Source organism: Bufo gargarizans, chromosome 4 (assembly GCF_014858855.1).
Source record: "Bufo gargarizans isolate SCDJY-AF-19 chromosome 4, ASM1485885v1, whole genome shotgun sequence".
Classification (NCBI taxonomy): domain Eukaryota; kingdom Metazoa; phylum Chordata; class Amphibia; order Anura; family Bufonidae; genus Bufo; species Bufo gargarizans.
The window spans coordinates 523,932,040-524,076,218 of record NC_058083.1 but is presented as its reverse complement, the minus strand read 5'-3'; the positions used below and the strand labels follow the sequence as shown (position 1 = coordinate 524,076,218).

Here is a 144,179-nt window from a genome sequence, read left to right as displayed (position 1 = left end):
CCCTAAGTTAGCATGGAATGCGTAAAATTAATTAAAAAAAGGGACATTTTCGTACTGAGAGTTTTGGTTACCTGGGAACGGGGAAAATGTTGTTTTTAAGCTATGACAACGCACAGTAGTGTACTCAACACACAATCCCATGAGCTGGAGCAGCGCCATAAAACTGATGAGAAAATGGCAAGATTTGTAATGTGATAGAACTTATACATTGTCAGTGGATGACTCTGCTTGTAAATTTTGAACTAAGGCTATATGGATACATTACGCAATTTGTGGTACAATTTTGGGATACCCTCAATGATTCACTCCGAGCAATAACACTGTGTGCAAATTTCTGACTGCTGCAAAAAACTCCTGGTGATATTTTTTTAGATGTTGCAAGGTTGTCTGTGGTCTAGGAAAACACTGAGTGTACCGACATAATTTACATGGTGTCACGTGCCGTGGGCCCAAGGTAGACCTCCGGGACGTCATACAAACAGGACACATGCAAAACAGACCAAGGACCAACAGAATACTTTTATACACATGTAATAAAGGAACATGGCAGTACAATATATGCAGGTTAGGAAATAGTGGTAGAACTACCACAGTACCAAGTGCACCGGCAGACCAGAGGCAAAACCCAGAGAGCGGAGAGCCAGTGAGCCCCGTTCTTCACAGAGCCCATGGTGGTGGGGATGAACTGGGCCGAGGGCTCACTAGTCGCACCTCCAGGAAGGTCCCGGTACTCTTGGCCCCTACCTGCAAAGAACCACGCTGAGCACCAGCAGAACAGACAACAGAACTGGAACCCAAGCAAACACAGGACATGGAACATACAACAAGACGAACGGAAACCAGCACAGAAGCAGATGCCTGGACCCCATGCGGAACAGAAGCATGGCGGTCTCAGGCAGAGCTGCACACAGACAAGAGATCCTCCCTCCGGAGAACCCAGGGACCCTCTCACGAAGGAAGTACAAACACAGAAACAGAAGCAGTAAGACACTGTAGTACAGACTAGATCAGAAGCAGTAGGAACTGCCAGGCTGGACATAGGACAGGATCAGAAGCAGTAGGCACTGCCAGGCTGGACATAGGACAGGATCAGAAGCAGTTTAGCACTGCCAGGCTATCAGACGCAGTTAAAGCACTGCTAGGCTAGACATGGAACAGAGTGGATCCAGACAAAGAATAGGTACAGAAGAACAGGCAAGGCATGGACAAGGATAACATCAACATGATCACAGGACAGGTACAGAAGATCAGACAAGGACATAACATCAACACACTACCAGGTAACACCACAAACAAGGGCAGATGGCAAAACAAAACCCTCTGGGTCAGCAGCAAAGGGCTGGCTACACCCAGTAAGGCGCAAAAGACTGACCTCCTGGGTGAGCAACAAGGTGCTCAGTCCTGACTAGTTCCAGGGTCCTATAGGGTGAGATAGGATTCTAGGTATCCGGTGTATGAACTTGCCTACCTTTGGGGGCTGTTCATACTGGTAGTCTGTCAGGACTGGAGTTAGGGTTTTCTCTAGGAGGTGTCCATCTTCCTTCCCTAGTTTCCAGGCCTTATTCCGGTATCCCCTTTCCCCTCCTATCCTCCTTTCCCCTCCTAAGCTCGGTGTGGTGTTTTCCTCCCACACATGAGCATGACAGGGAGACAGTACTATCTGTACCTATATCACTTACAGGGGGAGACAAGGAGGCAGTACTATCTGTACCTACATCATTTACAGGGAGAGACAGGAGACAGTACTATCTGTACCTATATCACTTACAGGGGGAGACAAGGAGGCAGTACTATCTGTACCTACATCATTTACAGGGAGAGACAGGAGACAGTACTATCTGTACCTACATCATTTACAGGTTGAGACAGGAAGGCGGTACTATCTGTACCTACATCATTTATATGGAGAGACAGAAAGGCAGTACTCTTTGCAGTGTTAAAGATGTGTGAATTTTATTCTATATTTTGTATCTCTAGGACTGTAATGAGTAAACTTTTTCTTCTTCAAGTGTCTCCCACCCCCCTCTTTGTTTCAAGACTGGAGAAGAGAGTGGGGAAAAGAGCTGTGCTGTGGGAAGGGTCTGTTTTCTCATCTTTGTACAGGTGTCCCAAGGGAGGTGTATAGATTGTGGAGGAATGCATAAGCCAATCATATGACTTGATGATATATACATATTATTCACTGCCTATAGAGAAGTACCTCGTTGAAGTGTCACATATGACGTATGCAGTATTATTAACATAGTAACATAGTACATAAGGCCGAAAAAAAACATTTGTCCATCCAGTTCGGCCTGTCATCCTGCAAGTTGATCCAGAGGAAGGCAAAAAACCCCTGTGAGGTAGAAGCCAATTTTCCTCACTTTAGGGGAATAAAAATTCCTTCCCGACTCCAATCAGGCAATGAGAATAACTCCCTGGATCCCCGACCCCTCATTAGTAGCTATAGCCTGTAATATTATTACGCTCCAGAAATACATCCAGGCCCCTCTTGAATTCCTTTATTGTACTCACCATCACCACCTCCTCAGGCAGAGAGCTCCATAGTCTCACTGCTCTTACCGTAAAGAATCCTCTTCTATGTTTGTGTACAAACCTTCTTTCCTCCAGACGCAGAGGATGTCCCCTCGTCACAGTCACCGTCCTGGGAATGAATAGATGATGGGATAGATCTCTGTACTGACCCCTGATATATTTATACATATTAATTAGATCTCCTCTCAGTTGTCTTTTTTCTAAAGTGAATAACCCTAATTTTAATAATCTTTCAGGGTACTGTAGTTGCCCCATTCCAGTTATTACTTTAGTTGCCCTCCTCTGGACCTTCTCCAGCTCTGCTATGTCTGCCTTGTTTACAGGAGCCCAGAACTGTACACAGTCCTCCATGTGTGGTCTGACTAATGATTTGTAAAGTGGTAGGACTATGTTCTCATCACGGGAATCTATGCCCCTTTTAATGCAACCCATTATCTTATTGGCCTTGGCAGCAGCTGCCTGACACTGTTTTTTGCAGCTTAGTTTGCTGTTTATTAAAATTCCTACATCTTTTTCCATGTCAGTGTTACCGAGTGTTTTACCATTTAATAAGTACGGGTGACTTTCATTATTCCTTCCCATGTGCGTAACCTTACATTTGTCAGTGTTAAACCTCATCTGCCACTTATCTGCCCAAGCCTCCAGTCTATCCAGATCGCTCTGCAGTAGTATACTGTCCTCTGTAGTATATATACAGTATACTGTCCTCTTCAGTGTTAATTACTTTACACAGTTTAGTGTCATCTGCGAAAATTGATATTTTACTATGCAAGCCTTCTACAAGATCATTAATAAATATATTGAAGAGAATAGGGCCCAATACTGACCCCCTTATTGTTAGAATAGACGCCATTACAAGATGGAGGACACTTAGATGTTTACATTAGTTCACATTCCAAAGTGATACACAGTGCGCAGATGTTAGGATGTTATCTCTGTTTCTGTTATCTCTTCTTCCTTTTGAGCCAATGAAATAATGCTTGGGCCTCAGAAAGTACTGCCCTTTTCTGAAGTTACATATACCGCTTACCTTCTGTAATAAATTAGAGATTGCTTTGACCAGCTTCTGTGTCAGTGTCCAGTCTCTCAACCACGCGTGGATATTAACCCCTTGGGGGTACATTGATTTGGAGCACCAGAGTGCATCTCAAATGCTCCAATTTAGGGCTACTTTAACAGTACCTACATCATTTACAGGAGAGACAGGGAGGCAGTATTATCTGTATCTACATCATTTACAGGAGAGACAGAGGCAGTACTATCTGTACCTATATCATTTACAGAAAGAGACAGGGAGGCAGTATCATCTGTAGCAACATCATTTACAGGGGGAGATAAGGAAGAAGTACTATCTGTACCTACATCATTTACAGGGAGAGACAGGGAGGCAGTACTATCTGTCCCTATATCATTTACAGGGAGAGACAGGGAGGCAGTACTATCTGTATCTACATCATTTACAAGGAGAGACAGGGAGGAAGTACTATCTTTACCTTAATCATTTACAGAGTGAGACAGGGAGGCAGTGCTATCTGTACCTACATAATTTACAGGAGGAAAAAAGGAGGCAGTACTATCTGTTAAGACATCATTGACAGTGCAATGCATGGAACCAGTTCTATCTGCACATACATTTTATAGGCAAAATAATGTAATACTCTCCCTAGCAGGATGATTGTCACTTTACACTTGAATCTAAATACAGAGATGGTGTTCACTTTGTCATCAAATGAGCTGTTGCTATATACTGACTGTCGGGGGATGAATGATGAGAGCTGAAGTTTTATAACTGGGCTGAAGATCACTGGTTTAGATGCTGCAAGGACCATATACATGCCTCTTTCTTTGTATCCCATTCCCTTTATGAGTCCCTAAAAGAACAATCTGAGAATATGTCTATTTTTAGGGCCTCATCCTTCCAGAAATATATGTGACCTCTAAGTGCCCCACATGCCATTTAAAAGGAGAATGGAATGGGCTGATTTCCTTGTATAGTAATTCATTTTCTGGGACCGATGAGATTCTCGGGAACCGCAGCATCCTTCTTAGGTTACATTTTATGACCTTATCTATGTTGGAGACTTCTGATAAATATAGAGCTTGTGAAATTATGATCTGCTGACATTTACTGTTGACCTAAAGGGGTTCTTCATCTGTAGATGTTTTTTTTAATTTTTTTTTTTATAAAAATCTGATTACTATGGCAGATACAGTATAAGGAAATGCCTTGTTGAGTATTTCAGGCATCCATACATCTCTTTATGACAATTCATCCTTGAGCTGATACTAGGACCAGATACCTCAAAACAGGATTGGCACTGTATGGCAGTAGTTGTGTCATGCTGTTCACCCGTGTCACTCCGCATTATTAAAGAGATTTTACCAACAAAAAGAATACATGGTATAAAAGATTGGTGCAGATTCATATGCTTAGTGGGTGGCATGTTGGTATGTCTGAAGCTGTGGTGTCTGGTTCTCCATGGCTCCTTGCACTGTGCTGTGCAGGACTGAGATGTGGTCATGCCCCCCATGGACCCTTGCTTGGTTATCGTCCCTGATGGACAGTGTCCTGCTGTGGATTTCCTGTGATCTAACTTTGCTTTGATCTGACTATAGAACACCAACCTCCCTTTACTGGCTCATCTCTGACCCAGCCTGCTATCTGACCATCTATTGCAGACAATCCTGGGGAGCACGACCTAGGTATTGTACTAGTAAAGTCCACACCCCCATTTGTCTGGATTAAGGGAGAAGTATGGGAGGATACCTTAGATATTGCACCTCTGAGTATCCAACTCTAACTCAAGAATGGTCTCCAGGAGTGAACTCTTAACTCGTTGTCCAAGCTTTTCCAGCACTGGAGCACACCTCTAGCTCTGTCGAGGTCCTACCAATTACTCGCATGTCCAACTTGGCATGCCTTCTTTGTTGTGCATCTTTGTGTCATCCTCCAGAGCTGTCACCCAAATACCGACCATCTTCTTGGACAGAGGTCTAACAGATGGTATTAAAGGGAACCCATCATCATCCTTCTGCTGCGCTCACTAAGGCTACTTTCACACTGGCGTTTTGGCTTTCCGTTTGTGAGATCTGTTCAGGGCTCTCACACGCGGTCCAAAACGGATCAGTTTTGCCCTAATGCATTCTGCATGGAAAATGATCCTCTCAGAATGCATCAGTTTGCCTCCGTTCCGTCTCCATTCTGCTTTGGAGGCAGACACCAAAATGCTGCTTGCTAAGTAAATGGAACAGATTTTCAGTCGCATAGGCAATCTTGCAGTAGTTAACTCTTTACTTGTGCAACCAACTCCACCACATTCATGAATCGGGTAAGATTTCAGTTCCACAAATCTCAGTGGCACAGTACTTTTAACCCTTATAATCAGTGTTCAGTCAGGCCCACTCAACTGATGGTCCACACTCGGTCTTGCACTACTCAGCACCTCACAATAGACTCATGGAGGACCTGACTCACTGTGGCAGCTCTTCTTCTCTGCCCAGCACCACTTTGCTGCAGACCCTCTCACTCATGAAGGGTAGGACAGCAGCTCCCTGCTGCCTTGATGCGTAGCTCCAGTGGCATGAACAGAGCCCACCCAGTACCCAGTATACATCATCCCCCAGCCCATGAGGGTGACGCTTTTCCTCGGCCCATCAGCACCCTCAATCTGGACACTGGGTCTAACAAGTAAAGACCTTACATCAGTTCTGGCAGCTCGGGTATAACGCAGAGTTGTGTGTGTATTGCATGCAGCGCAGGACTGCGTAGAGCAGCACAGATGTGTTTGCCCAAGGCTAATAACGCACACATCTCTATCAGCTGGTCAAGACATATGCTTGCTATAGAAAAACATGAGTCTCCTCAGGCAGCACAACCCAGAGCCTGACTGCTCCCACACACAGGACTGATCACATTGCCATTAATATCATCAAAGGTGCTTTGGTCCAACATGTACAGTCATGTGAAAAAATTAGGACACCCTTTGAAAGCATGTGGTTTTTTGTAACATTTTTAATAAAAGGTTATTTCATCTCCGTTTCAACAATACAGAGAGATTAAAGTAATCCAACTAAACAAAGAAAACTGAAGAAAAGTCTTTTCAAGATCTTCTGTAAATGTCATTCTACAAAAATGCCTATTCTAACTGAGGAAAAAGATAGGACACCCTCACATGTATTCCCTCTTAAATTGGCTCAGATCTCACACAGGTATATCACACCAGGTGCACATAATTAGTAGATCGTTACTCTGCATGTTGAATGAGGCTTGCCCTATTTAAACCTCAGACATTTAGTTTGGTGTGCTCCTGACTGTTGAAGTGAGAGTGAGCACCATGGTGAGAGCAAAAGAGCTGTCAGAGGACTTCAGAAAAAAGATTGTAGCAGCCTATGAGTCTGGGAAGGGATTTAAAAAGATCTCAAAAGATTTTGAAATCAGCCATTCCACTGTCCGGAAGATAGTCTACAAGTGGAGGGCTTTCAAAACAACTGCCAACATGCCCAGGACTGGTCGCCCCAGCAAGTTCACCCCAAGAGCAGACCGCAAGATGCTAAAAGAGGTCTCCAAAAACCCTAAAGTGTCATCTCGAGAACTACAGCAGGCTCTGGCTACTGTTGATGTAGAAGTACATGCCTCTACAATCAGAAAGAGACTGTACAAGTTTAACTTGCATGGGAGGTGTGCAAGGAGGAAACCTTTGCTTTCCAAGAGAAACATCGAGGCCAGACTGACATTTGCCAGAGATAAAGTTGACAAAGACCAGGACTTCTGGAATAATGTTCTTTGGACAGATGAGTCCAAAATTGAATTATTTGGACACAACAGCAGAGGACATGTTTGGCGTAAACCAAACACAGCATTCCAAGAAAAGAACCTCATACCAACTGTGAAGCATGGAGGTGGAAGTGTCATGGTTTGGGGCTGCTTTGCTGCAGCAGGACCTGGTCAGCTCACCATCATAGAATCCACGATGAATTCTACTGTGTATCAGAAGGTGCTTGAAGAACATGTGAGACCATCAGTTAGAAAATTAAAGCTGAAGCGGAACTGGACCATGCAACATGACAATGACCCAAAACATACTAGTAAATCAACCAAAGATTGGCTGAAAAAGAAGAAATGGAGAGTCCTGGAATGGCCAAGTCAAAGTCCAGATTTGAATCCCATTGAGATGCTGTGGGGTGACTTGAAAAGGGCTGTACGTGCAAGAAACCCCTCAAACATCTCACAGCTGAAAAAGTTCTGCATTGAGGAGTGGGGTAAAATTTCCTCAGACCGATGTCGAAGACTGGTAGATGGCTACAAGAACCGTCTCACTGCAGTTATTTCAGCCAAAGGAGGTAACACTCGCTATTAGGGGCAAGGGTGTCCTATCTTTTTCCTCAGTTAGAATAGGCATTTTTGTAGAATGACATTTACAGAAGATCTTGAAAAGACTTTTCTTCAGTTTTCTTTGTTTAGTCGGATTACTTTAATCTCTCTGTATTGTTGAAACGGAGATGAAATAACCTTTTATTAAAAATGTTACAAAAAACCACATGCTTTCAAAGGGTGTCCTAATTTTTTCACATGACTGTACCTGAGACCACCAAAGCACATGGTGCACGGGGTGGTCTGAGACTGTGACAGCTATTTTGTGGACATGCACAGAAAGCTCCAGAATGGACAAACTGTGGAAGCAGCTTGGAGACACCAGGCTTGTGTACTGTACATTGGCCAGGTATACAGGTGAAACTCGAAGAATTTGAATATCGTGCAAAAGTTCATTTATTTCAGTAATGCAACTTAAAATTAGAATATTGTAAAAAGGTTCAATATTCTAGGCTCAAAGTGTCACACTCTAGTCAGCTAATTAATCCGTACCCAGGGGCGTAACGATCGCGGTCGCAGGGAGTGCGACTGCGACCGGGCCCGGCGGGGGGAGGGGCCCGCTGTACTAACATGTAATGAAGCGCTGTGACGGGGCCCAGCACGAAGTACAGTGACAATGCCGGGCCCCCATCAGGGCGCTCCATTACATGTTTAATATGAAGCAAGGTGGGGGAGGTTTGCGCAGAGGGGGGGAGGAGGAAGAGGGGGGACGCGCGCACTCACTCACATACAGTCCGCCCGGCATTTCTTGTCACTGCCGGGCTGTATCCAGATCATCAGTGAAGCAGGAGCTCTAGAGCTCCCTCTGCTGGCCGCACATCGCGCTGCTGGCTGTGGGAGGAGCTCTGAAGGCCCGGGAAACTGCCTTCAGCACAGCCAGCAGTGCGATGTGAGTGTGGCAGCGCAACATCAGGGAAGAGGGTAAGTATGTGTTTTTTTCTTTTCCTAACACTGCAGACTGGGGGCAAAGGGGAAGGGGGTTGATGGGCACAACTAGAGTGAGGGGGCACAAAAGTGGGCATCTCTACTGAGGGGGCACCTATTATGTCATAACTACTGTGAGGGGGGCACATATAAAGGCATAACTATGAGGGGGCACATATATCAACTACTGTGAGGGGGGCACATAATCTAGCATAACCACTGTGAGCGGCACATATGTGGGCATATTTAATGTGAGGGGCACATAATCTGGCATAACCACTGTAGGGGGGGGCACATATCTGGTCATAACTACTGTGAGGGGCACATAATCTGGCATAACTACTGTGAGGGGTAACATATCTGGCCATATCCACTGTGAGGGGCACATATCTGGGCATAACCACTGTGAGCGGGCACATATCTGGGCAAACCCCTGTGAGCGGGCACATATCTGGGCATATCCACTGTGAGGGGGAACATATCTGGGCATAACTACTTTGAGGGGGCACATATCTGGCATAAATACCGTGAGGGGGCACATATTTGGCATAACTACTGTTAGGGGGCACATATTTGGCATAACTACTGTGAGGGACACATATCTGGGCATAACTACTGTGACAGGAACAAAGGTAGGCATAACTGCTGTGAGGGGCCACAAGAAGGACATAACTTTTGTGAAGGGACCACAAGGTGGGCTTAATTACTGTGAAAGGCCACAAGGTGGGCATTAGTACTGTGAGGGGCCACAATGTAGACATTAGTACTGTGCGGTTGCACTTAGGGGAAATGTCCTAAATTACCCTGCTATACATTGGCATAGCTCAGTCTACCAGGCCAGCACAGCGCCCCCTGCTGGTAGTTTCATAGGGGCAGTCACCATCCCTTCCTTATGTGATTATTCTTTTTTTCTCTATCACCACAGGAACCTTGTTCTGGATCCAGCGGACATCACGCCGACGCCAGAGACACCCTGGATGAGGTAGGACCAGATTTTATTAGGACTGGGTGAGTGTAGCCATGCATTGGGCTTAGGGCTCTTTAACACGAGCGGATCCCGTGTGGCTAAACTGCTGTGTGAAAGAAAGCCAAGCCCCGCTCCGGACAGTAGAGACACTGAGTAGTAACATGATTGATAATGCTCTTTGCCTCTCTGTGATCGTTTTGCTACAAAATCACGGTGACAACTTTATCTCATTGTGATTTTGTAGTAAAAAGGTCACAGAGAGGCACGGAGCTGTCTCTGCTGTCCGGAATGGGGCTTGGCTCTCATTCACGCAGCGGACTAGCCGCACGGGAAAGAGCCCTTAGTAAGAAATTCTGCCGCTTCTTTGTATAAATGGGGGGGGGGGGGCCCCGATCCAAAGTTTGCACTGGGGCCCATAAAACTCTAGTTACGCCACTGTCCGTACCCCCTGAGCAAAGGGGACCTGAGATTGTGACTTTGGGGTTTTCATAAGCTGTAAGCCGTAATCATCCAAATTATAACAAATAAAGGCTTGAAATATCTCGCTTTGCATGTAATGAGTCTCATATATTAGTTTCACCTTTTAAGTTGCATTACTGAAATAAATGAACTTTACACAATATTCTAATTTTTCAAGTTTCACCTGTAAGCACATTTTTACTTACAACTGGAAGGATGCCTTAATCGTCAGCTGGGGTGGTGGGGAGAGTGAGATCTCATGAATAACTATGACTCTTGATATCCGCAGGCCAGGTACATAATGACCTGATGCTCAATGGCCACAAGAGCCCTTCTGAACTCAACTGTATTATGGTTGGGGAGGCAGGATTTTGTGCTCCACTGTGGCTTTTGGTTCTGCTGGGGTAGTATTCTGTGCTGCACTACGGTATTACAGGCCCCGTCCACTTCTGTTGTCCCTGCCTACTTGTTTTGGCCCGTCTTCTGTCAATTTGGACCCGCCTATAAAATGGGGCCACTTTTAAGTTTTTTTTCAGGGCCACTTCAAGTTCCCAATCCGCCCCTGACGCTGAGCATGCCTGTGTATAGAGAAATCGGGATGGATAGCTACCAGCGGCCATCTAAAGTGTATGCCAGCTTTAGGCTTCACACACAGATTAGGTTAAAGGGGGTTCTCCAGGATTTACATATTGATGGCCTATCCTCAGGAGAGACCACTGAGGATCCGACTCCCAGGATCGACCCCGATCAGCTGCGAGTACAGCGGCCTCCTTGCAGCTCACTAAGCACAGCGCCGTACATTGTATAGTGGCTGTGCTTGATACTGCTGCTCAGCCCCATTCACCTGTATGGGGCTGAGCTGTGCTAGGCCATGTGATCGATGAACATGACATCACATGGCCTAGGAAGAGGACATTATATTACTTAAAGGCTATGTATACATTCGAGGGCAATTTTTTTTTATGATTGTATTTTACACATTTTGGGCTGAAAATAATTTTTTCAATTGGTGTTTATTAAAAATATTCACTTGTTCTGTCACAAAGCATTAAAGGGGTTCTGCACTTTGTTTTAACTGATGATCTATCCTCTGGATAGATCATCAGCTTCTGATTCACGGGTCCGACACCCAGGCCCCCCGCCGATCAGCTGTTTGAGAAGGCAGCGGCGCTCCAGTAGCGCCGCGGCCTTCTCACTGTTTACCGCCGGCCGGCTGACGTCACGACTAGTATCAACTAGCGTGGGCAGGACTAAGCTCTGTTCACTTGAATGGAGCTTAGCCCCGCCCACGCTAGTTGATATTAGTCGTGATGTCACTGGGCCGGCGGTAAACAGTGAGAAGGCCGCGGCACTACTGGAGCGCCGCTGCCTTCTCAAACAGCTGATCGGCAGGGGTCCCGGGTGTCGGACCCCCGCCGATCAGAAGCTGATGATCTATCCAGAGGTGTCACCGCCAGTTCTGTGAGAAGGTCTGACAGACGTTCTTCTCTACCTCTTGTATGACGTTCTTTGTTTTGGTTTCACTTTGTCATCTCCTTTCCTTCTGCCAGGTGTCACTTATTTAGACTAATCGTCTTCCTTTATATTCCCTGCCATACTGCCTCACTTTGCGGTTTATACTAGTTCCTGGATGAAGTGTTTACTGCTGGAGGCTGCTGCTGCTGCTGTTTGCTCAGATAAGTATTTTCCTTTATTGTGTTTCCTTGCTGGCTTGATTCTAGGGGACCCTGACTCCGTCCGTATTAAGTGCAGGGAGCCGGTGGTCGTGTCCCCTCACTATTATAGGGTTTTCAGGTGTCACACAGTCTTAGGTACGTGGGCATACAATCGTCTACCATTGAGACCCTTGCATGTGCATAGCAGTCAGGGAGAGCTCTTAGAGTTTTAAAGGGCTCACCTATTGTCATGGAACCATGAACCAGACGTACAACAAGAGATAAGTGGGAATAAGAAGGCTTTATTGAAAATCAAGCTGTAAGCAAAAGTCCAAACGGATGGCTAAACCGAGCAGGGTCTTGCGTAGACAGAGGTCAGGAACCAGAAGGGTGGTCAGACAAAGCCTGGATCAGGAACCAGCAGGGTAGTCAGACGAAGCCAGGATCAGGAACCAACGGGGTAGTCAGACGAAGCCAGGATCAGGAACCAACGGGGTAGTCAGACGAGGCCAGGATCAGGAACCAGAAGCAGCAGCAGTCTTAGAAGCATGTGAACACAGGAGGACCAAGCAAGGAACTGAAGCCACAGACCTCCTATATATATGAGCTAGGCATCCAGCTCCTCCCAGTGGGAAGGAGAAGCCGCAGGGTGGGAGGCTACAAGAAACCCAGAAACCAAGATGGCCGCCAGCACATGTCAAACGAAGGAGAACAGTAAGAAGGTAAGACCATGACACCTATATGCTCCTTAGTTTGGGATCAAGCCAGTCAGTTGTTTATTTATAAGTTCCAGCTATCTGCAACTTCACCCGTGACAAGAGGATAGATCATCAGTTAAAACAAAGTGCAGGACCCTTCTGTTTCTCCAGCTGTGTGATGTGTATATTCACTTTGTGCTGGTCATCGAATAAAGCTAAGGCTACGTTCACACTGGCGTTTTGGTTTCCGTTTGTGAGATCCGTTCAGGGCTCTTACAAACGGTCCAAAACTGATCAGTTTTGCCCTTAATGCATTCTGAATGGAAAAGGATCCTCTCAGAATGCATCAGTTTGGCTCCCTTCCTCTTTGGAGGCGGACACCAAAACGCTACTTGCAGCATTTGGTGTCGGTCTGATGAAACTGAGCCAAACGGATCCGTCCTGTCACACAATGTAAGTCAATGGGGACGGATCAGTTTTCACTGACACAATATGGCACAATAGAAAACAGATTCGTCCCCCAATGACTTTCAATGGTGTTCAAGACGGATCCACCTTGGCCATGTTAAAGATAATACAAACGGATCCGTTCTGAACTGATGCATGCAGTTGTATCATCTGAACGGATGCGTTTATGCAGATCCATGACGGATCCGCACCAAACGCGAGTGTGAAAGTAGCCTTACCTCTAACGGTGGCCATACACATGAGATTAAAGTCGGTCGGAGTGGCAGATTTCGGCCATTTTGGCCCACTGTTGTTTGAAAATCTAGTGCAATCGCCAATGGTAGACTATTGTCTGACGAAAATGTAATCCGCCGTGCTGGTAAACTTCATGTTAATGGCACGATCGGCTGAATTGAACCAATCACTTGCCATTGTGCTCAAGCACCAGGGAGTCTGTTTTTATTAAAAACGGACTCCCTGGTTGGGCAGTTTAATTGGTGGGATTGTTTGTACGAGCGATCCCATGGACGACTGATCGGGCGATAGCACTTATTTAAGCCACATTCTTATCAGTAAGATAAGAACTGAGCTATAATGAGTGTTTATAATGTCATAGATCAGAGATAAGGAGCTGTCAGCTGAGCTGCCTGATGGGAAACAGTAAAAATACAGAGCCTGCTACTAGAGAATCTCAAGGCTGTATAGAGAAAGGGGCTCAACATTTTTAATAAAGGCCAAACAGAAAAATTATTTTTATCGCAAAATAATAACAATGCAATAATAATAAAACAATTGACCCCCAAAGGTGTCCATAGCCTTTAAAGATGTGATCAGATCAAGATCTTATATATGATGTGTTGCAAAAATAACCACTGCATTGAAAAATTTACCCGCTTTGAGGCCTTTTAAAAAGATCGAACATAGCATTAGAGATAGAGCTTGCTAAGAGCTCATTTGCATCCCTTTCTTCCCAGAATTCCAGAGGAGCGTTGTGTGGCCCATAAGACTCCTCACGCCATTTAGACTCCTTTACGCTTTTTAGAGTTTTCTAAGCATTGGTGAATTCTCTATTCGCAATTTGCATTTTATACCACCCTCTCCAAGTCGACAAAAAGAGGGAGTGGTGATGGTGTTGCGAAGGCCCCCGGCTATTTAATCCTTATTTACTCCAGAAACCGGACTAAATAACGACAGCTCCGAGCTGGAGTAGATTTTATTCCGCTGCACAGCGAGCAGGAGGAGGCAGGTAATTTATGATTACATTACATGCCTCCTCCACCACTGCAGGCCCTATGAAGACTGACATAGCACACACCGGCCTTGATAAACCAGGGCCTATGTTTGTTTGTGGAACCCTTCATATGCTTTACAAGCAGAGTTTCTTCCGCTAAAGGGTTTTCTAGGCTTGGCATGAATAGAGCAAAACAGAAATGGACTGAGAGCAGGGTCAACAGGGGCCACAGGCAATTACATTTGTTCTTGCTTCGCATTTGGCCTGAGGGCCCTCTTGTAAGCTGCTCCTTGAAGGAATCATCTGTGGCCTCATTATCTCTTTTAATTTACAGGTACAAAGAGTTCTCTTCCATTTAACCAGTGAAAATAGTTTTCTAGTGATTTTTGCAAAGGAAGAAGAAAGATAACCGTGTATTGACCTTTGCAATTTTTCTCTACAAACCAGCAACATGAATGCATTGGTGCATTTTCTTAATATACGCAATAAGATTGTGGAGCTCAGTTTCTTCAGTACCTGTACATACACACAGACTTAGGCTACGGCTACACGGCGACAGGTGTCGCATAACTTCTTGTCGCACCAATGTCGCGCAGCATTTTTTGTAATGATAGTCAATGATATCGCACTGCGTCATGCTGCGACTGCAACACAACAGTGCCAAAAAATACACCTAAGTTGGATTTCTGTGCATGTCGCATATCGCAGTATGACACTATTGACTATCATTACAAAAAATGTTGCGCCCTTTTTGAGTTATTGTTGTGTGATCGCCGTGTAGCCCTAGACTTAGGGTGCCTTCACACAATACGGATTACATGCAGAAAAACCGAAGTGTAATCCAGCACCAGCAGAGTGTATCAGATTCGACAAATCTCATGTACACTTTGCTTTTTTCTTAGGTGTGGAAATTGACCTGCGTAGATTCTGAAATCTGCAGAATGTCAATTGTTGTAACATTTTTTTTTTTGTGTGGATTTGGCCCTTTTCAATGGAAGGAAGAGATCTGCAGAAAATCGGCATCAAAAACTGCTTAAAAACGCACCACAAACGTGATAAATAGTGCAGATTTATGTGCATTTTTATGTGCGTTTTGGTGCAGATTTCTTGCGGGGGAACCGAACCTAGCATCGCGGGTGACTTCTGCCATTGGCTGCTCGCACGTGGAGAAGCGGCAGTGCGGGGACCAGGAGCGGCGCGGGGAGCAGGGTAAGTATATTCAGTGTGTAGGGCCCGGCATATTGGGGGGCTTTTTATACTCTCAAATTACCCCTTTAATTAAAAATATGCCAGCACTTTCTTCCTTTATCTGCTCCTTGCCTTTTACCTACAGTCTGCTGTGTTCTGGAAAACCCCTTAAAAAATGAGAGAGCTGTCATGTCCACCTTCCTCCTCCTCGTTCTCTGGTCTGGTTGTAAGACAACTGAAAGCAGCAGAAGCCTCCACTCTTCTGATCTGGCTAGACCTGGGCTGCAGTAGGGCAAAAGATCATTAAAAGGGTTTTATGAGATATTAATACTGATGACCTATCTTCTGGATAGGTCATCACTATCTGATCGGTGGGGGGTCTGACACCGAGACCCCTATCAATCAGTTGTTCAAGAAGGCACCGGCACTCGTAGTAGCCACTGCCTTCTCTCAGCTTTTCTTAGGCCACGTGATGTCACATTCATCTATCACATGACCAAGACACAGCTCAGCACATTAAAGTGAATGAGACTGAGCGCGATACCAAGCACAGCCACTATACAATGTACGGCGCTGTGCTTGGTGAGCAGGGAGAAGACTGCAGTGCTCACAGAAGAGCTGGTGCCTTCTCAAACAGCTGATCGGTGGGGGTCCCGGGTGTCGGACCCCACCGATCATATTCTGATGACCTATCCAGAGGACAGGTCATCAATATTAAAATCTCGGAAAACCCTTTTAAGCCCAACCCCTTGGCTAAGCTCCATGTCCTCAGTCAGGCTCCAGCTTTGTGTTTTCTGCAGAATTCCTATATTTTCCAGGGGCATGCAGAAAATTCTAAAGACAAACAGTTCTACTGTTTACTTCATTCCTAGGGTTAGTTCTCCTTTAATTTGTGCATATAAAGTTGCAAAAATTCTGTAAAATTTTCTAGGGAAAGTTTTGTAGTTGTAAGGACTGTTGGCAATGTACAGAGCAAGCTCTGCAGTATTTGGCTCTGCCCTAGCCCAAACCCCATACTAATAATGAAACCTTAAAGGGTGTGTGCAGGCATTGTATATTCTTAACCTATCCTAAGGACACCCAACACCTGGGGACCACGCCGATCCGCTCTATGTGAACGCTGCTTCCTCTTCATTATATTGCCCCTCATCTCCCTCAAGTGAATGGAGCGAGTACTGTGTGGTCTGTGTGCTAGACGACCTGCAAGGGTACCTCGCCACACCACCAGGCACAGGTGTTATCGTCTTCCATTGGCCAGGGAGCATCTACGCTGGATGAGGGACAAGTGGGCCTCAGTGCTGTTCACTGATAAAAGTCGATTTACCTTGAGCAGAAATGATGGGCGATGTCGGAGATGTCAAAAAGAGAGCTATGCATCAGCCACTGTTGTCACCAGATGAGCCGTTGGTGGTCATGGTGTTACAGTTTGGGCAGGTGTGTCTAGTCAATACTCTGTGAATGGTCCAGTGACAAGCCCATACTACTTGAAGAACATCATTAATCCAGCCATTGTGCCTCTGCATGAACACAGGCCTAATGTCATCTTTATGGAGGACAATGCGCCAGCTCATCCAGGTCACATCATTAGAGAACAGCTGCTGGAGAATGGAGAACCTCAAATGGAGTGGCCTGCACTTTCTCCAGACCTGAATCCCATTGAAAACCTATGGCAGGCATGGCCAACCTGCGGCTCTCCAGCTGTTGTAAAACTACAACTCCCACCATGCCCTGCTGTAGGCTGATAGCTGTAGACTGTCCGTGCATGATGGGAGTTGTAGTTTTGCAACAGCTGGAGAGCCTCAGGTTGGCCATCCCTGACCTATGGGATCAGCTGAGTCGCCGTGTAGAGGCTCGTAACTCTGTACCCCAGAACGTCAATGACCTGAGGGCCGCCCTTAAAGAAGAGTGGGACGCCATGCCTCAGCAGACAATAAGTTGACTTGTGAACAGCAGGAGACGTCGTTGTCAAGCTGTATTTGATGTCGTTGTCAAGGCCACATGATAAGTTCCTGAGACACTGACATTTTGTGGGGGTATACCCAGCACTGGTGTCGGCTTTTGTTTCAATAAATTGTTTGAGATGAGGAAATCACCATTGCTTCTTCTACTTAAATGTCAGACTTTCATGATATAATATCACTGGAGACTGAACTTTTTCGGTTTTCCATGAATTTCACCCAAAAGCCAAATATCCCTAACTTTTTGTGAGTAGTGTAAACCACGACCAGTGCACTTACCCTTTGGTCCACACAGCCGGGGCCAGGTACTCACTTACTTCTCCAGACTGTGAAGGTCACGTCATAAGATTGATGGGTGCACAGCAATGAGGGATCTGGATGGTGGAAGAAGAGAGTCATTATAAGGTTGATCATATGGAAACATGTATTATTTTATTGTTTGAGCTGGCTTTACACACTTTCCTGGAACATCACTATAATGCAGTGGTGCAGCAGTCAGTGCTATGTAGGTAATGTGGCTTACTGGCACACTCATTAGGCACTGTGGTCTCCACCATTATGGAGACAATGAGGCATGTTTATCAAAACTTTTCCACTTTTTCAGAGACTTTTTACTCTTAGGTTATCAGCATCTGATCGGTGGGGGTCTGACAACCGGGGCGCTCGCCGATCAGCTGTTTGAGATTGCACCGGAGCTCGCAGTAGTGCTGGGGCCTTCTCTCTGCTTTTCCTTGGCCAGTGATGTCACGTTCATCGGTCACATGACCTAGGAGCAGCTCAGCCCCATAGAAGCGAATGGAGCTGAGCATGATGCCAAACACAACCGCTATAAAATGTACGGCGCCGTGCTTGGTGAGCGCATAGAAGGCTGTGGTGCTCACAGAAGCGCTGGTGCCTTCTCAAACAGCTGGTTGTGGGGGTCCAAGGTGTCAGACAGAAAAATTTGGGAAAAACCTATTAACATATAAAAAACAACAACATGTATTAACCTCTTCATTACCGGACCAATTTTTCAGGTTTAGCAATTGGCCTATTTAACTGAAAATAACTACAGTATTTTTCACCCTACAAGACAAACTCCCCCCTCCCAAGTGGGGGGCAAATGTCAGTGAGTCTTATAAGGCAAACACTAATGAGCTCTTCCACCGTGCTTCCTGTGCGGGCTCTGTACTCACTGCTTTCTGGTCTTCTCCTGCCGAGCTCCGACCTGCGCACAGCATGAGGACGCCGGCCCGCACGTCGGGTCACAGCGCAGAGCGCTGGAACTCAGGAGCGGTGCGGCTAGAGCTGTAGAGGTAAGTGGATTTTTTTTTTTGTTATCTGCTCTGGGGTCTGATCTGAAGTCTCAATGAGGGTCTTTTTCACATTGGGGGTCTGATCTGAGGTCTTATTCACATTTGGGAGTCTGATCTGAGGTCTGATTGGGGGGTTTGATCTGAGGTCTGATTGGGGTCTTAATAACATTGGGGGTCTGATCTGAGGTCAGATTGGGGGTCTTATTAACATTGGGGGTCTGATCTGAGGTCTGATTGGGGGTCTTATTAACATTGGGCGTCTGATCTGAGGTCTGATTGGGGGTCTTATTAACATTGGGGGTCTGATCTGAGGTCTGATTGGGTTCATATTAACCTTGGGGGTCTGATCTGAGGTCTGATTGGGTTCTTATTAACATTTGGGTTCTGACCTGAGGTCTGATCTGAGATCTGATTGGGGGTCCTATTAACATAGGGGGTCTTATCTGAGGTCTGATTGGGGGTCTTATTAACACTGGGGGTCTGATCCGAGGACTGATTGGGGGTCTTATTAACATTGAGGGTCTGATCTGAGGTCTGATTGGGGGTCTTATTAACATTGGGGGTCTGATCTGAGGTCTGATTGGGTTCTTATTAACATTAGGGGTCTAACCTGAGGTTTAATTAAAAAATATTATTTTCTTCCTCTAAAACCTAGGTGTTTCTTATAGGCTGAAAAATATGGTGATTAATTTCTGAGCCATCCTACATGTATCTGATTTTATTTTTCACAGGTCCCATTAGACCTTTATTTTGTGCCATTAGATATTATACAGATACAATTTTATTTTTATTTTTAAAGGAAAAACTGAAAATTATGAAAAAAATTTACACTTTACTTTCTTATCAATATTTTTTCCAACTGCACACACACCCATTGATTTTAATGTTTGTTCACATATCAGTATTTTTTTACTGACCGCGCGGAGTCGTGCACTACTTTGGTCCGTAATGTTGACCACAAACACCGATTATAGTCTATGGGTCCGTGAAAAAACATGGACACAACACAGATGGCATCCGTGTTGCGTCCATTTTTCACTGACCGCTGATAGGAGATGCTCCAGAAAGCAATTTTCACTCTAGCAGGGTCTGTGGAACACCGATGACACACGAAGGGCAAAAAACTAAAACATGGAACAAACGAGGATATCTTTTCACGGACGTTAAAAAGGCACGGAAATGTGAAAGAGGCCTTATATGCATCATGTAGTTGTTTAGCTAAAATAATGATAGGCAGTGGGCACTCAATATCTGGAATCACTCCCAATATGTAACATTTATTCATTAAAAACTTTATCCATAAATATTAATAAAAATAAAATAAAAACTCAGGATGATTATAGAGGGTTAAAAATAGACAATAAGTTTTGATAGTGGAAGGTCTTCACTTGGGATATCGCCACACCTGTGGAGTGTGTCAGTTGTCACGTACCACATAAACTCAATGTGGCAAAAACCCACCGGAGAAACTGCCACCACAAGTAATATGTCGTCATTCAATTACAACCAAATATGGTGTTCCACATTGTACATATTGTTAAACAAGTCAGCAGATATAATATAAGGTCCCAATGCAGTCGAATTGAGACACTATATATAAACATGGAGTTGCTAGATACTTGTGTTTCAATCTTAGTGAAGTAATATGTTGTGCCACGATCGGGCCCAGTCTATCACAATATGGCAAATAAGTTGTTACTCACAGTTCCTTTATTTTACACACTGTTTCTTTTCACGTTAATTGGCCAGGCCGAGTATTGTTCAGATATCTTTCTATGTATTGATACTTGTTTAAAACTGATCAAACCTCTCTGCTGATGGATCACACAGTTGCGCGGTATAGTTGCTGGTTACTCACCATTAATGTGGGGGAGCGGAGTCAAGTGCTGGCCGTGGCGTCCCACGTGGTGTTCTGTCTTAACTCCGTGTCCTCCCTCTGATGGTGAGTGCTGTATTCTCGCGCAAACTTCTGTGTGGTTCAGAGGGTCAGTAGGCGTCCCACGTGTTCAGTGAGTTGAATCTCAACCGGCCAGCTAGCTGTATTCTGCCAGATTTTTTTTCTTCCTCAGATATAATTCCTAGAGCTTTCTATATGGAATAAATTCAAAAGTTCTTGTCCATAGGAATGTTACGAACCATACGCGTTTCGAAGCTTTGGGCTTGCTCCTTCTTTAGTGGCTAAATCCTCTATGTAACTCTTACCCTTAAATAGCATTTGCCTGTATACCTTAAAGCTAACACGAATAGATAGAGTGGATCTTCTTTTCCACCTTTCCACAGGCATCCTTTATTGTACCTATACATACAGTGAGGAACAGAAGTATTTGAACACCCTGCAATTTTGCAAGTTCTCCCACTTAGAGATCATGGAGGGGTCTGAAATTCACATTGTAGGTGCATTCCCACTCTGAGAGACAGAATTAAAAAAAAAAATCAGGAAATCACATTGTATGACTTTTAAAGAATTTATTTGTCTTGCACTGCTGAACATCAGTATTTGAACATCTGAGAAACAGGAAGAATTCTGGCTCTCAAAGACCTGTTACTGTGCCTTTAAATAGTCCACCTCTACTCCACTCATTAATCTAACTTAGTAGCACCTGTCTGAGCTCTTTAAAGACCCCTGTCCACCTCACAGTCAGTCAGATGCCAACTACTACTATGGGCAAGACCAAAGAGCTGTCAAAAGACACCAGAGACAAAATTGTGGACCTCCACAAGGCTAGAAAGGGCTACGGGGCAATTGCCAAGCAGCTTGGTGAAAATAGATCAACTGTTGGAGCAATTGTTAGAAGATGGAAGAGGCTAAAGACGACTGTTAGTCTCCCTTGGACTGGGGCTCCATGCAAGATCTCACCTCGTGGGGTTTCACTGATGATAAGATAGGTGAGGAATCAGCCCAGGACTACAAGGGAGGAGCTGGTCAATGACATGAAGAGAGCTGGGACCACAGTGTCAAAGGTCAATGTCGGTAGAACACTACGCCGTCATGGTTTCAAATCATGCATTGCACGGAAGGTTCCCCTGCTCAAGTCATCACATGTCCAGCCCCGTCTGAAGTTTGCCAATGACTATCTGGATGATCCAGAGGAGGCATGGGAGAAAGTCATGTGGTCAAATGAGACCAAAGTAGAACTTTTTGGTCTAAACTTCACTCGTCGTGTTAGGAGGAAAAAGAAGGATGAGTTGCTGTCATGGAACCATGAACCAGACGTGCAACAGAGATAAGTGGAAATAAGAAGGCTTTATTGAAAAGCAAGCTGTAAGCAAAAGTCCAAACGGATGGCTAAACCGAAGCAGGGTCTTGCGTAGACAGAGGTCAGGAACCAGAAGGGTAGTCAGACGAAGCCTGGATCAGGAACCAGCAGGGTAGTCAGACGAAGCCAGGATCAGGAACCAGCAGGGTAGTCAGACGAAGCCAGGATCAGGAACCAACGGGGTAGTCAGACGAGGCCAGGATCAGGAACCAGAAGCAGCAGCAGTCTTAGAAGCATGTGAACACAGGAGGACCAAGCAAGGAACTGAAGCCACAGACCTCCTATATATATGAGCTAGGCATCCAGCTCCTCCCAGTGGGAAGGAGAAGCCGCAGGGTGGGAGGCTACAAGAAACCCAGAAACCAAGATGGCCGCCAGCACATGTCAAACGAAGGAGAACAGTGAGAAGGTAAGACCATGACAGTACCTCCCCCTCAAGGGCCCCTCCTCCGCGGAGTAAGGAACGGTTTCTGAGGGAAGCGTGCGTGGAAGGCTCGGAGCAAAGCAGGAGCATGGACATCTGCGGAGGGAACCCAGGAACGCTCCTCTGGACCATAACCACGCCAATGGACCAAAAACTGCAACCGACCGCGGACCAGGCGTGAGTCCAGGATATTGCTCACTTCATATTCCTCACGATTGCCCACTTGGACCGGACGGGGCCGAGGAACCGAGGAAGTGAAACGATTACACACCAATGGCTTCAACAGGGAGACATGAAACACGTTGGAGATCCGCATGCCAGGAGGAAGCGCAAGGACATAGGCTACCGGGTTTACCCTGCGAAGCACTCGGAAGGGACCAACAAAGCGAGGCGCCAGCTTGGGAGTGGGCACTCGAAGGTTGAGGTTGCGGGTGGACAACCATACACGGTCTCCGACCTGGTAGGAAGGAGCGGGCGCTCGTCTGCGATCAGCCTGGAGTTTCTGGCGCTGCGCAGAGACCTCAAGGGACCTCTGGATCTGTACCCAAGAAGCACGTAGGACGGAAAGGTGATCCTCCACAGCCGGAATATCCTGGGGAGAGAATACCTCCGGTAACACGGCAGGTTGGAACCCATAATTGGCCATGAAGGGAGACGTCCCAGAGGAAGAGTTCACCGCCGTGTTCCTGGCAAACTCAGCCCAAGGCAGGAGGTCAACCCAATTGTCTTGGTGATCGGAGACATAGCAACGAAGGAATTGCTCCAAGGCCTGATTGGATCGTTCTGCGGCCCCATTGGACTGAGGGTGGTAGGCCGAGGAGAAAGAGAGATGAATCCCCAACTGGGAGCAAAAGGCGCGCCAGAACCTGGACACAAACTGACTCCCCCGATCAGACACAATCTCCTTGGGCAAACCGTGCAACCGGAAGACCTCCCTGGCGAAAATCGTGGCCAACTCTTGTGCAGAGGGTAACTTCTTGAGAGGAACACAGTGGCACATTTTGGAAAACCGATCCACAATCATGAGAATGACCGTATGGCCTCGGGATGCAGGGAGGTCCACAATGAAATCCATCCCCAGGTATGACCATGGGCGCTCCCCGGTGGCTATGGGTTGCAAAAGGCCCAACGGAAGGTGCCGAGGGGACTTACTCTGGGCACAAACGGAGCATGCCGCTACATATGCGGCAATGTCGGAACGTAGAGAAGGCCACCAGAACAGACGTGAAACAGCCCAGGACAGCTGATTCTTTCCAGGATGCCCCGCGGCCTTGGAGTTATGGTAGGTTCGCAACAACCGAGTGCGCAACTCCTCAGGCACAAAACACCTGCCGTTGGGTCTCCCAGAGGGAGCACCAGATTGAGCCGCCAAAATCTGCTCACCCAGGGGAGAGGTCAGGCTGGTGCGAATGGCGGCCAGGATCTGATTCGGAGGTATGACCGAAGTCGGAATCGACTCCTCCCCGGACAGCTCGGAGTACTGCCGTGATAAGGCATCCGCTCTGATGTTCTTGGAACCGGGTAGGTAGGAGACCACGTAATTAAAACGTGACAAGAACAGAGCCCATCTGGCCTGACGTGGTGTCAATCTCTTGGCCTCAGAAAGGTAGGTCAGATTCTTGTGGTCCGTCAGGATGAGAACCGGAACCACCGAACCCTCGAGCAAGTGCCTCCATTCTTTAAGGGCCTGCACGATGGCCAATAACTCCCTGTCACCAATCTGATAGTTGCACTCCGCGGAAGACAGTTTCCGGGAGTAAAACCCACAGGGAAGCAGAGGACCCTCGGGTGTTCTACGCTGAGACAGGAGGGCGCCTACTCCCGTCTCAGACGCGTCCACCTCGAGGACAAAGGGCAACCCAGGGTTGGGATGCGACAGAATCGGAGCCGACACAAAGGCGGACTTTAGAGCCTCAAAAGCTCGGATGGCCTCGAGCGGCCAGACCTGGAAATTACTGCCCCTCCTGGTCAGATCCGTGAGAGGCTTGGCTAGCATAGAAAAGTCCCTGATGAACTTCCGATAATAATTGGCGAAGCCCAAAAAGCGCTGCAGGGCACGGAGACCACTGGGCTGGGGCCACTGTAAGACAGCCGAAACCTTCTCAGGATCCATGGAGAACCCCTCAGCGGAAATGATGTAACCTAAGAAGGTTACCTGGGATCGGTGAAACTCGCATTTCTCAAGCTTACCGAACAGCCTGTTCTCTCTTAACCGTTGCAACACTCATCTGACATCCAGAATGTGGGCCTCCATGGATTCAGAATATACCAAGATGTCATCCAAATAGACCACCACACACTGCTGCAACAGGTCACGGAAAACATCGTTGATGAATTCCTGGAAGACTGCGGGCGCATTGCACAACCCAAAGGGCATAACCAAGGAATCATAATGACCGGTCCTGGTGTTAAACGCGGTCTTCCACTCATCGCCCGCCTTGATCCTTACCAGGTTATATGCCGCCCTCAGGTCGAGTTTGGTAAAGACCGTGGCCCCTTTGGGGCGATCGAACAGCTCGGAAATCAAGGGTATCGGTTAAGCGTTCTTGATCGTGATGCGATTGAGACCCCTGTAATCGATACAAGGCCTCAACTCACCGCCCTTCTTTTTCACAAAGAAAAATCCAGCCCCTGCCGGGGACGAGGATTTGCGAATGTGTCCGCGTGAAAGCGCCTCCCTCACGTACTCCTCCATGGCCTCATTCTCCGCTACCGACAGTGGGTAGACTTTGCCACGAGGAGGAACGGCACCAGATTGTAACTCTATGGCACAATCGTATGGGCGGTGCGGAGGTAGGGCAACCGCGCGCACCTTATCGAATACATCCCGGTACTCTTTGTATTCAGGAGGCAACAGAGAGTCCGAGGAAGTACACAGCAACTTGACAGGCCCATGGATGCAACTAGCCCCACACTGCGGTGACCACGAGAGGATCTCGGCCGATCTCCAATCGAAAGTCGGATTATGCTTCTGGAGCCAGGGGTACCCCAAGACCACCGAGTAGTGTGGAGACGAAATCACCTGGAGACAGACCGACTCTCTGTGAACGGCACCAATGGCTATCCCCACTGGAAGGGTCTCATGAGTCACGTGTGGCAGCAGAAGGGGTCTGCCGTCTATCGCCTCAAGAGCCAGTGGGGAACCTCGAGGCTGCAGAGGAATGGAATTGGCGGCAGCGAACACACTATCAATGAACAAACCACCAGCACCAGAGTCCACCAACGCCTGGGTCGTCACCGAGCCCCCGACCCAGGAGAGGACAACAGTGATCAGTGGTTTGTCAACACGGGAAACCGGGGACGAGGAGACTCCACCCAAGATCTGCCCCCGACAGGATCTCAGGTGCGAGCGTTTCCCGGACGGTTCGGACATGCCAACCGAAAATGCCCACCGAGACCACAGTACATGCATCGGCCCTCGCGTCTCCGGAGTACCCTCTCCCCCTCGGACAGGCGAGCAAACCCCAGCTGCATGGGTTCACCCCCAGACAAGTCATCCCCAGGAGGCGTGGGAGGAGAGGGAGGCACGGGTGGGACAGCAAACGTAGGCGCCAATCTGTTAGAAGGCCTCCGCAGGCTCTCCTTAAAGGAAGGTCTCTCCCTGAGTCTGGTGTCAATCAAAATCAGGAAAGAAATAAGAGACTCGAGCTCCACTGGTAGGTCCTTAGCTGCAACCTCATCCTTCAAGGCATCCGAGAGACCATGAGAGAAAGCAGCGACCAGAGCCTCATTATTCCAGCCCACCTCTGCTGCCAGGGTACGAAACTCAATGGCGTATTCAGCTACGGATCGTGAACCCTGTCTGATGGACATAAGGAGCTTCGCAGCAGAGGCAGCACGAGCCGGCACATCGAATACCTTCCGAAGAGAAGCAACAAAACCGGAAAACTCGGCAACCACCGGATTGTTGTTCTCCCATAAAGGGCTGGCCCAGGCCAAGGCCTTGTCCGAGAGCAGCGAGATCAAGAAGCCCACCTTTGATCTCTCAGTAGGAAAGGCATGTGGCAGCAACTCGAAATAAATGCCCACCTGGTTAAGGAAACCTCTGCACTGAGTTGGCTCTCCCCCAAAGCGCTGTGGAAGGGGGGCAGAACCGGTCATACCCCGAGACACCGCAGGCGCAGCAACAGGTGTCGGGGTAGACTCTGGCGCAACAACCGGAGCGGCAGTAGGAGCGGGCCCAGGAGCGACAACCGACCCATCGGCAACGGAAGCGAAATGAGCCGTGCGTTCAAGCAGGGTTTGCAACGCCACAGCGAACCGACCCAACAGGTGATCCTGCTGATCAAGTCTGGCAACCAGCGTAGGTAGCGAGGATGGCCCTGTACCGTCAAAATTCATGGCTTGGTCCTAATGTCATGGAACCATGAACCAGACGTGCAACAGAGATAAGTGGAAATAAGAAGGCTTTATTGAAAAGCAAGCTGTAAGCAAAAGTCCAAACGGATGGCTAAACCGAAGCAGGGTCTTGCGTAGACAGAGGTCAGGAACCAGAAGGGTAGTCAGACGAAGCCTGGATCAGGAACCAGCAGGGTAGTCAGACGAAGCCAGGATCAGGAACCAGCAGGGTAGTCAGACGAAGCCAGGATCAGGAACCAACGGGGTAGTCAGACGAGGCCAGGATCAGGAACCAGAAGCAGCAGCAGTCTTAGAAGCATGTGAACACAGGAGGACCAAGCAAGGAACTGAAGCCACAGACCTCCTATATATATGAGCTAGGCATCCAGCTCCTCCCAGTGGGAAGGAGAAGCCGCAGGGTGGGAGGCTACAAGAAACCCAGAAACCAAGATGGCCGCCAGCACATGTCAAACGAAGGAGAACAGTGAGAAGGTAAGACCATGACAGTTGCATCCCAAGAACACCATCCCTACTGTGAAGCATGGGGGGGTAACATCATGCTTTGGGGGTGCTTTTCTGTGAAGGGGACAGGACGACTGCACTGTATTAGGGAGAGGATGAATGGGGCCATTTATTGTGAGATTTTGAGCAACAACCTCCTTTCCTCAGTCAGAGCATTGAAGATGGGTCGTGGCTGGGTCTTCCAACATGACAACGACCCGAAGCACACAGCCAGGATAACCAAGGAGTGGCTCCGTAAGAAGCATATCAAGGTTCTGGGGTGGCCTAGCCAGTCTCCAGACCTAAACCCAATAGAACATCTTTGGAGGGAGCTGAAACTCTGTGTTACTCAGCGACAGCCCCGAAACCTGACCGATGTAGAGGACATCTGTGTGGAGGAGTCGGCCAAAATCCCTGCTGCAGTGTGCGCAAACCTGGTCAAGAACTACAGGAAACGTCTGAGCTCTGTGATTGCAAACAAAGGCGTCTGCACTAAATACTGTATTAACACAGATTTTCTCAGGTGTTCAAATACTTATGTTCAGCAGTGCAAGACAAATACATTCTTTAAAAATCATACAATGTGATTTCCTAATTTTTTTATTCTGTCCTTCAGAGTGGGAATGCACCTACAGTGTGAATTTCAGACCCATCTATGAAGTGGGAGAACTTGCAAAATCGCAGGGTGTTCAAATACTTCTGTTCCTCACTGTATCACTCTCTACCTTATGTTCTTCAATATGGTCAATGTCCAGAATAGGTGTTCTATATCTCCATTATTGTGATCAATTTGCGCAAACACTGTTATAAAAAAACATATTAGCACATCTATTTGTCTGCGTTTTAAATGCGTTTAAAAAAAAAACAACAACATATGTACAGTATATGTTACATCTGATACCTGTATCGTCATATATAATGCCGCATTCGTTATTGTGATGCCTCACTGATAGAGGGGGCAAAATATATTATTTTTATATGACTGTTTAACCCTTCCCATTTCATAACAAAAAATATCTATGTTTTCCCTCTGTAATGTATATTTGATTTTTCTCAAATTTCCATTTTTAATAGAAATTTCTCATTGTTCACCAATATAATTAATTACTGGTTGTCCTTTTATATTTTACTAATGGATACATCTATAACGGCTCATTCAAATGGCCGTATGCTGTCCGCAAAAATACTGAATGCTATCCGTTTTTTTGCGGATTCGCAAAAAAACGGATAGCATTCAGTATTTTTGCTGACCCATAGACTTCAATAGGGCCATGTCCTGATTTTCACGGACAAGTATAGGACATGTTTCATTTATTTTGCGGAACCTTGGAATAGAAAAGGGCCCCATAGAAGTGAATAGGTCAGCATCTAATCCGCAAAAAAACGGATCCGCATTTTTGCGGATAGCATACGGCCGTCTGAATGAGCCCTAAATAGTATATCGCTAAAAATAATATGAAACTGAAAATAAAGATGAAAAGCATATAGACATTGCCTCTCAAACAAAACCTCATGTCCAGCCGGACACTATGCTATTTATAATTTTCTTGCGATGTGTATGCAGTTATCATTGAGTTTTTTATTGGAAAATGATCATTATCTGTCCAAAAATATCTGACTAATTTTTATATTTAAATTTTGTAGTTTTTTTAATGAAAGAATGGATAGAAATAATGGCGTCTTTTTAGAATGGATCAATGGTAGTGGGTGGGGGCCTCCTGCTAAGGAGCAATCGGTATACCAACTGGATAACCCGATCACTCGTTGGCAGAGGGCACCCACCCCGAATCTACAGAAATCCGAATAACTCAAGTTCGGCAGGTAAAAGTGTATTGAACTCTAAGATCCTTCTCGATTCTAGTCTAGACATTCTTACTTATATGATCTCCGCCCCTCCAATGTCTCTCTACTTTTTCGAGTGCTGCAAACTTCAACCCCGTCAGATCTTGATTATGAATTAATTTAAAGTGGCTTGATAAAGAGTGGTTATCATACCCATTTTTAATATGTTTCGAGACCCTCTTCTAGAGAGTCCTTTTGGTCCCTCCCACATATTGTTTCTCACAGGGACACTGGATGACATAAATGACGTTTGTGGAATTACAAGTTAACAATTCATTAATTTGTTGTGTGTGTGAATTAGTAGTTGAGACTATCTTTAAGGTTTTCTTTGGAAATGATTTAATTTTGCAATTCGTACATTTTTCACACCTATAGAACCCTGACAGTCCCACCCATTTTTTTATAGATTGGTCACCCCTCTGGTTTGTCTTAATGGAGGGTACTACTTTAAGACCTAAATTTGGGGCCTTTGTAAATGTGATTTGGGGAGTACTTGGGACCAGCAGGCCTATGACTTTATCTTTTAAGATGTAATGCCAATGTTTTTTAATAATTTGTTGCATCTTTCTATATCGTGTATTAAATGGTAAGATTATGCGTATTACATCGTCCGGTGTTGCAATATCACTTTTAAAGAATGTACATGTCATGCCCTGCTCAGGTTATGTGCGGAGGTCTGCCAGGCTAGAAGCACATGTGTAGTTTGTTTTGTTTTGGGTTTGGATTTGAGCTGTATCTGCCTCCTTCCAGGTGCACTGTGTGGGGTCATTTGTGTGAGTTTAAATTACTCCCTTTCCCAGTGTCCTGTGCTTCTATCTTGCTCTGAGGAAGGAAGGAATTGCTGTTTCTGCTCAGCTACAGATACGTTTGTTTTGTTTCTCTCTTGTGTTCTGTCTAGGCTGTTAGGGAGACACCTGCTCCCTCCTTGCTTGAGGAAGCAGGCTGTCTCTTTTCCCCTTTTCCACTATCTTAGGGATCTTAGGGTTTCTTCAGTCTTAGGCACCGGGGCACGTTTATTCTCACCTTCAGGGTCTGAACGTGGGCACAGAAGTCCAGGGAGAGTTGGTAGGAATTTGCTAGGGGGTGACCTTTATCCACAGCTTCTGGCCTAGACACTTGTTTCATGGTTTTCTGCGTTTCCATTGTATCTTGTATCCTACCCAGCGTGACATTATAACCCGTCAATACTTAGACTGCCATTTCTCAGCTGCTTTGAGATGGAGTCAATGGATGCGCTAGTTGATCGCATGCAGGGATTATCCCTAGAGGTTGCTGATCTGCGTAAATCGGTCACACGGTGTCAGAATGCTCTGGCATCAGGTGCAATAGGAGGAAGTCAAATTTTTGGGGAGCCTAGAGTCGCTCTCCCTGATAGATTTGCAGGGGGTGTGGATGACCTTATCCGCTTTAGAAAGTGATGCAAGCTGTGTTTTCGGCTGCGTCCATCTTCATCTGGTGATGAGAGTCATAGGGTAGGGATAATCATATCCCTGCTTAAAGGGGATGCGCAGTCCTGGGCCTTTTCTCTGCCGTCCGGTTCTCTGGCCCTCCGGTCGGTGGAAGAATTTTTTAAAGCCTTGGGATTAATTTATGATGACCCAGATCGGGTCTCGATGGCGGAATCTAAATCGCGTAATTTATTACAAGGTGAACATACTGCAGAGGCTTACTGCATTTAATTTAGGAGATGGGCTACTGAGTCAGAGTGGAATGTTTTGTCAGGGGTTGTCTGAGAGATTAAAAGATGCCCTTGCTTTTCATGAGTACCCAGATACATTGGAGAATGCTATGTCTTTGGTAGTACGGTTAGCTAGACGTATTAGAGAGAGGTGTAAGGTTCCCTCCGCGCGAGGGATCCCTTCTGTGAGTGGTTTCGTCTCACTCACCTGTTCCCCAGGGTGATATGACATATAACTCTGGGGTAGGGGAGGAACCCATGCAGCTGGGTCAGGTGTCTTTCCGTTCTGGTAATAGGAACTTTAGGAGGTTGCATGTTATTACTGTGGAGAAAGTGGTCATTTTAGTTTTGCTTGTCCTTTAGTTAAACCGCATGTTGATGATAAAGAATCACAAAGAGGTTTACATAAAGAAAAAAAAAAATACATCCCTGACTCTTGGTCGTGTGAATGGGGTGGCGGAGCAAGCAGGTATGCAAGCTCCTTGTAATACTCGTTTTCTCCTTCCAACAATGTAATGTTGAAGTATTCCTTAACTGTGGTGCTGGGGTAAACCTTATTGATTTTCTTTTTCTTCAAAATCTGGGCCTAAGTACTTGCACTTTAGAAAGAGAGATTCCGGTTTTTGCAATTGACTCTTCCCCTCTTTCTCAAAGGAGTCTCACTCATATTGCTCATGGTATTCAGTTAAGGGTGGGTGATTCACATGTTGACATCGTGTCTTGTTTTGTCATGAAGGACTTGCCCGCTCCTATAGTCTTACCGTGGTTGACAAAACATAACCCAATTATAGATTGACAGGCAAGACAGATCACTGGTTGGAGTGAATTTTGTTCGGACAATTGTCTTGGCACATCTATCTCTGGTGTGTCTACTACGGCATCTCTCAGATTTTGCAGATGTCTTTTCGGAGGGTGGGTCTCAGGAATTGCCTCCTCATCGTGACTATGATTGTTCAGTTAATCTCATCCCAGGGGCTAAGTTGCCAAAGTCTCGGCTGTACAATCTTTCTCAACCTGAAAGAGAGGTCATGTGGAGGTATATTGCCGAGAGTTTGGCAAAAGGTCATATTAGACCATCTAAGTCTCCGGTTGCAGTTGGTTTATTCTTTGTAAAGAAAAAGGATGGATCGCTTAGACCTTGTTTGGATTTCTGGGAATTGAACCGTATTATGGTCCATGATCCGTATCCCCTTCCTTTGATCTCTGACCTTTTTGATCAAATTGTTGGAGCCAATGTGTTCTCCAAGTTAGGTTTAAAAGGGGCCTACAATCTGATCAGAATCAAGGAAGGGGATGAGTGGAAAACAGCCTTCAACACGCACGAGGGTCATTTCGAGAATCTGGTTATGCCTTTTGGGTTAACTAACGCGCCAGCAGTGTTTCAGCGATTTGTCAATGACATTTTCCATCATTTTGTGGGAAAGTTTGTGGTAATTTACTTAGATGACATTCTAATTTACTCTCCTGATGTTTTTTGGTTTTGGCTGTTAATAGGTCATTGGTGACTTTGGTGAGGGCAGTCTCAGTCGGGTGGTGGGGTCGGAAGCCAGATTGTAGGCGGTCAAAGAGGGAGCAGGAGGAGCGGTGAGAGGAAAGTTCAGAATAGACATGTTGTTCAAGTAGCTTTGAGGCATACAGAAAAAGTGATATGGGGCGATAACTGGACAAAGAAGATGGGTCAAGTTAAGGCTTTTTAAGGATGGGTGTAATGGTAGCATGTTTAAAACCAGAGGGAAAGACATCAGAGGTAAGTGATAGGTTGAAGAGATGAGTTAGGGCTGGGATAACAATGTGGTGAGGTTAGGGATGAGGTAGGATGGGATTGGGTCAAGTGCACAGGTGGTGAGATGTGATCTGGAGAGTAGAGTAGAGAGTTTTTCTTCTGTAATGGTGGAGAAGCGGGTTTTGGGAGAAGAGGACTGAGCAGTTGTGTAGAGGGTCTGTGGGGACGGTGCACTGAAGCTTTCTTTAATGTAGACGAACTTTTGTTTGAAGTATGTTGCAAAGTCCTCAGCTGAGAGGAGAGGGTGGGGGCGCTGGGGGACAGAGAAGGGAGTTAAAAGTGTTAAAAAATTGTTTAGGGCTGTGGGCCAGGGAAGATATGAGAGATGAGAAGTAGCCTGTTTTGCATCAGCGAGTGAGGATTTGAATATGAGGAGGGATTGCTTGTATGTGGTGAAGTGATCTTTAGAATGGGATTTTTTCCATCGCCGCTCAGCAGCCCTGGAAACTTGTCAGAGTTTTTGGTCAGGTTGGTGTGCTAGGGTTGTATGTTGATTTTTTGGGTTTTGTTGTGTGTGAGGGGGGCAACAGTGTCCAGAGCTGTATTTATTGTGGTGTTATACAGGGTGGTGGCAGAATCTGGGTCTTGGAGGGAACAAATAGTAGAGAGTGGGAAAAGAGAGTCAGAAAGCAAACGAAAGTTGAGATGTTTAAGGTTCCTGCAGGGGTGTGCTAGTGTGTGGACCGGGGGAGCAGCAGAAGAGACCACTGAAGAGAAGGTGAGCAGGTTGTGGTCAGATAGGGGGAGAGGTGAATTAGAAAGGTTAGATAGGGAGGAGAGGCGGGTAAAGATAAGATCCAAAGTGTGACCATCTCTGTGCGTGGGAGCGGAAGACCACTGTGAGAGGCTGAAGGAGGAAGAGAGGGATAGGAGTTTAGAGGTGGCTGAGTGGCAGGTGTAAATAGGGATGTTGAAGTCACCCATGATGATAGTCGGGATGTCGGCAGAAAGTGTAGGAGCCAGGTGTTAAAGTGGTCAAGAAAGATAGTGGCTGGGCCTGGGGGAGGCGGTAAATAACAGCTACTTGGAGGTTGGAGAAAAAGTAGATGCGAACAGAGTGTACTTCAAATGAAGTGAGCTTAATGGAGGGTGGCAGTGGAGTTGGGCTGTAAGAGCAGGTGTCTGATAGGAGAAGACCAACTCCTCCACCATGTTTGCAGCCAGGGCGAGGGGTGTGAGTGAAATGAAATCCACTATATGAGAGTGCAGCAGGGGAGGAGGTGTCAGAGGGTGTCAGCCATGTTCCTGTGAGACCCAGAAAGGAAAGTTTTTGAGAGATGAAAACATTATGAATGTAGGAGAGTTTGTTACTGATAGAGCGTGCATTCCATAAAGCTCCTGCAAGAGGAACCAAAGGAGCAGGGGTCAGAGGAATGGTTATTAGGTTTAAGGGGTTGCAGAAATTTGTAGAACTATACTGCGCAACTGTGTGATCCATCAGCAGAGAGGATTAATCAGTTTTAAACAAGTATCGATACATAGAAAGATATCTGAACAATACTCAGCCTAGCCAATTAACGTGAAAAGAAACAGTGTGTAAAATAAAGGAACTTTGAGTTACAACTTATTTGCCATATTGTGATAGACTGGGCCCGTACGGCACCGGATTGAGGTCCGCTCATTACTCTTAGACCTCCTGCACACAAATGTATCTGTTTTTGCAGTCTGCAAATTGCGGATTCGCAAAATACAATTACGGCCAAGTGCTGACGCAATTTTTTCTGAGCCGTGGAAGGGATATACGATGTTCTGTCCGCATCTTTTGAAGCCCAAACGAAGTGAATGGGTCCACATCCGATCCGCAAAAAAACGCAGAAACTACGACTTGTGTGCATGACCCTTAGGCCCAATTCAGACGACCATCATTTCCGCCCGCTACCAGGACGGACATGCACGGCACACAGCCTGGCAGCGGGCGGTTTTCTGCCCATGACTCAAAGAGGGAGGAAAAAAAGGGATGCCATATGGACACAATATGTCAACGTTTTGCAGTTGGAAATCAAAATGGCGCCTGAATCCACCATGAAATGTAGAAAAACCGCTGTGTGTGGACGGCAGCTGATTTGCTTATATGTTTCCTATATATTAGAGGTGATTTGTAAAACAAAATGAAAAAAGCTTCCTCAGTGGTTTTTCATCTTTTATTTACTGAGGGATAGTACGTTCACACTGGCGTTATTCTTTTCCGGTATTGAGTTCCGTCCTAGGGGCTCTATACCCGGAAAAAAAATCTGTTTTATCCCCATGCATTCTGAATGGAGAGCAATCCGTTCAGTATGCATCAGTTATGCATCTCTAACGGTATTTGGCTGGAGAAAATACCGCAGCATGCTGCGGTATTTTCTCCGTCCAAAATTCCGGAACACTTGCATTATTTTCCATTAAAATGCATAAATGCCAGATCTGGCACCAAGTGTTCTGTCAAAACGGATCCGGTTTTCCGGTCTGCGCATGCTCAGACCTTTAAAAATGCAGAAAATAAATACCGGATCCGTTTTTTTCGGAGACCAGAGAGACGGATCCGGTGTTTCAATGCATAGACGGATGCGCATCCAGATACAAATGCTATCCATTTGCACATGGAACTGCCTGCTGGATCTTCACAACGCAAGCCTAAGATGGTACAATTGTATATATATATATTTTTTATTTTATTGTAAAACATGACTGGAATGAAAGGGTCTGATACAGAAGGCAATTATCGGCCCTCAGACGTCACCAGCGGGAGCGCCCACTACTCTGAGGCGTCATTATACTGATGCCGAGGGCGCACTAAAGGAGACGCAGCAGAATCTGACAGAGGCCCCGCCCCTTCCGAGCCCATCACCTCACATTTTCCCGCCTCCGGACGCCCCGCCTCCTCTTGTAACGTCCCTGACATTTTTACCCCCTCAGCCTCCTACGTAATATGTCCTGCGACGTGATGACGTCATTCAGCCCAGAGGGGTGGAACGAGACGAGGAGCGCTGCTCGTTAACCCTCTCCTCTCCGGAGCGTGCCCCTGGATGGGGTCATCAGCGTGCTGCGGGAGGAGGCAGGGCGGGGGCACACCCGAGTGACACAGAGCCGGGCACACCGGCGGCAGCAGCAGCAGGTGACCCGCTTCTTCTTTATCCGCCTGTATCGTGAGATTTATTGTATCCAGATCAGTAATTGTAGGCGAGTTATATCTGTAATGTCACCTATATCTATTCAGTGTCGCCCTACACTGCCCCTCGTATACAGGTATATACTATATACACACAGTGCCCCTCATATACGGGTATATACTATATACACACAGTGCCCCTCATGTACAGGTATACACACAGTGCCCCTCATGTACAGGTATACACACAGTGCCCCTCATATACAGGTATACACACAGTGCCCCTCATATACAGGTATATACTATATACACACACTGCCCCTCATATACAGGTATACACACACTGCCCCTCATATACAGGTATACACACACTGCCCCTCATATACAGGTATACACACACTGCCCCTCATATACAGGTATACACACTGCCCCTCATATACAGGTATACACACACTGCCCCTCATATACAGGTATATACTATATACACACACTGCCCCTCATATACAGGTATACACACACTGCCCCTCATATACAGGTATATACTATATACACACACTGCCCCTCATATACAGGTATACACACACTGCCCCTCATATACAGGTATATACTATATACACACACTGCCCCTCATATACAGGTGTACACACACTGCCCCTCATATACAGGTATACACACTGCCCCTCATATACAGGTATACACACAGTGCCCCTCATATACAGGTATATACTATATACACACACTGCCCCTCATATACAGGTATACACACACTGCCCCTCATATACAGGTATACACACACTGCCCCTCGTATACAGGTATACACACACTGCCCCTCGTATACAGGCATACACACACGGCCCCTCGTATACAGGCATACACACACGGCCCCTCGTATACAGGCATACACACACGGCCCCTCGTATACAGGCATACACACACGGCCCCACATATACAGGCATACACACAGTGCCCCACATATACAGGCATACACACACTGCCCCTCGTATACAGGCATACACACACGGCCCCTCGTATACAGGCATACACACACGGCCCCTCGTATACAGGCATACACACACGGCCCCTCGTATACAGGCATACACACACGGCCCCTCGTATACAGGCATACACACACGGCCCCTCGTATACAGGCATACACACACGGCCCCTCGTATACAGGCATACACACACTGCCCCTCGTATACAGGCATACACACACGGCCCCTCGTATACAGGCATACACACACTGCCCCTCGTATACAGGCATACACACACGGCCCCTCGTATACAGGCATACACACACTGCCCCTCGTATACAGGCATACACACACTGCCCCTCGTATACAGGCATACACACACTGCCCCTCGTATACAGGCATACACACACGGCCCCTCGTATACAGGCATACACACACGGCCCCTCGTATACAGGCATACACACACGGCCCCTCGTATACAGGCATACACACACGGCCCCTCGTATACAGGCATACACACACGGCCCCTCGTATACAGGCATACACACACGGCCCCTCGTATACAGGCATACACACACGGCCCCTCGTATACAGGCATACACACACGGCCCCTCGTATACAGGCATACACACACGGCCCCTCGTATACAGGCATACACACACGGCCCCTCGTATACAGGCATACACACACGGCCCCTCGTATACAGGCATACACACACGGCCCCTCGTATACAGGCATACACACACGGCCCCTCGTATACAGGCATACACACACGGCCCCTCGTATACAGGCATACACACACGGCCCCTCGTATACAGGCATACACACACGGCCCCTCGTATACAGGCATACGCACACTGCCCCTAATCGGCATCACACCTGTGCACAGGTCAGCCCCATTCACTTCAGTAAGGCCTCATGCACACGACCAATTTTGTTTCCTTGTCCGATCAGTTTTTTTTTGCGGATAGGATGCGGACCCATTCATTTTAATGTGTCCGCAAAAAACGCGGACAGCACATACCGTGTGCTGTCCGCATCAGTATGTCCGTTCCGTTGCTCCGCCAAAAAAATAGTGCATGTCCTATCTTTTTCTAGTTTGCGGACAAAGATAGGCATTATTACAATGGATCCGCAAAAAAACGGATTCGCAAAAAAAACGGATGCCATACGGAACGTCATCCTTTTTTTTGCAGCTCCGCAATTTGCGGACCGCAAAACGCATACGGTCGTGTGCATGTAGCCTAACGCTGAGCCATCAAACCAGACACGACCTGCAGAAAGCAGCCATTTTTATTTTCTACCCCTAATCCTGTCCTTTAAGGACACCATGGGGCACACAAGGAGCAGAACAGTCGGGTACCACTGGCGTCTCCAGCTGACGTTTTACCTTTAAGCAGATTTACCTGCTGCAAATTGTTTTGTGCCTGATGATAAACTCGGCTCTGCTGCATCTGTACATGTAGCCAAAGTGGAATGAGCCCAATGACTCTGGGACTTTGCTCGGCCGGTCCGGCCTCATTAATAGGTTTTAGCGTGCGTATTAATGATTAATGCTGAGACTCCAGCTAGGAGGACTTCAGCCGGGCTGGTGGTAGGTCACATATGCAGTGAGTACTCAGTCTGTTAAAGGGCTTGTGCGATTAAAGGGGCATGTCTGGGTCAGGCCCTAATGGAAGGGACAAGGCACCCCAAGTCCTCGCCCTGTATGCAGCCACTAAGTTTCCCGCGGTCCCATTACCGTAATTTTTTTGGGGGGGTAGCGGCACATGTGCGTCAAGTCAGGGCTGACCTGGAGCGAACCATTCTCAGTAAGGGCTTGTTCACACGGCCGTTGTGGTTCCGTGGCTGTATTGCGGTCCGCAGTACACGGGCACCAGCCTGTGTGCACTCGGCATCACGGATGCGGACCCATTCACTTGAATGAGTCCGCAATCGCTGAGATGCGGAAAGGAAGCACAGATCGGAAACACTACGGAGTGCCTCCGCACCGGGAAAAAAAATAGAACTTGCTCATGGGACAACCCCTTTAAGTGATGGTGGGGTCCTCTGCTCATCATGGCTGCCATTTATTATCCTATAAGGAGCGGGTGCGGGGGACCTGTTCACCCACATGCTGCGCTGACGCCCATTGATCTCACCGTGTGTTGTATGGGGATTGTCGGAGATCCCGGGACTGGGGCCTGTGGGCGACGTGTGGCATATACGTGGCCTTTTATGATTGGCGCGTATGCTGGGATATTTCCCTGTGTGAAGAGCAAACGCATTTTGAGCACAACCTTAGGTGCATGCACACGGCCATATGCATGTTGCGGCTCCCCAAAAATACGGATGACGTCTGTGTTGCAAAAAAACAATGGCGCCCTCTCACTTCAGTTGGGGTTGACTTCAAAACTGAAGTAACAAAAGTAGATGAAAGTACTACTTGTGAAGATGAGCCGCATGACATTTTGACGTAAATGGCGTCAAATTTATCAATGCAGGCCCAAGGAAAACGGATTTCAGCAATTCCCCTCATGATAAATAACCCCCCTCCCAGCCATGTGTTAAGGAAGGCTCATAGTAATGCTGGTATGTACAGTGCCCCCCACAGTGCCAAGCAGGGCACTTCCTGTTTCTCTGGAGTCACATGGTGTAGGACATGATCCCCCACCAACCAGTCAGCAGGCCTGTAATGCATCATGTGATGCAGCCTGTGACTGTGGAGTGCGTCACATGATCTGGCTGAGGGGGATCATGTGACCTGTGAGAGGGTTACTGTACACTCCAGTATAACCCTATTAGCACATCTCCCCAATACTGTAATATAGGGAGGGGCCGATATTTGACAGGCTTACGTATGAACACAAGGGGGGAGATTTAGCGTTTTATGCGTCCGTTTGACATATACGTTAGAAAAAAAAAGGGTACAAAAGCTCAGTACACCACATTCTTGTCATGCATAGTCCGGTAAAAAAAAAACAACTATTTTTATTTTTTTACAATGGAACTGTATAGCATCTGTCTGAGGCATCCATTCCATGTTCCGTTTTTTATTTTATTTATTTTTTATATACGTTAAACGGATGGGAAAAATGCGGTGTGAACCCAGCCTAAGGACTCGTTCACACGAACGTGTGAAGCCCGTGCTGTGGACCTCAAATTGCGTTCCGCAATGCATAGGCACTGTCCGTGGGGCAGCTGCATGAGGATCATGGACCCATTCATTTGAATGGGTCCGCGATCCCTCCGTTCCGCAAAAAGATAGAACATGCTCTATCTTTTTGCGGTGCGCAGGCACGGAACGTAACCCCAGAAAGCACTCCGTAGTGTTTCCGTTCCGTGCTTCCGTTCAGCATCTCTGGATTTGCGGACCCATTGAAGTGAATGGGTCCGCATCCGTGATGCGGAATGCACACGGAACGGTGCCCGTGTATTGCGGATCCGCAAATGTGGTCCGCACTACTGCAACGGGCCTAAGGGCTCATTCACATGACTGTATGTCTTTTTCAGTGTTTTGCGGGCCGTTTTTCCTGGATCCATTGACCCATTGACTTTATTGGAGCCACGGAACGTGATTTGCGGGCAATAATAGGACATCTTTCAACGGAACTGAAACGGAATGCATACATGCATTCAGTTTTTTTTGTTTTTTTTTTGCGGAACCGTTGAAATGAATGGTTCCGTATACGGAATGCAAAAACGTTTGTGTGAACGAGCCCTCAGACTGTTGTTTTCTACACCATTCTTGATCTCCTGTGCGCCTCTTAATAAATGAGTGCACCAGCTAGGGGCTGCGGTAAACTTCAGCTATAACTTACGCCACGTACTGGTGTAAATGATAGGAAATGCGTCGGCCAACAGAAGCGCCGCCCCTCCTCCTAAGACCCTCTCCCCTTTCAGTGGCGAGAAGCTCGAAAAGTCACAAATTATGGCGCAGATATGGCATGCACCATAAATTGTGACTTTTTAATGTCACTTTTTTGTTGTAAAAGGCCTGAAGGAGTTATCCAATAAGTCATTGTCATACCAAACATTTCTGGAAAGGTGCAGTGTTTCTAGCATGAAAGCTTCCCCGCTTTGTGCTGCTGGGCTCTGGACGGAATCAGTCTTCTTCCCCCTCTGGCAGCTGACAGTATTGTCTCTTCCTGCTTCACTGCAGAAGCAGTCTTCTGGCATACTACTGCAGAGTCTCTGCTCCTCTCCTGACAAGCAGGGCAGAAAGCTGTTTCTATTGGCTGAACAGAGGATCGCTGCAGAGATCAGGGTGTGGGAGAGGGACTGAGCATGTGCGACCACCAGCTCAGAAAGTAAACATTCACATTGCTGTGCACTTTGAACACCAGGTGAAGCTGTGCTTTGTATTTAAAGGGGTTGTCCAAGTATTTAGTTCTGGATAGGTCCATGGGGTCCAACTCCTGGCTCTCCCGCCGATCAGCTGTTCAAAGAGACAGCAGCGCTCCAGACAGCTTCCTAAGCACAGCACCGTACAGACAGCCGGTCAGGGAGGGTGCTGGGAGTCAGACAATAGGTCATCAGTATTAAACACTCGGACAACCCCTTAGGCTCCATTCAGACATCCGTAGAATGTGTCCGCACCCGTTCCGCAATTATCTGGAACCTGTGCTGACCCATTCATTCTCTATGGGGCAGGAATGGATGAAACCGCATTTCCGGAGAGCGCCCCCGAACTTCTGGTCCGTGGCGCCGGAAAAAAATAGAACATGTCCTATTCTTGTCCGGACAAGAATAGGCAGTTCTATGGGGGTGTCGGCCGGGTGTATTGCGGATCCGCAATACAGTTAAAGGGGATTTAATAGTGATGGCCCCCACCTATCAGCTGTCTCAGAGTAGTTCCAGCGCCGGTACTACACAGCGCCATCCATTGTGTAGTGATTGGTGCTGGTTGCTGCAGTTATCTGCTCTCTGCAGGGGTGGGGGGTGTCGGACCCCCCACTGATCAGATGTTCATGGCCTATCCTGAGGGCAGACCATTGGTAATAGTAGAACCTAGTATAGTCTATGTGCAGCAGGTTCCCAGCAGAGCTGTCAATCATTCTGTGGTCCCGCCCACATTTAGCTGCTTACATTATAAAATTTAGGCACAGCAGTGACCAGCACAAGAGAAGTCATTTTTTATTATTTTTTTATTTATTATTTCATAGGCCTGCTTTACACATCCCTAGGCCAATGGTTTCCAATCTGTAGCTATCTGGCAGCGGCGAAACTACAACTCCCACCGTGCAGCCTTTGTCAGGTTATAAGAGGTTAAACCTCACTGTGTTTGGCAATATCCCTTGCGCCTCTTGACCAACCCCACAGATTGGCACACGCCGGCCCTAATTAATACTGACAGCTGATGGCACGCCCAGATTGCTGGTTTGCAAGATGTTTTGGCAGGAAACGCGCCGGAGGAGATGACGGAGCCCCCTGAGCATCGCTCTGAGGCCTTACCCATCGTCAGGTCTATGCGAGCCGCCCTTGCCCCAAAATTTCACTATGCAAATTGGCAGCCTATCCTCAGCTGTGCACCTAGGGCGGCGGTTTTCATCATGTCGATGGGAGTAATGACATGTTCTCCCTGCTTCATTGCATGTGGCAGGGATTATAGTAATTGTACTTTGTGTTTCTTACTATTATACAGTCACCGTGTAATTACTTAATAGTCGTAAACCCGCGACATTATGGAAATCGGTCGAGCGGCGCGGGAGCCGAGTGATTCATCCTCTGTTTATTTGTCTTTTGTATTTCCTTACGTAACGATCGTTATATGTATTATTATCTTATTTATAAAGTGATGGCGCGGCCGCCGTGGAAGGTCGAGGGTGGATTGGGGTGAGGTCGTTCTGTAAACTTCTAGAACATTCCACAGGCATGCACGCCACTGTATGCATGCCGTGCGTGTAGCATCCGTTTTTTTTTTTTTTTTTGCAGACCCATAGACTTCAATAGGACTGCGGTCTTGCATTTGTTAGAAGCAGAGAAGAAGGCGTCTGGTTGACTAAAAACTGAACACGTCGGCTGTAGTCGTTGCTCTGGATTTGGTTCCACACGAGCGTGACAACCTGGACAGATATGTGAAGAGGACATTGTTGTCATCAGAATCTCTCACTAGTGCAGCCTCGGGTTTTGAGCCTTCAGGAATACGATGTTAAACATTCATTCATAGATTGTAAAAACTCCCCAAGGTCCTGTGGACTCTGTCCCGGGGGGTTGTGCAGTTGTTTTGTCGCCGTAAATATAGTTCGGGATATTTTTATCCTATAATTAAGTCTACGAGCTGATTTTATAATAGTAATTACTGGTGATTTTTTCCTAATTACGGTTTATAACTGCTCAGGTAGACACAAAGTATAGGGCGATGATGAAATGCCTACTCCGCCCCCTATCAAGCAGGAGCAGGGCTCTTCAGACCACCACGTCTAGTCCAGGACTGTAGGCACACGCGCTACCGCTCAGCGTTCATGCTGTTTGATGGAAGAAAAAACAACAGATGCTAATTTGAGACAAGTGCATCTATAGACGTGTAATTTTGGGTGGAGTACAAGGGGTTGGAAGGCTTCCACATGTGTCTGCTCGGGATGCAGCTGCCTTGAGGTTTAGATGAGCCGCTGATTAATGCTTGTTCCTGGCACCACTTAAAGGGAAATTCTGCTTTTGTTGCCGTACATCCAAGATCCATAAACTGAGGGCATGTTGTGGGATTGTGTGGGAGGTATGTATGATGAGAAATGGGCCCTGCTGTGACTAGTATAGGGAGGCCGTGCCTACTGGGGAGGCATGGTCTCAGCTACTGGAAGAAAAGAAGAATGGCTCTTTGTGGCTACATGGGGTTGGCAAAAAGGTGCTGTCTTTAATTTTAGACAAAAGGGGGGGGGGGGTGCCGTTGTGACTACTGGGGGAAATGCACCATGCTGAGGTTTGGATGATCCACTGATTTGGTATTCTTGCGCTTAAAGAAAATTTCATTTTTTACCGTGGCATCCATGAAATTGGATTATGCTAGCGTGCAGAGCTTAGTATCTGTAGAAAGGGGCTCTGGTTTGACTACTAGGGGTGTTGTGGCTGTCACTGCTGGAGGGAAACAGGTATGACTTATATTGGAGGAGGTATAAAGACACTGCCAAAGCTACTGGGGGAGGGAAAAATATTATATTGTAAGTAAAAAGCTTCGACTTGGACTACTAGAGGAGAAGCATCGATGTCTACTACAAGGAGAACGTAGACAAATTTGTGGATCTTTATAGTCTTGATACTACTTAGACTAGAGCGAGGGAGGAGGGCTGGCTGCTGAAGAGAGGAATAAAGGTGCTGCTTAGACTACGAGGGGTGAGAAAAGCAGGCTGTTTTGACTTTAAAGGGAACCTGTCACCTGGATTTTGGGTATAGAGCTGAGGACATGGGTGGCTAGATGGCCGCTAGCACATGCGCAACACCCAGTCCCCATAGCTCTGTGTGCTTTTCTTGTGTATAAAAAACGATTTGATACATATGCAAATTACCCTGAGATGAGTCAGAGTTTGAAAATGTCTCTTCTAGGGGTGCACCGAAATGAAAATTCTGGTCCGAAACCGAAACCGAAAATTCAGGATACCCCTTGACCGAAACCGAAACCGAAAATGGCTTTTTGCCCAAATACTTTTAAAAGACCCCCCAGCCCATAACAGTGCCATCCACAGACCCCCCCCCCCCACCTCATAACAGTGCCATCCACAGACCCCCCCCCCACCTCATAACAGTGCCATCCACAGACCCCCCCCCCCCCACCTCATAACAGTGCCATCCACAGACCCCCCCCCCACCCCATAACAGTGCCATCCACAGACCCCCCCACCTCATAACAGTGCCATCCACAGACCCCCACCCACCCCATAACAGTGCCATCCACAGACCCCCACCCCATAACAGTGCCATCCACAGCCCCCATTGTACAATTAATAGATTAATAGAAAATATTTCAAAATAGCGGGGAGGGACTGGGAGGAGGAGCTGGGGGCCGGTGCGTTCACTGTGCTCCGGCCCCCAGCTCCAGTAGTTATAAAATGTTGTACAATTAATAAGCATTCTATTCATGAGGCCCCCTCTGCAGTATTACATTCAATACAGCCACATCCTACTCACAGGGCTGTCATCTTAATGCTGGCCGGCCGGGCAGAGGAGCGGCAGCGTCACAACTGACGTCATGTGCCCGGCCTACTTTCTGAATGAAGGAGGCGGCGCAGGCATGTGACGTCAGTCGTGACGCTTCCGCTCGTCTGCCCGGCCGGCCAGCACAGCCCTGTGAGTAGGATGTGGCTGTATTGAATGTAATACTGCAGAGGGGGGCCAAATGAATAGAATGCTTATTAATTGTACAACATTTTATAACTACTGGAGCTTGGGGCCGGAGCACAGTGAACGCACCGGCCCCCAGCTCCTCCTCCCAGTCCCTCCCCGCTATTTCCGGCCGATATGTAAAAATATCGGCAGAAACAGATTAGGTGCATTCTCGGCCGATATTTTCGGCCGCCGAAATTTCGGTGCACCCCTAGTCTCTTCTCTGGTCACACAAGTAAGATATGACTCTTTTATGTTAATTTGCATATGTATCAAATCAGTTTTTTTTACACAATAAAAGCACTCAGAGCTATGGGGACTGGGTATTGCGCATGTCCTAGCGGCCATCTAGCAACCCATGTCCTTAGCTCTATACCCAAAATCCCGGTGACAGGTTCCCTTTAAATGAAATTAAGTGGTCTGGTGTGAGAAAGGATTGCTCTTTGGAGTACCTGTAGTTGAAATCGTACCGAGATACTGTTGACTATGATGAAAGTTCATCATGGTAGAGTGCTTTGACTACGGGGGGTATTTCTGTCTCTACTGGAGTGAGTGGAGGCATATTTGACTACTGAAGGCGGTATCAAGGCGCTGTTACTGGGAGTTGGGGAAATATCCCGTTGTGGCTACTTGTGAACAGACCGTGCTGTGACTACTGGGGGAGAAAGAGGACTGTCGTAAGTTATGGGGAAAATTGGAAAAAGCTGGGACTGCTTTAGGTGAAGAAGAGCAATAATATAGAAGTGACACCTAAGGTCGGGATCCCAGTTGTTAAAATTTCCTGAATTTCGGAGAACCCTGATGACTCTGAGCTTCATTCACTTAGGGGCAAGTTTGGTTTAGCAGGGTTCTTCCATGACATGATTAGTTTCTTGGACTATATCTGTCGTCATCTCCCCGTAAATTGTTGTTTCCCGACAAAAGGCCTGTTCTTTGCTGCCACGACGTAGTGATTTGTGTGCTAACCTCTCCGTTCTCTTGTCTTTCAGAGCCATGGTGTCATGGAGAGGAGTTTACTTTGTCTGCATCTTGTTCCTGGCAAGTTTTTTTGGGAGCATTTTCATGCTTGGACCATTTTTGCCTTTCATGTTTGTGTCTCCGAGCTGGTACCGGTGGATGACTGATCGGATCGTGGCAACGTGGCTGACCCTCCCTGTGGTAAGAGTCCTGTGTGATTCAGTCTTGTATCCACCAAAGAGTAGTGTGCAGATCCTTACTTAGATCCAGGACCATATTTTATAAAATGTAATGTATACAATGACTCCACCAGCAGAATAGTGAGTGCAGCTCTGGAGTATAATACAGGATGTAACTCAGGATCAGTACAGGATAAGTAATGTAATGTATGTACACAATGACTCCACCAGCAGAATAGTGAGTGCAGCTCTGGAGTATAATACAGGATGTAACTCAGGATCAGTACAGGATAAGTAATGTAATGTATGTACACAGTGACTCCACCAGCAGAATAGTGAGTGCAGCTCTGGAGTATAATACAGAATGTAACTCAGGATCAGTACAGGATAAGTAATGTAATGTATACAATGACTCCACCAGCAGAATAGTGAGTGCAGCTCTGGAGTATAATACAGGATGTAACTCAGGATCAGTACAGGATAAGTAATGTAATGTATACAATGACTCCACCTTCAGAATACAGAGTGCAGCTCTGGAGTATAATACAATATGTAACTCAGGTTCAGTGCAGGATAAGTAATGTATGTACACAGTGACTGCACCAGCAGAATAGTGAGTGCAGCTCTGGAGTATAATACAGGATGTAACTCAGGATCAGTGCAGGATATGTAGTGTATGTACACAGTGACTGCACCAGTAGAATAGTGAGTACAGCTCTGGAGTATAATACAGGATGTTACTCAGGATCAGTACAGGATAAGTAATGTAATGTATGTACACAGGGACTCCACCAGCAGAATAGTGTGTGCAGCTCTGGAGTATAATACAGGATGTAACTCAGGATCAGTACAGGATAAGTAATGCATGTACACAGGGACTCCACCAGCAGAATAGTGTGTGCAGCTCTGGAGTATAATACAGGATGTAACTCAGGTTCAGTGCAGGATAAGTAATGTATGTACACAGTGACTGCACCAGCAGAATAGTGAGTGCAGCTCTGGAGTATAATACAGGATGTAACTCGGGATCAGTACAGGATATCTAATGTAATGTATGTACACAGTGACTCCACCAGCAGAATAGTGAGTGCAGCTCTGGAGTATAATACAGGATGTAACTCAGGATCAGTGCAGGATATGTAGTGTATGTACCCAGGGACTCCACCAGCAGAATAGAGAGTGCAGCTCTGGACTATAATGCAGGTGTTATGTAAATAATCACTTTTCTCTCCTTGCTTTTTCAGGCTGTGCTGGAGCTCGTATTTGGTGCCAAAGTTGTTATAACGGGAGATGGATTTATTCCGGGAGAAAGGAGTGTTATAATAATGAACCATCGGACCAGACTGGACTGGATGTTCTTATGGAATTGCTTGTTAAGATACAGTTATCTCAGGCTGGAAAAAATCTGCCTCAAATCCAGTCTTAAAGCCGTCCCGGGATTTGGTACGTGGCTGAATTTATAAATCGCTTGTTTTGGTCTTTGAGGGGTCTGTCCTACATTGTCCCAATATACACCATTAACGTCGCTGCTTGCCTTTGTGGATATCTATACAGATGTAGCAGAGCGGAGTTTGTCATTTGACAATGTTTCTTTTTCCTGATTTGATTTAAGTGATAGTCTGCTCCATGGACACGGCCCACAAACTGCTGCTGATGGACGTGTTACTGTTCTGCTTCTCTATTGTTGTGATTGGGTCGTGGGTCTGATTGGCTCATTAATACAGGAATATGTGGTGCTGGTATTGTTTTGTTTTTTGTGCTGTTTGGTTATTTATGGGTAAATGAATGGAGCTACAGATAACCTGCTTGTTGATGGTTTCCATGTTGCAGCAGCTTTCTTGTCAAGACTGTGTAGAGATCCTGTGAGGCCCCACCAGTCTGAAGAACATGGCTGCTCCATTCCCTGGTGTCGGTGGAGATCTGGCATACACTATCTTTTTATACTGGGTAGTGGTCCTTGCTGCAGACCCCACCAAGCTGACTCTCCTGATTTTTCTCTGTTATAAAAATCCTTTAAATCGGGTCTCAAACCTGGATGGATATATTGGCCGCAAATAGAAAAATAAAATAGAAAAAAGTTGACGTGCCGCGTTTATTTGAAATGCCACACTGTACAAAATGATTGGTACTAGAATACAGCGCCACATACCTCTTACATCCAGTGACATCTCCTCTGATGTAGGTGTTCTCTTTCCTCATCTCCATTTAAGGCCAGACTGCCATGACAACTTCTTTAAAGGGGTTCTCCGGGAATTAAGAAAATGAAATACTTAAATATTACTTTATGATAAATATATTCCCAAATACCTTTCATTAGTTATAATGGCTCGTTTTGTCTGGGGAGCAATAATTAGGAGAAATAAAATGGCTGCCGTCCTATTAGTAACACGCAGAACCTGTCCTAATCACACAGGAAGAGAAGTTACTTCACGACACTGAGCTAAAGAGCTGCTTCATCCTCCTCTCTGCTCTACTTGTCAGGGGTTATGATCCTGAATACAGCGGATAAGATCTTTAGCCGAATCTCTGGGGAATTTAGTACAGAGAGAATGCACAAGGCAGACTGTGGCTGTGGTAATGGAGACTGCATAAAAATGCTGCTGCTCATTAGCCACACACCACAATCCTCTCGTGTTATCAGTGGCTGATGAGCAGCAGTACCGTATTTTTCGCCCCATAAGATGCACTTTTTTTTCCCCCAAAAGTGGGGGAAAAGTGCCCCTGCGTCTTATGGGGCGAATGCTGGCAATTTACATCGCAGTCTGCAATGTATTAGGGAGGAGGGTCTGTAGTAGGCGAGGAGAGCGGCGGGCCGTGCAGGCACTGGACTCTGGCCCCGCAGCTCAGTATGTACTGTATTATACGTAGTGTTAATCATCAGATCTAAACTGAATAATGCTGCGCTCCCCCTGCTCCCCATGTGTACCGTACTTACATGTCACGCTCCTGTAGTAAGCACTGGCAGGCAGGCCGGGCGGCCGTAACTCATGGAGGTCACGTGCCTGCTCCGCCTACTTTATGAATGAACATCAGTGAGTTACGGCCGCCCGGCCTGCCTGCTAGTGCTTACTACAGGAGCGTGACATGTAAGTACGGTACACATGGGGAGCAGGGGGAGCGCAGCATTATTCAGTTTAGATCTGATGATTAACACTACGTATAATACAGTACATACTGGGCTGCGGGGCCAGAGTACAGTGCCTGCGCGGCCCGCCGCTCTCCACGCCTACTACAGTCCCACCCTATGAATCTGTGAATGGGATAATGATTGGAGGGGGTCTGTGGATGGCATTATGATGGGGGGGGATCTGTGGATGACACATATAGCAGTGCCATTCACAGATTCCCCCCCATCATAATGCCATCCACAGATCTCCCCCCCCCCCCCCCCATATCATAATGCCATCCACAGATCCCCCCCCCCCATATCATAATGCCATCCACAGATCCCCCCCCCCATATCATAATGCCATCCACAGATCCCCCATCACAATGCCATCCACAGATCCCCCCCCCCCCCCCCCATAACAGTGCCATCCACAAATCCCCCACCCCATAACAGTGCATCATCCACAGATTCCCCCATAATAGTGTCATGCACAGACCGCCATTAGTTCAAACCCACCAAAAGCACTGTTTTTCTTATTTTCCTCCTCAAAAACCTAGGTGCGTCTTATGGGCCGGTGCGTCATATAGGGCGAAAAATACGGTACTTGATGTCTCCTCATGAACTCCATTCCTACAGAGATTCAGCTGAAGATCTTATGAGCTGTATTCAGGAGCATAATCCCTGACAAGCAGAATAGAGAGGAGGATGAGGCAGCTCTTTAGCTCAGTGTTGTGAAGTAACTTGTCCTGCTGTGTGATTAGGACAGGTTCTGTTTGTACTAACAGGACGGTGGCCATTTTATTTCCCGGGATGATTGCCCCCTAGACAAAACGAGCCATTATAACTAATGAAAGGTATTTGTGAATTGATTTATAATAAATTCATATTTAAGTATTTTCATTTTTAATTTAATTTTAATTCAAGGAGAACCCCTTTAGGCCCCTTGCAGACGAGCGTGTCCGCATTAGGTCCGGATGCGTTCCGTCCGCGATCAGGGAAAATCGTGCGAGTAGGTACGCAATTGCAGTCAGTTTTGACTGCAATTGCGTTCCGATGTTCAGTTTTTATCGCACGGGTGCAATGCGGTTTGCACGCGAGTGATAAAAAACTGACTGTGGTACCCAGACCCGAACCCGGACTTCTTCACAGAAGTTCGCGTTTGGGTTAGGTGTTCTGTATATTTTATTATTTTCCCTTATAACATGGTTATAAGGGAAAATAATAGCATTCTTAATACAGAATGCATAGTAAACTAGGGCTGGAGGGGTTAAAAAAAATAAATAATAATTAACACCTCATCCTGTTGTTCGCACAGCCCGCATCGTCTTCTTTCTTCTTTTTTTTTTTTTTTTTTTTTCAGGACCTGCAAAAGGACCTTTCATGATGTAATCGCGGTCACCACGTGGTGAGCGCGGTGACGTCAGCGCAGGTCCTGCTGAATGAAGATAGAAAGCTTCTATCTTCATTCAGCAGGACCTGCGCTGACGTCACCACGTGGTGACCGCGATTACGTCATGAAAGGTCCTGAAAGAAGAAGAAAGACGACGATGCCGGCTGCGCGAACAACAGGATGAGGTGTTAAAAAATAAAAATAAATTAACCCCTAAAGCCACATTTTACTAAGCATTCTGTAATCAGAATGCTATTATTTTCCCTTATAACCATGTTATAAGGGAAAATAATACAGTAAACTGACTTTTATCAATTTACTTACATCATCTCCTAGCAACCATGCGTAGAAATTGCACCGCATCCGTACTTGCTTGCGGATGCTTGCGATTTCACGCAGACCCATTAATTTCTATGGGGCCTGCGTTGCGTGGAAAATGCTGAGATTTTCACGCAACGCACAAGTGATGCTTGAAAATCATCGCTCATGTGCACAGCCCCATTAAAGTGAATGCACCCGCACGGAATTCTCACCCGTGTGAAAGGGGCCTAAGGGGTATTGTTATCTCAGACACTGAAGGCATATTGCTAGGGTAAGCCATTAATATCAGATAGGTGCACGTCCCACCCATGGGACCCGCTCCTATCTCCAGAACAGGGTCCCCTCATGTAAACCGAGAGCAACCATGTATGCGCAGCTATGCCTCGTTCACCACTACGGGAGTTCTGACTATAGCTCAACGCTGGTTTGGCTATTTCTGGGAGTCCCAAGGCTGTGAATAGTGCAGTGGCCGGGCGCGCGCGGCGCGCTCTCCATTCAGCGCTATGGGACTTCCGAAAACAGCCAAGTGCATTCGCTCAGCTATTTTCGGAACTTCTATAGCAATAAACGGAGAGCGCGCTGGGCATGCGCACTGTGTTCTCTTTCGCTTCCTGGGCTCCGTTCTGGAGATCCGCCCCTATCTCACATTGATGGTGTATCCTAACAATACGGCATAAGTGTCTGGGGTGGGAATACCCCTTTAATGAAATGATTGGTGAGACAACATTGTAACAAAATGTAATTCAAAAAGCTAATTTAGAAAATATCTTCGAATCCCTCCTTCTTTTCTCGCCGTCTGCAGTTCTCAGGGTTTTCATGTCCATCTTATTTAGATTTGAGATTGAACACATCCCGGAGAGCAGCACTTTCTCATCTGCTCGTCTCCAAGCTCCGGAGTCCAGCGACGTTTGTAATCCATTTTGTCTTAAGTGGAACTCAGGTGACAGATGTGGAAAACACAGGATGTGAAACGCGCGGGGATCTGTTTCCGATCTTGTGATACGGGGACACAGGCCAAGAGCTGAGACGCCTGGAGAAAATGACCACCAGTTTGGCATGCTCCCTTTATGCAGTGAACTATCGCCGCCCTTATCGAATCTCTGTATCACTGCTTACTGTCAGTGAATGGGAGGATTCTGGTTCCAGATACTGTATCTATCACACTAACACAGGAGACTGCCTTGTTGCAGGGACAAGCTACACACCAGGATATGACCGGGATGGGACTTTCAACCTCTTGACGTAAACACGAATGTTTCCATTCACTGACAACAAACAGAGATCTTGAGAACGCTATATGATTATAGGTGGGCCTCAGGAGCATGGTTATGTTACGACTCCATGCAGAGACAGCGCCACCCCTGTCCACAGGCTGTATCTATTATTGCATCTCAGTTCTATTGGAGCGGATAGGATTGAGCTGCAATACCTCACACAACCCAGAGATGGTTGTGGCGCTGTTTTTGAAATCCTGGCGCTTGATGCACCTGCCAGTCTTAAAGGGGTCGTTCAAAAATCCATTTCCTTAAACCCTGTTCTGGTATTCTGGGTTAATAGAAGGGGTTCTTTGTTCATCCTCGTCTCTTCGCCAGACTGCAGAGCGATCGCAAAGAATGTCTCCCTCTCTGGAGGACCTGTCCTGTCCACCCATCCATTGATGTGAATGGACACTGATGCAATACTCCATTCCCCCTGTAGTGGCGCTGTAGAGAAATGCAAGGTTTCCCCACAGGACACAAAGAGTAGTGAGTGTGCAAAGTGGAGGACCCCTTTAAGGCCTCTTTCACACGACAGTATGGCTTTTTCCGTGTTTTGCGGTCCGTTTTTCACAGATCCGTGTTTCAGTTTCTGTTCCGTTTTTCCGTATGGCATATACAGTAATTGCATAAAAAATTGGACTGGGCATAAAATATTCAATAGATGGTTCCGCAAAAACGGAACGGATATGGAAGATATACGGATGCATTTCTGTATGTGTTCCGTTTTTTGTTTTTTTTTTGCATACCCATTGACTTGAATGGAGCCACGGAACGCGATTTGCGGGCAATAATAGGACATGTTCTATCTTTTAACGTAACGGAAATCCGGAAACGGAATGTATATGGAGTACATTCAGTTTTTTTTTTTTTTTTTTAATGAATCATTGAAATGAATGGTTCCGTATATGGAACGCAAAAAACGGCCCGTAAACGAGGAGGGAGGGGGGAGAGAGCACTGTCGTGTGAAAGAGGCCTAAGGAGGAAGTCCACATCCACATGACTGTAATTTCTGGCAGTGTCCGATCCGTATTTTTTGCGGCTTTGCACGCAATCAAAAATTGCGGAAAGCACACAGAAGTCATCCAAGTACTGTCTGCATCCGTGCCCAATATTCTAGTACGTGTCCTATTCTAGTCCATTCTGCAGCCACGAATAGGCATTGATGCAGTGGGCCCCCCAAAAAGTGCGTATTTTGCGGACCACGAAACGGATACAGTCGAGTGAATGGAGCCTTAGGAGTGTCAGTACTGTCTGTAAATTTGTAGGAACCATCTGCACAGGAGCAGGCACATACACGGAGGATGCTGAGGGTTGTGTCCCTTTAAGATGCATTCCTATCTCCCGCTCTCTTGTTTTCCTCGCTCCTTATTGTGTTTATTTTCCTTGCGCCAAGATTCCAGCAGATTTTCCCCTTTCCTCCCCAATCTTCGCTCGCGCAGTCATCGGCTGGTTCTGCTAGATTACAGCTGGAACGTATTTTACCTTTAATGGTCAAATGAAGAGAAAATCCATGAAATCCCAGAAAGTGACTATATAAGGTAGAGGCTGCACCACATCTTCTGGTCAGTGCAATGCCTCCTCCACGTACATACCTACTGAGGAAAACCCCAGGACCCCCTCACCTGGAGCTGGTGCTGCATTCTGGGCCTCGGTTACAGGAGTTTTAGCTTTTACACTGCTCCTAAAAAGTTAGAGATATTTGGCTTTCAGGTGAAATTTGTGGAAAACGTAGAAAGTTCCGGCTCCAGTGATATTATATCATGAAAGTCGGGCATTTAAGTAGAAGCAGCAATGGTGATTTCCTCATCTCAAACAATTTGACACACAAGCCGACACCAGTGCTGGGTATACCGCCACAAAATGTCAGTGTCTCAGTAACCTGTCATGTGGCCTTGAGCATCAATTACCGCTTGACAACGACATCTCCTGCTGTTCACAAGTTGACTTCTTGTCTGCTGAGGCATGGCGTCCTACTCTTCTTGAAGGGCGGCCCTCAGGTCATTGAGGTTCTGGGGTACAGAGTTACCAACCTTAGCTGATCCAGTAGGTTTTCAATGGGATTCAGGTCTGGAGAAAGTGCAGGTCGCTCCATTTGAGGTCCCCCAGTCTCCAGCAGCCATTCCATAATGATGCCACCTGCATGAGCTGGCGCACTTGTCCTCCATGAAGATGAAATTAGGCCTGTGTTGTTCATGCAGAGGCACAATGACTGGATTAATGATGTTCTTCAAGTAGTATGGGCTTGTCACGGGACCATTCAGAGTGTAGGGCAGTTCTGTGTTGAATTTTGCTAGGGTAAGCCATTAATATCAGCCATTTTGATTCAATTTCAGTGCCATAAAAAAGCATTGCGATACTCTATACCACGCGAAAAAATTAAAACGCAAAAAAAGCCACATGCATTCTGCATTTTATGGTACGATCCAATTTTTTTTGGGGGGGGGGGAGGAGGGCAAGGTTACTAAAAAAAAAAAAAGACAATCGTGTGTTTTTTGTTTCTTTTCTGTTACGGCGTTCACCGCATAGGAGATATTTTTCGGACTTGGCGATTATGTAATATTTTTTTAATATATTTCCATATTTATTTTTTACATTTTTTTATTTTAATTTTTTTATTTACTTGTTTGTTTACTTTAGCCAGGAGCTAGAACCCTAGTCCTATTCACCCTTTATAGAGATCTATTAGGGTGCATAGGACTTTACACTGTGCTTTGTGCACACAGCCGCAGGGAGCTTACCATGGAAGGCTTCAGTAGCGGCCTGCCTGCCATGGTAACCGATCGGAGTCCCGCAATTTCACTGCCACCAGTGAATATAATACTGAAGAGGGGAGGCGTACGGTGCCATCAATGCATATAATTTATCCCTAAATACAAATATAGGCGGCTGTCATACGGCACCCGGCCTATATGATGCAATCTGAGGGCACCTGGTGCGGCACCTGAGGGATTAATTTTCTGGTGCACAAAAGTGGCATTTCGCACCAAAAAATTGCAACTTTTCCCATAAAAAAATTAAAATAATGGGTGGGAATTAGATGGAGGGGTGTGTCCTTCCCACGGCTCCATGCACATACAGTACTTTACACCAGTAACTGCGTTACTGCGCAAATCTGTAGGCATAGATTCAATTTTTCTGGCGCATGGATTGCAGGAATACTGGAGATACCTCCCGGTAAGCAGGAGCTGACAACAGAGGATAATGGATTGGACATGTTGTGTAGAGGGACTGCAGGTCCAGACTAGTCCCGGCTGATTTTGTCTTGTTTTTGTCCCCTCCTAGGTTGGGCCATGCAGGTCGCCGCCTTCATTTTTATTCGCAGGAAGTGGGAAGAAGACAAGAGCCATTTTGAAGCCATGCTGGATTACTTCTGCGACATCAAGGAACCGCTGCAGCTTCTCATCTTTCCAGAGGGAACTGACCTGACAGGTTAGTAGACGTGCGGATGGAGAGCCCAGGGGGGGTCATTATCCTGGGCAAGAAAATCTCACTTAATCCCCCGGTGATCCCTCCGCATTGCAGGCAGCCGAAATGGCTCGACAATGGGAGGACCCTGCAAACAGATCCTCCTATCTCAGTTACCTGGGCTCCGTGATGTGATTTTTAACCCTTTAACAAGCAATATATAGTGTCGCTTGCAGGGGGTGTATACTGCTGCGTCGTGAAAACTTGTTGCTGCAGAATAGTGGCTCCTTGGTAGGATCGTGCACCCAGAGGAGAAGGCAGAAGCGTTTCCTTCTCTTCTCTGTGTACACAGCTTTCTATGCGCACCACGTGTACAGGAGAAGCGGCCACTGCTTCATTCACTTCTGTGGGGCTGACGGAAATGGCCAAGCCAGCTCTCGCCTATTTTCAGCGTTCCCATAGGAATAAAAGGAGGGCAGCGACGCAAGCACGGTGCACCCTTCTACACTTTTCGGCCTCCGTTCTAAGTATAGGTGCGATATGCCCCCAGTGTCCACGATGGGAATACCCCTTTTGTTATGCCCCGCCAGGTCATTCTGAAGTCATAATCTTAGCACAGTTCCACTAACAGGGTCATGTTATGTGTCACCAGTTGAGACCCCCTCCGTTCCGTATTACGTCGATCCTCTCTGCCTCTGCTGATATGATGCCCCATAGGCCGCTCGTGACTGCTGGCTTTAAGGGCTGTTTCACACGAGCGGATGCCGTGCGTGGCATCCGCTCCGTGAAAGAGTGCCAAGACCCGATGCAGACGGCAGAGGCACGGAGCATTAACATGACTGATAATGCTCCGTGCCTCTCTGTGACCTCTTTACTACGAAATCACAGTTGTCACTGTGATTTCATAGTAAAGAGGTCACAGAGAGGCACGGAGCATTATCAATCATGGCTGTTTCCAACCGAGCGGCATCCGCTCGTGTGAAACAGCCCTAAGAGACTCCACCATCCCCCTTGGTTGACAGGTCCTGACATCTCGCCTAGCCTGATTTTTTTATTTTATTTTTTTTGCGAATTAGATTCTTACGATTCGATTCCCTCGTCACTGGTTTATAGGTGTAATCCTAATAAGTTCTGCTACTTTCAATTTTACTTTGTGCCCGAGTTCCTTTCCCTAAGATGTCTCCTTGCTGTCAGTGAATTGGGCCATTCTTACATCGAGAACCTGCACAGAAATAATACTTCTCGGAGCAGAGAGTTTGTATCCCCTGTGAGCTAGACGCATTACCAGCGCAGATCTCCCTCCTGTCCTGAAAGTTTGTTACAATGTATCAGTCTGGAGTCCAGGATTTCCTAAACTGGATACAATTGTGACAAACCCTCATTAGTAAAGTTTGCTCTCTAATAATTCATTTCTGTTGGGATTTTCTGGCATTATGTGATTACAATAAGGCCGGAGCTACACGGCGGCTTTGGCCACGACATGCCACGCACGGCAAAAATCTCATTTGTAGGGCTGCCTGTGTCACCGCTAAAGAAAATTGTGTTGTAACCACTAAGTTGTATGACAGTCGCAAGGAATGCAGCAGAGGTTGGATATCTTGCGGCCTTCGGGTTGTGGCAAATTGCGTGTTGTAACGCAGCCCATTCTCTTTCATTCGTGGCGAAGCAGACGGCTCTACACTGCCATCTTTGGTCTTGCAACGTGTGTGTCGCGTGTGAACTGCACATTTTCAAGATTTTCATGCAGACCTGTAAAGTTTAGTACCTTTTTGTCTGCCAAGTTCTGCCGCAAGGTCGGGTATAAAAGCTAGGGATTATGGTTAACGGGGGGTTTCCGTTCTTGACGGGCACCAAGTGCTTCCACAAGATCACGTATAAGTCAAGGGTGTATATGTAGCCGTTATTGTGCCGTATGACGTACACGTCGGAGCAGCCGTCTCCTCGCCAATTGCACGGTCGCATGAGATTTATTCATTTCTCATGCTCTGTTTAGTTGTACTTTCCAAAAGCCAGCGGCTCGGAGCGTGTTACTGAATGGTGAGCACCGCGGGGAGTAAGCTGACAAAACAGCGGAAGAACGTGCCAGGATTCTCCGCTCACACAGCCAAGTCCATTTACGTAAGTGAGAACTAATCTATAACGCCGTTCATTGAGAGGGACGAAGATGGACTGGACGGGGGAGGGGGAGGATCAGCGCACAGGCTTTACGTAGCGTCACAGGATTAAGCCTCTACCTGTCTCCCAGAATGAGGAGGCGGCAGACGCCAACGCAAACAGTGGAATATTAATAGAAGCTTTATCCCTCAGTGGGTCGTTAGTACATATTTACCGTACCCATGACGTGCCGTGTTGTGCTGCCTCATCAGATCTGCCCTTCACCTAATAGGATTTTAACCCCCATCTGCTGTGCATTCATAGATGGGTTATACGGAAATGTGCTGTATCTACTGATATTTTACGGCTGTGGTGTATGCTGGTGTATAGATATTACATACTGCATATCTGGACATGGCAATTGGGACGTCAGCCCTGGCTGGCAGGTTTTGCTCCTTGCTCTTCATATGTTCCAACCGGTGCCAATTGAAGTCGCTTGATGGCGTCTCTGAAATCCTAGCAGAGGATGTGCACAACGGCTGTCCTCCTGCATCCTCCTCTGTAGGAAGGACTTGCACTATTGATACGCTGACCGTTGTACCTTTCGGGGATGGGATATATCGGGCAGCAAGTGAACAGTCAGTTCTTGAAGTTGAGGAGTTGGAAGCAGAACAAATGACTAAGCGTTAGGATCTGGGCGACTGTGACAAGGGTCAAAGTGTGACGTGTAGACAGCTCAGAACGGCCTGTCTTGTGAAGTGTTCCAGGTGTGTCGTGGTTAGTACCTACCAAAAGTGGTCCAAGAAAGAAGAACTGGTGACGGGCACATGGCTTCCCGAGGCTCATTGATGTGTTGGGGGTGAAGGCTAGCTTGTCTGGTCCGATCACAGAAGAGCTACCATAGAGCAGATTGCTGACTACCTTCCTGCTGGAGATGATAGGTGTTCTTGTATATGGGGTTGTGTAGCCGTAGACTAGTCACAGCACCCATGCTGACCCGTTCACAACTGAAAGTGAGCATCAGAACTGGACTGTGGAGAAAGAGAAGTAGGTGAATCATGTTACATCATGTGGGCGGCCGGGTATGTGTGCTTCTCTTGCCTGAGGAACAGAAGAAGGCGGCCTGGTCTGAGAAGTCACATTACATCATGCGAGTGTCTGGGTGTGTATGCATGTATTTTCTGAGGAAGACATGACACCAGGTGGATGATGGGAAGAAAGTGGTCTGGTCTGATGAATCACGTTACATCATGTGGACAGCTGGGTGCGTGTGAGTCACCTGGGGAAGAGATGGCACCAGGTGCACTATGTAAAGAAAGCAGACTGGTCTGATGAATCACATTACATCATGCGGGTGGCAGGGGGTTTATGCATGTCTTTTCTGAGGAAGAGATGGATCCAAATGGACAATAGAAAGAAGGCGACCTGGTCTGAGGAATCGTGTTACATCATGTGGACAGCTGGGTGCGTGTGCATCTGTTACCTGCAGAAGAACTGGCACCAGATGAATTGTGGGAAGATGGGTGCGTGTGCATCTGTTACCTGCAGAAGAACTGGCACCAGATGAATTGTGGGAAGAAGATGGCCTGGTCTGATGAATCATGTGGACAGCCAGATGTGTGTGTGCGTCACTTACCTGAGGAAGAGATGGCACCAGGTGCAGTATGTGAAGAAAGCGGCCTGGTCTGATGAATCATGTTACATCATATGTAATGCTTTGGGCAATTTTCTGCTGGAAACACTAGATCCTGGCATCCTGAGGATGTAACACATACCACCACCTAACCACTGTACAGACAAGGGCCCCCCCTTCATTACAGTGCTGCCTCCTAATGGCAGCGCCTTCTTTCAGCAGGATAATTCCCGGACACGCTGCGAAAAACTGTCCAAGAATGAGGAACATGAGATGAAGGTGATGACTTCTCTCCTGTCTCCCAGATCTCAATCCTATGTGCTGGAAAAACAAGTCCGTGGAGGCGGCCCCAAGCAACTTAGAGGACGTAGAGGTTGTGCTGTCAGATATCAGAGGACACCTCAAAGGTTTTTTTGGACTTGATGGGCCACAGCAGGGCACCTCCACAATATTAGGCAGGTTTGCTATAATGTTACGGGTGGTTGGAATATAATATTTGACAATGGAAGGGGAGAAGAACCCTTGGCCATAGAAGGAAACTTGTGAGTCAACCCACAATGCAGATAAGGTGAGGAACATGACATGAGTGTACTCCGGCCCATGCCCAGTGTGGAGAAACTTTGAGGGTTGGCTTAATAACCTAACAAAGCACCTTCTGTTGTCTTGACCGGGACTGTGAGGAGCAGTAAGAAAGCTGATGTGGAGTGAGCTGTAAAGTGTGTCATTTGAATTTTACCCAAAATATTGTTTCAAAAAATTTCTGAGATGTTTTATATTGGAGAGCACAGATGCTTCTATTCACATCTTATGGAGATGTTCCAAGGGAAACATCTCGGCATACAGTCTAGGAAGCATCTTGGGTTACAACTTGTGTCTTTATCATTCACTTCAAAGGAGGGAAGTTTTTATAAAGCTCTTCCAACCGAATTTGTATCTTCTTCCATCTCTCATGTCGTTCCAACACAAACTTGGAAAAGATGAAATGTGTGTTTATTTAAGACTACTGCCGAGACGTCCCCGTTCCAACAAGATTTCCAGATTTCGTACACAGACAGTGAGTTCGGAGGACGACAACGAGACCTCTCACCGGTCATGCGGTTACTAGCCAACTGGCGCCTGCTTACAGAACAGCAAACCATACATCTTGTCTTGAAGTTAAAAGACGGGGCCCTGAGGAGAGAAGGAGGAAGAGGCAGAGATTGTCCGAAGACTGAGACAAAAAATAGAAATAATAAACCTTGTGTAGATTGTGACTGAGACAGAAAGAATGAGATTGGAACGAAGAGAAGAAACATCCGAAAGCTGTCATCTTGTAAATGCCTGCACTTAAGTAACAATGACAAGTTATTAATAATGAGAGCGAAGTAATCCTGACTTCAAATAGCTAATCCTGCTGAAGATTCTGCGAGAGAGAGAACAGTCTACAGTATTATAGTAGTTATAATCTTGTACATAGGAGCAGTATTATAGTAGTTATATTCTTGCACATAGGAGCAGTATTATAATAGTTATATTCTTGTACATAGGAGCAGTATTATAGTAGTTATATTCTTGTACATAGGAGCAGTATTATAGTAGTTATATTCTTGTACATAGGAGCAGTATTATAGTAGTTATATTCTTGTACATAGGAGCAGTATTATAGTAGTTATATTCTTGTACATAGGAGCAGTATTATAGTAGTTATATTCTTGTACATAGGAGCAGTATTATAGTAGTTATATTCCTGTATATAGGAGGCAGTATTATAGTAGTTATATTCTTGTACATAGGAGCAGTATTATAGTAGTTGTATTCTTGTACATAGGAGCAGTATTATAGTAGTTATATTCTTGTACATAGGAGCAGTATTATAGTAGTTATATTCTTATACATAGGAGCAGTATTATAGTAGTTATATTCTTGTACATTGGAGCCAGTATTATAGTAGTTATATTCTTGTACATAGGAGCAGTATTATAGTAGTTGTATTCTTGTACATAGGAGCAGTATTATAGTAGTTGTATTCTTGTACATAGGAGCAGTATTATAGTAGTTATATTCTTGTACATAGGAGCAGTATTATAGTAGTTATATTCTTGTACATAGGAGCAGTATTATAGTAGTTATATTCCTGTACATAGGAGGCAGTATTATAATAGTTATTTTCTTGTATATAGGGGCAGTATTAGCACTGATTCTCATGAAGACCGTCCACTATTCAGTAGACTGTTCTCCAATGTTACAGGGCCGGCTAACCCTCCACCTCAGAGGAGGAACGCTGTCAGGATTAAGTATACGGGTCCAGAAGAAAACCTCCCCTTCAGACTGTACATAGGGAAAGTTCTTCTAAAGGACTTCATGAAGTTTAAGGCCTCTGAGGTGTACGCTCTGATCCATATCCCCTCCAGCAGGATCTATGACATCAGCTTTAAGCTGCGGTATGATCTGGACTTATTCTGAAATATATACAATGACACGAAGGAACAGTCAATCTGGGAGCATCTACAGGTGATCCAGCTGTCCAAGCCTCAGGTAGTGAGGGCCACCAGCTTGTTCCAGTCTGAGGTGGTGGCGCTGGCAGATCTGAAGCACTGGCTGAGCAGACAGTGTCTGTTGAAAAGTCATCCGGAAAAAATCTATGATGAGGAAGACATCTGGAATGGCGGATACACCGTGAGTATACAACTAGAGCAGAACAATGGTGTGACCAGACATCTGCCGCACTCCTTCTACCTGGGCTCAGAGAGAGGGATATGCTACTACCCCGGTCAGCCGCGGCTGTGTCACAGATGTGGGGGCAGGCACCTTCGCCATCAACTGCTCCCGTATTAAGTGCTCATTTTGTGGACAGTTTGGACATTCCAAGGACGACTGTACAGGTCCGGTCATCTGTAACCTGTTTAGGATCTGGTCATACGTTCTGGGACTGTCCGCATGCGGATCATAATAAAGGCAGTGATGAGATCTTCTCAGAGGCCATGGAGGAAGGTCAGGAGGATGTCACTGCAAGAGCGAATACAGCCCCAGAAACTGACATTCCTCATACTGAAGTAATGCAAAGTACTAGTGATCCTGCTAGTAGAGAGCGATGGCCCTCCTGATGCACTACTACTACCAGCAGAGGTAACGACTGATAGTCCACCTGCTCCATTACAAGTGCCATCTGCTGAACTACAAGTACCAGCCACCGAAAAGACACATCATGTAAAAAGTAAAGTATCCAGAAATCCCTCTGCAGAGACTAAAGTACTACCTGTCGCACTACAAGTACCAGCCACTGAAGAGAAACCTCATATACAGAGTAAAGTGACCAGTAAACCAGTTGCCAAACCACCTAAACAACTACACGTCTACAGAACCTGCTGATCCGGGTGCAGTGCTCAGGAGGCCTTCTGTAGATGATGAGGGGTTCCAGATTGTAAAAAGAAAGAACACCACAGCTGATCCTTCTAGAAACGTCACTGCAGCAAAGACAACCCCGTATACGCCAGTGCTGGCCATAACCTCCGGGCAATATGGTGAACTGGGAGAAGAAGAGTCAGAAGAAAAGGCAGAAATGGAGTATGTTTCTTCACATAACCCTGATGGTGACCCTCAGGAAGATGATCCTGACCCTCCAGTGTCCACCAAAAGATGGGGCACTACAGGTCACGGTAGCGGAAGGAGGAAAAAGAGTAAGAAAAGTAAGTGACCTGGATGAGGCTGAGAATCATGAACAATGTGAAGACTAAGAACAGGCGGCAGGGGATCTACCATCGTCTGTCTCGGGAGAGATCTGACATCTTCTTACAGGAGACTTATTTGAAGAGCAATACTCGGGTGTTTGCAGCCAAGAGAGACTGGAGACATGGAGCATCTTTCCGGTCCTTTGGGCTGGAGAGAAATGTACGGTGTGACGATTCTCTTCAGAGAGATAGAAGTTGAGGTGGAGAGTCCTGGAGATCTGTCCGGGCCGCTGCCTGATGCTGGACACTGTATTATAGAGCCATTAATATGTATGCTCCTCAGAACTAGAAAGGAGAGGAGGGACTTGATCCGGCAGATAAAGCCATATTGTTTTACATCCAGGGTGTTTATAATGTGCAGGGATTTTAATAGTGTCTCCCGTAATGTCACAAACAACTGAAATATGATGAGAATTCTCAATAATCTGGTCCATCATGCTCATTTAGTGGATCCTTATGGTTCACATTGCACCAGGAGAGCTTACACTTATCACAAGGCCGGCAACACCAGTCGAATAGACCGAGCGTACATTAAGAGAGGCATGAGATGTTCCCAGTATACGATTAGCCCCATAGAGTTCTCTGACCATTGTATGGCGAGTGTCACGCTGGATCTGGCCGGGGCCGTGGTCTGTGGTAGGGGCTACTGGAAGGTGAACAGCTCGATGCTGTAAGATCCAGAGTTCAGAGAGGCCTTTACCACCTTCTATAATGAGCGGAGGACCACCCGGTGTACGTGTGCCGACACAGCGGAGTGGTGGGAGGGTATGAAAGTGAATATCAAGCAGTTTTATAATAAGTACCGCCAGAAGACACAGTAACGTGCGGTACATGAGGTATTATGCACTGAGGCTACAGCTAAGCCGGTTATATGGCCGGATGAATAGTAGAGAGAAGGTGGACAGTGAGAGCGTCAGCGAGCTCAAGCAGAAGATGAGAGCTGCAGTACGACCGCCTCAAGTCTCTTAAGGCAGAGGGCCAGTTTGATAATTTGGGGGTTCACAACCCAGACCCCTATATTGCCTGTAAGGACAGGGTCAGCAGGAAGCTTATGACCAGCCTGTTAGATGAGAACGGGACAGAGCAGTCCGAGCAGAAGAGGCTTCAGCAGATCATTGGAGATTACTATGGGAATCTGTTCAGAGGGGGACAGATTAGGGAACATGACATCAAGTCCTATCTGAAGAGTGTGACTCTGCCCAAGTTGGACCCAGTGCACGCAGAAAGCATGGTTGAGCCCATAACTGAGGAGGAGGTGAAGAGGAGCATTGACTCTTTTAAACCCAAGAAGAGTCCAGGGCTGGATGGCCTGACCACAGAGTTCTATAAAGAGTTCAGGGACTTATTAGCTCCAGACCTGGTGCAGGTTTATAACAGTTGCCTCTCTGCTGGGAAGATGCTGGAGTCTCACTATAAATCTGTACTAGTTGTTCTCGCAATGAAGGGAAATCTAAAAGATATTAAAAACTGGCCTCAATTGTCTCTACTAAACACTGATTACAAAATCCTGGCCAAGATCTTGTATTACAGGCTGAGTGCGGTGGCGGATCAACTGATCATCTCTAACCAGATGTGTGGTGTGAAATGCTGGACTATAGAGGACTCATTGCTGCTTATGAGGGAAGCGGTGACATACATCAGGGGGCACAGTGGAGGAGCATATGTGGTGGGGTTAGACCAGAGCAAGGCCTTTGACAGAGTCCATCATGACTACCTGTACCAGGTGTTGTTGGAGTACAGGACTTCCTGCACGCTTCGTACAATGGCTGCAGGTTCTCTATAAGGAGGCAGTAAGTCAGCCTCTGATTAACGGCCACCTAGGAGATCCCTTCAAGATCGTGTCAGGTGTGAGGCAGGGCTGTCCTCTCAGCCCATTACTGTATGTCTTTAGTCTGTATCCTTTCTTGAGAACGTTGCAGAATAATAGTTTTTCAAGGGTTGAGATGTCCTCTTCATGAAAAAGTGGAAGCTATAAAGTTCTGAGTCTACGCAGATGATGCGACTCTTCTGGTGTCTTCTAGAGATGATTGTGCAGTAGTAGAAAAGGAAATAACAGCTTTCTCCAAATTCTCTAATTCAGCAGTGAACATGGAGAAGAGTGAGGCCCTTTGGCTGGGGAATGACAGTGATGTCTTCTCTGTGCCATTCAGGACAGTCCAGAGCCAGATTAAGTTTCTGGGAGTTGTCTTTGGGGCAGTAGATGAAGAGAAGGTGAACTGGGAGGAGAAGCTGGTGGTGTGTGGTGAGCAGAAGGTGAAGAGCTGGAAGCTGATGTATCAGAGAAGATCTGCCTGATGAGAAGGTTCCTGCTTCCGCTCTTCTTGTATATCTCTGTGGTGTTTCCAGCGCCAGAGAGTTTGCGCCCCAGACTGACCGATGCCTTCTTCCGCTTCTTGTGGGGTAGGAGGGTGAGTGTAGTCAGGAGGAACATTGCCTATCTCCCGCATAGGGAGGGTGGACTCTCCATGCCCTGTCCAGAGCTCTTCTTTAACTTGATGTTTTTGATGAGAAATTTCTCATTTTGTAAGACTTTGACATTGAAACCTTGGTGCTCTCTCTTTAAGAGCCAGATCCAGCAGTTTGTGTCTGTGTGGTCGGTAGGTGACTCTATTAAGAGGATCTCAGGGCGCATTAAGAACAATGTGTCTTGGTATGGAGTTCATATCATCAGTGAGATCATTAGATGGAGGATCCTTTACGATGAGGTCAGAAAACTAAGCAGGAAGATGATCCATGACAACCTACTGAAATCTTCAAAATTCAGTTGAGGAACGCTCCGACTCTTGATGCCAGGCAGGCTGCAAAAATCTTACAAGATGCTAGAGTGCCTCCTCACATGAGAGACGTGGCGTGGCTAGCATTTCATGGCAAGTTGTATGTCCGAGCCAATCTAAAATGCCGTAATGTATCAGACAGGTCCTGTCCTAGGGAAGAGTGTGATCAGATAGTAGAGACAATGGAGCATCTACTGTCAGTGTCCCTTTAGTATCCAGGTATGGAAGGTCATGTCCCTGGTCCTGCAGTTACCCCATCTTATAGCACAGCCGTACCATCAGCTAATATATGGAGACTTCCCGTCGCAGCTCAGGACATATAACAAAAGTACTTTATATGTGATAAATGTGGTGACCATGTACCATCTGTGGTGTGCGCGGGGCTGACGCGTGATTAATAAAGAGGTCCTCTCCTGTAATACCGTCAAGTGTAACATCATGAAAAGTCTGAAGTCAGAATACAAGAAAGACCTGCAAAATAATCCAAATTAATGTATACTGGAGGAGGATCCGTGTACCGTCTGATTGTTTTGATGTCATTATGTGATATAACTGGTTTTCTTTTTTTATTTAGTTTGTCTTGTGATTTTATTGTAATAGTTTGTTGCTAGTTTTTAAAGGGATTCTGTCACCAGGATTAGCGATATTTATATGCGCCTATTAGTCTCCATGCAGTGTTTAAAATGATCCCACTCTTTATGCTCTGTGTGTGTGTTAGATTCTTATGAAACCGATCCTATTGATATGTAAATCACCTTTGTCAGGAGCCCAAGAGGTTGTCCCACGATATGTTGGAGCCCAGCTGCGCCAATCGATCCGGATCCCAGCACCGCCTACCACTTAATTTATTCACTCCACTATGCCTGACGTCAGTTCTTCTCAGTGCCGTAATATTGTGTAGAGGGAGCCGGCGCATGCGCAGTTGACTCGTTGAAGCCGGTGCCAGTAGTCCGTACGTGCGCAGACTACAGTGTTCACTGCGCCTGCGCGAGATTACGGCACTGAGAAGAACTGAAGTCAGGGATAGTGGAGTGAATTAAGTGGTAGGCGGTGCTGTGCTCCAGATCGATGGGTGCGGCTGGGCTCCAACAGATGTGGGACAACCCCTTGGGCTCCTGACAGAGGTGATTTACATATCAATAAGATCGTTTTTTTTTAAATAAGAATCTAACACACACAGAGCATAAACAGTGGGATAATTTTAAACATTGCATGGAGACTAATGGGCACATATAAATATCGCTATATCGTTAATCCTGGTGACAGAATCCCTTTAAATAAAAAGATCATTGTAGTAGTTATATTCTTGTACATAGGAGGCAGTATTATAGTAGTTATATCCTTGTACATAGGAGGCAGTATTATAGTAGTTATATTCTTGTACATAGGAGCAGTATTATAGTAGATATATTCTTGTACATAGGAGCAGTATTACAGTAGTTATATTCTTGTACATAGGAGCAGTATTATAGTAGTTATATTCTTGTACATAGGGGCAGTATTATAGTAGTTATATTCTTGTACATAGGAGCAGTATTATAGTAGTTATATTCTTGTACATAGGAGCAGTATTATAGTAGATATATTCTTGTACATAGGAGCAGTATTATAGTAGATATATTCTTGTACATAGGAGCAGTATTATAGTAGTTATATTCTTGTACATAGGAGGCAGTATTATAGTAGTTATATTCTTGTACATAGGAGCAGTATTATAGTAGTTATATTCTTGTACATAGGAGCAGTATTATAGTAGTTATATTCTTGTACATAGGAGGCAGTATTATAGTAGTTATATTCTTGTACAATAGGAGGCAGTATTATAGTAGTTATATTCTTGTACATAGGAGGCAGTATTATAGTAGTTATATTCTTGTACATAGGAGGCAGTATTATAGTAGTTATATTCTTGTACATAGGAGGCAGTATTATAGTAGTTATATTCTTGTACATAGGAGCAGTATTATAGTAGATATATTCTTGTACATAGGAGCAGTATTATAGTAGTTATATTCTTGTACATAGGAGGCAGTATTATAGTAGTTATATTCTTGTACATAGGAGGCAGTATTATAGCCTTATATATTTTGTATATAGGAGGCAGTATTATATTCTTGTGGCTGATTTGATTGAAAAGGCCAGGCAGTGGCGAGGAAAGGGCTGACCACATGAAGAATTCGATCTTGGGTACAACAAGAGCAATGGTGATGCCTTCATTGCACCAAAGGCCTAATTTATTAAGAAAAGGTATCATAACTCAGGAACGGATAGGGAGGTTGCTGGTGACCGATTCCCATTAAAGCTCTGTTCACATGTTTTGCAGAGGCTCTGTCGCAGATTTGATACGTATTTTTCCGATTAAAAACACGGACCCCATTATAAGGCCTCATGCACACGACCGTTGTGTGCATCCGTGGCCGTTGTTCCGTTTTCCGTGATTTTCTGCGGACCCATTGCCTTTCAATGGGTCCGTTGAAAACTCGGAAAATGCACCGTTGTTCATCAGCGGCCGTGATCCGTGTTTCCTGTCCGTCAAAAAAATACGACCTGTCCTATTTTTTTGACGGACAACCGTTCACGGACCTATTCAAGTCAATTCAAAAAACACGGATGCACGCATGATTGGCATCCGCGTCCATGCCCGTAGGTTACTTTCATACAGACAGATCCGAAGATCCGTCTGCATAAAAGCTTTTTCAGAGCTGAGTTTTCACTTCGTGAAAACTCAGATCCGACAGTATATTCTAACACAGAGGCGTTCCCATAGTGATGGGGACGCTTCAAGTTAGAATATACTACGAACTGTGTACATGACTGCCCCCTGCTGCCTGGCAGCACCCGATCTCTTACAGGGGGCTGTGATCCGCACAATTAACCCCTCAGGTGCGGTGCTTATCTTAGCCCCCTGTAAGAGATCAGGTGCTGCCAGGCAGCAGGGGGCAGACCCCCCTCCCTCCCCAGTTTTAATTTCATTGGTGGCCAGTGCGGCCCCCCCCCCCCTCCCTCCCTCTATTGTATTAATTTCATTGGTGGCCAGTGTGCGGCCTCCCCCCCCCCCCCCCCCCCCGATCATTGGTGGCAGCGGAGAGTTTAATCGCTGGGGCTCCGATCGGTAACCATGGCAACCAGGACGCTACTGCAGTCCTGGTTGCCATGGTTACTTAGCTGTATTAGAAGCATCATACTTACCTGCTGCGCTGTCTGTGACCGGCCGGGCGCTCCTCCTACTGGTAAGTGACAGATCATTAAGCAATGCGCCGCACAGACCTGTCACTTACCAGTAGGAGGCGCTCCCGGCCGGTCACAGACAGCGCAGCAGGTAAGTATGATGCTTCTAATATTGCTAAGTAACCATGGCAACCAGGACTGCAGTAGCGCCCTGGTTGCCATGGTTACCGATCGGAGCCCCAGCGATTAAACTGGGACTCCGATCGGAAACTCTCCGCTGCCACCAATGATCGGGGGGGGGGCGCACACTGGCCACCAATGAAATTAATACAATAGAGGGAGGGGGGGGGGGCGCACTGGCCACCAATGAAATTAATACAGTAGGGGGGGCCTGGGGGGGGCCGCACACTGGCCACCAATGAAATTAATACAATAGAGGGAGGGCCGCACTGGCCACCAATGAAATTAATACAGTAGGAGGGGCCGGGGGGGCCCGCACACTGGCCACCAATGAAATTAAAACTGGGGGGGGGGGGGTCTGCCCCCTGCTGCCTGGCAGCACCTGATCTCTTACAGGGGGCTATGATAAGCACCGCACCTGAGGGGTTAATTGTGCTGATCACAGCCCCTTGTTAGAGATCGGGTGTTGCCAGGCAGCAGGGGTCATGTACACAGTTCGTAGTATATTCTAACTTGAAGTGTCAATGTAAAGTCAGGAGTCCCTATTATACCATCGGATCGGAGTTTTCTCCAATCCAATGGTATATTTTAACTTGAAGCGTCCCCATCATCATGGGAACGCCTCTGTGTTAGAATATACTGTCGGATCTGAGTTTCACGATCTAACTCAAATCCGATGGTATATTCTAACATAGAGGCGTTCCCATGGTGATGGGGACGCTTCAAGTTAAAATATACCATCGGATTGGAGAAAACTCCGATCCGATGGTATAATAGGGACTCCTGACTTTACATTGAAAGTCAATGGGGGACGGATCCGTATGCAATTGCACCATTTTGTGTCAACGTCAAACGGATCCGTCCCCATTGACTTGCATTGTAAGTCAGGACGGATCCGTTTGGGTCCGCACGGCCAGGCGGACACCAAAACGATATTTTTTATTTTTTTTTACTTTCCTTCATGTCCGTGGATCCTCCAAAAATCAAGGAAGACCCACGGAAGAAAAAACGGACACGAATCACGGAACTACGGGACCCGTTTTTGCGGACCGCAAAAAAAAAACAAAAAACATTTGTGTGCATGAGGCCTTAGTCAGTGTTTTTGCCGATACCGTTTTTATCTGTCATGACGAATCCAGTAGAACATAGTGGCATTCGTTTATTATTGATTCCACAACGCTGATGTGAATTGAGCGTGACTTTATTCCGACATAACGTAGTAAAAATTCCAGCGATTCATATCTGGTCCCTTTACTTGATTTGTGCAGCTCCATCCTGTAGAATGCAAACTGAGTGCATCTGTTTCAGATATGGCTTTATCGGCTTCAGGGATCAGTACTGCGGGACGCTCCCCCACCAGCTGGGTCACTGTGTACTGACTCCTCATTCTGGTTAATGCAGGGCTTTGTGGTGCACGTGACGACTGTTTGGTTTGTGCAGTTTCTGTGTTTTTCATATTTTTGCTATTACTTTCTCTCTATTATTTACACATGCGCAGGGCCCTACATAGGTCCAGCCACTGTATTACTGTTACATAATCTTCCTGGAGGAGAATCGCTCTGTAGGCTAGCATAGCACATCTTACACTCGGGACTACGCACCAGGAACATGTATAAAATACTGTATTATAATGATCGGTGCTATGTAATACTACACTGCAGACCACTGCCTCCTATCCTCTCATGTGGAGAACTTGTCATAACACAGCAGGTCACTTTGGTGGAGCCTCTGCTTGGTGAGACAACTACTGAATATTATTGGATAATTACTGCAGGGGCGATTTTATTTTTCAGCTGGCAACAAGTTATTTAACCCCCAACTGGGGCAATGAGTTGCTTCTCATTTCTTAAACAACCATGTCGAAAGACACATCTCGTGTTCGTGGAAAAGATGTTGGTCTGTTTGAGAAGGGTCAACTCATTGGCATGCATCAAGCAGAGAAAACATCTAAGGAGATTGCAGAAACTACTAAAATTGGGTTAAGAACTGTCCAATGTATTATTAAAAACTGGAAGGATAGTGCGGACCCATCGTATTCGAGGAAGAAATGTAGTGGGAAAAAATCCTGAATGATCGTGATTGGCGATCACTTAAACGTTTGGTGAAATCAAATTAACCACCTCCGGACCGCCTAACGCAGATGTGCGGTCCGGAGGTGGCAGCCCTGCGCACGACGACGCGTATACGCGTCATCTCGCGAGGGCCGGGATTTCCTGTGAACGCGCGCACACAGGCGCGCGCGCTCACAGGAACGGAAGGTAAGCGAGTGAATCACAACAGCGTCTAATATACCTCCTACCTGGTCCTCTGGTGGTCCCTTTTGTTAGGATCGACCACCAGAGGACTCGGGTAGGTCAGTACAGTCGCACCAAACACCACACTACACTACACTACACTACACCCCCCCCCGTCACTTATAAACCCCTGATCACCCATGATCACCCCATATAAACTCCCTGATCACCCCCCTGTCATTGATCACCGCCCTGTCATTGATCACCCCCCTGTCAGGCTCCGTTCAGACGTCCGTATGATTTTTACGGATCCACGGATACATGGATCGGATCCGCAAAAAGCATACGGACGTCTAAATGGAGCCTTACAGGGGGGTGATCAATGACAGGCGGGTGATCACCCATATACACTCCCTGATCACCCCCTGTCATTGATCACCCCCCTGTCATTGATCACTCCCCTGTAAGGCTCCATTCAGACGTCCGCATGATTTTTACGGATCCATGGATACATGGATCGGATCCGCAAAACACATGCGGACGTCTGAATGGAGCCTTACAGGGGGTGATCAATGACAGGCGGGTGATCACCCATATACACTCCCTGATCACCCCCCTGTCATTGATAACCCCCCTGTAAGGCTCCATTCAGACGTTCGCATGCGTTTTGTGGATCCGATCCATGTATCCATGGATCCGTAAAAAATCATGCGGATGTCTGAATGGAGCCTTACAGGGGGGGTGATCAGTGACAGGGGGGTGATCACCCTGATTACCCTGATCACCCCCTGTCATTGATAACCCCCCTGTAAGGCTCCATTCAGACGTCCACATGCGTTTTGTGGATCCGATCCATGTATCCATGGATCCGTAAAAAATCATGCGGATGTCTGAATGGAGCCTTACAGGGGGGGTGATCAGTGACAGGGGGGTGATCACCCTGATTACCCTGATCACCCCCTGTCATTGATAACCCCCCTGTAAGGCTCCATTCAGACGTCCGCATGCGTTTTGTGGATCCGATCCATGTATCCATGGATCCGTAAAAAATCATGCGGATGTCTGAATGGAGCCTTACAGGGCGGGTGATCAGTGACAGGGGGGTGATTACCCTGATCACCCCCTGTCATTGATAACCCCCCTGTAAGGCTCCATTCAGACGTCCGCATGTGTTTTGTGGATCCGATCCATGTATCCATGATTTGTTTTTGTTTTTGTTTTTTCTTACTAAGTCTCATATTCCAGTAACTTGTGTCAAAAAATAAAATCTCACATGAACTCGCCATACCCCTCACGGAATCCAAATGCGTAAACATTTTTAGACATTTATATTCCAGACTTCTTCTCACGCTTTAGGGCCCCTAAAAAGCCAGGGCAGTATAAATACCCCACATGTGACCCCATTTCGGAAAGAAGACACCCCAAGGTATTCCGTGAGGGGCATATTGAGTCCATGAAAGATTGAAATTTTTGTCCTAAGTTAGCGGAAAGTGAGACTTTGTGAGAAAAAAACAAAAAAAATCAATATCCGCTAACTTATGCAAAAAAAAAAAAAAAATTTCTAGGAACTCGCCATGCCCCTCATTGAATACCTTGGGGTGTCTTCTTTCCAAAGTGGGGTCACATGTGGGGTATTTATACTGCCCTGGCTTTTTAGGGGCCCGAAAGTGTGAGAAGAAGTCTGGGATCCAAATGTCTAAAAATGCCCTCCTAAAAGGAATTTGGGCCGCTTTGCGCATCTAGGCTGCAAAAAAGTGTCACACATGTGGTATCGCTGTACTCAGGAGAAGTTGGGGAATGTGTTTTGGGGTGTCATTTTACATATACCCATGCTGGGTGAGAAAAATATCTTGGTCAAATGCCAACTTTGTATAAAAAAATTGGAAAAGTTGTCTTTTGCCAAGATATTTCTCTCACCCAGCATGGGTATATGTAAAATGACCCCCCAAAACACATTGCCCAACTTCTCCTGAGTACGGCGATACCACATGTGTGACACTTTTTTGCAGCCAAGGTGGGCAAAGGGGCACATATTCCAAAGTGCACCTTTCGGATTTCGCAGGCCATTTTTTACACATTTTGATTGCAAGGTACTTCTTACACATTTGGGCCCCTAAATTGCCAGGGCAGTATAACTACGCCACAAGTGACCCCATTTTGGAAAGAAGACACCCCAAGGTATTCCGTGAGGGGCACGGCGAGTTCCTAGAATTTTTTATTTTTTGTCACAAGTTAGCAGAAAATTATGATTTTTCTTTTTTTTTCTTTTTTCCTTACAAAGTCTCATATTCCACTAACTTGCGACAAAAAATAAAAAATTCTAGGAACTCGCCATGCCCCTCACGGAATACCTTGGGGTGTCTTCTTTCCAAAATGGGGTCACTTGTGGCGTAGTTATACTGCCCTGGCAATTTAGGGGCCCAAATGTGTAAGAAGTACTTTGCAATCAAAATGTGTAAAAAATGGCCGGTGAAATCCGAAAGGTGCACTTTGGAATATGTGCCTCTTTGCCCACCTTGGCAGCAAAAAAGTGTGACACATCTGGTATCGCCGTACTCAGGAGAAGTTGGGGAATGTGTTTTGGGGTGTCATTTTACATATAACCATGCTGGGTGAGAGAAATATCTTGGCAAAAGACAACTTTTCCCATTTTTTTATACAAAGTTGGCATTTGACCAAGATATTTTTCTCACCCAGCATGGGTATATGTAAAATGACACCCCAAAACACATTCCCCAACTTCTCCTGAGTACGGCGATACCAGATGTGTGACACTTTTTTGCTGCCAAGGTGGGCAAAGGGGCACATATTCCAAAGTGCACCTTTTGGATTTCACCGGTCATTTTTTACACATTTTGATTGCAAAGTTCTTCTCACACATTTGGGCCCCTAAATTGCCAGGGCAGTATAACTACCCTACAAGTGACCCCATTTTGGAAAGAAGACACCCCAAGGTATTCTGTGAGGGGCATGGTGAGTTCCTAGAATTTTTTATTTTTTGTTGCAAGTTAGTGGAATATGAGACTTTGTAAGAAGAAATAAAATAAATAAAATCGTCATCATTTTCCGCTAACTTGTGACAAAAAATAAAAAGTTCTATGAACTCACTATGCCCATCAGCGAATACCTTAGGGTGTCTACTTTCCGAAATGGGGTCATTTGTGGGGTTTTTCTACTGTTTGGGCATTGTAGAACCTCAGGAATCATGACAGGTGCTCAGAAAATCAGAGCTGTTTCAAAAAGCGGAAATTCACATTTTTGTACCATAGTTTGTAAACGCTATAACTTTTACCCAAACCATTTTTTTTTTGCCCAAACATTTTTTTTTTATCAAAGACATGTAGAACAATAAATTTGGCGAAAAATTTATATATGGATGTCGTTTTTTTTGCAAAATTTTACAGCTGAAAGTGAAAAATGTCATTTTTTTGCAAAAAAATCGTTACATTTTGATTAATAACAAAAAAAGTAAAAATGTCAGCAGCAATAAAATACCACCAAATGAAAGCTCCATTAGTGAGAAGAAAAGGAGGTAAAATTCATTTCGGTGGTAAGTTGCATGACCGAGCGATAAACGGTGAAAGGAGTGTAGTGCCGAAGTGTAAAAAGTGCTCTGGTCATGAAGGGGGTTTCACCTAGCGGGGCTGAAGTGGTTAAAGAAAAACAACAGTAGAACTCAGGGCTATGTTTAATAGTGAAAGTAAGAGCATTTCCACATGCACAATGCAAAGGGAACTCAAGGGATTGGGACTGAACAGCTGTGTAGCCGTAAGAAAACCACTAATAAGTGAGGAAAAACAGAAAAAAAGGCTTCAATTTGCTAGGGAGCATAAATATTGGACTCTGGAGCAATGGAAGAAGGTTGTGTGGTCTGATGAGTCCAGATTTACCCTGTTCCAGAGTGATGGGCGCATCAGGGTAAGAAGAGAGGCAGATGAAGTGATGCCCCCATCATGCCCAGTGCCTACTGTACCAGCCTGTGGGGGCAGTGCTATGATCTGGGGTTGCTGCAGCTGGTCAGGTCTAGGTTCAGCAACAGTTTGTGCTCCAAGAATGAGGTCAGCGACTACCTGAACATACTGAATGACCAGGTTATTCCATCAATGGATTTGTTCTTCCCTGATGGCACGGGCATATTCCAAGATGACAATGCCAGGATTCATCGGGCTCAAATTGTGAAAGAGTGGTTCAGGGAGCAGGAGACATCATTTTCACACATGGATTAACCACTTCAGAGTCCAGACCTTAACCCCATTGAGAATCTTTGGGATGTGCTGGAGAAGGCTTTGCGCAGCGATCAGACTCTACCATCATCAATGCAAGATCTTGGTGAAAAATGTATGCAACACTGGATGGAAATAAATCTTGTGACATTGCAGAAGCTTATCGAAACAATGCCACAGCCACTGCGTGCCGTAATCAAAGCTAAAGGTGGTCCAACGAAATATTAGATGGTGTGACCATTTTTTTTTTTTTTTGTGGCGACTTTTTTGGACAGGCAGTGTATATAAATGGGCCATACAAAAAATACAGTGAAAAACTGTTCCATGTAAAATGCCCTCAATAGACAAGGGGGCACTGCCTCCGACTGGAGAAGAAAAAGTTCAGTCTCCAGAAGCATCAAAGCGTCTTTACTGTAAGAACAATGAATCTGTGGAATAGACTTCCTCAGGACGTGGTCACAGCAGGAACAGTGGACGGATTTATAAAATGGTTTAGGTGAATTCTTAAAAGTAAACATTATTGCTTATGAAAACGTGCAGAAATCTGAGTGTCACTTTCTTTTGGAATTCACGTCCCCTCCTATCCCTCGGTTGAACTTGATGGACTGATGTCTTTTTATCAACTATATAACCTACAGTGGATATAAAAAGTCTACACACCCCTGTAAAAAAAAATGAGACTAAGATAAATCATTTCAGAACTTTTTCCACCTTTTTAATGTGACCTATAAAATGTACAACTCAATTGAAAAACAAACTGAAATCTTTTAGGTGGAGGGAAGAAAACAAAAAAATAAAATAAAATAATGTGGTTGCATAAGTGTGCACACCTCTTTATAACTGGGGATGTAGCTGTGTTAAGCAAACACATTCACAATCATGTTAAATAGGAGTCAGCATACACCGGCCATCATGTAAAGTGCCTCTGATTAACCCCAAATAAAGTTCTGCTGCTCTAGTTGGTCATTCCTGAAATTTTCTTAGTCGCATCCTACAGCAATAGCCATGGTCCACAGAGAGCTTCCAAAGCATCAGAGGGATCTCGTTGTTAGAAGGTATCAGTCAGGAGAAGGGGACAAAAGAATTTCCAAGGCATTAGATCTACCATGGAACACAGTGAAGACCGTCATCAAGTGGGGAAAATATGGCACAACAGTGACATTACCAAGAACTGGACGTCCCTCCAAAATTGATGAAAAGACGAGAAGAAAACTGGTCTGGGAGGTGACCAAGAGGCCTACAGAAACATTAAAGCAGCTGCAGGATTATCTGGCAAGTACTGGCTGTGTGGTACATGTGACAACAATCTCCCGTATTCTTCATAAGTCTGGGCTATGGGGTAGAGTTTTGGTAAGAAAAGGCTTTCGTCTTGCCAAAGACATCCAAGCCAGGCTACAGTTTTCGAAAAGACATCTGAAGTCTCCCAAAAGCATGTGGGAAAAGGTGTTATGGTCTGATGATGCCAAGGTTGAACTTTTTGGCCATAATTTCAAAAACACTACACATCACCAAAAGAACCCCATCCTCACAGTGAAGCATGGTGGTGGCAGCATCATGCCAAGGGGCTGTTTTTCTTCAGCTTGAACTGGGGCCTTAGTTAAGCTAAGAGGGAATTATGAAGAGTTCCAAATACCAGTCAATATTGGCACAAAACCTTCAGGCGTCTGCTAGAAAGCTGAACATGAACATCTTTCAGCATGACAACAAATCAAAAGGTGCTTCAACAAAGTATTAGTTTAAGGGTGTGCACACTTATGCAACCATATTATTTTATTTTTATATTTATTCTTCCCTCTTCCTAAAATATTTCAGTTTTTTTTTTTTTTTATTGAGTGGTACAGTTTATAGGTCACATTAAAGGTGGAAAAAGTTCTGAAATGATTTATCTTTGTCTCATTTTTTTACATCACAGAAACCTGACATTTTAACAGGGGCGTGTAGACTTTTTATATCCACTGTATGTAACTATGTACCCTAGACCACAGATTTAGTGGACATTATCCGAGATCACACTCCTCTTTAACCCTTGACCACCAGAGTATAACACAGCCCTCTACTACCTTAGACCACCAGGAAATGGTATACCAACTCTTCTTCTACCCTAGACCACCAAAGTAGTTGGCTTTATCCTAGACCACTTCTGCCCTACACCTAATGGAGGGGGCATTATCTTAGACCTTCATGGGATAACGTACGAACATCTCTTCTAGCCTAGACCAGAAGGAAATAACATTGCAACCCTTTTCTTCCCTATACCACCAATGGAGTGAACATTTTCCTGGACTACCAGGGAAAAACAGGGAATTATATATTCTTTTAATTTAAAGGGGTACTCTGGGATTTACATATTGATTACCTATTCTCAGGATAGGTCATCAATATGAGATCGTCAGGGGTCTGACTTCTGTCATCCCTACGGATCAGCTGATTGATGAAGCCGTGGAGCTCCGATTAACGTCACAGCCTCCTCACTGTTTACCTAGAACAGCGCGATCCGTTTGATAGTGGCTGTGCTTGGTATCGCAGCTCAGCCCCTTTGCCCCTTTTATTGCGCCCAATAAAATGACGTCACATAGTACATAAGACCGAAAAAAAGACATTTGTCCATCCAGTTCGGCCTGTTATCCTGCAAGTTGATCCAGAGGAAGGCAAAAAAAAACAAAAAACTGTGAGGTAGAAGCCAATTTTCCCCACTTTAGGGGAATAAAAAATTCCTTCCCGACTCCAATCAGGCATCGGGATAACTCCCTGGATCAACGACCCCTCTCTAGTAGCTATAGCCTGTAATATTATTACACTCCAGAAATACATCCAGGGCCCCTCTAGAACTCTTTTTTAGTGTACTCACCATCACCACCTCCTCAGGCAGAGAGGTCCATAGTCTCACTGCTCTTACCGTAAAGAATCCTCTTCTATGTTTGTGTACAAACCTTCTTCCCTCCAGACGCAGAGGATGTCCCCTCGTCTCAGTCCTCGGGATGAATAGATGATGGGAGAGATCTCTGTACTGACCCCTGATATTTTTATACATAGTAATTAGATCTTCCCTCAGTCGTCTTTTTTCTAAAGTGAATAACCCTAATTTTGATCTTTCAGGGTACTGTAGTTGCCCCAAGTTTCTGCCTTGTTCACAGGAGCCCAGAACTGTACACAGTACTCCATGTGTGGTCTGACTAGCGATTTGTAAAGTGGTAGAACTATGTTCTCATCACGGGCATCTATGCCCCTTTTTGATGCAACCCATTATCTTATTGGCCTTGGCAGCAGCTGCCTGACACTGGTTTTTGCAGCTTAGTTTGCTGTTTATTAAAATTCCTAGATCCTTTTCCATGTCAGTGTTACCGAGTGTTTTACCATTTAGTATGTACAGGTGACTTGCATTATTCCTTCCCATGTGCATAACCTTACATTTGTCAGTGTTAAACCTCATCTGCCACTTCTCTGCCCAAGCCTGCAATCTATCCAGATCCCTCTGTAGTAGTATACTGTCCCCTGCAGTGTATATATACAGTATACCGTCCTCTGTAGTGTATGTATGTATGTGTGTGTGTGTGTGTGATATATAGAGCTGCACGATAAATCGAAAAAATAATCAAATCGCGATAATCGGCAAATGCGATATGGCGATTTGGCCGACCCGAAAATGCAGCGATTATATATAAAGGGGCCCCGCGCACATAACTGCCTTTGCGTGTAAAGTATTTTACTAGTGTGTGTGTGTGTAACAATCTCTCTCCTATTGATAACAGGTCCGGCCTCTGTACTCACTGTCACTATGAATGCACTGCAGCTGAAGTAGGAGGAGCGTTACTAAGTGACGTCAGTCACGCGCCGGCCGGCCAGCTCGCTGCAGAGCATTGCATTCATAGTGACAGTGAGTACAGAGGCCGGACCTGTTATCAATAGGAGAGAGATTGTTACACACACACACACACTAGTAAAATACTTTACACGCAAAGGCAGTTATGTGCGCCGTTTAGGACACATGAGGGGGACCAGCATAAGATGCTATATGTCTTATGCTGGCCCCCCTCATGGCCCTATGTGTCATAGCACAGATCCCCCATAACGGCGCCATCCACAGATCCCCCATAACGGCGTCCTCCACAGATCCCCCATAACGGCGTCCTCCACAGATCCCCCATAACGGCGTCCTCCACAGATCCCCCATAACGGCGTCCTCCACAGATCCCCCCACAACGGCGTCCTCCACAGATCCCCCACAACACGGCGCCCTCCACAGATCCCCCACAACACGGCGCCCTCCACAGATCCCCCACACCACGGCGCCCTCCACAGATCCCCCACAACACGGCGCCCTCCACAGATCCCCCACAACACGGCGCCCTCCACAGATCCCCCACAACACGGCGCCCTCCACAGATCCCCCACAACACGGCGCCCTCCACAGATCCCCCACAACACGGCGCCCTCCACAGATCCCCCACAACACGGCGCCCTCCACAGATCCCCCACAACACGGCGCCTCCACAGATCCCACACACGGCGCCCTCCACAGATCCCCCACAACACGGCGCCCTCCACAGATCCCCCACAACACGGCGCCCTCCACAGATCCCCCACAACACGGCGCCCTCCACAGATCCCCCACAACACGGCGCCCTCCACAGATCCCCCACAACACGGCGCCCTCCACAGATCCCCCACAACACGGCGCCCTCCACAGATCCCCCACAACACGGCGCCCTCCACAGATCCCCCACAACACGGCGCCCTCCACAGATCCCCCACAACACGGCGCCCTCCACAGATCCCCCACAACACGGCGCCCTCCACAGATCCCCCACAACACGGCGCCCTCCACAGATCCCCCACAACACGGCGCCCTCCACAGATCCCCCACAACTATGTCATACCCAGCCGTGTCAGCGGCTCATATGGGAAAATCCAAGCAAATAGACCTCTAGCACAATTCCCTTAAAATATCACATTGCATATCGTTATCGCAATTTTTAGGGCCCTAATCGCAATCGCACAAAATTCCCATATCGTGCAGCCCTAGTGATAGATATAGATAGAGATATATACACAAATTATACTGTCCTCTGTAGTGTGTATATATACAGTATAGCGTCCTCTTCAGTGTCACTTTACACAGTTTAGTGTCATCTGTGAAAATGTATATTTTACTATGCAAGCCTTCTACAAGATCATTAATACATATATTGAAGAGAATAGGGCCCAATACTGACCCCTGAGGTACTCCACTAGTTTTCTATCACTCAGCCAGTTACTTACCCACATACAGACGTTTTCTCCCAGTCCGAGCATTCTCATTTTATATACTAACCTTTTATGTGGTTCAGTGTCAAATGCTTTGGAGAAGTCCAGATATACGACATCCATTGATTCGCCGCTGTCAAGTCTAGAACCTACCTCCTCATAGAAACTGATTAAATTATTTTGGCATGACCGATCCCTCACGAAGCCATGCTGATATGGAGTTATTTGCATATTTCCATTGTACTAGCTCCCACAGAGCTCCACGGCCTGTTTTATACTACTAATCATTGGGTGTCCCGGGAATCGGACCCCTGCCAATCTGATATTGATGACCTATACTGAGGATAGGCCATCAATATGTAAATCCTGGAAAAAAAACTTTTAAAGCACCATTTGAAGGGAACTTTGCCCCCAGACCACTAGGGATACAGATATTAACCCCTCTTTTACCTAGACCACCAAAGACCTAGACCACTTAGAATCAATGTTCAGATGTTCCACCCTACACCACCAATGAAAGGGACAGTACCCTTTACCAGGGATGGTCAACCTGCGGCTCTCCATCTTTTGTAAAACTACAACTCCCACCATGCTCTTCTGTAGGCAGTCTGGGCAAGCTGGGAGTTGTAGTTTTGCAACAGCTGGAGAACCTCAGGTTGGCCATCCCTGCCCTATACCACCAAAGATTTCCATGTTAACCCTCCTCTACATCCAACACAACCAAGGAAACTGCATTAGCCTACACCACCAGGGAATCTAATATTAACCACCCTAGACCACCCACCCTAAACCCCCCCCTTTACCTCGGACCACTAGGGAAGTATTAATTATTCTGAAGTCATCTCTCCTGTGAACCTAGGTGCACCGTTTAGTCTGAAGAAACCCAGAATGGGGATGTCGGGAGATGAGGTCAGCGGTAAATCACGTTTTTCTCACCTCACCGCTCAGTTATTCAGTGGTATAAAAATCTAATGGCAGACCGTTACGTGAAGCGTGCTCTGTCAGCTCGGCTATAATTGATGCTCTTAATACTCTTCCAGTACAGAATGTTTTAGTTTTTTGTTTTTGTTTCTTGTTTTAGGCTGATTTATTGACAAAACAGTTTTGTTTTGTTTTTTTTTTTTTTAAATAGACCTTTTCATTTCGTAAAACCCTCTGCAGCGTCCATTGTGACAGTTTTGACAAAATTAGACGACTTCTTGGAATACTTGAGCGGCTGATCCATTAAAATGCATCTAAATCTTGAAATGCGCGAGCACTTATCTATTTACAGGCAGGTTATTGTGAGCAGAGTGGATTTTTGATGACAGGACACTGTGTACTACGCCAGGCTGTGCTTTTAAAACGACCTAAATAACTGCACTTTAAAGCCGTGTGAATAGTAATTACTCCCGACATGTTAAACATCGGCTAAGAAATGCGTGAGTCTGCGGAGCTAAAACCTGCATGACAATGAAGGCGGAAGTCTGCAACGGGAAATGTACTGAATATACCCTGTCTGTCATAATACGCATCAGACGTACACAATGTCCTCTGATCCCAGTCATGTATCATACACACTCAGAGTACACTAACAAGTAAATAATGTATGTACACTGTGACTGCACCAGCAGAATAGTGAGTGCAGCTCTGGAGTATAATACAGGATGTAACTCAGGATCAGTACAGGATAAGTAATGTATGTACACAGTGACTCCACCAGCAGAATAGTGAGTGCAGCTCTGGAGTATAATACAGGATGTAACTCAGGATCAGTACTGGATAAGTAATGTAATGTATGTACACAGTGACTGCACCAGCAGAATAGTGAGTGCAGCTCTGGAGTATAATACAGGATGTAACTCAGGATCAGTACTGGATAAGTAATGTAATGTATGTACACAGTGACTGCACCAGCAGAATAGTGAGTGCAGCTCTGGGGTATAATACAGGATGTAACTCAGGATCAGTACAGGATAAGTAATGTATGTACACAGTGACTCCACCAGCAGAATAGTGAGTGCAGCTCTGGAGTATAATACAGGATGTAACTCAGGATAAGTAATGTATGTACACAGTGACTGCACCAGCAGAATAATGTCATGCCCGGCTCTGACTATGTGCGGAGGTCGGCCAGAATAGCAGCACGTCTTTAGTGTTTGTTTTGTAGTCGTGCTGGATCCGCCTCCCATCAGGTGCACTGGGTGGGGTCATTAGTTTAAATGGCTCTCATTTCCAGTGCTCTGAGCGGGTTATAGAAATCAGTCTGGCCTAGGAAGCAAGCAAGCAAGGAATGTTCTGTCCCAGCTCTGTTAAGATAAGTGTGGTTTCTGTTCTTGTTTGCTGTTTTAGTTGTGTTGATATCTTCTCTCCCATCCAGGTTCTGTGCGAGCAGGCTGCTCCTATTTCCCCTTTTCACCATCTTTGGGAAGTTAGGGTGTATTAGCCTAGGCACGAGGACACAGCATTCCTACCACCAAGGTCTGCCTGTGGGCTGAGCAGTGCAGGGAGAGAGGTCAGGGATTAGCTAGGAGGTGACCCTTCCCCTGCTTCTCGCTCAGAGCCTGGTTGTTGGTTTTTCTGTGTGTTGGAGTGCTTGTCCGCCGTGAAAAATAGTGAGTGCAGCTCTGGAGTATAATACAGGATGTAACTCGGGATCAGTACAGGATAAGTAATGTAATGTACACAGTGACTCCACCAGCAGAATAGTGAGTGTAGCACTGGAGTATAATACAGGATGTAACTCAGGATCAGTACAGGATAAGTAATGTATGTACACAGTGACTCCACCAGCAGAATAGTGAGTGCAGCTCTGGAGTATAATACAGGATGTAATGTAGGATCCGTACAGGATAAATAATGTTTGTAATCACTGTGTTAAATTGCTGGACAGATAATAGCAGTGCTGGGTGGATGAGACATTACATAGCACACATTGAAATCAGTTATGGGCTCCTAATTGTGGCTCCTCCATCTGGCAAATGGTGAGGAATCGCTCCCCCATTTGTATTATTCTAATACGGGCAAATATTACAGCCCCTTTAACCTACCGGTAATACTCCAGTCCGGCGAACGTCCTCTTACCCTTAGGTATGAGATGATGAGAGTAGTTGCAGTAGTATTGGATTCTTCATCATTTATTCCTATATCACAGTTTTGCTTTTCCGTGTTCATTCTGCTTCTGGAGATTACATGAATCCCTCGTCTAGACACCACTTCCCCTCCGCTGTTTATGTACATATATAATGGCTCTATACTGCTTGATTTCACGGCTATTTTTAGAGTTGTGGATTTAAAATTTAAAGGGCTATTCCAGTTTCTGCAAATCGATGTTATTCTATGTATAATGATAAGCGATTCAATTCCCCAATATACTTTCTGTACAAACATAAAGGGGTTCAGACCCCAGACCCCTGAAGTCATTCAGTACCCAGATCAGATTCCTAAACCTGTCAAGACCCAAGGTCAGACGCCCACATGCATTTAGCCCCCTAAACTCATTCACATCCAGGTGAGATCGGACCCCAGACCAGCTCCTAAAATTAACCCTTTACCGGTTTGGGCTTTCTGAGCGAGGCACAGTTCTGCCATTTTAGCTCAATGGCTATAACTATACAGTGAGGAACAGAAGTATTTAAACACCCTGCGATTTTAGCAAGTTCTCCCACTCAGAAATCATGGAGGGGTCGGTCTGAAATTCACATTGTAGGTGCATTCCCACCCTGAGAGACAGAATTCAACAACCAAAAATCCAGGAAATCACATTGTATGATTTTTAAAGATTTTTTTTTTGTCTTCCACTGCTGAACATAAGTATTTGAACACCTGAGAAATTCTGTGTTTAATATTTGGTACATGAGTCTTTGTTTGCAATCACAGAGGTCAGACGTTTCCTGCTGTTCTTGACCAGGTTTGCACACACTGCAACAGGGATTTTGGTTGACTCCTCCACACAGATCTCTTCCAGATCTGTCAGGTTTCGGGGCTGTCACCGATCAACAAAGAATTTCAGCTCCCTCCAAAGATGTTCTATTGGATTTAGGTCTGGAGACTGGCTAGGCCACTCCAGAACCTTGATATGCTTCTTACGGAGCCGCTCCTTGGTTATCCTAGCTGTGTGCTTCGGGTCGTTGTCATGTTGGAAGACCCAGCCACAACCCATCTTCAATGCTCTGACCGAGGGAAGGAGGTTGTTGCTCAAAATCTCACAATAAATGGCCCCATTCATCCTCTCCTTGATACAGTGCAGTCGTCCTGTCCCCTTCGCAGAAAAGCACCCCCAAAGCCTGATGTTACCCCCCCCCCCCCATGCTTTACAGTATGGATGGTGTTCTTGGGATGCAACTCATCCTTCTTTTTCCTCCAAACACGACGAGTGAAGTTTAGATAAAAAAGTTCTACTTTGGTCTCCTCTGATCACGTTACTTTCTCCCATGCCTCCTCTGGATCATCCAGATGGTCATTGGCAAACTTCAGACGGGCCTGGACATGTGATGACTTGAGCAGGGGAACCTTCCGTGCAATGCATGATCTGAAACCATGACAGCGTAATGTTCTACCGACAGTGACCTCTGAAGCTGTGGTCCCAGCTCTCTTCATGTCATTGACCAGCTCCTCCCTTGGAGTTCTGGGCTGATTCCTCACCTTTCTTATCATCAGTGATACCCCACGAGGTGAGATCTTGCATGGAGCCCCAGTCCGAGGGAGATTAACAGTCATCTTCAGCCTCTTCCATTTTCTAACAGTTTCTCCAACAGTTGATCTATTTTCACCAATTGGCAATTGCCCCGTACCCTTTCCAGCCTTGTGGAGGTCCACAATTTTGTCTCTGGTGTCTTTTGGCAGCTCTTTGGTCTTGCCCATGGTAGTAGTTGGCGTCTGACTGACTGACTGTGAGGTGGACAGGGGTCTTTAAAGAGCTCAGACAGGTGCTACTAAGTTAGATTAATGAGTGGAGTAGAGGTGGACTATTTAAAGGCACAGTAACAGGTCTTTGAGAGCCAGAATTCTTGCTGTTTCTCAGATGTTCAGCAGTGCAAGACAAAAACATTGTTTAAAAGTCCTACAATGTGATTTCCAGAATTTTTTTGGTATTTTTTTTATTCTGTCTCTGAGTGGGAATGCACCTACAATGTGAATTTCAGACCCCTCCATGATCTCTAAGTGGGAAAACTTGAAAAATCGCAGGGTGTTCAAATACTTATGTTCCTCACTGTATATACTGATTCTTGTAGTATTTTTTTTTTGTTTGTTTGACCTATACATTTTTTATTTATTTATTTTTTTTTATGCTTTTTGTCGTTTTTTAGTTTGAAAAAGTAGTAATTTTTTTTTTATATATATATTTTAGCTATATTTTTCTGATGATACGATTTTCCTTTAAAAGATAACTGTCACACTTAGACCCTAATTTCAATTTTTATATATGTAGTTACTAATAACATGATATTCCAGAATCAGTTACTATTATACTGACTTACCCCATATTTAATAAGATTCAGCCCTTAGCAACCAGTCTGCATAAAACTGCAATTTCTCTATTTAGTTAAGATGGCCGCCACTGCCCTCACCCTGAGGCTAATCCCGCCTGCCCTCACTAGCCAGTAACAATAGCCCCCCAAAAGTGTCAGTAACCAGAGCCCTCCCCCCCTAAAGGGTTAATCTCCTGCAGCACAAAGGGGTCCTCTTACCACATGTTGCTTTCATTTATACACTGAGCAGATGGCAGATCTCCCTTCCCTGGTCTGCGCTGCTTCAACTCTGCATTCTCCAAGTCTGCTGAGCGAGGGAGCGTCTGCCAAGCGCAGGGACAGGGAGAAGTGCACACAGCCCAGGCACTGTTATCAGCTGCTGGAGAGGACCTGGCTTTAATCATTTACTTACAGTCCCTGGCTGTCAGGAATGTGACCTTGCACGCTGCGTGCTTCTGCATCCTCCATGCTTCAACACATAGACGGACCATGCCTAGCAACACATAGACGGACCATGCCTAGCAACCCTATTTTAAGCACAGGTAAAAGTAGGCAGTACAGGGAACAAAACTGTGGAATTAAGGGGTAATTGAATACACAGTGAAAAGTTTAAATAGGGCCACCAAGGAGATATTAATCACCACAATCCAATACTCCAAAACAAAAATAATATGACAGTTATACTGTAAAGGGCTATTCCCATTTGGGACAGTGATGGATAGTGTCAGATAGGGGCAGGTTCCTAAATGGAACCACTTGAGCAGAGGGCAGTCACACATGCGCGGCCGCCCTCCTTTCACTGCTTTGGAAGTTTCGTCTATTTCTGGCAGTCCCGTAGTGATGAGTGGAGAGCAATCACATGACCACTGGGACCAGTAGAGGCAGTGATGGGGGATCGGCTCTTTTAATTATTATTATTTTATTTTTTTTACCCATTCTGAGCTCGAAGCCATCAATTCATTTCTGTTAGAGAAAAATATACTGTGGACTTACCGCTCCCGTATCCTCTTCCAAGCGCAGCCGCTGCATTCAATGCTAGACCCTGAGTGCCAGGCCCCGGCATTAGTTGCTTCCTCTTTCTTTGTGTCTCTGGTCAGTTCTGGGGGGCCCAGACATGTGGACCCCGGTGCACCAGTTGTGAGGAGCGCCGATGTTCGTGCTTCTCAGTGATGCGAATGGTGGGGTTTGTCTGGGGCGAACCTGTAGTGCCAGATGGCCATGTGTCACATCAAATGCCCCCTATCGATTTTTATGGTGATTTTTTTAATTTTTTAATTTTTTATCTTTTAATTGGTGGTCAGTGCCAACCCATTGGTGGTCAGTGCCAACCCGTTGGTAGTCCCAGGAGCTGGATCCTCACAGTGAAGTTTATAATCCGCACCGTTTATTCTTTGCAATTTCGTACGAATAAGACATTCATCTTATTTCTGTGACATTTCCCTCACACCTGTGGTACTGCCGTTATGCAAGGAATGACGCAGGAAAATCACGGAAAATTCCAGTAGTGTTAACAGCGGGGATATCCAGGAGTAATAAGTCAACGAAGGACTGGGCGACCCACTACACACCTGCCTGCAGTGAGCTAGCAGGTCAGAGTATCCATCTCCCCACAGTAATATACGTCATATATAAGCCCCTGAGCTGTTTCCTGGTCTGCCAGTCCTCTGACCAGACTATCACCCAGCTTTCCCTGGACCCTAAGAGAAATGCACTTCTACTCTGTTCTGTAGAATTGTATATCTCGTACTGCTGTGTCTGTGGAAACGTCAGTCTTCACTGTACTACTGGCATTCTATTCTTGAACTAGGAGGCTATGGACACACTTATTGGTCCTGCAGTGCAGAATTGTAAAAAGTCAGACAAATATTTTTTCGGAGGAAAAAAGTGCGTGTGATTCACAAGGCAGTATCTTGTGTAATCCGGACCGCACCCGCCAAGTGCACAGACCAATTACAGTAAAGTTTGTAGGTTTTTGTCTGACATTCACTCAAATGAAGTGGTACATAAAAAAATGGATGCACGTGGGGGTCCAGATATGGAATTGAAAATGGCAGTCTGAAGATATGACAAGCCCTCATCAAAAAGACGCTCTGCGGATGCTGAGGTGTGTATAATGAGGTTCTGCAGCAGCTGAGGTGTCTATTATGAGGTTCTGCAGCAGCTGAGGTGTGTATAATGAGGTTCTGCAGCAGCTGAGGTGTGTATAATGAGGTTCTGCAGCAGCTGAGGTGTGTATAATGAGGTTCTGCAGCAGCTGAGGTGTCTATTATGAGGTTCTGCAGCAGCTGAGGTGTGTATTATGATGTACTGCAGCAGCTGAGGTATGTATTATGAGGTTCTGAAGCAGCTGAGGTGTGTAGTATGAGGTTCTGCAGCGGCTGAGGTGTGTATTATAAGGTTCTGCAGCAGCTGAGGGGTGTACTATGAGGTTCTGCAGCAGCTGAGGGGTGTACTATGAGGTTCTAAAGCAGCTGAGGTGTGTATTATGAGGTTCTGCAGCAGCTGAGGTGTGTATTGAGGTTCTGCAGCAGCTGAGGTATGTATTATGAGCTTCTGAAGCAGCTGAGGTGTGTAGTATGAGGTTCTGCAGCGGCTGAGGTGTGTATTATAAGGTTCTGCAGCAGCTGAGGGGTGTACTATGAGGTTCTGCAGCAGCTGAGGGGTGTACTATGAGGTTCTAAAGCAGCTGAGGTGTGTATTATGAGGTTCTGCAGCAGCTGAGGGGTGTACTATGAGGTTCTAAAGCAGCTGAGGTGTGTATTATGAGGTTCTGCAGCAGCTGAGGTGTGTATTGAGTTCTGTCAGACGATCAGATACTACATCTCTCTTGGAGAAGGAAGATTTTCCATTGATTCACGACTCTTGGCCCATTCTGCCATTAATCACTATACTACAGTTATTGATATTGTGCCAGGAGAGAGCGGCGCACGTCAGAAGATGCAGCCCACTCCTCCTCGTCACCCAGTGGCCATAACCGACCTTTGTATTGCGGAGCCTCTCCTGCCAAAGAACGAAGCTGAATGAAGGTGCACAGGAATCCGGAACAAATCCTATTTGTACAGACGGACTGTTCTGTTATAATGGAGCGCTGCACTTTGTGGGCACCGGGACCGGCACTGGGAATTGTGGGGGTCATGATCAGTGGGAGGTCCAGTGGTTAGATCCCTACCAGTCAAACACCTCTTGCCTATCCACAGGGACAAGCCTGCTGATTGCACACAATCCTAAGTTTTATATCCTGTACTATGTACTACAGAGCTGCACTCATTGTTCTCACTGGTAACTCCTCCAGCAGAATATTGAGTGCTGCTCTGTAGTATAATAGAGTATGTAACTCAGGATCAGTACAGGATAAGTAATGTATGTACACAGTGACTCCACCAGCAGAATAGTGAGTGCAGCTCTGGAGTATAATACAGGATAAGTAATGTAATGTATGTACACAGTGACTGCACCAGCAGAATAGTGAGTGCAGCTCTGGAGTATAATACAGGATTTAACTCAGGATCAGTACAGGATAAGTAATGTACTGTATGTACACAGTGACTGCACCAGCAGAATAGTGAGTGCAGCTCTGGAGTATAATACAGGATGTAACTCAGGATCAGTACAGGATAAGTAATGTATGTACACAGTGACTCCACCAGCAGAATAGTGAGTGCAGCTCTGGAGTATAATACAGGACGTAACTCAGGATCAGTACAGGATAAGTAATGTATGTACACAGTGACTCCACCAGCAGAATAGTGAGTGCAGCTCTGGAGTATAATACAGGATAAGTAATGTAATGTATGTACACAGTGACTGCACCAGCAGAATAGTGAGTGCAGCTCTGGAGTATAATACAGGATATAACTCAGGATCAGTACAGGATAAGTAATGTACTGTATGTACACAGTGACTGCACCAGCAGAATAGTGAGTGCAGCTCTGGAGTATAATACAGGATGTAACTCAGGATCATGTTTTCTTTTTCTTCAGAAAATACCAAAGCCCGCAGCCATGAGTTTGCAGAGAAGAATGCCCTTGAGAAGTATGAATACGTCCTCCACCCGCGTACTACGGGGTTCACCTTCATCGTGCATCGCCTGAGAGAAGGTAATTTTTTATTTTACATTTTTGCAATGAGCGTGGAATATGATTACGTGTTAGGGTCGCCTCTCTTATCCTTCTACATCACTGAGTGTCTCTGCTGTGAAGTGGGCTGGGATCAGGCTGTAGGAGTGATGTCCGCAGCACAGAGTGTTTCAGGAGAAGAGTGCGCTGATCCTTGTTGTTAGCTCTTTAATATTGTTTTTCAGAAAGACTTTCCAGTATTCTTCGCGATTCAGCTTCTCAAAGTTCCAAGATCTCTGCCTGCTGTCAGTGAATAGACGCTAAAAACCTGCCTAGAGCTAAAGCTGTGTTCAGACATGGTGCTTTTGGTGCAGACTCCACCACGAAAGTTTGGGGCAAATGACACTGTAACATGAGGACTGCACTGATACATTGTGTCAGTCTGGAGCCCACAGAGGATTGGCTAGACTAGATACAAGTGTAACAAACCCTCAGCTGTGAGAGCACAACTTCTTTCTCATATACAGTTAGGAAGGTCCTATCTAATGACTTCTCTGAGCAGAGGTTTTGTTATAATTGCGTCAAGTATAGACGGTCCTCTGATAAATCTTACCTGCACTGATACATTGTAGCAAATGTGCTGCCCATTTGTGTCGAATTAGGCCTTCAAGTCTCTAGGTGCTTCCACTTCCTTACAGCAAGCAGAGATGTTGCAAATGTTGTAGAAGCGCAAAGAATATTTTAATAGGCTCTTGTTTTGCTTGCGGACTTCATTGTACTGGATGTACCCAGGACGTGTCGAGATTAATGGAGGAAGGGAAGGGGGGGTGGAGGGGTTAAATGCAGGATCCGTAAATTTCCACCCTGGAAAGGGACACTCGGTCACGTCTTGAGGTTAGATGCTGCAGACGTCTCCGGCCCTTTCCTCGCAGTCAGCCCGCAGATCGTTTTTGCATGGTTCAGCAGAAAATCTTTGTTTCAGTGACAGCTTTTATCCCTCGGTGGCTCTCGTGTGAATTCATTCCGGCTCTTGGCAGCCTCCGATCCTCGGGGAGAAAGAAAACCGAGCGGCGAACATTATTCTACTCTAAAAATAGGGCGGCAAATATAGTCACAGGGATGAAAATCTGCGAAAATAAGAGCGGCCGGATGGAGCGGAGACGGGGCTCCTGGAAACGGATTTGAAGCTAAATCTCCCGGGATCCTGTGTGGAGGACCATAGACGGTGCGCTCGTTGGTTTGTGTAGCCTGCATTGGGAGAATCGGGGTGTGATGGACCCCGGGGGCAATGCGGGAGCATCATCCAGGCCTGGGCCAAAGGCAGCTGCAGCAGGGTTTGCTGGTGAATTGGCTGCAGTGCTGCATGTGACCAGTAGAGGGAGACTCCTCCCTGCCTGAGACCTTTCTGCAAATGGCCCCCAAGGCCAAACTGGTGTAGAAAATGCCACGCCCTCTTTTTTCCGCCACCTTGGAAAAATGGTTTGCACTGGGAAAAGTTGTAGATTCGGCCGTAAATATCCCCTGCGACCAAATCTGCGGCAAAGGTATGCCAATAATAATTGACCCCCTATATTTATTTATGTTGTACATCTTTTTTCAGCTTCTGCTTGCTGACCTGCAGTGTAAAGAATGGAGGTTTTTCATTCTGATTGTCAAGGCAGCCTCCAGAGCCATGTGCAGATCTGTACCGGTATTGTGTTTTCTCCATTTTTTTCTGCTTCTTATGTAACGTACAGTGTTTGCCATAGCATCCAGGATGAAGGCCTCCATTCTTTACACTGCAGTCAAATTTGAATCTTGTTTAAATGAAGCTGCTGCAGGGGTCAGATGTTATCCTTGGGGTGAGCGTTATACAGCTGCACGTTTTCCCAGCTGAATCTGCAAACTAGAGTGCAGATTTAGTTTTGTTGCCTAGCAACATCCCCGTCCAGCAGTGGTGACTACCCTGGATCCCCGGCTCTTGTAGATATCATGGTGGTCACCTTCTATAATACAAGAGTATTGGCTCCTGGTGACAAGCACGATGATAACGCCGGTCTCTAAAGTGCCGTGTCCCACATTTATGGCGCGTGCGGCAGATTACAGCGGGAGGGGTGTAGCTAAGCAGATTGCGCCAGGTTCACAATGGAGTAGCGCCTTTTATCTGGCGCAGTCTAAGCGTGCACTAGTACGGCAGCCATTGATCGCGTTCAGCGTGCCACGAGCCACCACAGATGTTTTAAGCACTGTTGGGGTAAAGTTGTGCCGAAATCTGCGTCTTGCTCACCTTCACAGGTAGGGTCTTGATGCCAGCCCTCGCCCTGGTGGGGTGGCGTTAACCCCAGTGTCACAGCTGATTACAGCTCTGAAGCTCTCAGACCCCCTCCACCCAGTCATCAGCCCTGGTGCTGTCCCAGGTCAGGGGGGAGGGGGCGCTCTCTTATCATCGGGTCCAATGAGTTTCCTCTGGGGCAGTCATCCCCAACCCGTGGAACCCCCGCTGTTTAAAAACTACAACCCCCATTATTCGCTGAGAGCCACAGGAACGTTATTCTTGTGGGTCAGGATCTGTATAAACTGGAAAGTCTCCAGACAGAAAAACGACTTAAAGATGCAGATTAAAATATCAGGTCTTTTATTTTTTTATCATCCCATCTTATGCCTCTATGTATCCCAAAAACACCGGCAGCCCGCACCCCTATTATTCCCGGAGATAAGACTAATGGGAGAATATAATTAGCTGGTCGGTGTAATCGTTTTATTACACAGTGCCATCCAGTGTTCACAAGTGGTACTGACAGGAGGCACGGCCACTCCAAACATATCCCAAAGCCGCATAGGACACTTAGACATATGGCAACTCGTACATACTGTATACTCCTACTTCTTGTATACAGTGATATGGAGCATGCTGGTATAACCTGGGCATCTCCTGTATATAATTATATATGTACAGCTGGTATAACCCGGGCATCTCCTGTATATAATTATATATGTACAGCTGGTATAACCTGAGCATCTCCTGTATATAATTATATATGTACAGCTGGTATAAGTTATATATCTTCTTGTATATAGTGATATGGAGCATGCTGGTATAACCTGGGCATCTCCTGTATATAATTATATATGTACAGCTGGTATAACCTGGGCATCTCCTGTATATAATTATATATGTACAGCTGGTATAACCTGGGCATCTCCTGTTTATTATTATACATGTACAGCTGGTATAACCTGGGCATCTCCTGTATATAGTTATATATGTACAGCTGGTATAACCTGGGCATCTCCTGTTTATTATTATATATGTACAGCTGGTATAAGTTATACATCTTCTTGTATATAGTGATGGACCATTCTGATATAACCTGGGCATCTCCTGTATATAGTTATATGTACAGCTGGTATAAGTTATACATCTTCTTGTATATAGTGATATGGACCATGCTGGTATAACCTGGGCATCTCCTGTATATAATTATATATGTACAGCTGGTATAACCTGGGCATCTCCTGTATATAATTATATATGTGTACAGCTGGTATAAGTTATACATCTTCTTGTATATAGTGATATGGAGCATGCTGGTATAACCTGGGCATCTCCTGTATATAATTATATATGTACAGCTGGTATAACCTGGGTATCTCCTGTATATAATTATATATGTACAGCTGGTATAAGTTATACATCTTCTTGTATATAGTGATATGGAGCATGCTGGTATAACCTGGGCATCTCCTGTATATAATTATATATGTACAGCTGGTATAACCTGGGCATCTCCTGTATATAATTATATATGTACAGCTGGTATAACCTGGGCATCTCCTGTTTATTATTATACATGTACAGCTGGTATAACCTGGGCATCTCCTGTATATAATGATATATGTACAGCTGGTATAACCCGGGCATCTCCTGTATATTATTATATATGTACAGCTGGTATAAGTTATACATCTTCTTGTATATAGTGATGGACCATTCTGATATAACCTGGGCATCTCCTGTATATAGTTATATATGTACAGCTGGTATAAGTTATACATCTTCTTGTATATAGTGATATGGACCATGCTGGTATAACCTGGGCATCTCCTGTATATAATTATATATGTACAGCTGGTATAACCTGGGCATCTCCTGTATATAATTATATATGTGTACAGCTGGTATAAGTTATACATCTTCTTGTATATAGTGATGGACCATTCTGATATAACCTGGGTATTTCCTCTCGGAGTCACACATGGACACTGGCAGGCTGATGCCTCTGATCCTGTATAGTCGGAGCAGTCTTATCTTCTCCTGTACCCAGCTGTGAAGGATGCCTCGTTCTGCCAGCGGCAGCTGGGCCCGCTGACTGCCATCACTTATCATGTTGGCAATGGAAAGCTGTCTGCGGGCTCCAGGAACCAGACTGCCAATTACAGAGAACAATTGTGCAGCTCTCCTTGTAGGATTCGCTCATCCAAGTGACTTTCTGCCTCCTTTATTTCTCATTTTCCGCTACGATTGTTCAGGACAAGGGCAGAACAATGTGTCACCTTACTGAGCGCTAAAACCTAGCAAATATTACCGAGAAAACTGTATATTTTTTATTTTTTTTCTAGTCTCATCCAAATTTCATTAAAACAATGAGGAGATTTATCACAGACTGGCGGTTTACATCCTTGCAGTGCCGAAAGATGCCGAGGCGCAGACCATAAATTAGGCGCATCCTCCGGCAGTCCGGGTTCCTAGGCCTCATGCACAGTACCGTATTTTCGGTCTACGCCTCTCCCGCAATTTTTGTAGAATGAATAGGACATTTTGTACGTGGGAAAAAAATGGCAGCATGCAACTGGCCGACATCTGTGTTTTGCGGATCCGCGGTCTGCAGACCGCAAAACACATACAGTTGTGTGAATAGGGCCTAAACAGAAATCTATGGTAGCTTGGAACTGCTGTAGATTTCTGTCGTCATTTACACCGGCACTGTGACGTCAAGAACGATGAAGGTGCTGGCCCGCCCTGACTTTGACACACTCCCTTTTTGGAAAGTGTAAAGGGCGGCATAGAGACACCACTTGCAGCAAAACTTTTAAGTAGCTGAGCACTATGGGGGAGATTTATCAAAACTGTTGTAAAGGAAAACTGGCTTAGTTGCCCATAGCAACCAATCAGATTCCGCCTTTCATTTTCCAAAGCAGCTCTGAAAAATGAAAGGTGGAATCTGATTGGTTGCTATGGGCAACTAAGCCAGTTCTACTTTACAACGGTTTTGATAAATCTCCCCCTATATGTGGGGTTCTGCCTCTCCTCTTTTAAAGGCTATGTACACTTTTGGGGTGCCAATTCTTTTTTTATGATTACACTGTAGTCATTTTGGGCTAAAAATAATTTTTTCAATCGGCATGTATTAAAAATATTGAGCCGTTCTGTCACAAAGGGTTAACTGTTTTAATCATGCTTTTTACTTTCACTTTGTGCCAGTCATCTAATAAACCCTTTAAATTTCAATTACTAAGAGGTCATAAACACTTATTTATGCCGCATTCTTATCGGTAAAATAAGGGCTGAGCTATAATGAGTGTTTATAATGTCAGAGAGCAGAGATAAGGAGCCGTCAGCTAAGGCTACTTTCACACTTGCGTTCGGGGCTCCGTTTGTGAGTTCCGTTTGAAGGCTCTCACAAGCGTCCCCGAACTGATCCGTCCAGCCCTAATGCATTCTGAGTGGATACGGATCCGCTCAGAATGCATCAGTCTGGCACCGTTTGTCCTCCGCTCCGCTCAGCAGGCGGACACCTGAACGCTGCTTGCAGCGTTCGGGTGTCCGCCTGGCCGTGCGGAGGCAAACGGATCCGTCCAGACTTACAATGTAAGTCAATGGGGACGGATCCGTTTGAAGTTGACACAGTGTGGCTCAATTTTCAAACGGATCCGTCCCCCATTGACTTTCAATGTAAAGTCAAAACGGATCAGTTTGCACTATCATGAACAAAAAAAAAAATTTTTTTTTTTATTTTATTTTTTTTTTGTTCATGGTAATGCAAACGGATCCGTTCTGAACGGAGCCACCGTCTGCATTAATATGAGCGGATCCGTTCAGAACGGATCCGATCGAACGCTAGTGTGAAAGTAGCCTAAGCTGCCTGACGGAAAAGAGAGAAAATCCACATCCTGTTACTAGAGCATCTCGGCTCTGTACAGAGAAAAGGACTCCATATTTTTAATAAAGACCAATTGAAAAAATTATTTTTAGCTCATAATGAGTACAATGTAACAATAAAAAAAAATATTGCCCCCAAAGGTGTACATCGCCTTTTAAGCCTTATTTGCTCTGCTCAGTCTATAGGTAATTGAGCTCGGATCCGTCGCCATTGACTTGCATTGTGTCCCAGGACGGATCCGTTTAGCTCCGCTTCGTCAGGTGGACAGCAAAACACTGTTTAAGGGGTTTTCTGGGACTTTCATCTTGGTAACTTATCCTTAGGGTGGGGGTGCAACTACTGCCACCTCTCCCCAATCAATCGGCTTCATAGGTTACGGAGCACAGCACCATACATTGTGTAGTGGCTGTGCTTGGTATTGCAGCTCAGTCCCATTCACTTGAATTCATATCACAGTTTAGCTTTCCGTTCTTCTGATCAATCGGAAGACTAGGAAAAAAAAAAAAAACATTCCTGTAAAAAAAAAATAATAATAATTGGATTGCATAGGCTCTAACGGATGGGATGACAACTGATACAACAGGATGCTTTTTTTTTTTTTCTTGCGCTTCTTCTGAAGGATCAGAAGAACGGAAGGCTAAACAGTAATGTGAACTCGACCATGTGACCAATGGACAGGAATACATCCGGTGATCGGCGAGGGTGTCTGGAGTCGCGCCCCACCTATTCCTGAGGATGGGTCGTTAGTAGTTTAATCCCTGAAAACCCCCTTTTAAGTGCATCTCTTTAGGGGTTGTAATAGTGAACATATTGATCGTCGCCCACTTTTCCCAGAAGAATGTAACTAAAATCCTAGTAAAGAACAGTCACCGTCCTGACAGAAGAGCTGACGGTCGTCTCTATGAATACTGCGTGCTCCTGCCGCGATCTCGCGCCCATAGGTAATGAAGCCTATGAACGAGCAGTGCTTATGTAGCATCAAGTGGAAACTTGTCATTAAATCGGCTCGTCTTACATTTCACCCTGTGAAACGCAGTAAGGGTTCGGGGAACTAATTAGCCAACAATGCGACACGACATGGAAACAGATTAAAAATATATTGTGCAGCGGGTATGAATTGTTAATGCGAGCAAAGGACAGGGCCATTGTGCGGCAGCGGGCAGCGGGAGTCTTGGAGGGGGCCATTGTGTTACTGGAAGGGGGCATATAATGCCTGTCAGTCTGTGTGCTGTGTAAGGTTTCTCCACATAGAACTACAGCGATGAAATACGAAGGTCACGCCGTCCGGGCCCCTATTGTGAGACGCCAAGCTTGAGCCGGGTCAGCGACACAACACCCCCTCCCACCGCTTGTCTCACTCAGTAAGGCTAATTTCACATTAGCGGTTTTTTTGCGGATCCGTCATGGATATGCAAAAACTTTTCCGTTACAATAATACAACCGCATGCATCTGTCATGAACAGATCCGCTTGTTAAAGGTCCGGTTTTTCCGGAACACTTGGTACCAGATCCGGCATTAATACATTTCAATGGAAAATAATGCCAGATCCGGCATTCCGGCAAGTTGTCCGGTCAAATACTGCAGTATTTTCTCCGGTCAAATACCGTAAAAGGGACTGAACTGAAGACATCCTGAACGGATTGCTCTCCATTCAGAATGCATTTGGACAAAACTGAAGTGTTTTTTTTCCGGTATTGAGCCCCTAGGAGGGAACTCAATACCGGAAAACTTTAACGCTAGTGTGAAAGTACCCTAAGTCTCTATCAGGCTTTTTCGCTGGCAGAGAATTGTTTGGATCGGATGCAATTCTAGAAAAACCTCAGAGAGGTTCTAGGCTTTGTGTGTCCTGGCTTCTGTTCTTAAGGGAGCCATGACATTCATGATGGGTCCTGTGTGTCGGATCCCATTGACTTCCAATGGGTCAGTCAGGTTTTGTGGCCATTAAAAAGCAATGGAAACACCATAGAATGGACGCTATGGGCCTGTTCATACTGCATTTTATATATTTTTTCCAGTACAATTTTGATGCAGATATCCTCCCCTAAATTCTGACCGGCGACATATTGGGGATTATTTACTAACAAAAATACTAGGTGAAAATGTTAGACGTATTTCTGGCGCAGATTGAGGCGCAAAGGTTCTATGACTTTTTCCCGCTCACGCCAGGTATAAAAAAGTGGGCGGGGAAAGGGGACGGGTCGGCAGAAAATGGTCTCAATCTACGCCAGCAAGGGAGCTGACGTAGAATTAGAAGCGGTGGTGGCGCCTCTACATAACTTCGGTGTATCCATCGCCAGTGCAGGGGTTATTAAGACTGGCGTCTAAGACGCTGATCTTAATAAACGACCCCCCCAGTGTCTGAGGTCTTCCGGGGTCAGGTGCATTCTTTACTGTGCAACGAATTTCCAGCGTCTTTGCATATCATTAATTCAGAAGTAATTAAGAATGGATTATAATTGGGCAGCGCAGATCAGGTCAGGACCGGGGTGGAGAATAGGAGTCGGTGAAGCTGTGCCCAGGAAACATCCGCCATGTATTCTCTGCTCATGTGTCTGTGAGGGCTGCTCTGTCCTGAAAAAGTTCTGGAAACTTAGGAAAACTTCTGCCTGAAAGGGGTATTTTTTCAGAAATCGATGACATGAGTCATGCTAAACAAAAACCGGAGCACAGAAGGCATGAATCTCTTAAAACGTAACTTTTAATAAATTCCAATAAAAAACCACAATGTGAAAAGTATCTTAAACCCAAATTAGATTAAATCAATGGGGAGGTAGTGGAGAGAATGCGTAGTCAAGACACGAGAGTCTTTCCCTATAGGGTCCCTGACTACCCCTAGTGGTGGATGCACTCTGTCCACGAACCTACCCCTGGTCCACCCTAGTACACCCTACAAGTGTTGATCGCGAATATTGGCACTTCGAGAATTTGCGAATACCTAGAATATAGTGCTATATCTTCGTAATCGCGAATATTCTAGATTTTGTTTTCATCAGTACCCATGATCCCTCACTGCTTCTTGCTTGTGGGCCAATGAGAAGAGTGCAATATCTTTGACTTTAGGAGTAGTGTTGATCGCAAATTTTCCCATTTCCCTATTTTCGCAATCTAGAAAATAATGACGAGATCACAAATTCACGAATATATGGCGGATATTCGTGAAATATCGCAAATTCGAATATTGCCCCTGCCACTCATCACTGCACCCTACACCATTCCAACGTGTTTCCCCCCACTGGGTTCTTCAGGGGATGAAAAATAATAGAGTAGGCAATATGCAGCCATGCTTCATCACCATACAGCCATGGAGCCGTTTTTTTGCTGCGGGAATTTGTTAAAATGTCATTTTTACTGGACAATCCCTTTTAAGCCATTCTGCCTGTATTGCTGCAAGTCCAAATGAAGAGGAAATTACATGGAGTGACTTCAGAAATTATTTCCAGGAAACCATCCACCTGTTTGTAAAAACAAAAAGAGAAAAACATTTAATATCCACACGTAATGTCTCTTTATATGAGGGTATCATAAGAAAGAGAGGAGACACAGCTCGGGGACATAGTTTTATATGGCCTTAATCTGTATTTTCTTGTAAAAAACTGTTTAACTGCTTACAGCACTCGTAGACAAAGCCTGTGAGTGCTGCTTCCTCCTCCTTCTATTAGAGAGAGCCTGAGAGTCCTGCTTCCCTCACCCACTCATAGAGAGAGCCTGAGAGTCCTGCTTCCCCTGACCCACTCATAGAGAGAGCCTGAGAGTCCTGCTTCCCCCGACCCACTCATAGAGAGAGCCTGAGAGTCCTGCTTCCCCCGACCCACTCATAGAGAGAGCCTGAGAGTCCTGCTTCCCTCACCCACTCATAGAGAGAGCCTGAGAGTCCTGCTTCCCTCACCCACTCATAGAGAGAGCCTGAGAGTCCTGCTTCCCCTGACCCACTCATAGAGAGAGCCTGAGAGTCCTGCTTCCCTCACCCACTCATAGAGAGAGCCTGAGAGTCCTGCTTCCCTCACCCACTCATAGAGAGAGCCTGAGAGTCCTGCTTCCCCTGACCCACTCATAGAGAGAGCCTGAGAGTCCTGCTTCCCTCACCCACTCATAGAGAGAGCCTGAGAGTCCTGCTTCCCCCGACCCACTCATAGAGAGAGCCTGAGAGTCCTGCTTCCCTCACCCACTCATAGAGAGAGCCTGAGAGTCCTGCTTCCCCTGACCCACTCATAGAGAGCCTGAGAGTCCTGCTTCCCCTGACCCACTCATAGAGAGAGCCTGAGAGTCCTGCTTCCCCTGACCCACTCATAGAGAGAGCCTGAGAGTCCTGCTTCCCTCACCCACTCATAGAGAGAGCCTGAGAGTCCTGCTTCCCTCACCCACTCATAGAGAGAGCCTGAGAGTCCTGCTTCCCCCGACCCACTCATAGAGAGAGCCTGAGAGTCCTGCTTCCCCGGCACACTCATAGAGAGAGCCTGAGAGTCCTGCTTCCCTCACCCACTCATAGAGAGAGCCTGAGAGTCCTGCTTCCCTCACCCACTCATAGAGAGAGCCTGAGAGTCCTGCTTCCCTCACCCACTCATAGAGAGAGCCTGAGAGTCCTGCTTCCCCTGACCCACTCATAGAGAGAGCCTGAGAGTCCTGCTTCCCCTGACCCACTCATAGAGAGAGCCTGAGAGTCCTGCTTCCCCCGGCCCACTCATAGAGAGCCTGAGAGTCCTGCTTCCCCTGACTCTCTCATAGAGAGAGCCTGAGAGTCCTGCTTCCCCTGACTCTCTCTCATAGAGAGAGCCTGAGAGTCCTGCTTCCCCCGACCCACTCATAGAGAGAGCCTACTTCTCTATGAACCCATCACCCCAAGATTTTCACACATCAGACTTGCATTTTTTATGCATTTTCTTCATGGTGGTATAGCGCCATCTCACTGAAATATTAAAATTGCATGAGAGTGCCGTTGAACTGCACTTACAGTGGATCAGTCAGTCTTATGAGGGATAACCCTAAGCAGTGGCGCAGTATCTGATGATCTTGTACACAATTTGTACGTCCCATCATCTTTTTGCGGCAGGCTGGACCATAAAGCACTGCATTCCGTTGTTTGGGGGAGGGGGTTACATGGAACATTCGGTAACATTTTCTTCTTGGTAATATTTAATAATAGCTTAGCAGAGCTGTAAGCGGCTTAGTAACCACTCATTAAATCCACACGCGTTTCAAAGCCGCCAGGAATAGCTCAGCTTCACGTGATTCTCCAGGCTGCTTATTGCGCTGCCATTTTTTTTTTTTATTCTTCGTTATATTTAATTTTTTTGCTTATGTTGCAAAAATATCGCAAATGTTGAGGTTGAGCGTTGGAGAGGGATGAATAGTCGCTGACAATTCCCGGGAGGATTTCCATCCTGACTACGTTGCAGCGCACATACAGGTCAGCCAGCAGTTACACGGCAGTGAGAGGCAGAGTCTACGAGGGCCTCGGGGCCTCGGATTCATCATCTGCAATTTTGCTGATCCTTATTTGTTTATTATCCTCAACCTAACATGTTGCACTCCTCGAAACCTGCCTGATGAGAGTTATCATACCTCCTCTAGTCCTAGATATACAGTTTGTATGGAAACACGTCCATAGTGAAGCCACACAGCCTGAAGATGGCTGGTAGAAGTCAACATGGGACAGATTTAACCATTTAATGACTGTGAAATTTTCCTTTTTTATTTTTATTTTTTATTTTAGTTTTTTTTAACTCCCAGCCTTCCAAAAGCTGTAACTTTTTTTTATATTTTTCCCATTCACAGCTATATGAGGGCTTTTTTTTTGCGCGGTAAATTGTGCTTTCTAATGGCACTATTTACAGTTGCATACAATGTAGTGGGAAGCGGAACAAATCCGAATGGGGTGGAATTATAAAAAAAAAACACAATTCCACGGTTTTATGGGTTTTGTTTTTACGGCGTTTCCTATGCAGTCGATTGCAGCGATACCACATATGTACAAGATTTCTTGTGTTTTAATGCTGAAAAAAAAAACTTTGGAAAAACTAATTTTTTTTCTTTGCATAATGAGTCTTACCCCCATAACTTTTTTTCTTTTTAGGTGTACGGACCTATGTGAGTGCTCATTTTTTTGTGGGGCGATCTGTACTTTTCATTGATACCATTGGGTTTTGTATGAGTTTTTGATCACTTTTTATTCGATTTGCATGATGTTTATTTTTTTATTTACTTTTAATTTTGAGGAAAGGGGGTGATTTAGAATTTTTATATATATTTTTTTAAAATATTTACATTTTTATTTATTTTACACTTTTTATAGTTCCCCTAGGGAACTATAACGCGTTATCATTAGATTGCTTCTCTCATAGACACCAATGCATTAGCATTGTAGTCTATGAGAATATTACTGTGTTCCTATGGAGCCCTGCACTCTGGAGGGCAGGAGGCTGCTGTCCACACACTACGACTCCCCCTGATCCTCAGGGAGGAGGGGGGGGGGGCAGAGCATGGCCGGGAGCACGCCACTTTTTATCATCATAGATGCCGTGGTCACATTTGACCATGGCATCTGAAGAGTTAAAGGGAACCTGTCACCGGGATTTTGTGTATAGAGATGAGGACATGGGTTGCTAGATGGCCGCTAGCACATCCGCAATACCCAGTCCCCATAGCTCTGTGTGCTTTTATTGTGTAAAAAAAACGATTTGATACATATGCAAATTAACCTGAGATGAGTCCTGTACGTGAGATGAGTCAGGGACAGGACTCATCTCAGGTTAATTTGCATATGTATTAAATAGTTTTTTTACACAATAAAAGCACACAGAGCTATGGGGACTGGGTATTGCGGATGTGCTAGCGGCCATCTAGCAACCCATGTCCTCAGCTCTATACACAAAATCCAGGTGACAGGTTCCCTTTAAATGTCCGCGATCGGCTTTACCAATGAGGCATATCTTCCTGCACTCTTATGTAACACTACAGAGAACACATTGTGTTACCTCTCTGAGGAAAGAGAATGAAGTTGATTTACCTACAGTCCTATGTAACACCACAAAAACAAACAGTGAGTGATAACTTTTGGGGAAGGTAGTGAAGTCAATTTACCTGTATTCCTATGTAAAACCACAGAGATACCGCTCATAGGACCTGCAGTCCTATGTAAGACCTTGGTAAACAGATAATGCAGTACAGATTATCCGCAGTCCTGTGTAAAACCATAGAGAACACAATGAGATACCTTTCTGAGTACAGATAATGCAGTAGATGTCACCTGCAGTCCTATGTAACACCACAGATAACACAGTGATAACTCTCCGAGTACAGATAATGTAGTAGATGTCGCCTGCAGTCTATGTAACACCACAGATAACACAGTGATAACTCTCCGAGTACAGATAAGTAGATGTACCTGCAGCCCTATGTAAGTCCTCAGAAAACATTGTGATATTCTGTTGACCTGCAGTCCTATGTAACACCACAGTTAACACATTGTAACGCTTCTCTGAGGACAATGCAGTAGATTTATCTGCAGTCCTATGTAACCGTACATCAGTGCACAGTACCAGCAGATGATAATCATTTTCTGACCCCGGTCCTCATTTCCGGCTCAGTATCGGGTCGGCGTCTGTTCGGGCCCCTTTGCAGTGTAATTTCTCGGCTTCTTCTTTGCTTCTACAGTACCGGAAGATATAATTCGTCCATTACCAGCAGCACGGTGTGAAGTGCCTCTCAGCCATGTTTTATTATATCCGCTAGATAGCGGCGAGCGACGTCTCTAATTTTCCGGGTCCATCTCCTGTTTATTCTTACTGAATGCAAGTAATTACCCCCCCCCCCCTCCCCCTCCAGTATAACCGCTATTATATCCGCCACCGCAACGTATGTGACACATAATCAGAACGACCGAGGTAGAAGTCATGAATTTTCATGATGGTCGGGTGCGGCAGGTAATGAGAGTGGAGAGAACGCGGTGACTGAACAGCGGGTGTGAGGTGCGAGGGCCCCTTATCTAATACAGTGACTGGTGGGCGTACAGGACCCCCCATTACAGGAAGTGTCCAAATTATTATACCGCCTTTTAAGGAGAATCCTCATCAGTGCATTTGTGTCATTGTTTTGCTTTTATGATCTTGAATCACCTTACATTATGTCTTGTGCTCTAGTCTCATCCAAAGCTGCATTACAAGTTCTGCTGACTTCCTGTTAGCTCTCGGGCTCCACGCCTGCAGTCAGTCTCTCTGGAGAAGAGTTTACATCAGCTACTGAAGACTACACCTTGAAGTGAACGCAGCTCTGGAGGTAACTGGAGAAACGTTATGTCACTCATGATCCGTTCAAGGATTCATCAAGCGGCCTTCTCTTGTGTATGTCTAATTGCAAAACTAGACATGATGTTTTGTCTACTCCAGTCACATCCAGAGCTGAATTCTGAATTCTGATTGTTTCCTGTTCGATCTCCAACTGGTTTCCCCTCTGCCCATTCCTCAGAATAGCTCATCTATATCAGATCAATGGGGCAGGGGGTCCGACTGCCAGCAACCTCGCTGATCGGGTGGTCCGAGCACCCAAGCACAGCGCTGAAAATTATATAGTGGCCGTGCTTGGTATTGCAGCTCAGCCCCATTCACTTCATTTAGGACGGAGCTGCACAAAGCACGCGTGACTAATGGATGTCATTGGCCTTCCATCAGCTGATTGGCAGGGGCTCTGAGATTAACACCCACCCATCAGATTGAACCCCCTGGTGTCCAGATCCCAATAGGATGTGATGGTGCACTGACAAGTGACATCACCAAAGCAACAGGGAGAGTGCAAGGAGGTGTGAGAGCTGCCCAGGACAGGTAAGAAGTGCTCTCAGAAGTGACTGCCGTCGCTTGAGTCTTAGGCTACTTTAATCACATTAGCATTTTCAATTCCGCTATTGAGATCAGTCATAGGAAGCGGCGTATTTTTTTTCCGCGATGTGGTGCGGAACAAAACGGATCAGTCATGAACACCATTGTAAGTCAGTGGGGACGGATCTGTTTTCTGTGACACAATAGAAAACGGATCTGTCCCCCATTGACTTTCAATGATGTTCATGACTGATCTGTCATGGCTATAGAAGACATAATACAACCGGATCCGTTCATGACGGATGCATGCGGTTGTATTATGGTAACGGAAAGCGTTTTTGCCGATCCATGACGGATCAGCAAAAAAACGCTAATGTGAAAGTAGCCTTAGCAGGCTCCGACCGGTCTCCAGTAATGAAGACTGGCAGCAGCGTTCCCCTAGGAGAGCGCCTAATGAGGCGCATAACGAGCAGCTAATCAACCCCAGCACTCTCAGCGGTCTGTCCGTCATGTGCCTGGCACCCGGTACAATGGAGAACTGTAAGCCAAGCCAACCCTCTCACCTGGAAAATCCCAAGGATGATACTGGAGAGGAAGCTTTACACGTCCTGAAGAGCTGGAGTCAAAGGTGGACATTCCTCAGCCAAGCATTGTTCCCGTGTGCCCGCGTGGAAGGAAAGCGCCTACCGGGAGCCAAGGACCCTTCTGTACTTAGAGGAAATGAAATAACCCCTCAAGACGTCTGGAAGATTTACACTCTTAACCCCTGAAAAGTCAAAACCCAAGTGTTCCTTACCTGCTCTGCTCCTGATGAAGGATACGGAGGCCCGGGCTATGTGGAGACTGTAGGAAAGTGGCAGCTGCAGTACACAGTAGCGGAGTGAGCCACATGCAATCTTGTGTACTGCAGCTGGCACTCTATTGTTGCAGTCAGTGGCGTGACAGATGTCTCCATGGTGGCTAGGCTTTAGGGCAGCATATTACTGTGACACTCACAAGGGCTTGGACTCCTAGGTCAGAGCTACTTTGGGACAATGGTCCATTGCAGCACCTGGTAAGGCTGGCTTCCACTACAAGATGGCAGTGTTTACACTGAGCTGCCATTGTAACAGGGCACAGCCAAATGTGCCCTATCGTGAGAGGACAGCATTGGGCTTCCATCATGGCTTGGCACTAGGCTACGGCAAAGGCAGTGGCCTTTATTATGACAGGGGCAGCATTGGCACTGACAGGTGAATATGACCAGAGACCTGTCGGGCGATACATTGTGTCAGGACACTGTCGTCAGCTTTTTGGGATGTAAACGGTGTTTCTATTCGCTGACAGACAGCAGAGATCTTGAAAACAGTGAGGAACTAAGATAAAAGTTGCAGATTTTCTTGTAGAATTACAGATTGTTACAGTATTGCAGAACGATACGATGTTGCATGCTAGATTAACTGCCTAAAGTAGTGTAAAACTACAACTCCCAGCCTGTCCTGACAGCCTGTGGCATGCTGGGGGTTGTGGATTTGCAGCACTGCCTTGATTGATCGGAGATCCAGAATTGGGTCGGCCCCCTGTCCATCTACAGTATAGAAGTGACCCTGTCCGCACATCATAAGAAGGGAATTAAAGGCATAAAATGAATATTTTAATGAAGCCGGCAGCGGCTGACGTCAGACCTGCTCATTGATTGCTGCTTCCAGGTGGCCTAATGAAATGAAAATGAAGTTTATACCCTCAGCGACTCTAAGCCCGGCTTGTTTTCTGCCCGTGATTGAATCTTAATTAGAAGACACTGCTGTGTGCAAACATGCCTGGGCCGGTAGCGGGATTGTTAAATCAAGACAGAAGACATGTAACGTGTGATATAGAGGCCGGTGTACATCCATCTTCTGGATGGTAATGGGAAGCGATGGCCTGGAAGGTGTCTGGGAGCTATCTATAGAACGCCATTATAACCAGCGATGGCGACTGATGTGCGGGATGCACGAAGCTCCATATGTACACAGCTATAAATACCAGTGTAATACCAGGCAACCTATGGAGACCAGAAAACGGACTGGTATACCAGGTGCACAGTGTGGCAAATACTGCATTTTCCCAATAAGTGCCAGGTCCAGCACCTGATGCCCAATAGTCCCTGGATCCAATAACAGTATGCCGCCACCATATATCACCCGCTGGTCCCCTATAACAGTATATCATCCGCTGGTCCCTATAACAGTATATAACACGCTGGTCTCCTATAACAGTATATCACACACTGGTCTCCTATAACAGTACTGTACATCATCTGCTGGTCTCCTATAACAGTATATCATCCGCTGGTCCCTATAACAGTATATCACACACTGGTCTCCTATAACAGTATATCACACACTGGTCTCCTATAACAGTGTATCACACACTGGTCTCCTATAACAGTATATCATCCGCTGGTCTCCTATAACAGTATATCACACACTGGTCTCCTATAACAGTATATCACACACTGGTCCCCATAACATTATATCACACGCTGGTCTCCTATAACAGTATATCACACACTGGTCTCCTATAGCAGTATATCATCCGCTGGTCTCCTATAACAGTATATCACACACTGGTCTCCTATAACAGTATATCACACACTGGTCTCCTATAACAGTATATCACACACTGGTCCCCATAACATTATATCACCCGCTGGTCTCCTATAACAGTACATACATCATCTGCTGGTCTCCTATAACAGTATATCATCCGCTGGTCCCTATAACAGTATATAACACGCTGGTCCTCATAACAGTACTGTACATCATCTGCTGGTCTCCTATAACAGTAGATCACCCGCTGGTCCCCTATAACAGTAGATCACCTTCTGGTCCCCTATAACAGTAGATCACCCGCTGGTCCCCTATAACAGTAGATCACCCGCTGGTCCCCTATAACAGTAGATCACCCGCTGGTCCCCTATAACAGTAGATCACCCGCTGGTCCCCTATAACAGTAGATCACCCGCTGGTCCCCTATAACAGTAGATCACCCGCTGGTCCCCTATAACAGTAGATCACCCGCTGGTCCCCTATAACAGTAGATCACCCGCTGGTCCCCTATAACAAGATATCATTTAATAAAAATATTCACAGTAATTGCTTTACATTGGAGCCGTCGTCACTGCCTGCATAACGCAGCAGGGGGCATCAATGTGCTCAGGGGGAAGCTCCTCCCAGAATAAGAGGAATGTATTTTTAGGGATGTCTTTACCATCTCTCCGCGGAATCATTCCTGCCCCATGGAGGTAATATAGCCCCTGAATGAACATGTTTTCTCAGGACATTCATCTTCATTATAACATGAGTCTCCTATTCAGCGAATGTTTTGTTTTCGCTGCAAATGAAATCTGTTTTTTGTCACATTTTTTAGCGCGGCGTTAGGTTTAATATTGGCTTTTTGGAGAGAATGTTTAACGTGTGATCTGCCCGGGAAGGAAGCTGCGGAATATAATTAACATTTTATTTGTTAATTAATTGAATTAATTTGCAGAAGTGCTTCATTGACGTTCTCCCGCCTCGTATGGCGCTCACTGCTGATAGGACGTGTCATACTCCGCCGTCCTCAAATATTGTAACGAGGGAGAAGGTGCATTATGTGCTGACAATGGGACGGGAGTAAATTATTAACTGTTCTGATTGGAGCTGAACTGCAGTACCAGACACTGCCTATGGGCAGGGGTGGCGCTGGTTTTGGAGGAAAGGATCCAAAAAAACTGCAGTTGTTACCGCCTGTTACACTGGTTCCTCTTCCTCACACGTCTATAGGCTTATACGTGCACTATATGGAGAAAAGGATCGGCCTCGGTAGATCTGCTCTTGTCACCAGCTTCTAATGCTGTTTTGCACTTCTCGATACGTGCTCCAAATTCGGAGAAATATGTGCTTTTATGTTATTCAAATGAGCCTCTTGGTGCAATGAGGGCGTATCAGTTGCACTTAGAGGCTCCGCTTATTTTCTCTGCCGGCCACGCCCCCAACGCTTTGAATGCCAGGGTCTAAACATTCTCACGCCTGGCCCTAAAGTCTTCCGGCATCGTGTTCGGCGCTTGCGCAGTACATGGCTGAAGATCACCGGGCAGATGGAATCTGTCAGAGCATCCACCTGGCGATCTCCAGCCATGTACAGCGCATGTGCCAAACACAATGCCGCAAAACTTCATGGCCAGGCGGGAGAATGTTAAGACTGCCTGGCCCCGTCAAAGCAGGGGGGGGGGGCGCAGCAGAGAAATTGTGTAGAGCTTCTGGGTGCAATGGCAACTCCCTCATTGCACTAAGGGGCTAATTTACAGAACATAGAAACACCGCTTTGAGAAGCAAAAAACAGCATAAGAATCTGGCGACGAGCCCAGCTCTTCCGAGGCTGATGGCTTTAATTACAGGTGTGTAATGACAGATTCCCTTTAATTGGAACTCCCATAGCGATGAATGGAGGACACGCCGCTCATGCTCTGCGCCCCCATTCGTTATGGCATTAATGTCTGAGATGGGAGTACCCCTTTAAATGCTTGTATACGTCTTGGAGATGTCTTTTGTTCATCTTTTCTATGCCTTCCATTTGTCTTGTGACCCTGCTTCCACAATCTGTCTCTGACACATCGCCCTATCAGCAGATATAGGCTCCCGTGCCTCCTATAAGCGCACATTTTTTCCGTGTCGCTGATCAATCATCGTCCCGGCGTTATCTTTTTTTTAATATTTTTATTAGGAATTAGTTGCGTTTGCTCGGAGCTGCTCCATATTCATGAGGCGGTGCGGGGCTCTGGAGGGCTCAGCGACAGATCGCTCCTTTTATGAAGGTTTACATCTCCAGGTTGTACGCCTGATGTGGATCCGCTGCCTCAGCACATCGCCGCAGCCTCACATTCGCACTGCCACAAGGCGGCCATTAATCAAGGTGAACGTCTCACACTGACGTCAGTCATCCAGTGTCTACGTGACTGTAGACGAGCGTAGGGTCTCGTTCCCCCCCCCCCCCCCCCTGAAGACTGGGGGAGGGGATCGTATAATGGGTTTTTAGAGGATAGAGCTGAGTGTTCAGCCGCACTCGCTGCCGCCCCGCAGACCTCCTGGCCTCACCACGTTCTAGAAAATTGCAGGCAAATCTTCAAAGCCACAGCTTGGCAGATCCCCGGGGAAAATTTAGTCTTTTTTTGTTAAATTGTTCAACCATTGAAGTAAATGGAATCTATAAGTGGCGAGTGCGGCGGGCGTGTCCTCTATAAATAGCTGGAGAGACAATGGAAGAGCGGCGGATCGCCATTATATCCAGCACGTGGCCGCGCACATTGCCTGAGCGGTATTATTATCCCTACTGTGCGATAACAGCCACACTATGAAATAAAGAATCTGTATCTAAGCCTGTCATGTGTGATACTGTCTGCTGTGCCAGTGTATCCCATCCTATCATGTGTGATACTGTCTAATCAGCTGTGCCAGTGTATCCCATCCTATCATGTGTGATACTGTCTGCTGTGCCAGTGTATCCCATCCTGTCATGTGTGATACTGTCTGCTGTGCCAGTGTATCCCATCCTGTCATGTGTGATACTGTCTGCTGTGCCAGTGTATCCCATCCTGTCATGTGTGATACTGTCTGCTGTGCCAGTGTATCCCATCCTGTCATGTGTGATACTGTCTGCTGTGCCAGTGTATCCCATCCTGTCATGTGTGATACTGCCTAATCAGCTGTGTATCCAATCCCATCATTTCCGATACAAGGTGTCTAAGCCTGTCATGTGATACTGTCTTCTGAGCTGTGTATCTAATCTTATATGTGACACTGTCTGCCGAGCCACTGTATCTAATCCTTTCATGTGTGGTAATGTCTGTTCAGTTGTGTATCCAATCAGTGGTTTAACTAGATATGACTGGACCCCACGGCAAATTGGAACTAGATACCCCCCCCCCCAATGGCTTCGTATAATACTGTAGAGGGGGCCCTGATAAAAACTTTCCCTCCTCCAACTCCAGGGCCCCTTCTGAGTTTGGGTCCCAAAGCAGTCGCTTCCCCTATAGCTACACCCCTGTATCTAATCCTGTAATTACAGATTCTGTCCATCGAGACAATGTTTCTAGTGATGCTGTCTGCTGAGTTGTGTATCTAAGTCTGTTGTGTGATACTGCCTGCAGTACCAGTGCATCTAATCCTCTCATTTGCAATGCTGTCTGCCTAAACACTGTGTGATACGGTCTGCTGAGCTATGTATCCGAGCCATCTTCTGAGATAATCAGGGCTGTGCAGTCGAGGAGTCTGAGTCAGAGGCAATTTTGGGTACCTGGAGTCGGCAAAAAAATACTCCGACTCCTACTAAATTTAAATTGGAATAAAAAATAATAAAAAAAAGCAAGTTTAAATGTTCCAATTCACAAAGAGGTATAATTAATTACCGTATTTTTCGCCCTATAAGACGCACCTAGGTTTTTAAGGAGGAAAATAAGAAAATAAAAATTTGAACCAAAAGGTTCAATTTGGTGGGTTTTGAACTAATGATGGTCTGTGGATGGCACTGTTATGGGGGCATCTGTGGATGGCACTGTTATGGGGGGCATCTGTGGATGGCACTGTTATGGGGGGGCATCTGTGGATGGCACTGTTATGGGGGCATCTGTGGATTGCACTGTTATGGGGGCATCTTATCTTATGTGTCATCCACAGATCCCCCATAAGTGTCCCTGTGTAGTGAATGGGGGCCGGCATCTGTTTCTGTAATGGCAGCGGGGCCCGGTGCAGTCACTGTATTGTACTACACCGGGCCCCGCTCACTGTAGTATACGGTAATCATATCTATCTTGTGGGTATTGTTAAAGTATTCCAATCCTCTTAAATCTAGCGCTGTACTACTTACTACTAACTTCTTGGCAGTCGGGAGGCCGGGCGGGCGCTCGTAGTGTAGCTCACTATGTCACGCGCCTGATCCGCCCACTTTATGAATGAAGCAGGCGGTGCAGGCGCGCGACGTATTGAGCTACACTACGAGCGCCCGCCCGCCCGGCCTCCCGACTGCCAAGAAGTTAGTAGTAAGTAGTACAGCGCTAGATTTAAGATGATTGGAATACTTTAACAATACCCACAAGTTGGATATGATTACCGTATACTACAGAGAGCGGGGCCCGGTGTAGTAGAATACAGTGACTGCACCGGGCCCCGCTGCCATTACAGAAATGACGCCGGCCCCCAGCCCCTCCTCCCTCTCGGCCTATTCACAGGACGGTCGCAGCATTCGCCCCCCATAAGACGCACTGCTATTTGCCCACCACACTTTTGGGGGGGAAAAAGTGCGTCCTATAGGGCGAAAAATACGGTACTTCTCTACTGAATAAATGCCAATGCATGCAGTGCGTCACGTTACCGCAAAACGAACACGTTAAGTGACCGTGAAGAAGCGTGCTTTTCATATGCTTCACTATATGGCACGCAACGCACAGTTAAGGAGCGGCAATACTTCTACTTTCCATTGTGTTGTGTTCCGCTGTTACATGGTTAGCCTCGCCTCTCACTATATGATTTTTGCAGGACTAGAGACAGTTGTAGAAGTGAAGGGAATGGATAGTCAATAGTTCAAGACTGAAGCTGTAAAGCATTTGAAAAACTGCTGTCATTCAGCTGAGGCGATAAGAACTTGTAATCTCAGATTGTAGATTAAACTTTAAACATGACTCTGGGATTCTACTGGGGAAATCATGTTTCACAATAAATGCCCCGTCCTGGATCCCCCGCTGCCCGATCTACAGCAGAAGATCAGCGCGCACAGGAGAAGGCAGCAGCTTCCTGGCCGGTAGTTCTGTGGTAATGACCTGTATGTGGCCTTTCTTTCCTTCAAGGAATGTATAGAAAACCTTCGCATATTAAATACAGAGGAGTCGGAAGTACCAAAAACTGAGGAGTCGGAGCATTTATCTACCGACTCCACAGCCCCGGAGATAATGTCGGCTGACTCGAGTGCCTAATACTATCCTGTGTGATACTGTCTGCTGAGCTGTGTATCTAAGCCTATCATGTGTGATACCGTCTCCTGAGCTGTGTATCTAAGCCTATCATGTGTTATACTATCTGCTGAGCCTGTATCTAAGCATATCTTATGTGATAGGACAGTTATCACATATGACAGGCTTGGATACAGGCTCAGCAAACAGTATCACACATGATAGTGTCTGCTGAGTCTGTATCTAAGCCTATCATGTGTGATACTGTTTGCTGAGCCTGTATCTAAGCATATCTTATGTGATAGTGTCTGCTGAGTCTGTATCTAAGCCTATCACATAAGATATGCTTAGATACAGGCTCAGCAAACAGTATCACACATGATAGGCTTAGATACAGACTCAGCAGACACTATCCTGTGTGATACTGTTTGCTGAGCCTGTATCTAAGCCTGTCATATGTGATACTTTCTACTGAGCCTGTATCTAAGGCCTCACGCACACGGCCGTTGTTTTGGATGCGGGCCCGTTAAAAAAAATATAACATGTCCTATTCTTGTCTGCGCTTTGCAGACAAGAATAGGTAGTTATATTAAAGGCTGTCCGTGCCGTTCCGCAAATTGCGGAACGCGCACAGACGCCATCCGTGATTTGCGGACCGAAAAACACACCACGGTCGTGTGCATGTAGCCTAAGCCCATCGTGTGTGGTACTGTCTGCTTAACCAGTGTATCTAAGCCCATCATGTGTGATACTGTCTGCTTAACCAGTGTATCTAAGTCTATCATGTGTGATACTGTCTGCTTAACCAGTGTATCTAAGCCTATCATGTGTGATACTGTCTCCTGAGCTGTGTATCCAAGCCTATTGTGTGTGTGATACTGTCTGCTGAGCTGTGTATCTAAGCCCATCTTGTGTGCTACAGCCTCTGCATACACACGCAGCCCCTGGTGTGACACCTGCAGCATGCTGTCAGTGTATTACATATGATAGATGGCAGCGCCCGTCCTGGCAGCAGACAGCGATCAGCGCTGCCACACAGAGCCGCCGGGTAAATTGTGCGTCGTACATCATCATCCGTTGCGAGCGCTGGAGCTGGCTCATCCTGCAGGTGCTGGACCCCTCCCTATCTGCTCCTCCATGCAATGAGCACGTCTATTCAAGCAGAACGCCTGCTAGGAGTAATAGTCCTGCCAGGACACCGGGCACAGCTGGCACATGCCACACAGAAATAATGGCTACATTACATAAAATCTGTTCTCGTCTCACAGGGATAGAGCGGGCAGCTCGTTACCAGTCCGGGCACGGCAGCTGAGCTCTTAAAGGGCACCTGCACCTGATCTATAAATACAGCCTCCAGAAAACATCAGCCCTCGCTGTGAACCCTCTTAAAGACGACCTGTCGCCTCTCTAACTACTTACAGTCCCTGTGTGATGATAATCCTAGAGCCTCTATCCTTAGGACTCTGTGTTTGCCATTCCTCTATTATTCCTATGAGAAGTTATGAATGAATTTCCATCAGTCTGTCATAAAGGTCCAGCTCATTGTTACCTTTAAGGGGAGGAAGGGGCTGTCCCTGCATAGTCTGACACTGGCAGCACTGATTGGATGATGTCAGACTGTGCAGGGACACACCTCCAGCTGGTAACACTCATCTGGACCTTTGTTGCAGACTGCCAGCAATTCTTTCATAAACTTCTAGCAGGAATAACAGAGGGATAGCACCACAGAGTTGTATGAAAAGGTGCTCCAGAAGTTTTTTGACATGGGGAATTGCAAGAAGTTACTAAAACGGACATGTCGGGAGAGGTTCTCTTTAAGAGGTGTCACAATGAAGGCTGAGTTACCCCCTGGATTAATGACCCTTCTCCAGAAATCTAATAACTATAACCTGTAATATTATAACACTCCAGACCCCTCCGCAACATGTGCAAAGAACCTGCCATCACCACCACCTCCGGCAGACAGCGCCGTAGTCTCACTGCTCTGACCGTGAAGAATCCCGTCTATGATGGTGAAGCCTTCTGTCCTCTTGTCCTGGTTACAGATCTGAGTATGAAGAGACTGTTAGATCTCTACGTTGTAATTAGGTCGCCCCTCAGCCGTCTCTTCTCCAAACCGAATAACGCATAAGGGCTCATGTACATCACCGTAGTTTTATTTTTTTTCTGCATCCGATCTGCATTTTTGGGCATTCACTTCAATGGGGCCGCCAAAGATGCGGACACCACACGTATGTCCGTTCTGCTGCACCCGCAACAAAAAAAATAATAGAACGTGTCCTATTCTTGTCCGTATTACGGAAAAGGATAGGGCGGTTCTGTACAGCGCAGGATGTTCCATTCTGCATATGGCCGGTATCCTTGTTTTGTGGATCTGCAATTTGCAGACTGCAAAAAACGGCTACGGCAATGTGCATGAGCCCTAAGTCTGATGACGCGTCTTGTCCTGCAGGCCACCCATTCCCTTACTTACCTTGGTCGCCTCCTCTGCATCCCATGTGTGGTCTGACTGCTGTAGAGAGGAAAAACTATGGGGCACATTTATGAAGACCGACGTCTTATTAAACCCCTGCGCTGGCGGAGGTTCCACTGCAGTTATGAAGAGGTGCCGACCTCTACATAACGTCGGCGGATCCACCGCCGATTCTAAATGCAAGACTGCTTCCTAGCACCCACTTTTTTTTAGACCCAGCGTGAGTGGGGAAAAAGTCGCAAATTGCGGCGCAAAGGAAATACACCTTTATTAATTGTCGTCTTGTCATGAGCATTTGGCCTCCCATGATGCATCCCGTTATTTTATCGGCGTTAGCAGCAGCTGCCTGGCATTGGTCTGTAAAGTTAAAGGGGTTGTGCAGCGAGTACACATTGAATGATCTGTCATCAATATCTGATCGCTGGGGATCCTACTCCCTGCACCCCTCCCTCGCCAATCGGCTGTTTGAAGAGGAGCCGGCGCTTGTACGAATGCTACTTCCCCCTTAAGATAACACTGCGCGTCGTCAGTGTAATTACAAGTACTTTCTCAATTCACTTTAATGGGACGTGTACTTGTAATTACTGCGCCCCCGCTGCAAGCGAAACTGACGCGCAGTGTAATCTTGAAGAGGAAGTAGAGCTCATACGAGCTCCGCCTCCTCTACAAACAGCTGATCCGCGGGGGGTGCCAGGAGTCAGATCTCCGCCGATCAGATATTGATGACCTATCCAGAGGACGGGTCATCAATATGTACTCGCTGCACAACCCCTTTAAGTTACTGTCCACCACTATCCCTTAGTCTTTTTCCCAGTGTTTTACTATTTATTACTTAATTGTATATGTTCTTTCTTCGATCCACGTGCAAATCATTAAATTTGTCCACGTGCAACTTCTTCTTTTCCCATAGTCCTCCAGGACGAGAGCTCCTTGATGCAGAGTCCTGAATGGGCGACTCTCCTCAGGGAATTCTCAACTAAAGCCATTTAAAAAATGTTGTATCTATGGGTCATCAGTTCATTCATTCAAGGAAAAATCCCCATGGGTTCCCCGTTCTTGAATGTCGTAGGTACGTGTCCATAAGCTGAATGCCAGATCATAGACTCCTTGGCCCTCTGTAGTGTCCTCAAACCGCAAGGACTTTTCATCAGTGGAAATGGCTAACCAAAAGGGGGGCATTTTTAACTAGCCCAGGGGTGGGGGGAATGTAGAAGAACTAGGCCCTTCATATTTAAGGGATCAAGAGGATCTATCTCATGGACCATTCCACCAGTGTCCTCTTCTGATATGTTTCTGTGACATGTTAGACAATGAAAGTGGATCCCCCCTTTAATATACTGGGGTCAGTGACTGAGCATGTGTAGAGTCTTCCATATCCTTACAGATTTTTTGTTTTTGTGACACTTGGTTACTTTGAAGCTATTTTTATTGGCCTGCTGATGTAGTAGTCCTATGCTTGAAGATGCAATATATTCATCCAGGAGGAACGCACATGTCCTGGTGGATCCAGAGGATGCTGGAAAAGAAAAACTTAAGGAGGACCTCTCACCTCTCCTGATATTCCTGTTTTAATAGCTTCATGCATTCCCCATGTAATAGCAATTCTGGAGCATTTATTCTTATGGCTCTATATTGTCATTTCTTTATTATTACTACTAGAATTTATGAATGAATTGCTAGCAGTCTGCAGTAAGAGTACAGAAGGGTGGTAACAAGTTGGGGGCGTGTACCTGCACAGTCTGAAAAATCGCAGCATTGATTGGCTAGAGTAAATCTGTGCAGGTACACGCCCCCAACTGGTCACCTCCCCTCTGTACCCTTACTGCAGGCTGCTAGAAGTTCATTCGTAACTTGTAGTAGAAATAATAAAGGAATAGCACAACATAGAGCCATAAGATTAGATGCATCCAGAATTATTACATGGGGAATGCATATAGCTATTAAAACAGGCGTGTCAGGAGAGGTGAGAGGCCCTCTTTAAAGTAGCCAGGTCCAGGTTAGCCTAAAAGAAGAAAAAAAAAATCCTAATTAGGCCCCCACTACACCCAGGGGCAGGCCCTAGCCCCTCAGTGCACCTCCGCTTTCCTGATTTAGCCTTGCCCCCTTCGCTTGACTTACAAGGTCCAGCATTATCATTATGCCCTCTTGCCTGTTGCATGAGCAGTACGTCTCCTGCAGGTTTCCAGGGATGCTTACTGCGCATGGCGCTAATTATAGAAGTGCAGCACATGCGTGCGGGTCATCGCTAGGTCGGTAAAGAGGAGAAGCTGAGGTGCGCCAGGAACAGGGCTGCCCTCTGGGCACTGAAGCCCTGCTTAGCATATTGATTAAAAACTCACGTAACTCTGGAAAAAATATTGGTAATAAAGGTATCGTTTTAAGCAGCAGGATCAACCCCATCAGGCAGTATGCCTGGTTAAATAGGGTTAATCCTGCTGACAGAGGCTCTTTAAATTATCCATCGTTTTCTTGGCTTTTTTTTTGCCATTATGACATGAATTGGTCTGTACGGTCACATTGCTTGGCAGTTCACCAGTAATCTGGGGCAGACACTGGGACTGTATGAATGGGGGCTGTAGATTCCAGCACGTCACCAGAGATGTATGCGCCCGTCATCCTCAGTTATACATATTCCTAACGATATTCTTTGTGCGGCCGAGTGACAGGAATTATGGAGATTTCACTTCCATTCAAGCTGTTTATGTAAATGACATTAAACTGATGAGATGGCGGATTTCATTAGATCTAGCTTTATTTATCAGCTCTGAAATAACGGCGCGCACCGTGAGACACATTAAAGGGCTTATCCCACTGATAAATAGTATATTTATGGTACAGATTATGGAAAATTCATCATTATTACCTTTTTACATGCACCAAAACAAGATCCAGCGAAGGGATTTGACATTTACTTACATAGTATGGTGCCACCTGGTGTTCAAAGTGTATAGCAATGTGTACGTCCACCTAATGAGTGGCATGCTGGTGGACACGCGCTCAGTCACTCTTCCCTCTGCACCTGTTTTCGTCGGGCTCCACTGAACCACAACCTTTAGAAATTGCTTTTACGCTAATCGTCGGGGACAGACAGGCGTCTGTGCAATAACATGGCAAGAAGACCTGAGGATTGACTTGTGAGCAAGCAAGGACTATTTCCTTCACTGCTCCAGACTCCGTAGTGCAATTATTTTCTGTCTGCAGGGGAACATACTGGCTGCTATATTTACAGCTGCCAGAGAGGAAGTAGCCTGACTGCAGAGCTTACAGGGGAGTATATTTATGGCTGCTAGTGGGGAAGGAGCCTGACTGCAGAGCTTACAGGGGAGTATATTTATGGCTGCTAGCGGAGAAGTAGCCTGACTGCAGAGCTTACAGGGGTGTATATTTATGGCTGCTAGCGGGGAAGGAGCCTGACTGCAGAGCTTACAGGGGTGTATATTTATGGCTGCTAGCGGGGAAGGAGCCTGACTGCAGAGCTTACAGGGGAGTATATTTATGGCTGCTAGCGGGGAAGGAGCCTGACTGCAGAGCTTACAGGGGAGTATATTTATGGCTGCTAGCGGGGAAGGAGCCTGACTGCAGAGCTTACAGGGGAGTATATTTATGGCTGCTAGCGGGGAAGGAGCCTGACTGCAGAGCTTACAGGGGTGTATATTTACGGCTGCTAGCGGGGAAGGAGCCTGACTGCAGAGCTTACAGGGGAGTATATTTATGGCTGCTAGCGGGGAAGGAGCCTGACTGCAGAGCTTACAGGGGAGTATATTTACAGCTTCCGGGGGGGGGGGGGGGGGCCGGTTAGTCACAGCCCATCAGAGAGCTTAAAAATAACAAGTGAAATTTGTCCCTCTGCCCCATTGTGGCAAAGTATCAGGACAGTAGAGAGAGATGTGCTGCTGACGAATTGCCTACACTGATTACAATTGTGACAAACCCTCAGCTGTGAGACTTATTAGGTCTGTATAGGTTTTGCCCTTCTTCCATTCATCCTGTTCCTCTCTGTAGCGTCCCCTGGAAACGTCCCTGTGTGTTCCCCCCTATTGTACCGGGCAGAGTGTAACCCGCCGAGACACGTCGTAGACACCGTGAAATTGTCAAATTGAATTGATCTCCCCCGCCGCTCAGCCCGTCACATACGGCGATTGTACTCTCCTTTTACTTCCGTCTCGTCGGATCTCACGGATTCTATCAGGTGAAATCAAGGGACAATCTTATCCAGAGAAAATAGCGCAGAGATAGTCGCTTATCATAATAAAGCGTCTGATCGTCTCCCCGGCGCCGAGCTCCTCCACATCTCATCTGTCCCCGGCTCTTCTATGTCCTGGCCGTAGCGGAGGCAGCCATAGTCATCGATGTGCATCCCATCGATTCCTTCTGCTTCTTCCCTCTCCATAACCTAGAGACAGTAGAAGAGACATGGACTGCAGGATCAGACTACACAGAGTTTGACATAGGTCTGCACGGGAGCTGCGTACAGAAAATGGTAGCTTTTTAAATGGCGTCTGTCAGCAGATTTGCATCTATGACACTGGCTGACCTAGAAACTGAAGGCATCTGTGTTGGTCCCATGTTCTTATGTTTCCGCATTGCTGAGAATTATTTTTATTTATTTATGCAAATGAGTCTCTACGAGCAATGGGGGCATAGCCGTTACACCTAGAGGCTATGCTCTCTCTGCAACTGCCGCACCCTCTGCACTTTGACACGGCCAGATGTGATCGCATTTTCACTCTCTGGTCCTGTCAAAGTGCAGAGGACGCAGCAGTTGCAGAGAGAGCAGAGCCTCTAGGTGTAATGGCAACGCCCCCGTTGCTCCTAGAGGCTCATTTGCATATATAAAAACCTCAGCAATGCGGGCACATATGAACATGGGACCAACACAGATGCCTTCAGCTGCCAAGTGCACATGTAACAGGTCAACCAGTGTCATAGGTGCAAATCTGCTGACAGATGCCCTTTAATCTAGACGGTATGTAGAGTCTGCACCTTTTAATCTCTGGGGCTGTGGTCCGGTCTCCCTGTCTTCTTCTCAATGGGCTCATCCCTCCTCTACATTATGTTTATGTCCGTCAATGCAGGGCCCTAGCGTTGTCACGTCCCTTCTGCTTCCAGTTGGCTGCACGGAGTCATCCGTGGGGACGTGCAGAGTACAGACTGCAGGGTTTGGCACATCTCTGAACCAGGGAGGGCTGAGCAGTGTCGTTATTTGGTGATGTCATTGAGGAGGAAGGTCCTGGCAGGGTACAATGGCTGCAGAAGTCATCAGTCATCACAGTCCAGAATAAAAGCCTCCTTTTAGGCCTCTTTCACACGAGTGTGGTGGATTGGCTCCGGGTGCGTTCAGGGAAACGTGCACCATTTTGCAAGCAACTTCCGTCAGTTTTGTCTGCGATTGCGTTCAATTTTTGTCCATGCGGGTGCAATGCGTTTTGATGGGTTTTTCAGGCACGTGATAAAAAAATCTGAAGGTTTACAAACACTATCTAGCAACCATCAGTGAAAAATGCATTGCACTCTGACTGCATCCAGGTTACATCCGGATGCAATGCATTTTTTAAATATAGAATATAGAACATGCTGCGATTCTCACGCAACGCAGAACTGATGCGTGAGAAAAAACGCTCATGTATACAGACCCATAGAAATGAATGCGTCGGGATTCGGTGCGGGTGCTATGCGTTCACGTCAAAACTCGCTCGTGTGAAAGGGGCCTTAGTGGGCGACGCAGTATCTGCTAAGTGTCTCCGCCTTGTGGTCGACATAACAAACTACACGGCAGGGAAATGTGCTACATGTGTTTGGTAGATTATACAAGTGTGATGTTTAAGAATAATTCATATCTAGCATAATCTACTTCTGTGAAATAATTAAATGGATCCCCTTAGGCCATGTTCAGACATGTCGTATTTGTTACTGATTATCAGTCCAGTTTCCACACTACAACATATCATTGTGATTTTAATAAACCCCATGTGAAATCCGCAGCAGTATCCGCATTATCTGAATTAATTAATGTGTGGAAACTGCTTGACAACCCCCACCCAGCAGTCAATTAGAACAAGCAAAGCTGTAGTGTAAAGCATAGGGAAAACTGAAGAAGCAAGCTTTGCCTCCGATGAGGCAAGCGGTGCACAGCTATCAGCAGAGCTGGGGTCACAGTTGTGTTTATTGCAGCCGGTGGTAGTCTGAAATTCACCTCCTGTGTCATCAGAGGCTAAGGCTGCTCTGCTTTTCCACCGTGATTTTCGCTGCAGCTCTGCTTGTTCAGATTGGCTTCTGGGTATTTGCGCAAGCTCAGCAAGAAGCCAGTGCATAGAGAGATTCTATCCCACTGGTGAGAAAAAGCGGATGATCAGGAAGTTGCTGCAGTTGAACCAAGGGGGAGGAGTCTCAATAAAGGGGGAGGTGCTTGTAAATCTGCTTTAGATGGTTATCCGGGACCAGAAAAACATGGCTTCTTTCAGACACCGTGGGTTTTGTCTGGTTTTACACCTCTGCTCCATGAAAGTGAATTAGGTTGAGCTGCAATATCACACGCAGCCTGTGGACAGGTGTGGTCCTGTTTGTGGAAGCCATGTGTTTCTAATGTTAGACCAATCCTTTAAGTGAGTTTCAAATAAGCAGGAGAGATTCACCATATCCAGCATAGCTGATAGGGCCGTCCACCGTCAGACCCCTTTGATTGTAATGGGATCCGGCTGGATTCCAGCATGAATGGCGGTTTTCAGCCGTACAAAAAACAATGCATGCATCGGTTTCTGTCCAGCTGAAACCCGGCACTTATGCTAAAAACATGCCGGATCCCTTTATAGTCAAAGGGATGTGGACGGCCCGATCTGGCAAGCTGTTCCTCTGCTGGATACCTTTATCGTATATGTGAAAGCAGCCTAAGCTTATCTGACCATCTACATATTCTTGGTCTCCACCTGTTGTACAGGGGTTTCGCTTCTTGTCGATCTCACTGATTTCTGTACCAGTTTGCCTATCACCACCATGGCTTTGCCCATGGTGGACATCACAATCCTCACATTTCTTCTTATTGATCTATACTTTTTTGCTCTCCCTCAGGAAACAACCTTGATGCCATCCATGACATAACCGTGGCCTACCCTCACAACATTCCTCAAACTGAGAAACACATCCTCAATGGCAACTTCCCCAAGGAGATTCACTTCCACGTCTGTAGGTATCCTGTAAGTAGCCTGCCCGCCTCTAAGGAGGACCTCCAGCTCTGGTGCCAGGAACGCTGGAAGGAGAAGGAGGAGCGGTTGCGAACCTTCTACGAAGGGGAAAAGTACTTTGACGTCACAAGACGCAGCCGCATCCCTCCTTGCAAATCAGAACTCAGGGTGCACTTGATAAAGTTTGCTTCGTTGCTGTACTGGACATCCTTCATTGTTGTGTCCTTTTACTTCATCTACCTGTACAGCATTGTCCGGTGGTACACCCTCATCATGATCGTCATCTTTGTCCTTCAGGAAAAGTACTTTGGTGGACTTGAGCTTATCGAGCTGGCACTCCACCAATATCACACCACCCAACGAGTCGCAGCAGGCAAACAAAAATAATATGGGGCTGTCTCTTTATGATACTTTTGTACTATCTACCCTATTGTGCATGTCAACCAAGTAACCAGAGACTCTTCAGATGGTCGAAACTTGTAGTTCACCAGCTCCTGGACTGCCTATGGTTGCCTACACTTCATGAAATCCTTTGGAGGGGGGGGGTGGAGCCTGTTAGTTGGAACCCTTGGCCACCCCTCTAGGTAGAGTCTTCAGAACTGGTCAAAGATTTGCAAAACTTTGACTTGTTTCTTTATTGATTTCAGTGGAGTCAGGTCTGGAAGATCTTAAGAGTCTAGTTAAATGGTTGACCTTCACCAAGGGGATTTGGGCTCTAATTTCTTGTACAGTCGGTGGCTTGTATATTAAGACCGTCCGATGAAAGTTGGAATTTCCTTATACATATTTCCAGGTATCCTTACTGTTGTATTTTTAAGTAATATTTTACCCGTCTTCATAGGAAAAACATCATCTTGCATCACGCCATGGGTGAATACAGCATACTGTATGACTGAATGTATTTAAAGGGTTAAACTGTTGTGCATTTTTACTGGATTCTCCCGTAAAGTACCTGGGAAATCCCCAAATTGTGTGTTTTACCTGGAAGTTTTTGTGTTATCTGGTCTGTAGACAATCAGAAGTTTTCTTTATAGTGTATCTGTTCGTGCACAATTGTTTACCTTTAATATTTAATTTTTTTTAAGTGAAAGCCCCCCCCCCCCCCATAAAGAATAACAGCCAATTTGCAGGAGAAATGCCCATCATAAATGTATACAGTTGTGTCTATTGACCTAAAACCAAGTTTTGTGGGGTTGTCTTGGTGTTAAAAATCAAGCAGAGCTTCACTAGAGAGGTACAATTTACATTCGAGAGGGAGATTATTTTTTTCCCGCTGCGACCCCTTTAAGGACTGGCGCACCAAGGTGTGAGCTGAACCATTTCAGTTTTCGAGCACTTCATCCTAAGAGCATCCTTTTCTGGACAATAAATGCCGTAAAGTGAGGAGTGCTCTAGAGAAATCAATTGAGTAAAAATATTATATGCGAAACTGATGACAGTTGGTTGGGTTTCTCTCCGTGGACCCTCACAACTGACCTTGTACTGGCAAACTAGAAAGCAGGTCCAAAACCGCCTAGAACTAGAAAAGAATGTCTCTGTGATACACCTAGGTGGATTGGCTGGTCTTTCCAACTAATGGAAAAAGTTGACCAGAGCTGAAAAAGTTTGTAGAACTTCGAGACTAGTTGACACCAAGGCAGTGGAATTGACCTTGAGAAATAAGCGTTTACCAACCATACTGTTTCCTTCCTGGAATAACCCACCAAAATATTGTAGACCCACCATTCTAGGTAAGCTCTGCTTGGTTAATACTCAACTGTGAAATGTTTTATGATTCATACAATCTCATATTCTGTTGGGAATGTCCTACTGGTCATAGAATTTTTGGTTGTCTTTTGTCCTTGCGGATTGTTTGTCTGAGATCAACTGTTTGGACCACTGTGATCTTTTCTTATTTAGTCCATCCTAAAGATGATGTATGGGAACCTATAACTTGACAAGTCTTTCAAAACTAAAAGACTCATCTTGGGCCTGATATTTTCAGTTGTCCGGGTCTTTCTAAATCTCCACCGTCCAAGCCGTGGCCCTGGAGTCACGTGTTGCACTTCAAAGGCTTATCAATGGCCCCATTTATGGATAATCATTTTTAGCTCTGCTTCCTCCACTAAGGTCCATGCTACTGTTCTTGAAAATGCCTCAAAAATGATACCACTCAATCAGAGGCTTAACATCTATAAGGCCAATGCTAATAAACTGGACACGAATATATTTTTTATATGACCGGTGCTATTAAATTAGGTCATGTTCACATGTGTTTTGGCGATCCGGCAGCCTGATCCGATGCAAATGATGGCTGTCGGCAATGTTTTTTTGTATGGCCGAAACCTGGCATTTATGCTGGAAACCAAATTGATTTGTGCCAGCGGTGAAGTAGTGTGAGATCCGGAAGGCTGCTCTATGCTGGAACAGCCTGCTGGATCTCCAAATGGAGATGTGACCGTAGCCTTACTTTAATCGGACATCCAGAAATGCTGTTGGGCCAGTATTCGTTTCGATTAGAGATCTTGATCAGAACCAGAAGACTGATTACGAGATCCTTACACGTTATTAATATACTTTTTTAATCAGCAATTAAGTCCAGTAATTAATGGATCAAAAAAATTGTATTCTAAGTCGTAAATCGTCAGTATAGTCTTCATTGCGTTTCGGGCTATATAAATGACATTTTGAGAAGAGAGTACAAAACGGGGTGAAACTTTTTTTATCCATTACGTATTGCAAATATGAGGAACAATGTCTGTTTAGGACTGCACAGTGTATTTAAATTTATTGATGCCTATCTTTGAGACAAGACAGATTATGGATAGTTCCCAAATTAAAGATGGTTCTTCTGGACATGCCGCCTCGACAGGAAATTTTAACACATTTCTCATTCTTCTGCTCCATTGATTTTGATGAAGATTGAGGTTTCTCAATTTCCTATCAAACAAATCTGTCTAAAATAGTTTGAACTAGGGAGGTCTGAACCCCAACAGTAACGTTTTCTGACATGTCGGAGGCATGGATTTAGCATGGCCTTCCCTCTCTAGGAGTGATATCTTGTCCTATTTTGGAAGCAGCCTTGTCTCCCCTCTCTGGCGGCTTTCAGGAAACTTTCTCTGAGATAAATTGACTGTTTACAAAACCTTTAGTTTCCTACGGACTTCCTTTCTTCCTCTGGCAGTTCACTTTCCAAAGAGAAACCTTTGGTGAGAAATGAACTGAGGTTCGTGAGTGATATTCATGGTTCTTCTTCCTCATTATTACGGGTCATTACCCATGAGATCACAATGTTTTTGTAAATAATCATCTCAAGTTTATAGGTAGGAATAGGAGCTCTCTTCTGGACCATGACCAGGAAAATTAGCCATCAGCTTCTTGGTGCTGACCATCCATCCATTACATTTTCAGAAGGTGATGGGCATCATTATTTAAGCGGGAAAAATAGGGGTTGACTAGTGACTCATTCAGGGCAATGCAGCAATGACTCCATGAGCTACCGGTTGATTACAATGGGTACATTTTCATAGTTGATTTTTGACATAAACTCAACACTTTTGAGCGTAAACAAAACCATTTTATGAATCATGGGAACTTGAACAGTAGGAAGATGTAACTAGCTTCATGGGTAATTTCTGAAGACAGGTCCCCTTTAAGCCTCGTCTCAGCAAATATTTCCAAGGAATAGTAATCCATGTATATCATGGTTGGCTCCAGACTACCAGAGCAGGAGCTGCTCTTCTATTTTTGGCTCACAGAGGGTGTCCTGAGCCAGGGGCCCCTGCATATGGACAGCGGTTGTCTTCAACCACCTATAGCCACACATTTTTTGAGAATCTAAGGTAATTATGTCAAGATCTACCTAAGAATAAGGGGCAGCTAGACCAATACAATGGCTCTTATTTTTCTCAAGATTAATTGTCTGACAGGTGCTCTTGCTCCACCAGAAAATTCATACATTTTCATCCAGGCCATACATGCATCAGCCATCTTAGTTTGTGGCTAAAAGATCTTTTGGGCAAAAATTTCTGAATTGCCTTCATAATGATGGATCATGGGCCACTTTGGAAAGTATGAGTTCCATCTGGTTTGTTGGCTTTCCACCCAACCAAGATGACGCTGTTTAGGCAAGGCAGGTCATAGAAAGCTCTATTTACACAAAGCAACGGCCAAGTAACTATACTCTGATGGTCTGGAGATGGTTCATGTTATTATTACTTATGCTTAAACAATCAATGTTAAACCTTCAGCTCTAAATCATCGTTCAGCAAGACCTTAAAAATTATATAGCCTCATGCAGGAACAATCCACCCATCCAACCAAAGTATGGTTCTCTGTACCCATGTAGGGTACATATTGCACATAGAATCTGTCTTGTACAGTCCAGCCATCTTGAGCATTGTACAGTTGAATTATCCATGGTATGATCTTGTGCGCTAGACTTGTGCAAAATCATTCATCCATCCAGACGATTATTCGACTGCCTTTTTGAAGACCTTCATCCAACTAAATACTGAGCTGCATTCTTACACAGCTCAGTCCGTCTATCCAACTGCATTGCACGGCACTCCAACAATTCTTAATAGTCCATTTATCCAAGACTTTGTACTTAACACCTACCTAAAGCTTCTGCAACAGCCGTCCATTTAGTCTTGGACAATATAGACACATCTCATGGATCGCCTCACCGACTAATGCACAGAGCTCAGTGCACCATATTATAAATTAAGCCATCCAAAATGACGGTTCGTTGGTGGTATGCAACAAAAAATTGCATCAAAACTCCAGGGTGGCACTGGAGCCCTATGGACAGGAATGGGAGGACATTAACCCTGTCCTAGTCTTTTTGAAGAAGACGAATCATGACATTCTACTTGTCCTATGCCTTCCCGTGACAAATTGGACTAAAGAAGTACGCTCCTACCATGTGTTTTTGTAGGGGTCTCTAGAAGTCCATAATTAACCTGAGAACCAATCATTCATCATGAAGTGTAACTGCTTAGCCACAAAGCGTCCTATCGTCCCCATGTATGACTGGCAGTAATCAGGTAACCTTGTGTAATTGCACTTTAAATTCCAAAGACAATCTAAGCAAACTGCTAATGTGGATTACAACTCCGTCCATCTGTGGTTTTATATTAATGATGAGTGTCGCCCCTAGTGGAGGTGACTCGAGACACTATAGCGCTATATGTCATGTATATGAAGTAGGAGAACTCGGCCATCGAGGCTTTTTTACTGTGGTTTATTTATATCATTTGCTTTTAATGACTGTTTCTGTTTGATATTCCGATCCTCTTTTTCTCTCCCATAATCCTTGTTTCATCCCTTTATCAGCCGGCACAGTCACTTCTCTGATGTCTTCACTCATTTCACTTTGTAATTATTTGTAAAGGGATCAAATGTGTTGTGGACCCTTTGAAAAGTGCATTGTTACTATATATGAATAAAAAAAGATTAAAACTTTTCTAATCTCTGTGGTTAATATTCTGCATGGGAAATCGGGAAAATGACTCCCTTTAAGGACATCTACTGTCACCCAACGCAGGAGGCAGGGATGTAGCTATAGAGGCGGTAGAGATACACCATTGCATCCAGAGCCAGGTACCTGAGTGGGCCCAAAAGTGTCATATATGACAACAACCATATCATAATTGGTAGATTGCTGGTGGAGTCACTGTGTACATACATTACATTACATATCCTGTACTGATCCTGAGTTACATCCTGTATTATACTCCAGAGCTGCACTCACTATTCTGCTGGTGCAGTCACTGTGTACATGCATTACATATCCTGAGTTACATCCTGTATTATACTCCAGAGCTGCACTCACTATTCTGCTGGTGGAGTCACTGTGTACATACATTACATATCCTGTACTGATCCTGAGTTACATCCTGTATTATACTCCAGAGCTGTACTCACTATTCTGCTGATGCAGTCATTGTGTACATACATTACATTACTTATCCTGTACTGATCCTGAGTTACATCCTGTATTATACTCCAGAGCTGTACTCACTATTCTGCTGGTGGAGTCACTGTGTACATACATTACATATCCTGTACTGATCCTGAGTTACATCCTGTATTATACTCCAGAGCTGCACTCACTATTCTGCTGGTGGAGTCACTGTGTACATGCATTACATTACTTCTCCTGTACTGATCCTCAGTTACATCCTTTATTATACTCCAGAGCTGTACTCATTATTCTGCTGGTGCAGTCACTGTGTACATATATTACATTACTTATTCTCTACTGATCCTGAGTTATTTTGTATTCTTCTCCAGAGCTGCACTCACTATTCTGCTGGTGGAGTCACAACTCAGACCTGTTCCCTTCAACGGAGAACAGCTGCCTTACCAGACTAAGGGCTCATGCACACAAACATATTTTCTTTCCGTGTCCGTTAGTTTTTTTTTTTGTTTTTTTGCGGACCATATGCGGAACCATTCATTTCAATGGGTCCGCAAAAAAAACGGAAGTTACTCCGTGTGCATTCCGATTCCGTATGTCCGCATGTCCGTTCTGCAAGTAAATAGAACATGTCCTATTATTGTCCGCATTTACGGAGAAGGATAGGACTGTTCTATTAGTGTCTCAAAATAAGTTATAGTTCACCACTGCGTTATTTAGATTTTCTATCGGTGTCACAGACCTCCATGTGAAGTGGGCTTGATTCACATCAAACAGTAGTTTATGCAAAAGAGGTGGTCGCACTGCCACGTATAGGCTGTAGCTTCTGAGTGTAGATGAGGATATGACAGTCTCTTCTAGTGCAACCAAACATCCGAGTTCCAACAGAAGATAATCTTTGCCAAAAACGACCCGTAAAGGTATAAAATCAACAGGCATTAAACAATCAGCAAGTCATCTGTATTCACAAGACTGCCCGACCCAGGTTTCGCCAAAATAGCTTCATCACGGGGCGAATGTTACACCCTACATTTGCGCATTCTATTTATATGGGTAGGGGATGACAAAGACATACCCCTCCCACCCCTTCTTCAATATAAAATACCCAGATCTTAAAACTTATATAAGATTAAAACCACCACATTTCTGTTAATTATACTTAAATCAACAATTAATATCAATAGTCTTTGTCTTACACATGGTAATTCCACGTTGCCTGTGTTACATACAGTTGCAAGAAAAAGTATGTGAACCCTTTGGAATGATATGGATTTCTGCACAAATTGGTCATAAAATGTGATCTGATCTTCATCTAAGTCACAACAATAGACAATCACAGTCTGCTTAACTAATAACACACAAAGAATTAAATGTTACCATGTTTTTATTGAACACACCATGTAAACATTCACAGTGCAGGTGGAAAAAGTATGTGAACCCTTGGATTTAATAACTGGTTGAACCTCCTTTGGCAGCAATAACTTCAACCAAACGTTTCCTGTAGTTGCAGATCAGACGTGCACAACGGTCAGGAGTAATTCTTGACCATTCCTCTTTACAGAATCTGTTTCCAGTTCAGCAATATTCTTGGGATGTCTGGTGTGAAGTCGCTTTCTTGAGGTCATGCCACAGCATCTCAATCGGGTTGAGGTCAGGACTCTGACTGGGCCACTCCAGAAGGCGTATTTTCTTCTGTTAAAGCCATTTTTGTTGATTTACAGTCTATGCTTTGGGTCGTTGTCCTGTTGCAACACCCATCTTCTGTTGAGCTTCTGCTGGTGGACAGATGGCCTTAAGTTCTCCTGCAAAATGTCTTGATAAACTTGGGAATTCATTTTTCCTTTGGGGCAGCAAAGCAGCCCCAAACCATGATGCCCCAACCACCATACTTCACAGTTGTGGTGAGGTTTTAATGTTGGTGTGCTGTGCCTCTTTTTCTCCACACATAGTGTTGTGTGTTTCTTCCAAGCAACTCAACAGTACTGCTGTGGAACATCCAGGTGCTCTTGTGCAAACTGTAAACCTGCAGCAATGTTTTTTTTGGACAGCAGTGGCTTCCTCTATGGTATCCTCCCATGAAATTAATTCTTGTTTAGTGTTTTACGTATCGTAGATTCCCTAACAGGGATGTTAGCATATGCCAGAGTCTTTTGTAAGTCTTTAGCTGACACTCTAGGATTCTTCTTCACCTCATTGAGCAGTCTGCGCTGTGCTCTTGCAGTCATCTTTACAGGACGGCCACTCCTAGGGAGAGTAGCAGCAGTGCTGAACTTTCTCCATTTATAGACCATTTGTCTTACCGTGGACTGATGAACAGCAAGGCTTTTGGAGATACTTTTATAACCCTTTCCAGCTTTATGCAAGTCAACAAATCTTAATCGTAGGTCTTCTGAGAGCTCTTTTGTGCGAGGCATCATTCACATCAGGCAATGCTTCATGTGAAAAGCAAACCCAGAACTGGTGTGTGTTTTTTATAGGGCAGGGCAGCTGTAACCAACACCTCCAATCTCATCTCATTGATTGGACTCCATTTGGCTGACACCTCACTCCAATTAGCTCTTGGTGATGTCATTAGTCTAGGGGTTCACATACTTTTTCCACCTGCACTGTGAATGTTTACATGGTGTGTTCAATAAAAACCTGGTAACATTTAATTCTCTGTGTGTTATTAGTTAAGCAGACTGTGATTGTCTATTGTTATTACTTAGATGAAGATCAGATCACATTTTATTACCAATTTGTGCAGAAATCCATATCTATTCCAAAGGGTTCACATACTTTTTTTTGCAACTGTATGTATATTAAATCTCCGCAGTATAGCAACTCTATTCTCTTAAAACAGACCTTCAAACTATCTATTGGTTTTTGAAAGATGTGACCGGAGTCATAATATCTTACCTCCATGGTAAATAATTCATCCTTCATAACTACATACGGTCGTGTGCATGAGCCCTAAATCTCTGGACAGCAGTGGCTCTGCTTCTAGAAAAACAGCCATGCTTTCTAAATCCTAGCCAAATGAAACTTGACTTCACATTAGGTCACTACCTTGTTGGGCAGAAGAGAACAGCACTTGAGACTATAGTGTCCCTCCCTCCTCGAGCAGCTCCACGGTGTGAAGACCCTGCAAGCAGCTCCTATATCTCAGCTTCCTAGACTTGTTATTTTTGAATTAACTTCAGTCAACGCAGACTTTTTAGGGCAGAAATGTAGCTTGGATTGTGCCTGGTCACATCTGGAGAGGACTCTGTCAGTGAGAGCGCGGCCGGCGTGTGATTGCTCGCTTTAACAGTCATGCGCCTGCAGCATCCAGCTCCTATAATTACATACCAGATCTGTATTTAATTAAGGTCTCAGCGGTGCACAATCCACCTCCTTAGTCACTGCAAATTTTGGGGATTTTTAGAACCCACAGAGAATATTCAAGAGCAATTAACTCTTGAAGAGCCACAAAATCTATCGTTATGTTGATGTGGATCTATATCGGATCACAAGGACAGGGGGTGCCGTTCCGCTTCATCGTCTTGAGTCAGTATCTTCCGTTTAATGCAGCAGGACTGTTCCATTAATTGCATGTAATGTAAGACTACAGCTGCAGGGTGTTCAGTTTGATTTCTTAGACACTTCCCATTTGGATTATTTCATATGCTGGTCATTTGATCTGGTGCCCAATGACTGCAAGGTGCAGGTCCCGCTCCTGTAAATCATGGCCTTTTAGATTCCAACATGACCATCCTCTAGTGGTGCATATTGTTGACGTACCACCAGATCTTCCACCCTCAAAAGAGGAACATGGCTGATGGCCTGCTCAAAAGAGTAGAGATGTCTAGTGACTTCACATCTAAGGGTGTCGGTACTATGGAGGCAAACCCTGGTGGTCACTATGGGGCTCTTGGAGACAGGGGACTTATTTCTAGTTGACCTCATACATATATGTAGTGGGTGATACACCCAAACAAATCTGCTCAATGTGAGGGATGATGGAGAAGAATTTACACCTTATAACACCATATTGTTGTAAAGGGAATCTGTAATGTTAACTCCATTAAAGGGGTTCTGAAAGAATTGGGGGGGGGGGTTACAGTCGGTTCATGGAGCAGGAGTGTGCCCAGAAGTGCAGTGCTCCCTCTAAAACACCGATAACAAAGGACAAGTGTGTGGTTTCTAAAGAGGTTGTGAAAGAATGGGGAGGGGGAGGTTGGCAAACCACTTGCCCCTACACTTGGCCGGACCTTATCTGCTTCCCGTCGCCATCTCCCTGCTCTTCCTTCTCCAGGCCTGCGATGCTGTGCTGGGCTCCCTTAAGGTCAACATTCTGTTTGACAGCCAGTGCGGTGGAGACCAAATTCCCTTTGCGTCATGTGACAATTTGGCATGACTTAAGAAGAGCTCATCATCACAGCGGCCAGTGATTGGCTGCGGCGAGGTCAAACTTGATGTTGACATCAAGTGAGCCCAAAGGAGCATCACAGGCCGGGGGAAGAAGGAGCGGGCAGCCGGCACCGGGAAGCAGGTAAGTCCTCTTTCCTTGACAGATCAGATGTGACCAATTGGAGTGTTTGCCAAAAACCCTTCTTTCACAACCCCCAAAGTCCACCCACTGTCTTTTCTCATCACTGTTTTAGAGGGAGCACAGGCTCTACCAATGAACAGTTACTAACAGCTCTAGTTCTTAAAGCGGCTTTTTGCTCTACAGCCTGGATCAGAAGTAGCAACAGTGATGGCATATTTCTAGGACATTTGGATGTGACACATCCCACTTACCTAAGGATATTATTGACAGGTAAAAAAGCAGTGTACCCCCTAATGACAGTGCCGTCTTTCAGCAGGATAATGCTCCTGCAAAAACTGTCCAGAAATAAGGAACATGACAACGAGATCTGGGTGATGACTTGTCTCTGAATTCCCAGATCTCAATATGATTGTCATCTGTGGGATGTGGCTGGAGAAGCAAGTTTCATCCATTGGCCACATCGAACACACAGGGAACCACAGAGGCTTTGTAGGATCAACGCCTTGACGGGTCAGAGCTGTTTTGGCGGCAGCAGGAGAACTGCTCATATCTCAGTGGCAGGAACCACTTTCAGTGGGACAATCCCCCGAATGTTCTGCAACATAGTCCAGAAATTAGGAACATGACAAACGGATCAAGAAGGTGGCTTGTCAACTGTGGGATCTGTGGAGGCCGCACTGATCCACTGCCAGATATCACAGGACACCTCAGAGGACTTGTAGGATCAATGCCTCGATGGGTCAGAATTTTTTTTAGAGGCACAAGGCTGCTGTGATTTTGATTGACTTCTAAGTGGTGGTTCTGCTACTCATTTGGCAATTTCTATGGTGGACAATAGTGGTTGTGGTCTGAAATATTTGGTAGCAGTCTGGCCATACTATGAAGTATACAGAGGTTTAGTTGGGATGGGTGGGCTAACCCAGTGTGCCAACAGGCTAATTTGCCTTGGCCAGAGTATTTTGATACAGGGCTAGGGCAGCAAGCTAAACATTACGGAGTCTAGTTACATCTATGGGCAAATACACAGTACTGTGCTACTGTCACTCAACTTTGGATGCCACTCACTATGCCACGTCTGAAGTCTACATGTTGCCAGGTTCTCATAATTATCCATTCATTTAGGGCCTTGGTACACTCTAGAAGCTCTCCAGCCCTGGCAGGTAATGTACTATTCAGACCTTAGGTTCCTGTAAAGTCTGTTTTCTCTTCTTCGCATCCCGATAATCCCTTACTGATGACTAATAAAGAATTTTCATAACCCAGGTAATCTCTTTATCTTAATCCGGAGGAATTTGGCATCCTTCCATAAAGCCCCAGTCTCCCACAGCTCTAATTAATGACTAGTGAGAAATACGATCCCGCGGATGACTTTTTTGGCACTTTGCTGAGATTACGGAAATAGTTCCTGCTCCAAAAATAGTAAAACAAAATCTCATACATGACTCCTTGTCCCAGGTCCAAATAACACGCCTGGCTAATCCAATTTACTCCGTAAAGATGGGATAATCAAATGGAACATTTGCAAAAATACTTCCCCGGTGTTCAAGATTTTTTTTTTCCAGTCAGACATTAAGGAAGCTGAGGTTATTACATGAGATTCTAAGTCTAATTTCAATCCATCATGTCTTTCTTGACAGTCACTTAGAGAATTTGTCTTGTTTTTCCTAAGACTTTCAACTTGTGCTGTCTGTAGGATAACCATGAGTTGGTTTTGCGTGGGGAGTAAAACTGATGATCTGGAAGTAATTAATCTGGAGTTTCTGGTTATCCAGAATCCAAACAGAAGGGTCTGTTTGACTGCAGAACAGACCAAAATGTATTGGATATGCCCAGAACCTCTTGTCAATATCCATTATTATCAACAATCTCCATTTTCCATGTTGGGAATTAAAAAAAATTGTTTCACAAATTTGTAATTGTCCTCGAGAATGTTTTGTGTCCTTGACCATTATGTTGGAAGGTGTTTCCATCTATTCCAAGAATGAATTTCACAGGTTTATTTAAGAGCGAAATCTTTCCATCTATGACCACCAGACAGAAGGTTCGGTGACTGAACATCAGGTTCTAAATAGACATGAGCAAAACTAAGAACATTCTCCTTGGCAGAGATTAATAGATGGGTGAGACCCTATTTTGGAACTATGCACTATGACCCCTCAATGGAGTTATATTCATCTTGAGATCCTAGTAGTGACAATATTACAGCACTGAATAGGAGCCAGCCAAACCACATTTTGGGGACCTTGAGGTGAGGAGCCAAATGTCAAGCTGGCTCCCACAAGCATTGACTTAATGGACATTTTCACTATGTCAAGGTATGTTCATACAGCTGTTGTATCTAGGTCGCCAAACTTTAGTGCTGCCACCCATGCCAACCTCTAGGGCAAGAGTACTAAGCTGGTGAACTATGGTTTGAATCTGACAGTACCTTCTCTAATGCTTCTTTGCTGGCAGTGCTGTTATCAAAAGTGGAATTACTGCTGGGTCCTGGCACATAAAATCCTGATGCTATCTAGCATCAAGACCTGGAACTGAAGAGAATGTATGAAGTATATAATTTTTATATTTTTCTGTCTGGTCTGTGGTTAGATTAATTCATTCATTTTTGAGGTTTGGCCTGGGATCTAATTCACTTTAGAGGTCTGGTCTGGGATCTCATTTATTTAGGTATGTAGTCTAGGGTCTGATAAATTTTTGGAGCTGGTATGGGGTGTGATTCTTTTTAGGGTTCTAGACCAGAGTGTAATTCATTTTTGAGGTCTGGTCTGGGGTCTAATCCACTTTAGTGGTCTGGTCTGGGGTTTCATTTATTTTAGGGGTTTAATCTAGGGTCTGATTCATTTTTGGAGCTGGTCTGGGGGTTTGATCTGAATTAATTTCAGGAGTCTAGTTTAGGGTTTTAATGAGTTTGTGGGTCTGGTTTGAGGTCCGAATAAGTTTAGGGGTCTGGGCTGTTAGTTAATTTTGGGGTCTATCTGGTCCCCCTAACAAATAACAATAACTCTTGATGTAAATGCTTCCGCAAGGTTTGCACAATGTTAATAAGTGGAGATCTTTACTGCTGGTGTTCAGCTTGGACCTACACCTGACCACATAACCAGGTAAGAAGACTTTTACTAAAACTAGCATCCATGGTCTAAAGTGTTGGTTGAGGTAAAGCTCAAGGAATGAGGGGGTTGTGGGTGAATGTATAAGAGCTGGTACCAGGATGTGACTCTGTATTTGTGATTTACTATAGGATCCCTTCTGCATACACCCCTAATTCTAGAAAGTCAGTCCGTGACAGGTTGCGTCTTTACTAATCTTCAGGACTCGACTTTCTCTTGCCCTGTAATGTAATAAAGGCTTGAATTCTCTTCAATTATAAATCAATAAAATACTTGGATGTTGAATTCTCCTTCACGTTCCAGGTCAGTTAAACTGCTGCTTCCTCTGGTTCCTTTCCAGTTCTGTCTGGCTCCATAAACCTTCCTAACTCAGCACAGTGTTCAACAAGAAAAACCTTCCACTCCTAAGGTATAGTCAGCAGTGCATGAAGACTTAACTTACAATGGAATTTGTAAAGTTGAGAAAAGGGCCACCGTTGTACGGTACTTGCTCCTTAAAGGAAATGTTGGGCAATGTCTCACTGCCTCACTATAGGGCAACTTGGATCCTAGAGAATGAGGAAACCCATCATGGTATCAGCATTGAGAACTGCTGAAGAGCAGCACTTGAAGGAACATGTGAGAAACTTACTTTGAAATGTTCCATTGGCTCTTGGAGGGCGGGACAGGTTGTGACGCCCATCCAATCAGTATCCTGAGGTATTTTACCAATGTGGGAGCCACCCTGGAACTGGTTGTGCCAAAACAGTATCTAATTGGAGACCCTTTGTATGGGGGCAACTCTCTACCACACAGCTCAAGTGAGAGGAAGGGCTCCCATTTCGGTTAGTGCCTGTTCGCTCTTGTCAAGTTTTACATACATTTTTTCCGATCCGCATGCTGCAGATTTAAAAATCTGCAGCATGTTCTCAATCCCATGTGGATTTTTTTTCTCCAACTTAAAGATGGGAGGCCAAGATAGAAACCTAAAAATAAGGAAGTCCTGTTAGTGAGATTTTATTTTTCCTTCCATAAAGTCAATGATCAGTTTTACTTGCAATACCCTGCCAGACCACACGGTGTGCTCTTAAATTAGTGCAAGCCTTTTAGTCCAGGCATGCGTTCTGTACATATATACCTTGAAGCTCCACCTAGTGGTAGAAAGGTTTATGTAAGCTTTTAGCTCTTCAAAATGCAAATATATCAATCTCTGAAATTAAGCATGGTACTGAGCCATCTGGGGTTCACATCCTTCAGTATGACTCGCGCAATGAACTCATGCAGTGAAAATGTAGAAATTGGGTAGAAGTAAGTGACTGTACCTAGCAATAAACAGCTATTATAGGACTATAATGACAACACGTGTATGAAATCAAGGCCTCACACGTAAATGCCTCCTCCCTTTGATTATATTTTGCTAAAAATACTCAGAAGGTAATTTGCATGAACTCAGTGATTTATAAAAGGCTTAAAAGGACAGGGCTGCGGCGGCCGATATGAAGCAATTTATGTTACATCTTTGTGTTGGGTCTTCATGTGGAATAAAAAAAAAAAAAAGCCTCAAAGGACAAAACAATTATCCATCATTGATGTTCTGTCTGTATGAAGGCTACTTCATCCGCTAAATATGAAACATCACAAGCCAGGGCAGAATGACCGTCCCCCAGAATAATGGCCCGTCGTATCAGTTCTGAAAGGTTTTGTTTTTAGTAAATGTACATTCATGGACAGGAGTGTTCAAAAAATAGCATTGAGTTTAAAAAAAGCTAATAAAGAGTAAAATCAATATAAAAACTTGTTTTTCCATAAATGCAATTGCACTGGAAATCTTACCAATTCTATTCTAAATCAATACAATAACACAATGTATCCAGTTTGTATTAACCCTGTACAAAAAAAAAAAAAGGAATATTAGGATGTTCAAAAAAGTAGCAGTGCCGGCTTTTTTCTTTAAAAACGCTAAAGATTAAAGGGCATATGTCAGCAGATTTGTACCTACGTATGACACTGGCTAAGGGTACTTTCACACTAGCGGCAGGACAGATCCGATAGGCTGTTCACCCTGTCGGATCCGTCCTGCCGCTATTTCGCCGTGCCGCCGGACCGCCGCTCTGTCCTTATTGACTATAATGGGGACGGGGGAGGAGCTCCGGCGCAGTACGGACAGCTCTAAGTTCGGTTCGCAATGTGAGAATTTTACTATTTGCAATAAATAGAATAATGACTCAGTATTCTATTTATTGCAAAAAATAGGCAAAGTAATATTCTTTCATTGCGAACCCAACTTAAAACTGTCCATAGGCAACTTTCCTATTGGCTTGCTAGAATTAACAAATATACTGAATATAGCGCTATATTCATTATCTTTGTTTTTTGTATTTTACGAACATTCGCTATATTGCTATATATTCTTGTTTTAGAATATGACGAATATTCTAAGAAACGAAGTTATAGCGAATATTCGTAAAATACACATATAGATTGCAATTTAGCTAATATAGCGCTATAACCTTTTTTTTTTCAAAGTTGTAATTTTTCTTCAAATCTGAAGTTCATAAGAGAAAAAAAATTCTGACTAGGAAAAAATGTTTATAGCACTATATTACCTAAATTGCAGTCTATATGTGTATTTTACGAATATTCGCTATATTGCTATACAGGGAGTGCAGAATTATTAGGCAAGTTGTATTTTTGAGGATTAATTTTATTATTGAACAACAACCATGTTCTCAATGAACCCAAAAAACTCATTAATATCAAAGCTGAATATTTTTGGAAGTAGTTTTTAGTTTGTTTTTAGTTTTAGCTATTTTAGGGGGATATCTGTGTGTGCAGGTGACTATTACTGTGCATAATTATTAGGCAACTTAACAAAAAAAAATATATACCCATTTCAATTATTTATTTTTACCAGTGAAACCAATATAACATCTCAACATTCACAAATATACATTTCTGACATTCAAAAACAAAACAAAAACAAATCGGTGACCAATATAGCCACCTTTCTTTGCAAGGACACTCAAAAGCCTGCCATCCATGGATTCTGACAGTGTTTTGATCTGTTCACCATCAACATTGCGTGCAGCAGCAACCACAGCCTCCCAGACACTGTTCAGAGAGGTGTACTGTTTTCCCTCTTTGTAAATCTCACATTTGATGATGGACCACAGGTTCTCAATGGGGTTCAGATCAGGTGAACAAGGAGGCCATGTCATTAGATTTTCTTCTTTTATACCCTTTCTTGCCAGCCACGTTGTGGAGTACTTGGACGCGTGTGATGGAGTATTGTCCTGCATGAAAATCATGTTTTTCTTACCTTGCAGACTTCTTCCTGTACCACTGCTTGAAGAAGGTGTCTTCCAGAAACTGGCAGTAGGACTGGGAGTTGAGCTTGACTCCATCCTCAACCCAAAAAGGCCCCACAAGCTCATCTTTGATGATACCAGCCCAAACCAGTACTCCACCTCCACCTTGCTGGCGTCTGAGTCGGACTGGAGCTCTCTGCCCTTTACCAATCCAGCCATCTGGCCCATCAAGACTCACTCTCATTTCATCAGTCCATAAAACCTTAGAAAAATCAGTCTTGAGATATTTCTTGGCCCAGTCTTGACGTTTCAGCTTGTGTGTCTTGTTCAGTGATGGTCGTCTTTCAGCCTTTCTTACCTTGGCCATGTCTCTGAGTATTGCACACCTTGTGCTTTTGGGCACTCCAGTGATGTTGCAGCTCTGAAATATGGCCAAACTGGTGGCAAGTGGCATCTTGGCAGCTGCACGCTTGACTTTTCTCAGTTCATGGGCAGTTATTTTGCGCCTTGGTTTTTCCACACGCTTCTTGCGACCCTGTTGACTATTTTGAATGAAACGCTTGATTGTTCGATGATCACGCTTCAGAAGCTTTGCAATTTTAAGAGTGCTGCATCCCTCTGCAAGATATCTCACCATTTTTGACTTTTCTGAGCCTGTCAAGTCCTTCTTTTGACCCATTTTGCCAAAGGAAAGGAAGTTGCCTAATAATTATGCACACCTGATATAGGGTGTTGATGTCATTAGACCACACCCCTTCTCATTACAGAGATGCACATCACCTAATATGCTTAATTGGTAGTAGGCTTTCGAGCCTATACAGCTTGGAGTAAGACAACATGCATAAAGAGGATGATGTGGTCAAAATACTCATTTGCCTAATAATTCTGCACGTAGTGTATATTCTTGTTTTAGAATATGACGAATATTCTAAAAAACAAAGTTATAGCAATATAGCGAATATATTCGTTGTTTAGAATATTCGTCTTTTTTTTTTTCAATGTGTACTGTTATTCCACTTTGGCATACTCCTCCCCAACAAGCGTCCCCGTCACCATGGGAATGCCTGTGGGTTAGAATATACCATCGGATCTGAGTTTTCACGATCGCAGGGAAAACTCAGATCCGATAGTATATTCTAACCCATCCCGCTTGTCGGGGAGGAGTATGTGAACAACTGTACAGATTGGAAAAAAAATATGAAAATATTCTAAATAACGAATATATTCGCTATATTGCTATATATGAGTTTTTTAGAATATTCAGCAATTTATTTATTTTTCATATGAAAACATGATTCCTTCCTGCTTAAGTTGCTTGTGGGCCCACAAGCAAGAAGCAGTGAGGAATCATGTTTTCAGATGTTAAAAAATGAACAATATTCGATATAGCGAATATATAGCACTATATTCAAAAGATTCGCGAATTCTCGAAGTTGCGATATTTGCAAAAAAAAATTATTTGAATATTCGCGCTCAACACTAGTCTGGAATGACTCATTTTCTCCAGTATTTTAGAAGGAAATGCACCATAGACAACATGTGCAATATTTGCCACCTTCCTACCTTAAATGAGGGCCAATATTAACGCCTGTAATTCCACAGAATGAATGACTTCACCAATTTAACTCCTCACTGATATTATTTTGAGACCGACCCTTTCAGTTAATGATTCAATGAGTCCGAATGAGCTGGATGTATGTCCTGATTGTTGGGTCTGTTTTTTGCTATTGCTCTACTAGACTTGCAAGTAAATTATTTGCTATGTAGAAATATCACTTTTACCAAAAACAGTAATTTATCAGGGTCATGATGTTGGACTGCTATTTTTTTTAACGCTACTGTACCTCCAAACCACCTGCACGCAGAAATCACAGGACCACCCCATAGCAAAACTTAGTATGGGGCCACCCTTTTGGAGTGCTGTGCAGGGTATTGACCTCCCCCTAGTGGAAGCTGCATAAAAATGCTGGAAGTGGAAGAAGTTCAACAATGGACTTCTATGGCAGGTACACAACTGACCTGAACTAACCTCCTCCCATCTCTAGCTATCACAACCCTCATCATTTCAGTAGGCTTTTCTATAAGGTGTGAACATGACCCTATGCCCATTGGACTAAGTTGGCCAATGAAGCCAGGCAGTATAGCTGTGCCCACCAGTGATCGTCTAGTTCATCTGATGGTTTTTGGGTGAGGTTGAGGGTCAGTGTTCTCTGCAGACAAATTCTTCCACGCTAAAAAATTTCTCTGTGACCTTGGCTTTTTGCTCAAGGTCATTGTCTTCATTAAGTTGGAGTCATTGTGGCAAGTTTTGCCACAATTTTTAGGGTGTGTTCACACGGTGCATTGTTAGCGTTCTTCACCTGTAGTAGCTGCGGAATTTCTGCAAATCAAAGAAAAAAAACACGTATGTTTCTCTACCAAAATTGCGGCATAACGGCACCATGCAAATGCAGCCTTAGGTTTTAACTCTCTGTATCAACTCAAGATATCACAAATCTTTCTCTCCTGTGCTGATGGTTTGCTACAATGTATCTGTGCAGGGAAGATTGTCTAGGCTGGATAACCTTGAATCGAACCCTCAGCTGGGAGAGGTATTAGCGCTGTACATGGTTCTCTGGATGGAACCCAGAATGTTCACAGTCACTGACAGTAAGCAGAGGTATTGAAAAACAGAGAGGAATTGAAATGAAATGTATCTTAAAAAGTTGCAGAACTTTCAATTTAGAGTGATTGAGATTTATTTACATAAAAGTAGCTCCCCCCTCCCCCAAATAAAGGGGATCTCCTCGCTAACATGGCGTCCGCCCCTCACGCCTCTATGATATTTCTGCCGCTGTCCCAGTTTTGTGACACATTTAAAGAGCCGCAGACAAGCTTCTTTAATATAGTGACTGAACCAGAAAAACAAGCTAAACCTATTACAGGAATCGGGGTCACACTGCTGCCGAGGCGTGACGGTGTAAGCCTGTCTGCTCGCCGCCTTGGTCGCCTTACTGATGGAATCATTTCTTTTTTGTTACAGTGCATTCAATGGGACCAAGACTGGACGTATGAAGAGGGGTATTACATGGACCCCCCAGTACACACAGCAGTATAGAGGGTCCTATTCCGCTGTTTCTCCTGACCCCTCCTAGTTCATGAGTAGAATTCTATAAGAACAGTGAAGACTGACACCCAGGAAGAGCCCTGGGAGAGATGTGGACTTGGAACTTATCATACAGTTCATCCTGACCTCCTTTAGTCAAGAACATAATGCTATAACAACAGTGAAGACTGAAACATCAACTGATTTGTGGGAGAGGTGAAACACGTCCAATCTGGATGGGAGCTATTGCTCTGCTTTAGAGATGAGCGAATCGAATCGCCTTGGCGGTGTTTATGCAGCCTGTGCACTGCATTCAGAAAGTCCTCAGACTCGTAAACTTTTTTTCACATTTTGTTATGTTCCTTCTGGTGCAAAAATAAAAACATCAACTTTCCCCGATCAGTCTGCACTCAGTAGTCCATAATGGGAAAGTGAAAACAGAATTTTAGGGATTTTCTCTCATTTATTAAAAAAGGAAAAACTAAAATTTCTCCTGGACATAAGTACAGACCCTTTACTATGACACTTTTAATTTAGCTCTGGGGCCTCCCATTTCTCTGGATCATCTTTGAGATGTTCTACACCCTGATTGGAGTCACCTGTGATAAATTCCATGGATTGGACATTATTTGGAAAGACACAGCCCTGTCTATATAAGATCTCCCCGCTGACAATGCATATCAGAGCAAAGACCAAGACATGAGAAGTAAAGAACTGCCTGTAGAGCTCAGAGACGGAATTGTGTGGAGGCACAGATCTGGAGAAGGGGACAAAAACATTTCTGCTGCACTGAAAGTTCCAAAGAGCACAGAGGCCTCCATAATTCTTAAATGGAAGACATTTAGAACAACCAGGACTCTTCCTAGAACTGGACATCCCACCAAACTAAGTAATTAGGGAGAAGGGCCATGGTAACTCCAAAGCTAAGCTCCAAAGATGTGCAGATGGGAGAATCTTCCAGAAGGTCAACCATCACTGCCCCCTCCACCAATCTGGGCTTTATGGAAGAGTGGTCGGAAAGAATCCTCTCCTCAGTAAAAGACACATGAACGTGGCCTGAAGTTTGTAAAAAAAAGAAATCACCTAAAGGACTCTCAGACTGTGGGAAGCAAGATTCTCTGGTCTAATGAAACCAAGACTAAACTTTTTTGCACCATTTCTCAGTATCATGTCAGGAGGAAACCAGGCCCTGCTCATCACCCGCCCAATACCATCTCTACAGTGAAGCATGGTGGTGGTAGCATCATGCTGGGGGGAGACAGTGAGACTGGTCAGGGTGGAGGGAAAGCTGAATGGAGCCAAGTACAGAGATATTCTTAATGAGAACCTGATTCAGAGCTCTGGACCCCAGACTGGGCAGAAGGTTCGTCTTCCAACAAGACAATGACCCTAAACACACAGCCATTGCATATAGCAGTATTGCCTTGGTATTACATGGTGGTTTTATATGGGTT

General features: G+C 45.5%; 1 protein-coding gene across 5 annotated transcripts; it reads left to right on the top strand.

Moving 5' to 3' along the window:
• Positions 1-35,451: 35,451 nt before the first annotated feature.
• Positions 35,452-128,277, top strand: LCLAT1 (lysocardiolipin acyltransferase 1). Of its 5 annotated transcripts, none has more exons than XM_044289448.1 (6): positions 35,452-35,642; positions 45,898-46,066; positions 47,289-47,487; positions 55,406-55,552; positions 90,216-90,332; positions 122,719-128,277. In XM_044289448.1, exons 2-6 carry the CDS (start codon positions 45,902-45,904, stop codon positions 123,216-123,218), a joined length of 1,128 nt encoding a protein of 375 aa, XP_044145383.1. In that variant the 5' UTR covers positions 35,452-35,642; positions 45,898-45,901; the 3' UTR covers positions 123,219-128,277. The 5 variants fall into 5 exon arrangements, with proteins under 5 accessions (XP_044145383.1, XP_044145381.1, XP_044145382.1 ...); XM_044289446.1 differs by having other exon boundaries at positions 35,452-35,645; XM_044289447.1 differs by having other exon boundaries at positions 35,453-35,639; positions 45,895-46,066.
• The last annotated feature ends 15,902 nt before the right edge of the window (positions 128,278-144,179 follow it).

Bases quoted from the DNA above. Each gene is read 5' to 3' on its own strand.
- LCLAT1 (XM_044289445.1), top strand. The intron at 46,067-47,288 runs GTAAGAGTCCTG...TTGCTTTTTCAG, and splicing joins CGTGGCTGACCCTCCCTGTG to GCTGTGCTGGAGCTCGTATT. The intron at 55,553-90,215 runs GTTAGTAGACGT...CTTTTTCTTCAG, and splicing joins AGAGGGAACTGACCTGACAG to AAAATACCAAAGCCCGCAGC.